The sequence below is a fragment of the Oryctolagus cuniculus genome, chromosome 13 (genome assembly GCF_051225735.1).
Source record: "Oryctolagus cuniculus isolate XC-2025 breed Fujian yellow rabbit chromosome 13, ASM5122573v1, whole genome shotgun sequence".
NCBI classification, from domain to species: domain Eukaryota; kingdom Metazoa; phylum Chordata; class Mammalia; order Lagomorpha; family Leporidae; genus Oryctolagus; species Oryctolagus cuniculus.
In genome coordinates this window covers 77,490,398-77,621,493 of record NC_142879.1, presented here as the reverse complement: position 1 = coordinate 77,621,493, position 131,096 = coordinate 77,490,398, and the positions used below count along the sequence as shown (strand labels likewise).

The following is a 131,096-nucleotide window of genomic DNA, read 5'->3' as shown; positions in this document are numbered from 1 at the left end:
CTACTCTTCCTTGAACCTGCAGTATCTCCACTTTTATTAAACTATCTCTCCCCGGACTATCAGTGTGCTCCCTTCCTATTCCGCCATCTTGCCTCCTCACTCCCCACTATTCTTTTTAGGGCTTTCCAAATGAGGAAGGAAACCAAGGCACTGAATGGTTAAGTGCCTTAACTAAGATCCCCAGGCTTGCACTGCAAGGGCAATTTTTTCTAACTTTTTGCTCACTGTTCTATTTTAAGCAAAACTGATATTCTGGGAGTCAGTGAGAGGTACCGGGCTTGAGTTTTGAGACTTAAATTCTTATTTATGAAAGAGATGTTTAGGGTGTCTGACACAGTCTAAGAATCCAGAGGTGGACATGATGCTGCCTTTGAGTTTAAGGAACTTATGGTCTGTTTACCAAACTGTTGAGTGCCATGGTAGGGTGAGGTCACTGCACTAAGGGAGTCACAGGAGGGTCCCATTATAGGGAGAGCAGGGGTCTGAGAAGGGGCACTCAGGCTGAGCCCTGGCAGCTGAATAATGGCAACAAGATAAAGACGGGGGAGAGAGTGTTAGCAGCAGAAGACTTGATACACACCCGTCAGAGACATCACGATGAATCCGGGAGGTTGAAAAGGGTCTTGGAGGAAGGAGGGAGCCAGTGATAGTTCCTGAGAAGAGGGGAGAATAGAACCCAAGTATTATTTTAGGAAGATGAATCTGTGAGTGCTGTACACAGTGGGCTGGAATAGGAGAGGCTGCGGGAGGGGAAGGGAAGTGCTGACTCGTAGTCCAGGCTTTGAGCAGTAACATCTGAGTAGAGATAGTAGGTGTGGGAAGGGTGCAGATCTTTACATGAGACATGCTATGAGACAAGATGTGGGACCCACTGGAGATCACTTATAGGAAAGGGGGCAGCAGCCAGTACCGCTGGACTCGACTCCAGGCCCATGCTTTCTCTGCTGACCCCTCTCAGCTTCAGTTTCTTCATCTGTTGAGTAAAGGAGTTGGCTCTCAGTGACTCAGTGTGGTGTCCTAACACAGACAAGTTGGGGACCAGGGGAATTAAAAAGGTTCGTGCCTGGGGCCGGCCCTGTGGCACAGTGGGTTAATCCACAGAAGGCAGTGGAAGGTGGTCTGAGTGCTTGGGTCCCTGCCACCCACGTGGGAGTCCAGGAAGGAGTTCCAGGCTCCTGGCTTTGGTTTGGTCCAGCCCTGGCTGTTGCAGCCACTGAGGAGTGAACTAAAGGATAGATAATATTTCTCTCTCTCTGTGTGTTACTGCTTTTCAAATAAATAAATAAAACCTTTTATTAAGCTATGGAAAATGTGTATTCTGAAAAAACTATAATGAGTTTTATTTATTTTTGTTTTGGGCATTGAAACAGACTTTGAAGTCTCCTCATATATCATTTCATCATCCCCAGCCTGTTTACCGAATGAAAGTGAGACCTTGCTGACGTTTTCCTGTCTAGCCATGTGACCTGCTTTCTTGATCTAGGGTCACAGTTCCCACGTGGAAGAGTCATAGCCAGGAGACAGTAAACAAGCTCCATTCCCATCTCGCTTCACGACGTGTTCCTGCACCTGCCAGCCGCAGGACACCCGCGTCCTGCTCAGGTTCTTAGGATGTGGGGTTCCAGAGTGCCAGCTGTCTTTCTGGGCCTGGAGCTGCATGCAGCCCTCCAGTCAAGGAGGCCAGGAGCCAAGGCTCACTGGTCAGGCCCATCTCTGCTTTGGTGGTGCCAGGCCCGCTGACCAGGGCAAGAGCCAAAGCCTGGGTAGGACCTGGATGACCAGGAACGAAGTGCCTCATCTCAATGTCCCAGAGAGAGGAGAGGCTGGGCGCTCCACAGCACCGGGTGCTCATGTTTGGGCTCAGTCAAAGCCTTAGGGTGCTTCCTCTGCAGGGCTTTGCTGGCTGATGGTAGAAGAAGGGTCCTTTGGGGTGCAGGAAGTGTGACAGTCAATACGTCTGTTTCTTTTCACCTGAATTGTCCCTGGCTTCTCTACTCAAACACCAATTTTACCTTTTTTTTTTTTTCTGATACTATGCACAAGGGAAATATCTTTTTTATAATTTATTTTAAAAAAAGATTTATTTATTTAATTGAAAGAGAGAGGGAGAGAGAGATCTTCCACCTGCTGGTTCACTCCCCCAAATGGCCACAATGGCTAGGGCTGGGTCAGCCCAAAGCCAGGAGCCAGGAACTTCTTCCGGGTCTCTCATGTGGGTGCAGGGGCCCAAGCACTTGGGCCATCTTCCACTGATTTCCCAGGCACGTTAGCAGGGGAGCAGCTGGGGCTCAGAACCAGTGCCCACATGCAAACAGCAGCTTAACTCGCTGTACCACAGCGCTGTCTCCCACAATGTTTGTTTTCTGAGGAGGGAGAAATACAAGGCTGCTGCTTAATTGATAAATTATCAGAAAATTGTGAAAATTTATCTCCCAGTCTTGCTCCTTCTCTCTTCTTTTCTTCCTGTCTGTCAAAGCACTTTTGGCCACTTTAGGTACCCAGAATGTTGGTGGAACAGTACAAATTCTAATGTGTCGAACACATAGGGTGTGCCAAGCATCATCTGAGAGTACTTCAAAAAGTCCATGGAGGGGCCAGCGCTGTGGCATAGTGTGCTAAGCCTTTGCCTGCGGCTTCAGAATCCCACATGGGTGTCGGTTCATGTCCTAGCTGTTCCTCTTCTGATCCAGCTCTCTGCTATGGCCTGAGAAAGCAGTAGAAGATGGCCTAAGGCATTGGGCCCCTGCACCTTCATGGGAGACCCAGAAGAAGCTCCTGGCTCCTGGCTCCTGGCTCCTGGCTCCTGGCTACAGATTGGCCCAGTTCCAGCCGTTGTAGCCATTTGGGCAGTGAACCAGTGGATGGTGGAAGACCTTTCTCTCTTTCTTTTCCTCCCTCTGTAATTCTACCTCTGAAGTAAATAGATAAAAAATATTAAAAAAAAAAAAAAGTCCACAGAGAGACCAGTGCTGTGATACAGCAGGTTGGGCTTCCACTCGGGAGGCCTGTCTCCCGTCATCAGAGTGCCAGCTTGAGTCCCTGCTGCTCTGCTTCTGAGCCAGCTTCCTGCTGGTGTCCTGGGGAGGACAGCAGAAGATGGCCCAAGAAGAGCTTGGGTCCCTGCCACCCACGTGGGAGACCCAGATGATGTCCCTGGCTCCTGGCTTTGGTATGACCCAGCCCTAGCTGTTGTGGGCATTTGCAGAGTGAACAAACAAATGGAAGATCTCTCTTTCTCACTCTGACTTCTCTCCACTCTCCCCCTCCCTGCCACTGCTCCTCTGCCTTTCGAATAAATACATTTTAAAAGCTTGTGGAAATAAGAGACAAGTGTAAAAATTTTTGAAATCTGTGCTGTTTGTTCTCAGATTGGTGAGGTTAACTGTGGTCGCTTCCTTAAGGATGGTATCTGCCAGGTTTCTCTCCTGCAAGGTCACTGCTGTTCCCTCTGTGATTAATAAGCATTTTGTGGGGAGATGCTTTGGGACTTGGCAAATTATCTTGTTGCAAGCACTTGATGATTCTGGTGTGAAACAATTATTCAGTAGCGATTAGCAAACGGTGACTTACAAATTCCATCATTCCATCATGCTGGCATTCTATTCTAAAGAAGAACTTTCCCATACCCTGCATTCATTCATTCATTCATTCATTATTTCATTTACATTTAAATGGATTCATGACTTCTTAAGTTCTTATTTTTCTCTGGATTGTGAACTATTACTGCTGTTATTTATTTCATTCCTCAGATTTCAGCAGATTTGGCCAATGGAAAACCCCTTGAAGTACCTTCTTAAAGCCTTTTCTTCGTTAATGTGTCTCTGTCATCGTCTCATTAACTTGTGTTTCAACATGATTGTTTCCTGTGCTTCCAGTCTTAAATAGTGATCAGGCTGTATAATGGCCCAACGCTGAAGCCTGCTACTGTGGTTTGGCTATGGTGTGAGTGTGTCCCCTGGGGGTAACATGTTGAAATTCAATCCCCATGGTAGGGTATTTGAAGAGGGTGGAAAGTTGATATGACTCAAGTGTTCAGAGGTAAGGCTTTGGGAGGTGATTAGGATTGGATAAGTTCATTAGGGTGAAGCCCCTGTGATTGAAGACTGGTGACTTCATAAGAGGAGGGAGCCCAGAAAACATGCGCATACACACATGGGAGCTCCCTGTCTCGTGGCGTGTATGTGATGTCCTGGGGCTGCCCCAGGACTCTGCCAGCAAGACAGCCATCCCCAAATGCATGCCCTTGCTGAGAGCTAAATAATCACCTCTGTTCTTCATAAAGTTACCCAGCCTGGGCTATTTTGTTATGAAGCATAAAATGCAATATGGCAGTTGCCACAGAAAAAAATAAATACATTTGTACAAATGTATTTATTGATTAAAAAGATTAGTAACTGAAAGAGATCTGTTTCTGTCTGCGGTGTGAAAACCATGTCACACTCCGGAAACCCCGGCTGCAGAGATTGCTCAGGAGCATTGTGTTTTCCAAGCGACCTGTCAAAGGAGTGTCTCCTCTGCTGGCTCTGTGTCTCCTGACGGCCCAGCTTGGTCAGATGTATGACCAAATGCTAGATCAGCAGTTTTACACCCAGATTCACTTCATGTTGCAGTTCTAGGCTCACAGACATTGAAGCAGAAAAGACTCTGTGAGATCCTCCAGCCTGGAAGTGGAGAGAAGTGTTTTGTGCAAAGTCACAGAGTTGGGGAGGGTAGGGGAGGTAGAGTTGAGATGGGGGCCCAGGCCCTCACCGAATCACAGGATCCCCCATTTGCAAGGCTAGTAGAGGCCAGCTAATTTGATTTACCACTGCATGGGAACCCTTCCATAAGGTTTCCGACCTATAGGCATCTGACTGCTGTTGGGAGTCTTGATGGGGCAGGTGCTCACCATCCCTGTGGCCCATTGCTGTCTGTTGTACTGGGACAGCATCTCCTGTACCTTCAAAGTGTCCAGTTTCTGTTCATGGGAGCAGCACAGTGCAAGACAACTGTCCTTGTAAGTAGCTGTCATTTTATCACATAATCTTTACCTCATGTCCAGTTCTTTAGCTGTTCTCTGCACATGGATGGTTTCTGGGTGGTTCAGACATCCCAATCACCTTTCTATGGAGATGTATGATCTGCTGGGATTCCCCCTTAGACGTGGTCTTTTAGAACTGAATATGATTTTTTTCCCACCAATGATTACAGGCTGTCCCCTTTTCTAATTTGAACATTCAGATAGCCCAGCTGGGGTAGGTTTAAAGCACCTAGTTAGCATTGCTTTCTGAAATCTGCATTTCTTGAGGGGTTTCACTCAGCTCTATTTTTAGGATGTTTTTCCTCTGGGGAAAAGAAGAGGTACAAGGGGCACAGAGCAGGAGAAGGAGACCAGCTGTGGTTTGCCAGCCCAGAGTTGCTCCACTGCACATATGTGTACCGCAGGCACGCGCAGGCCTTTCGACAGAGCGTCCGTCCCTTTCTTTCTCAATGCAGTCTGCATGTCACCAGGGCCCATTTTACCATACTCAGTAGGCAGGGGTCTGGCTGGTTCTGGTTTCTGTTCTTCCTGGGTTAAGAGCCTCAGTAGTTTGTTTGTTTGTTTGTTTGTTTGTTTTTAGATTTTTTTTAAAGATTTTATTTATTTATTTGAAAGTCAGTTACACAGAGAGAGAAGGACAGAGAGGTCTTCCATCCACTGGTTCACTCCCAATTGGTGGCAACAGCTGGAGCTGAGCCGATCTGAAGCCAGAAGCCAGGGGCTTCTTCCAGGTCTCCCATGTGGGTGCAGGGGTCTTCCCATGCGGGCGCAGTGGTCCAAGGACATGGGCCATCTTCCACTGCTTTCCCAGGCCATAGCAGAGAGATGGATGGGAAGTGGAGCAGTTGGGACTCGAACTGGTGCCCATATGGGATGCCGGCACTGCAGATGGTGGCCCTACCTGCTACGCCACAGCACTGGCCCTGAGCCTCAGTTGTTTTGATCTTGACTCTTCGCCTTTGCCTCCCTGTGTGTGTGTGTGTGTGTGTGTGTTTTAGGGGGATATCATTGAATTGCTGTGGCACCTAGAAGGTGGATACCAAATGACAGATACCCAAGATGAAAAGGAATCTGTTCAGACCGCACCTGTCGGACAATTCAGAATTTATGTGCTGATTGGTTTGAGGACAGTTTTTCCGAGAACACTTTTATTCATATCTAATTGGATTCTCCTGATAACCTTTTGAGGTTGACAAGGCCACTGTTAGCCTCCTTTTACAGATGAGAGCCACTGCGCATGGCTAACTCAGAGCCCTGCGGTTCTTGAGGATTTCTGGAAGCTACTTCCAGACCATGATGTGAGCCAGTACTTGTTCCTATTCAAGGTTATTTTGTTGATTAGTTGAATCCTTGCAGCTATGAATGTCCCTTCCTCACACAAGCCTATATTGAACTCTTCCTGTGTGGCACACAATGGTAGGCTTTGGTGATTCAGAGATGGACAGCTGACCCTGTGTGTACGTTGCTGACAGCTTAGTAATTAACTCTCAAGTTTCTATTTGTATTTCATGGAGAACAATGGAAACCACTGGTCTTTGCCACTGAGGAAGTGGAAGAGATGTTCAGCCACCTGGATGACTCACCAACAGACATACGAACAAGTGTCCAGCCTAGGTATATGGGATTGGAACCAGGGTCTGGGCTCCAAACTCAGGCCATGTCCACATCCCCACACCGCTCTCTGTTTCCTATTTTTACATTCCCACTGGATGAGATAACGAGTTGAGACAAGCCTGATGAACAATGATTGAGTATCCAGACCTAGGTGATCGAAGTTCCCTAGAATTGCCTTTTGTTGTAGCTATTTTGAGTGCCTGGCTTATTTGGGCATTTTCCACAGGTGTATTAGTGTCACTCGACATTGACCTCTGCCTGGAACCTGGCTCTTTTGACACCAAGAGATGAATTCACCCTTCCTCTAGGAGTGTAGCCTCTTTGCTGTGAGCCATGGGAAAATTGCATTTTTGCTGATCTGGAAGCCAGGAGTGGGCTCCTGGAATGTTACAATGGGAACAGGAGAACTCCTTACAGATGTTCAAAGGTGAGCACATCTGTTGTTGGAAGGGGGCACAGGCGTATTCTGTATCCAGCAACAGAATGAGAACCGAGAAGGGAAACTGCAGGAAGTCAGACTTGACTCAGCTTAAGAAACGGCTTTCTAGCCAGTAACACTGGTTAATAATGGAACAAACAGCCTGAAGCCAGAAGTTCAATCTGAGGTCACCTGGAGGATCAGAATAGTGGTTGGTTCAGGGCCGAGCTGGCAGAGAAGGCACCCAAGAGCCCTGGAGAAGGGTGTGGTTTAGAAGGATTGTGATAGGCTCGTTGCTGTCACAGGTGCTCCCCCATTCCTGTACCTTGTTCAGAAGCTCTTCCAGCCGCAGAGAAAGGCCCCAGGGCCAGCACAGGTGGGGCCATTTGGAACTTGGCACCCTCTTCTCCATGGCCAGGTTAGCCTCTCATCCATATCTGACTCACAGCTCTGAAAAGTTGGTCCATGTGGGTCGGCAGCTGAAAACTGGGTTTGTGCTGTGAAGGGAAACGAGGGAGGATGGCTGCTGTGCAGTGACTGCTCAGCAGGAGGAACCTTCCAAATACGTAATTGACTCAACTGAGTTGGGTGGGCTTGGGAGGGAACAAGGAGCACAGGAATCAGAGAACTCCCCATGTTCCAGTCTGAGTGCCACCAAGGTTCCAGAGATTTCAGGAAGAAACCCGGATTCTGTAGAGAGATGACGGCTTGGCTTGGCCATAGCTCCTGGCCAGCCAATATTGAGTCTACTGTGTACTCTGCAGAATGCTTTTGGTATGAAAACTCTATTAGGTGGCTCTTAGCCCCACTTCCTAGCTGAGGAAACTTAATATCGTACAGTGGTGGGTCCACCTGCTTGATGTCAAATGAGTTGTCACGTCCTAATGCTCTTAGTTTCTCCTTCTTCCCTGTGTTCCACGCTGTTGGATGCTGAGCGAGTTCCCAATGGGAAAAACAGAGCTGATGCCAGAGCCAGGCTGTGGAGAGAAAGAGAGAGAGTTATCTCAAGGATTGTGGGTTTGCTTTCTCCTACTCTTTCTAGCATCTTCTTTACCTTATCCAGTAAGCTGTTCTGTGCTGACTGTAGCAGGTGTAATATCTTCATTTTTCAAATATCTTTTTTGTCTTTCCATCCACTGTTATTTTAGGGAGGGCATGAAACCCACACAAGATTAGTCATTTGAAAGTTTATTTATCTACTTGAAAGAGACAGACACACACACACACACACACACACACAGAGAAAGAGAGAAAGAGAGAAAGAGAGAGAGAGAAAGAGAGAAAGAGAGAGAGAGAGAGAGAGAGGGAGGGAGAGAAAGAGAAAGAGAAAGAGAAAGAGGAAGAGAAAAAGAAAAAGAGAAGTCTTTCATCCAATGCTTCATTCCCCAATTGGCTGCACTGGCCAGAGCTGTGCTGATCCAAAGCCAGGAGCCAGGAGCTTCTTCTGGGTCTCCCATGTGGGTGCAGGGGCCCAAGGACTTGGGCCAACCTCTACTGCTTTACAGAGAGCTGGATCGGAAGTGGAGCAGCTGGGACTCGAACTGGCGCCCATATAGGATGCCGGAGGAGCCTCAGGCCAGGGCATTAACCTGCTGTGCCACAGCTCTGATCCCTACCTGTAGTTTCATTTATCCATGCTCAACCATGGTCTGAAATAATTAAATAGAACATTCTGGAAACAAAGTTTTAAGTTGTGCACTGTTCTGAGAAGCGTGAGGCAGTCTCTCTGTCCCACTTGGGACATGAATCGTTACTTTGTCCAGCATCTCCATGCTTTATAAGCTACCTGCCATTATTCACTTAGTAGTCATCTTTTTTTTTTTTTTTTTTTTGACAGGCAGAGTGGACAGTGAGAGAGAGAGACAGAGAGAAAGGTCTTCCTTTGCCATTGGTTCACCCTCCAATGGCCGCCACGGCCAGCGCTGCGGCCAGCACACTGTGCTGATCCGATGGCAGGAGCCAGGTGCTCCTCCTGGTCTCCCATGGGGTGCAGGGCCCAAGTACTTGGACCATCCTCCACAGCACTCCCGGGCCACAGCAGAGAGCTGGCCTGGAAGAGGGGCAACTGGGACAGAATCCGGAGCCCCGACCGGGACTAGAACCTGGTGTGCTGGCGCCGCAAGGCGGAGGATTAGCCTAGTGAGCCGCGGCGCCGGCCAGTAGTCATCTTGATATCAAGTCAACTATAAACTTCAAAACGTTCTTGGAAAGTGGAATTAAAATATAAGTTTATTGTCATGCAAAAAAATTGAAATTCATATGTAGAGGGCTCTTCAAAAGAGTTTGTGGAAAATATGTATTATGAAAAACTGCACCAGTATACACTTATATTCTAATTTCATTTTTCCAAGAACCTTTCAGAATACTCTCTTTTATTGCAGTATTGCAGTTCTTGTGTTCAAATAACCCTTATTTTACTTAATAATGGCTGTAAAGTATAAGAGTAGTGATGCTAGCAATTGGACATGCTAAAGAGAAGCCATAAAGTACTTTCTTAAAGTGTGAAGGTGAAATTAAATAAGATTTTTTTTTGAGACAAGGACCACATTCATGTAACTTGTATTACAGTATTTTGTTATAATTGTCCAGTTTTATTTATTATTGTTAATCCCCAATTTATCAATTGACTTTTATCCTCTATGTGTATGTATAAGAAAACATAATATATTGTATAGGGTTCTGTTCTAACCATGGCTTTAGGCATCTCCTGGGGGTCTTGGAACGTGTACCCTACCAATAAGGAAGAACTACTATACATAAGAAGACAAAGACCTCCTCCACATCTTTTTCTTTTTTAAATGCTGATTAATTTCATAAAGTCGCCGTATCTTGTTAAATTCACTTTAACTGCAGTAATTGAGCGTGCGCCTCTTTTGCTGTGACTTTGCTGAAACACGCAAGTGTGTAAGTCTTTGAGGGTCTAGCTCATTGTTGTCACGTGTTAAGCATTTTACACTGCAGGACCATTTGTAGGTTTTGAGTTACTTATCTTCGTAATAGTTTCTGAAGATGATTTTTATTTGCACATTATACAGACCACATCTAAAACGCTCAGATCTAAAATTTTGTGGTCAGCATTGTATTAGAAAAAACCAAGAGGCTGCCATTGTGGTGTAGTTGTCACTGTTTGCAATGCCAGCATCCCATAGGGGAGTACCAGTTTGAGTCCTAGCTGCTTGGCTTCTGATTTCACTCCCTGCTAATGCCCTTGGAAGGCAGCAGAGAGTGGTCCAAGTGCTTGGGCCCTGCCACCCATGTGGGAGACTCAGATGGAGTTCCTGGCTCCTGGTTTCAACCTGGCCCATACCTGGCCATTGCAGCCATTTGGGGAGTAACCTCATGAATGGAAGATCTTTCTCTTCTCTCTGTCTCTTTCTGTCTCTTCTTCTCTGTGTTGCTGTTTCAAATAAATACATCTTTAAAGAGACATTGAACATTCTAGTTGCAAAGTGATTTAATTGAGAGAAATTCCAGAGAGTACCAAACTAGTGAAGGTCTTTTTTATTCTTAGGCTTATCAGCTATGTGATCACAGATAATTAATTTAATATTGCTGGGCTTCAGTTTCATTAACTATTAGGAGAAAAGTAAGGGGCGTGTGTGTGTGTGTGTGTGTGTGTGTGTATTGCAGAGACCTGAAGGAATTCGGAAGTGAATTCTTAGTTTTTTTTTTTTTTTTAAGATTTATTTATTTTATTTGAAAGGCAGAGTTACAGAGAGAGAGAGAAAGAGGCAGAGGCAGAGAGAGAGAGAGAGAGAGAGGTCTTCCATCCACTGGTTCACTCCCCAGATGGCTGCAATGGCCAGAGCTGTGCTGATCTGAAGCCAGGAGTCAGGAGCTTATTCCAGGTCTCGCACATGGGTGCAAAGGTCCAAGGACTTGGGCCATCTTGCACTGCTTTCCCAGGCCATAAAAGAGAGCTGGATCAGAAGTAGAGCAGCTGGGACTCAAACTGGTGCCCGTGTGAGATGCCGGCACTGCAGGCGGTGGCTTTACCCACTACACCACAGTGCTAGGCCCCGAGTTCTTAGTTTTGACAAAGATCAGATCTTGCTGAGTTTATAGCTGCATGGTACAGCCAGTTCCCAGCAAGTACTTGTTGCATGTAGAACGCAATGAGAGAGCTTGTCTTTCAGTGAAACTGAAGAGCAATGAGATGGACGCAAAGTTCACAACTATATGTGAACTTGGCTTCCCAATGTGAACTTACCCTTGGCCTGCATCTGGTGTATTCTTACCAAACGCTAGGTCTGTCTTTGTTCCCTCCTCTTATTCCAATGGATGGACATTTCCCCCTTTATTACAAATCACCTTCGTGGGCATGAGAGCTATTGCTCTCAGGCATGGCTCTGGTTGCACCCGGGATAACTGAGATTGCTTCAGCAGCCTCCTCCTCGCAGTGTCGGGGACACGGCTACCTCGGGGAGCATTTCCTGAGCTCTTGGTACCACAAGGAGGACCCTGTGTGTAACCAGGTCCATGCACTTCTTGAGTGGTTGCCCATCTCTGGGCCACCTGTCACCTCAGGGAAAGGCAGGTCCAGCTTGAACCTCTTGGAGTCCTTGACTGAACCCTGTGCAAAGGCTTCGGCTTCTTTATTTTGACATCAAGTGTGCACACTGGTGATAAAGACTACAGACCCATTTGTAGCCCCCAGAGAGCTGTACGAAGCCAACAAACAGAATCACCCCGCAAATTAAAACACAGCTTGAGGGGCCGGCACCGTGGCTCACTAGGTTAATCCTCCACCTGCGGTGCTGGCATCCCATATGGGTGCCGGGTTCTAGTCCCGGCTGCTCCTCTTCCAGTCCAGCTCTCTGCTGTGGCCTGAGAGGGCAGTGGAAGATGGCCCAGGTACTTGGGCCCCTGCACCCACATGGGAGACCAGGAAGAAGCACCTGGCTCCTGGCTTTGGATTGGGGCAGCGCTGTCTGTGGCGGCCATTTGGGGAGTGAACCAATGGAAGGAAGACCTTTCTCTCTGTCTCTCTCTGTCTCACTGTCTATAACTCTACCTGTCAAAACAAAACAAAACAAAACCACAGCTTGATTCTGTTTTCCTCCAGGTGTAGAGGTTATGCAGATTCCATGTGCTGTGTGTGTGTCATTTGCAAGAAGCAAAGGTGTTGTCAGCACAGGCAAATCATCACAGAATTCGTGACTGTCTTTTCCCAGGTCCTTCCTCACTCAAAGCCAGAATCTACACAATGCATACATTGTTTTCTTTTCTTTTCTTTTCTTTTCTTTTCTTTTCTTTTCTTTTCTTTTCTTTTCTTTTCTTTTCTTTTCTTTTTTCTTTTCTTTTCTTTTCTTTTCTTTTTTTTTCAGAATTTGAGCAAACTCAACTGTCACTGATACTTGTTAAAAAAATTTAACTTGTTATTTTGAAATGACTGCACACTTACAAGAAGTTGCAAAAGAGTACATGGAGTCCCAGGAACCTTTCACCCAGCTTCCGCCAATGGTGACATCTTAAGTGACCATAGCAAAAAAAAAAAAAAAAACAAAAACAAAAAAAAACCTAGACCAGGAAATTGACTTTGCTATGATACTGTGAACTAGACTACAGTGGACCTGGTTTTTACAAAGCTCATGTATTTTGAATATGTAATATAGTGCCTTTTTTTTTTTTTTTTTGACAGGCAGAGTGGACAGTGAGAGAGAGAGACAGTGAGAAAAGTCTTCCTTTGCCGTTGGTTCACTCTCCAATGGCCGCCGCGGCCGGCGCGCTGCGGCCGGCGCACCGTGCTGATCCGATGGCAGGAGCCAGGAGCCAGGTGCTCCTCCTGGTCTCCCATGGGGTGCAGGGCCCAAGCACTTGGGCCATCCTCCACTGCACTCCCTGGCCACAGCAGAGAGCTGGCCTGGAAGAGGGGCAACCGGGACAGAATCCGGCGCCCCGACCGGGACTAGAACCTGGTGTGCCGGCGCCGCTAGGCGGAGGTTTAGCCTAGTGAGCCGCGGCGCCGGCCAATATAGTGCTTTTGAAGGCAAATATGTCTTTGAATGCAAATCGGGTGAGGAGGCTGACAAAGAGTACAAAGCGCTCTCAGAGCAGTCGCCAGGTGTGATGCTGGTCCCACACATCAACAACGTTAGAGGTGTGTGTACAAGCTCAGGTAGGAAAGGCACGCAGGTGGTGAGTAACAGGGACTGGGCAGAGGGAAATGGAAATTTCCTGGAGGGTTTGGTGGCACTTATGTTGCACAATTTGAGTGGATTCACCAGGAGCCAGACTGAGGCACAGTGGCCCCTCCTCATACCCTCCATAATGAGACAATTAAAGTCCACTTGATTGGAGAAAATATATATAAGGCATCAGTTCAACAACAATGAGTTTTAAAAGAAGATTTATTTGAGAGAGAGAGAGAGAGAGAGAGAGAAAGATCTTCCATCTGCTGGCTAGTTCACTCCCCAAATAGCCACAACAGTTGGGGCCAGGCTGAGTCAGGAACCAGGAACTCCATCTGGGTCTTCCACATGGGCAGCAGGGGCCCAAGCACTTGGGCCATCTTCTACTGCCTTCCTAGGTGGAATAGCAGGAACTTGGATTGGAAATGGAGCAGCAGCTAGGACTTGAATGGGCATCATATATGATGCCGGCCTAAGTGGAGCTTAACCCACTGTGACGTGACACCACTTAAATGTTTTAAAAATAGACTCTACTTTTTAGAGCAGTTTTAGGCTCACAGCAAAATTACAGGAAAGGAAAGTACAGGGCTCCATATACCTCCTGCCCCCTCCCATGCCACAAACACAGCCTCCCCTGCTGTCAGCATTCCCCACCAGATGGGTGCGTCTGTTAACACTCGATAAACCTACATCAGTACTTCGTCACCATCACCGTAATTACTCAGAGTCCATAGTTTACATTAGGGTCCTGTCGCTCCCCCTCTTCGTGGAGGAACGACAGAAGACCCTGCCTAGGCTTCATATCCCAGTCACGGCACCATTATGTCGCTCCCTGTCTTCGTGGAGGAACGACACAGGACCCTGCGCTGTTCTTTTGTCTGCTCGGCCCTCCCCGGGTTTGCTGCTGGTTCTTCCCGGGTTGGCTACCGACCCTTCCACCTCCGTGGAAGGGCGGTTCCCCCTAGCCACTTTCCCCACTTCCGCGGGGGAGCGGCACACCGCTGGCTGGCTCTCTCGGGGGCTGCACAGGTGTTCCTTCAGATAGATGTTCCTGGTGCATGTTGTCTCTCTCCTCCTTTATAGTCCTCTTCCACCAATCCCAACTCTGCTACCCACACGCCAAGTACGCTGCTCTCCTCCAATCAGGAGCAGGTCCTACAGTTTATTGGTTGAACTGGAGGCAGCTGAGTAGAAGCTGTTTCCTCCTCTCCCAGTGCCATATTGTGGGAGAGCAGATGCATAGAATAAGTCTTAATTCCAATAACAGTCTAGTCTGAGTTGCTCCCAGTTGCTCCCCACAGGGTCCCCCCTTGGTGTTGTGCATTCTGGGTTTTGCACAAATACACGGTGTTAGCATCATACAGAATTGTTTCACTGCCTTAAAAATCCTCTGTGCTTTGCCTGTTCATCCTTCCCTTCCTCCCCCAATCACCCATCTTTCTATTATTATCTCCAGAGTTTTCCCTCTCCCAGAGTGTCATATAGTTGTAATCAGACAGTATGTAGCCTTTTCAGAGTTAGTTGTATGCATTTAAAGATCCTTCATGTCTTTTCATGCCTTGCTAGCTAACATCTTTTTAGCCACTCTCTCTCTGGTCTCTCTGCCTCTCAAATAAATAAATAAGTAAATCTTTTAGAAGAAGATTTATTTATTTGAAAGAATTACAAAGAAAGGAGAGAGAGAGATCTTCTGTTCACTGGTTCACTTCCCAAATGGCTGCAATGGCTGGAGCTGGGCCCATCTGAAGCCAGGAGCCAGAAGTTTCTTCCAGGTTTCCCACATGGGTGCAGGGCCCCAAGCACTGAGACCATCTTCCACTGCTTTCCCAAGCACAGCGAGCCTAGATTGGAATTGAAGCAGCCAGGACATGAACAGAGAGCAACATTGCAGTCAGTGGCTTAACCTGCTGCGCCGTTGAGCCGGCCCCATGCTTCTGTGTTTTGACAATTATGAATAAAACTGCTATAAACATCTGTGTGCACATTATGAATTGGATTTTCAATGCCCTTTTGTGACACTGGGCAACGTGAATTACAAATATTTTATATTTTAAAAAAGTCACTCCTCCCCTCCCCTTGTTGGTGGGTGAGTGTGGAGGGTTTGGTCTCACTGTTTGGTGTCTCTGTTCACTCTCACACGTGGGATTTTTCACAGGAACGAATAATGACACTTTGTGTCTAATTAGCAACTTTGGACTGCTTGCAGCCTGCCACAGCTTGTTACCATGCTCATCCTCTCCCCCGGGAGGAGGTTGGCACTAGCACGGTTTCAACGTTTCAGTGCTCCTAGTTGGCACGGGATCGTGCGTGTTGCTGCTCTTCCAGCTGCATTGGGATCCATGGGTAGAGGGTTCGGGGACACTGGCCAGCCGTCATGGAGAAAAACCACCTCCGAGGTCCTTTCTCTAGGGCTGGGCCGAGCCCAGTGATTTCACCTCTGTAAGCACCTCGCCAGGCACTTGGTGGGTTCTTCCTAAATGTCAGAGGCTCATGTTAAGTAACTGCCCTGCTCCTGTCTCAGTCCACAATGAAAGCCTTTCTGTTGCTCTTGCCTTCCAAACAGCTCCATTGTTCTGGGTGAGATGGGCTGAGTGGCAGTTTGATCTTTCCCTGCCTTAACCCTGGGTTACAGCAGGTCCACAGGGAGTCAGTCCCCTGGAGAGCTGTCTGTGGTCTGTGTGCAGTGTAAGGGAAGCGGGGGGCTGGGTGGGGAGGGGACAGACACCCACAGACCAACCCTAACCGGCCTTCTTCCTTTACCCCTGAAATGCTTCCTTGACCTCTGTAATCTCCAGCCCTCCCCTCACTCCTTCACAGAAAACAAAGGGGGTTCACAAGTGTCTTGAAGGTATTTTTAGCTTTTTGATAAGGCCCAGGTGCCTGACTGTATCTAAAAGTCCTCCATCTGCCCCGGTAGTTCTGGCTGTACGTACATCACCGTGGGTGGACAGGGCAGTTGGTGAAGCTCCGGAGGGGACCATCTGGGGTGAAGATGGGGCCATTTACCCAAGGAGGAGAAAGTCAGGAGGAAGGCTAAACCAGTACATTCCTGGATTGTAGCTGCATTCCCGTCATTGACAAGGGTTTTGGAGTGGAGAGATTATGTCTTCCATGAGGTTGCTACCTTCATTTACCCCCCAGGGCTGCAAAGGTTGCAAGGGTTTCTAGCCGGCTATCACAAAAATAAAACAAATGTGAATTCATCCTCCTCCCCTGGTTAGATATCCCCAGCGGAGGGGGCCTAACCTTAACTTCCCTTTGCCTACTGCTTATCTGGGGCAGGAGGTGACTGGGGAAGAACCCTCTCTTTGTCTTGGACACCCAGGGCTATTGACAGGCAGGCAGGGAAGGCGCCTGGTGTGCGAATAAAGCTCATCTGGGATCTCTTGGGAACATCAGCTGCCTGGTGTCCTGAGAGCTGACCTTGGACAAGAAATTAAGATGGGGCAGACCGGTCCCTGCTTCCTCCCTTAAGTTGGAACCAACTATGTCTCTGGAAGTTCAGAGGAAAGGTGGAAGAATTCTGCCTCTCGGTGGGCTTGCCCAGCCAGTAGGTGTGTGCAGAACCCCAGAAGCCCCCTGCCCCTTGGATGGCACGGATCGTAGTGGGTGATGACTCGCAGGTACGATCAGGAAGCGGCTCTGGCTGCCCCGAAGCGCGCTGTAGGAATGCGGAGTACTGAGACCGCACAGGTAGAAAAAGGCCGCATCAGCGGGATTCGTGTTAACCAGCATCCCAGGGGATTCGGTCGCGAGGGTCCGCAGACTACACAGGATGGCGCCGCGCCCCTGCTCTCCCCTAGCACAGCAGAGATGAGGGGTCAGAATTAATGGAGGAAGCTGTCCTCAGGATGGGGTAACTGGAGTGAGAGGTCAGGCAGGGTTGGGCGTTCTCCAGCGCCGGGGCTGGGTTGCAGAAGCGGTGCGCGCTGTCGTCTCCCGCCCGCAGGGGGCACCCACAAGCCGCCCTCTGGCCAGCGCAGCCTCCTCCCCACTGGAAAAGGGGCTGGGACGGGAAGAATGCGGCCCGCCCCGAGGCTGACGTGCGCCGCGACTCTTAAAAGGCCGGGCAGTGAGTGGGGCGTCCCGGCAGAGCTGGAGAGCAGGCGAGCGGGAGCGTGGCTGTCACTGCGCCCGAGCATCCCGGGGCTTTCTGGCACAGACGCACCGGCCGTGCGAGCAGCCTGCAGCCCGCGCCCTTCGCCGCGATCAGCGGAGCACTCGTGGCGGGCCAGCGCCCGGGACTTGAGCACAAAGCACGTTTCCCCAAGCAGCAGCAGAAGCAGCAGCAGCAGCTCAGCGAGCGGCTGGCCGCACGCCGGCGCACGCATCCCCCTCTTCTTTGTTCCGGGGGTTGGCGGCCACTCTCGTCCCCACGTCGGATTCTCCTCCTGGGGGTGGTGGGCCGCCGGGCTCAGCTGCGAAGATGCCCTTGGAGTTGACGCAGAGCCGGGTGCAGATCTGGGTGCATCGACTACCGGCCCTCGTTGCCCAGATGTGAGTGCGATCGCGCGGGAGCAGGAATTGCAAGTCCGCGCCGCCGCGTGCAGGGCTGGGCCATTGTGTGGGGCCGCTTTGTGCGGATGCCCCGCTGCCGGAGGCGCGTTCGTGCGGGCCCGGGCGGCGGCGCGGGGGCGGCGGCTGGCTGCGGCTCCCGGGTCCGGCGGCGGGGGCGCTATGGCCCCGGAACCGGGGAGCTGGCCTGTGGGGACGCTGAATCCGGAGAGGCTTAGAGGAACTTTCTGAGCCTGCCTCGAATTTGAAAACCTGACTTTAAGTTTCAAATCGCTGGTAACAAACACCCCAGCCCCTGGGCGCTTCTGCCTAAGGATCATTAAGGTGGTATATAATAGGAGCGGCTAAGACCCTTTTGCATCACTACCCCCCCTTGCCCGCATCCGCTCATCTGCTCTGTACCATCCACTCTGTACCTCAGCTATATATACACCTCCCTTTTACAATAAAGTGAGACCCTGCTTCGACTGGGCTCCACACCGCGCCTGATTGTCCCCCGGGTTTGGGGAAGGCTGAGTGGTGGGTGGCACACTTTCCCTCCTCAGTCAAGGCAAGCTGCGGGCAGCCTGCCCAATTCTCCGGCGGTGGCGAGTAACAGTCACCGCACTCGCCGAGCCTGGGCTGCGAACACGGACGCGGCGGAAAGCGTGCGCCTCCGGGGAGGCCGGGCCGCGCGCCCCGCCCCGGGCACCGGCGGCGCGACTGCGGCCAAGGGGCGCGGCCGTCTGCGCCTCCGCCTCTCTCGGGTCTCCGGCGTCCGCCGTCTCCTGCCTCCCTCCGATTTCCATCTGCCCCCTTTCTAAACATGTCTCCTGTCTGCTTTTTCTTCGTGCTCGCATTTCTCCCCCTTAACTCTCTCTTTCTCCGTGCGCCCCTGTGCGAGTATATTTCTCGATATTCTCTCTTTTCACTTCTCTTTTCCCTGTCGATGTCCATCTCTTCCCTCTCTGCTCCGGAGACTGCGGGGCGCCCTAAGCGGCGGGGGCTAAGGGGCGACATCACAATCCCTGGGGTCTCCGTGGCGCTTGGTTGAGGGGCGGGCGCGCGGCGGTGACCGGGGGTTGGTGGGAGGTCACGCGTGCACGCGTCCCCCGGGGCTCGGAATGTGCGGGCGCCTCCCGCCGCCGCTCCTGTCACCCCGATGCGCTCTCGAGAGGCCTCCCTGGTTCTCCACCGCCAGCTGCCGCCTGCAGCCTCCGGAAAGGACGGTTGGACTGGCCAGGAGGTGTCCAGAGTACCATCGTGTGGCCGAGGGCCAGTTAGCAGGTGGGCATTTTGCCCAGGCCGGGCCGTAGCCGCAGAGGGGACTGTCAAATCCAGGTGCAAACCCTGGAGACGGCTTCCGGTCATCTGAGGGCACCTGAGCTCCAGGTGCTGGCCGGGTGTCTCCACTGCCACGTTTTTTAGGAGCGCCACCGCGGAACGTGACAGCCCGCGCTGGGCTTCTGCCAGCCTGAATCACCGCCCTTCCCATGCCAGGACCGGTGCAGGGGAAGTGAGCCCTGCGCCTGCCTGGGGTGCGCCCTGGGCCGAGGTCCTCCTGGACCCGGAGGTTTGAGGGCAAGTGCGCAGGAGACCTCTGCTTCTCAGCCTTCTTGGCGCAGAAGCCGAGGGCTGGGGCTCGGCAGGTCTGCCGCGGATCTGGCCCTTCGAAACGTGCTCGCTAAACCGGAGCTGCCCAGGGTCTTCCTATGTAACCTGTGGGTGGTGGGGGATGCACCCCACTCCAGGGTTCCAGGGGGAGATGTGGCCAAGGCCAGAGGGGGAACACCCCCCCCCCCTTTCGGTTTTGAATAAAACAAGTGTTATCCGTTGGGCGCTTGGTAAACCTCAGTGGGTGGCACAAAGCAAGGACTGGATTTTTATGTCTGTAAATACTTGGGATGGTATGTGTGCCCTTACACACACTGGCTTGTTTCTCTCCCGAGGTTGCTGTTTGCACCGCCTTAGCTCCTAGTGATTTCTCAGAGAAGCCAGGGTGCGGCCATGCATCCTCCTCCAGGCTTGAGAAAAACCCATCCATTAGACTCCATCAGACTGCACGTTGCACACTCGGATGAGAAATTTGCCTAAGAATCCCTGTCGGATGCCGGCGCCATGGCTCAATAGGCTAATCCTCCACCTACAGCACCGGCACACCGGTTCTAGTCCTGGTCGGGGCGCCAGATTCTGTCCCGGTTGCCCCTCTTCCAGGCCAGCTCTCTGCTGTGGCCAGGGAGTGCAGTGGAGGATGGCCCAAGTGCTCGGGCCCTGCACCCGCATGGGAGACTAGAAGAAGCACCTGGCTCCTGGCTTCGGATCAGCGCGATGCGCCAGCAGCAGTGCGCCAGCCATGGCGGCCATTGGAGGGTGAACCAACGGCAAAGGAAGACCTTTCTCTCGGTCTCTCTCACTGTCCACTCTGCCTGTCAAAAAAAAAAAAAAATCCCCTGTCGGAAGCCTTCAGACCTGGGGCGGGGGGGAGGAGTTGAGGGGAGAGTTATGCCTACAGTCGATGGATTAAGTTTCTTGTCCAGCTGCAAAGCCTGCACCTCCTGTCAGACACAAACCAGAACGGAGGGGAGACTAACTGAATTTGTGAATCAGCTTACCTGAAGCGAAGTTAAGCTCTTGATTGGCAGGGGGACCGACCCTTCCTTCTGATTCTCCTTTATCATCACAAAAAAAAATCATGTGGCTCTGTGTTTGGGTCCCTACTTGTTGAGGTGAGTTACTTATGCACCGAGAACTTCAGCATCCTTGTCTGTCGTGTGGGTTGCATTACTGTTTATCTAATGGGGCTGTGAGGAGTCCCATGTAGCGTGGTGGGGCTGAGAGACAGTGCCTGGCACTTAGTAAGCCTTAAATAAAACGTTGCCATCATCAGCGCAGCAAAGTGGATATTCATCCGGGTCATTACAGGGCTGTCTTCAACAGGGAGCAGAGACAGCACCTGAAGGTACCAAGGGTTTTTCATACCTACAGTGGAATGAGACAAGCTGCTAATTTATCTTTGCTCAGGATCTAGAATAGTGGGATCAGAGGTCCATGTGGTACTCAGATAAAGACAGAAAGATTCTCATCTTGGAAATGGGCCACGTGCATGGTATTCTGCTTTAAGGAGATGCACGGATGCCCTAGGAGATGCCTGTCTTGCCCCTGAAGTTCATAGCCGGTGATTCTCAGCCTGGGTTGCACGTTAGACTCAGTTGGGAGGGGCTAGGCGAGGGGCATAGTGAAAAAGAACTCCTACTGGAGCCTCAAGCCTGGTCACTACGTGCATCTTACATTTTAGAAGCGCCCTGGGTTTGGCTGCTGGTGGAGAGCCCCTCATTGAGGAGCGAGCGCTTGCAGGGTTCCATGCGAGGAAGACCTCAGCTGAGTCCTGATCCACCACGTGCTGCTTTTGCAGTGTGACCCCTCCCTGCTCTGCATCACACTGTGCTGTTGTATTGCCTCCTAAATTTGTCAGTGATCATTAAAATATCCCCTGTACCACTGCGTGTTGCCGGTTAGAACTATGCGGCTACAAAGGCCATTCATTAGGCCTGAGATTGGTTTGATGTTAGTTAAAATATGCATGCAAAGTAATGCCTGTGCATGGTAACTATCAAATAGTGCAGAAGAGATATGGAAAGAAGTGTCAATTAGATGCATTCTTCCAACTGTTGGAAATCCTCCATCGAGGCTAACTCATTGAGATGCGAGTCTTCATATTAGGTCAACTTGAGGACACCACTGATGCCGGGAGAGTGGTTTATATCTGGTTGCCCACAACCAGTTGTCCCACATCTCTCTGTGTGCTCATGTTGCCTGCCTTCTGGTCTCCGGCATGTTAAACCCATAGGGTGCTCATGTGGCTGCAGAGTTTTGTCCTCATCTGGTGGTAGTGCTTTGAGGTGGTTACTGTAGACCAGCACAGCCTTGGTTCCCTTCGGCAGCTATGGGGATGGATCCCTTCTGGAGACTCATCTTTCTGTGAATGAAGCCCAGCTCACTGACTTGTAGAAAAGAAGACGTGAGTTTGCATCTTGTGTTTTGAGGCTAGCATCACACAGAGCCTCTGAGTAGAAGGAAGTTCGCAGGAGGTACAGGAGCCAGAGCCGAGGGTCTTCCCAACCACTGTCTGTCTTCTGAGAATAAGTTCAGGGCATCCGTGGGGTGGATGAGGGCAGATGTCCTTATCAGAGAGGGCAGTCACTTAATCTAGGCAGGAGAGCTGGAGTTGGAACCCTGGGTGCCAGCCTCCCAACCCAGCTGTGACACAGACCAGCCCCGTCCAGATGGTGGGGTGTAACTCGTCCGTCTGGCTGATTCTTTCCCTAATCGGCAACCTCAGTCAACATTGCCTGCAGCTCACGTGCTCACCAGCTAACCTGGTTTGGTTTGATGACCTGCAGGGGGACTGGAACAAGTAGCCAGTTTGTGTTCAGTAGCAGTAAAATGGTACGAGTGGCTTGTGAACAGCCCAGTCTTAGCTCCAAGGTACTCTGACACTGACCCCGATTCATCCAGCCATCCCCCAGCTCACCCGGCACCCAGCAAGTGTGACAAATGGCCAAGTCAATGAACATGATGACTTCTTAAAGTTGAGGGTTCGCTCCTGGTACTTGGTGACTTCCAGTGGTCAGAGCCTTAACCATGCAGCAGCCTTATAGCCTGAGCCTGAGCCTGCCCCACCCTGATGGCAAATCAGGGTGTGCATTCTGTTAACCCAGCCAGTGGTTTTTAAATGATGGCTTCCTTCCCCTGTAGCGTAGTGAACATCTGTGTGCTCCCCTAGGCATCCTCAAATTGACGTCTAACACTGACATCTCAGCATAGCTACACTTGAAAAACTTGTTTTGTCAGCTGTGTCGCATGACATATGCAGGCGCTCCTCCGAACAGCTTGTGTGAAACACGGTGTTTATTCCGCGATCACTGAGCTCTTGAGGAAGACAGGAAGGAAGATGAGAGTGGTACACAGCTGTATCTCTTGATGGCAGAAGTATCGAGAAAGAAGGCAGGAAGAAACCCAAGGTCTCCCTTCAGGTAGCGACAGGGCCACTGAGTTGAGTTGTGCTTGAGTTAAAAAAAAAAAAAAAAAAAAAAAAAGCAGGGAGGGTTGAGGGAGAATGAGACTCAAAAGATTTAGTCAGAAGGACTGTGGTTGCCTCCTGAGAGCCGGGAGTGCCCAGGAGGAGGGACGGTGGCAGCCACCCTGGGCAGGCTCTTGCCACGTCTTTGAATCTTAGGCATGAAGCTAAGGAATAAGGAGTGATGGTTTAGCAGGGCTTGAAATTCAGCCCAAACTTCTGCCTTGTAGCATTCACTCTGTTGTGTCTTTTTGGATTTGTTTGTTAGTATTATTTTATTTTATTATTTTTTGTTCCCGAAGTGTTACTGGCAGAAGATTTGTTCTTGTGATTAGTGGATGGATTGTAATCTCGGATTTGGGACATCAGGTGGCTTCTGTCTTCTGTCTCGGCTGCCTTGACCTGTTCCCATGTGTGAGTGCAGCTGTGTGTGTGTCTGATGGTCTGTCTCTGTGCATGTCTAGGTGGCTCGGAGGAGCCAGCTGTCTGCTTGTCCCTGGGGCATGAGAGCCCTTGGTGCTTGTTTGCTTCACTAAGGCGATGATGATCCCTGCTGCCCCCCTGTGGGCAGTGGCAAGCTGCTGTTTTCTAGGAACGCATTTGTTGCAGGGCTGCTGGACGCCGAGGAGGGCAGCCAAGGGCTTTCTGCAGCCCCCTGAGCATCTCCTGATCCCCTGATGGCCTTGTTTCCTCCCCCTTGTCACCCAGGTTACAAATGGTGCACAGATACTAGCAAGGAACCGGAACTCCCTGAGCCTGCAGGGTTAGGAGGCAAGCATAGAATTATGGTGGTGTTTGGCAATGGACCTCAGTTGGGGACCTCTGCTGGGGGTCCAGCCTTAGACAGGGGCCTCTTCCCCTCAGCTGTGCACGGGATAGCAGCTCTGCTTCCTCTGCACCCTGGCGCTTGCCTGCGGAGGCTCATCCGTGCGTCAGAGCCTCTGTCCAAATCTGACATTGGCCTAGATCGGGTGTTATGGCTTCCAAAGCTTCCCCTGCAAGCCGTGAAGCCTGTGCCTGGGATGTGATGAGCACAGCTGGGCTGACCGCGACAGCCCGAGAGCGTGGGGCAGCACCGCCCGGGCTGGACTTGGCACATGGCCCTTGGCCTGTGAGCGTGCTTGTCACTAGGATGCAGGAGTCGCCAGAGTCTCAGGCCTTCTGTTTCCTGAACAGGCTGCTTGTGGCTGCTTTCTGAGAATCCGGGGGAGATCCCGGTCCCTGGTGGTATGTTACAGAAACCTCTGAGGAACATGGGATCGTGGTTGAGTGGTGGACGCCAGGAGGGTACTCAGAGGCCACAGCATCTCTGGTGGTGCCAACCTCTGCCTGGGGCTTAGTGCCTGGCACGGCTGGCTCCCTGGCATCCATCAGCCTGGCAGCAGAAGGTGGTGGTCAGGGAAGGGGCTGAGACTCTCAGGGATACCGGGATTTACCCGTCCCCTGGAGAGAACCAGTGTTCTGCATCCCCCGACCTGCTTTGATCTGGTAAAACCAATCGCCTTCTTTATAAAAATCTCTTTGAGGAAGGCCGTGGAGACCTCCTGTGTGGAGGCTAGGAAGCTGGTGCTTGGGTTCCCTCTGAATCCTGGCAGGTCCAGGGCCCAACTCCCACGGCCCTCTGCTACCTGCTGCCTCAGTTTGTGTACTGCGATTGGAACCTACTCCGCTCTCCTGTTGCCATCATCTTCCCTGGTGTTGGGGTCCCTTCATTACACCCCCAGGAGAGGAGCATTTCTACTGTGGGTCGCCTACTGGGTGTAGGGTTTTCTGTGTCGGGTCAGGAATTTGGCTTCCAGACTGCACTTGCCAAGGGTAGCCTAAAGTGAGGTTGAGCTGCAAGGGGTCATTGTGGAGCTCTGGCCACTAGGGGGCCGAGGACCCATTGGATTATAAAATGTTGTGGGGGGTGGGGGGGCTTGGGATGAGGAATGAAAGAATTCTGACGAAATTCTTTGAAGTTTATTGTTGGAGGGAGGTCTGTGCTCAATAACTTCTGCCACGTGACTGGTGATCCCCTAGTGAAAATGTTATTTCCTTAGATCTCATCTACATTTATTATTTATTTGGAGAAAGAGGGAGAGAGAGTGTGCACAGGCTCCTATAGGGCGGTTCACTTCCAAAAACCTGCAGAGGCCTGAGAGCAGGTGCAGTAGCTGGGAGCTGGGAATGAGTGGCAGGAACCCAATGACTTGAGCCATCATTGCCGATTTCCAGGGTCCACATTAGCAAGAGCTGGAATTGGGAGCCAGAACAGGGTATTGAACTTGGGTACTCTGCTGTGGGATACAGGCATCCTAACTGCCCCCCCCCCATTTATTTCTAATTGACACATGATAGTTGTATGTATTTATGGACTACAGTGTACTAACTCAGCGCATGTATACAATGTGTAAATCGGGGTAATTATTATTTCCATCTCCTTATTTCTAGGAACCTAGCTAGAAATGTTTGGAGCCTCCTGACTCGTCTCAAATCTATATAAAGTAGATAATAAATGATGATAAATTGTAGTCACCCCATTGTGCTGTAGAACACTTGATCTTATCTCTCTCTTGGTTGTCCTTTCCAGCCTGTGGGCCGAAGCTGACCAACTCCCCCACAGTGATTGTCATGGTGGGCCTCCCAGCCCGGGGGAAGACGTACATCTCCAAGAAGCTGACACGCTACCTCAACTGGATTGGCGTCCCAACCAAAGGTGAGGCCGGGTCCTGAGACTAGAGGAGTCAAGCCGTGGGCTACGATCCTGCGTGCTCCTGGTCCTCACCTTCAGGGCTACCGTGGTTGCTGAGTTCCCCACCCGCCACTGCCTGACTGATTTCTTCTCCTTCCTGAAGCCTTCTCTGGCCACCCAGTCCCTGCATATCATTGCCCTTGCACTTGGTTGAAACCTCCTCTGCTAACCCTCCTCCAGTGCTCTGTGGGTGAACCTGCCCGGTCCTCCCAGCTGGAAGTATCTTACATATGGGGACTGTGGGTTTTTTTTTTTTTTCATGTCTCTGGCTGCCACCTGCTGAGAGATCCCGGGAGCTATTAATGTGTCCCCCTGCTGGCCGCCTGCCTGAGCCTCTTAGCAGAACCCATGGTCTCTGTATTAGCTCTATCGAGACCACCTCTGTTCTTATAATCCCAGTCTCTAGTCTACAGCCTATGGAGCCCCGGGCCTTGTGGTGCAGCCTCACGTATCGTGCAGGCAGCAGTGGGCTCTGTGTTTCTGGAGGAAGCCGGGCTGCTTCCCAGCCCATTGCTTCTAGGGAGCAGGTGGTGACGCTGGACTGGGACGCTCACACTCTTAGTTTCCATACTGGATCATCATCTTATTCAGGCTGGTGTTTGTTCATTTCCTTTCCCCCTTTGATTGGGACTGTGCTCCCAGCTGGAAGTTGGCCCCTTCCTCCTGCTAGGTCACCCAGGGCTGTCCTTGACTTTTCCCATCCACAGTGTTCAATGTGGGAGAATACCGCCGGGAGGCTGTGAAGCAGTACAGCTCCTACAACTTCTTCCGCCCTGACAATGAAGAAGCAATGAAAGTCCGCAAGTAAGCTACGACGAGCTGCCCCGGTGGGCTGCGGGTTTGGGTTCGCTTTGTCTCTTAGCCGGGCTCCATAGGAGGAAGGGAAAGGCTGGCCTGCAGAGTGGCTCTCCGCTGGTGGCCATCAGATCTGTCAGGTGTTGGGACAAGCCTCTCTGCCTGTCCGAGACTCTGCAGCTTTGATCTGTTCCCAGAGGGTCTGCCCAAGCTAACAGAGACAGATCAACAGCAGCAGCCCCAGCCCTTGAGAGCACACAAAGTCCTTTTCATTAGAATCATCTGGGTACGTTTGGAAAGGATTTCTTCTGAAGCAGGAGGCGATTGGGAGCCCCAGTGCAATGTGCTCAACCCTGACTGCACTTTAGAAGCCACCTGGGAAGCTTGTCAAGGTCTCGGTGCCAGGCCCCACCCGGGAGCATCTGTGGGTGGGCTCTGGACGTCTGTTTTGTAACAGCCCTCCAGAGGGATGGTTCCAGTGTGCAGCCAGGCCCGACAGCGCGCCCAGGCCATCTGCGCTGGACCTGATTGGAGGGCCTGGCTAGCACTGAGCAGTTTAGGAACAGAATTGCCTGTTACTGTTGGCTGGGGCCAGGGAGGGAGCTTCCTTGGGCTACCCTGGTGGAGGGGCTGGCTCTGATTGCAGCTTCTCTTTCTTGTGCATTGCAGGCAATGTGCCTTAGCTGCCCTGAGAGATGTCAAAAGTTACCTGACAAAGGAAGGAGGTCAAATTGCAGTAAGTCCGAGGCATACAGCTGGCTCACTCTGCAACGCCATAGCAGGAAGATGTTCTCAGTGGCTTGCACGGTGCTGGGAGACACTGTGGGGACATTGCAGACAGGGACAGACAGGGCCTCTGGCCTGGAGAGATGAGGGAAGCAGGTGGCTAGAAGAGCCTTTGGACTGGGTAGGGACTCAAGGACACAGCCACAGTGAGGGCTGTCACACATATGCCCAACCCCAGCCTTATGGGCAACTGGTCACCACCTTGAGGGAAGGCAGAATCTGGGATACCACCAGTGCCCAGGAGCCACTGGCCCTTCTGTGTGTTCCCTCCTGCTGGGTGTTACTGGTTGCTTCCAGCGGCCATTCCACCCCTCCCCTGCTGTCTCTGAGTGTTGGAGGCAGTGGGAGAGGGAGGGCTGCCTACAGGCACAGCCCTGGAGATGGGCAGAGCACCGTCTCTCCTGGAAGTGCCTTTCTGGACTTGTTCCTGGAAATGGCAGATTGGTGGTGTTGGTAAATACTGTTCAACTCAAGCTCAGATTCTTCTTCCCTGCCTTTCTCCCTCCTTCTCAGGTTTTTGATGCCACCAACACTACTAGAGAGAGGAGACACATGATCCTTCATTTTGCCAAAGAAAATGACTTCAAGGTGAGCCAGACTCCTTGTCTTGCTCCAGGGAGCTCAGAAGAGAGGGAGGACCTCGGGGACCAAATGACTCCCTGATTCCGTTTTGTTCCTTCGTCTGCCACTGCCTGAGCTTCGCTGTCTGAAAACAGGGCCTTCCTTGTGGCAGAGCTCTCGAGGGTGGAGAAGACCTCCCACCCGGGATGGGGCAATGGGTCCATATCTTTTTGTGTCTTTGGGAATTGATAAATGGCCTCTTTCCTCCTTGTATGTGATGCTAGCACCACAGTGATATCTAAGTTGGCCCATTGTGGTGTGATGTTTTCCTTTTATTGTCAACTTTATTTTTTAAAAAAAATGTGTTTATTTGAAAGGCAGAGGGCAACAGACAGGCAGAGAGATCTCCCATCCTTTGGTTCACTCCCTGAATGCCCAGAATAACCAGGACTTAGGCTCAAGCCAGAAGCCGGGAACTCCTGGTATTGGTCTCCCACTGGGGTGGCAGAGACCCAACTATTGAGCCATCGCCTGCTGTCTCCTAGGGTCTGCAGTAGCAGGAAGCTGGAAGTGGAAGCAGAGCTGGGACTGCAACCTGGGACTGCAGTAGGGGCTGTGGGTATCCCAGCTGGTGTCTTGACTGCTAAGCCAAGTGCCTGCCCATAGATGTTGTTCTCTAACATTTCTGTCTGGCTGACTTCCACCAGGTGTTTTTCATTGAGTCCGTGTGTGATGACCCTTCAGTTGTGGCCTCCAACATCATGGTAAGACAACCAGCCACCCCCGCTCTTTGTGTTTGCACCTAAACCACAAGCACATCTTCGATCCAAGAAAAGTTGGGGGCCCCAGGTCAGGTCCTCAGAGTCACTGACCCCTCAGGATGAGCTGCCCCTCCCAGCTTCTGTTGTTGTCTGAGAGGTGAGAAGGGCAGAGAGCGGTTGAATGGAGCAGCCTGTCCCAAGACCTGAGCTGGCCCCACGTGGGGTCTTTGAGGATAGCCGGCAGTGCACAGCATTGGCTGGGACGTGAGACACAGCAGAGGAACTGGGATCAGTTTCTGCAGACAGCTGCAGCTTGGCGACCAGGAGCAGCTCACTCCTCCAGAAGGGCTGGGAGGCCGCAGGGCTGGTAGCTTTTGCTAGGAAGGTCTCTGGTAGGTGAGAACGGTCTGTATAAACAGCCTATAGGGCTCAGTAACCTGAAGGCAGAGGTCCCACGTCTGAGAGGAAGGGGTGTGGGGAAAAGTGTCTTCCTAGAGGATGCGTCTAATGCTCGTGCCGCGGAGCCGTCTCTGTCTCCACTACCCCGATGAGAGCGTGCTTAGGTGTGCTGAGGGTGGATGGTGCTGACACCCGTGTGTCAGGAACAGAAATGATCACTGTGAAGACTTCACTGCAGGTCACCCTCTCCAGCCTCAGCAGCTCAGAAATTTATAAAGAAAAGTTTTCCCGATAAGCAGGGAACGCCGTGCTGTTGCTGCATGTAGATGTGCATCTTGAAGGAGATGCTGAGCACACACTGGCTTCTTGGGCTTTTTCTCCAAGGCAGTGCAGTCGTGTGCAAGCCTTGTCTGAGAAAGCAGTTCATATTTCAGGCAGAGCGACCTGAATTGTGGAAAACAGGTTCAAGTGAGTTCCCGTGGGGCCACCGGAAGGGATCCAAAGTACAAGGAAACACAAGTCGCAATAATCTAAGCCAAGCGTCGTGCTAGTTCCTCTGGCTCTGCTTGTTCCACTTGGTGCTGGAGCACAGTGCGGCTGTGTGATCCTCCTCCCCAGGGAGCAGTCACCAGCGTGCCTGGGCAGGAGTTCATCCTTGATCGTGTAGTCCACTAACACAGCCTCACCCTCACCCTCTGTGTCCAGAAACCTCAGAGCACCTTGGCAAGTTAGGCCCAGGAACTTGTAAGCTGTATGTAGGAAACTGTAGTAAAATATCACAGCACGCCCTTTGCATCTGAACCGTTTTTTAGTGTAAATGTCAGCAGCTTTCATTACATTCATGTTGTGGGGAAGCTGTCACCACTCCTCACCTCCAGACTTTTTTTTTTTAAAAAGATTTATTTTATTTATTTTAGAGAGTTACACAGAGGGAGAGGAGAGGCAGAGAGAGAGAGGTCTTCCATCTGCTGGTTCACTCCCCAGTTGGCCGCAATGGCCAGAGCTGTGCTGATCCGAAGCCAGGAGCCAGGAGCAGCTTCCAGTCTCCCATGCAGGTGCAGGGGCCCAAGGACTTGGGCCATCTCGCACTGCTTTCCCAGGCCACAGCAGAGAGCTGGATTGGAAGTGGAGCTGCAGAGACTCAAAGCGGTGCCCATATGGGATGCGGGCGCTACAGGCGGCTGCTTTACCCACTGCTTTACCACTAGCGCTGGCCCCTAGACTGTCTTCATCTTCCCGTTCTGAAACCCTGTCCCTATAAAACATTAGCTCCCCATTTTAATTTTTTCAAAAATATTTATTTGAAAGGCAGAGTGTGAGAGAGAGACAGACAGACAGACAGAAAGGGATCTTCTGTCTGCTGCAATGGCGTGGCTGGGTCAAGCTGAATCCAGGAACCAGGAACTCCATCCGGGTCCCCCACATGGGTGACAAGGACCCAAGTACTTGGGCCATCTTCTGCTGCCTTCCCAGACACATGAGCAGGGAGCTGGTTTGGAAGCTGAGCAGCCAAGACTCAAACTGGCGCTTAGATCGGAGGCCAGTGTCATAGGCAGTGGCTTGACCTGCTGAGCTTAAGGCTAGCCTCTTTTTTGTTTTCAAGATTTATTTTATTTATTTGAAAGGCAGAGTGACAGAGAGAGGGAGAGACACAGAGAGAAAGAGATCTTCCATTTACTGGTTCACTCCCCAAATGACCAGAACAGCTGGGGTTGGGCCAGGCTGGAGCCAGGAGCCTGGAAATCCATTCAGTTATCCATGTCGAGGGCAGGGGCCGAAGCACTTGGGCCATCATTTGCTGCTTTCCCAGGCATGTTAGCAGGGAGCTGGATGAGAGGCAGAGCAGCCAGGAGTTGAACCTTGTGCTCCCATATGGGATGCTGGCGTTGAAGTCAGTAGCTTAACCTGCCATGCCACAACCCCGGCCCTGCTAGCTTCCCTCTGGGTTGGATCTTGGAAGAGTGGCTGCTTTGTAGTTAGGGCAATTGTTGAGGGGAAAAAGAGCACTGGCATTAACAAGTTTTGAGTTTCCCTAAAACCTACTAGTCTCCCAGGCCTAGTGTTCAGTTACAGGAGGTAGCTGAGCCTACTTTTCTTTTTTTGTGTCTGCTCCACCTACTCTTGGGATCAAAGCCCTTGCAAAGCAGTGGGCCTGGGGTCTAGTTAGAGAAGCAGCTCATTGCAGCCCGATCACAGGTGGGTGCTGCCTTTGTGGGGACAGATGGAGAAGGATCCATACAGGGCTGGGTGCATCTGTAGGAGCAGATGCCTACCCTTCTGTCACCAGCTCGGTGTGCAGAGCCCTGCAGGTGCTCCTGTGGAATTCGGCTGAACTGAGGGCCAGCCTGTGTGGTGGTCATCTGGTTATTGGCCTGATCCCGACTCGGGGTGGTCTGTGCAGAGGGGTTCATTACGGCATCCTCGTGGGCTCCCTGTTTCTGCTCTTCCAACCAGCAATTCTCGGTCTGGGCTGCGGGTCCTCCCCATGTAATCATCAGGCTGACACCCCCCACCCCCCAGTTTCTTTCTTTTTTCTCTTAAATGCTGGGTCGGATAATCTTCATTCTGAACCTTTCTGTGCTTTCCCCTTTTGAAAGCCCCAAATCCTGCTTAATCTACAACAGAAAGCCTTGCAGTGTGACTCATCAGCTGCCTCTTTGTGGTATTGCAGGAAGTTAAAATCTCCAGCCCGGATTACAAAGATTGCAATTCAGCAGAGACCATGGACGACTTCATGAAGCGAATCAGTTGCTATGAAGCCAGCTAGCAGCCCCTCGACCCTGATAAATGTGACAGGTACCTCCCCCGCGGTGACCTCCTGCAGCACAGTGGTAGGAGTGGTAGGAGCTGCCATGCCATTAGTGTCAGACCAGACACCTACATGCATCACTGTCGCATTCCGTGGGTCTAGCCGTGTTCAAAGGCCAGCCTAGGCTCAAATGGGAGGGAAGGAATCAATGGAAGCCCGATTTGGTGAGTGCCTCCCACAGTTTCCAGAGCTGCTGCAGAGCTGTGATTTGCCTTTCAATCCTTGGCACTCAGTAAATGTCAATAAATATTGGATGAAGGAACAGAATGATCTGTGGGAACCACTACCTGCCAAGTGCTAAGAATCCATCTTAAAATTTTTATAATGAAATGGAAAAAGTTCACAGAACTCCAAAAGATTTCAAAGTTCTACAGCTGTTATGCCTTTAGCCCAGATGTCTTTAACTGGCTACAAACCTAAAAAACTCACATGTTCCCCTTTTCCCTTGTTTCCTGCACTCTGAAATATGCCATGAAAAAAAACGCATTACTTCTCATATTTTTTATTTTGCTTCATTTTCCTTGATCAAGAATAACTTTTACTCCCCCCCCCCTTTTAAGATTTTATTTAATTATTTGAGAGGCAGAGTTATAGTGAGAGGGAGAAGACAGTGAGAAAGGTCTTCCTTCTATTGGTTCACTCCCCAAATTGCTGCAATGGCCAGAGCTGCGCCCGTCTGAAGCCAGGAGCCAGGTGCTTCCTCCCGGTCTCCCATGTGGGAGCAGGGCCCAAGCACCTGGGCCATCCTCCACTGCTTTCCCAGGCTGCAGCAGAGAGCTGGATTGGAAGAGGAGCAGCTGGGAGTAGAACCGGCACCCATATGGGATGCCAGCGCCACAGGAGGAAGAGTAACCCACTGTGCTGTGGTGCCGGCCCCTATTTTCTTCCTTTTAAACTCTCTTCTAGACATTAGGAAGTAAAAGAACAGGGATCAAAACCCACATTTAAGAATCTTCCATGTTTCTAAGTGCCTGTTCCACTTCTTCATCAAAGACCTTTCACCATTAGTTGAGGCTGCCCATTTCTGGCCTCAAAATTTCAAAAAAAAAAAAAAATGCGGCTTACAACACCTGGCACAAATCAGGGCTGAATGTGTGAATATCATTCCAGGATGCATATAAACAAGGAGCTCTAATAATGAGGAAATTCACTTTCCCCTTCTCTCCCTCAAGTGCCTGTCAATAATATTGTCTACACATGCTGCTTTTGTTGGGTTAGTCTTAGCTATCCAGGACATAGCACTTCTTTGTCTACATTTATGGGTGTCCTCCACTGTGTTGGGGTGCCTTGTTGTTCAATACAGGGTAGGGGCAGACATCCCCTTCCCATATGCTCTCATCTAACCTGGCTGGGCCCATCAGACCTTTTCACCTGGGACTCAGAAGCTGTTGACTATGGGAGGAATGAATGAAGCACAATGAACTTGCAGAGCGGTGTCCTGTAATGGCCTTAGCTGTCACACTATTTCTTTCTCCAGACTGCTCTGGTTCAGATCCATTTTCCAAACCTAATCCTCCAGCTTTCTTTGATTCTATGAGCTCCTGATATTCTTCTAGTGCATGTCTCCATCTTCCTCTTAACGGATTCTGTTTTCATTACTTACTGATGAAAAGTGCCAAACCAATATGGGAGCAATTGGTTATCTGCCTTAGGAAGGGAAGAGAAGAGTAAAAATTCTGATAGTCTGAGCTAGGAATTGGGCAGCTCACAGAAAACAGTAAATTAGTTCACCAAAAGTTTCCAGGGATGCCATGTTCCATAAAGGCCTGGTTCTGAGAAGGCATGAGAAATCCAAGGTCACAGATGGTAGCTATTTTTAATGGCACTAAAAAACTTAGAATAACAAGTTCAAACCCTTCAAGTTCCAATTCCAGCCACAGCTGGACACCTAGAGACTTCCTGTGATTGCGCTGAATTTCATCCCTTAGAGATACAAGACCAAGATAGCCAAAAACCCAACCTTAAGAGTCCAGGTAGCTGAGTTGTTGAATACTGCTGTTTCCCAGCTGAAAGGCAGGGCATTGCTGAGCACATGGCCTCAGTATGGGAATGAGAATGTAACGGGGAAATGTGGAGGACTCAAGTGTGTCCCAAGCATGCTCTCCTCTTACTTCTGTTGTTCTCAGAAACAGCTTTTGGCTTATTTCGTCTGATAACATTTCTTTCTTGGTTGAGGGGTCCTCTTACAAGAGGAAGCTTGCTCTCCTGTGATTTTCCCCTGTGTCCAGCTCCTAGTTTCCTGAATGGGAACCACAGCTCCCCAAAGGCTATCTAGAACTTGGATCCACAGACCTCCACCTCATTTCCCATTGGTTCCCAGTCTCTCTGCCTCCTCACAGGCCAGGCCCATTGCTAAGCTCAACCCATCTGTGGTTCCTTCAACATCCTCTATATCCAACCTATCTTTTGAGAGCCAGCTCAATTTATACTTTGTCCACAGAGCCTTCACAAACTACTCAAATGTATAAAGTCATCTGCTTCTGAGCTCATAACATTTATTATCCGTTCTATTAGTGTAGCATATACTAAATGCTGCTTTATTATACAGTGGGTAGAACATGACTTAGAACATGTTAAAACACACCAATTTCAACATTTGCTGGCTCTGTCTCCTGGAGGAGTCTGTTGGCTAAGTAGATTGACATTGCCTTGTCTTTAGAGTGGAGGTAACAGCACATGAGTCACCTTTCTCACAAAGGCATGAGGTGAAATGGAGCACTTATATATGATTTATTGGGGGCAGGCACTATGGCCTCCCATGTGTGTGGCAGGGACCCAAGCACTTGAGCCATCCACCAAGAAGACTCAGACTGAAGTTCAGCTTAGCTTTGGCGTGGCCCTGTCCCAGCTGTTGCAGGCATTTGGGGCGTGACTCAGTGGGTGGGAGATCTCACTCTGTCCATCTGTCTCTCTCTGCCTTCCAAATAAAACAAACAAATGGGCAGGAGGCATGCAGAGAGGAAAGCAAGCAATGAGTTCAAGAAAAGAGCAGCGCCAAGCAGCTGGGCAGATACGCAGAGGAAGGACAACGCAGGTGTCAGTGGGAAACACATTTTTCTTATAGGCCCCATTATCAGCAGGGTTCTGGGAGGATTGCTCAGTAACTTCATGTTAAACAAATCTGAAACAAGAGCAGCCTTAAAGAACGAAGGTCTCACAAGGACTGAACAACTGAACGTAGCCAACAGAACCTTGGGAGCTCAACCCCAAGCCCTCCCTACTGCTCCCTTCTGGTGGATGGATACCTTTGCTGTGAAAGCAGGTGGTCCTGTTTTTAGGAATGCTGCTTCACTTCTCTAGGCAGAGTGCCAGAAGTACTGGTTATAAGACAGTGTGGAATCTTCAAAAGCCCCTTGGAAGCAAATGCTGCTAGATTGCTCAGGGCCAGCTGGGCTGCACCTGGCTGCTTGTTTTCTCTAAGTGTCCCCAGAAGCCTTCAAAGGCTCAAGGCACTGCAGAGGTTGCCAAGAGAGGAGAGTTCCGAGTGCCACCCCAGGTCCTGTATACACACAGCAGCTAGACTTTTAAATTGGAATGGGGCCAGTGTTGTGGTGCAGCATTAAGCCACTGCTCACAATGCATCCCATATGAGTGCCACTTGCAACCCCAGCTGCTCCATTTCTCATCCAGCTCCCTAATGCACCTGCAAAAGCAGCAGATGATGGCCCAAATGGACCCCTGTGATGCACTTGGGAGACCCGGAGGGTCTGACTTCAGCCTGGCCCTAGCCCTGTCTATTGCCATTTAGGGAGTAAACCATCAGATGGGAGATCTCTGTCTCTCCTTTCTGTAACGTTGCCTTTCAAATAAATAAATCTTTAAAAAAAATTGGAAGTAAAATTGAAAAATTCCATGTTTAAAAAAAAATCCCAACATCTTTGATGTTGTCTTAAGAAATTTTTTTTTTTTAAAGTTTCAATGCCAACTCTCTTCTCATGAAGGTAGTGGCAACATCATAGGTTCAGGGATTGAATTTGAGTTTTTCTTTCTTTTTTAAGATTTATTTATTTATTGGCGAGAGAGAGAGAGATCTTCTATCCACTGGTTCATCCTCAGATGGCTGCAATGGCCAGAGCTGGGCCAATCCAAAGACAGAAGCTTTCTCTGGGTCTCCCACATGGGTGCAGGGGCCCAAACAAATGGGTCATCTTCTAGTGCTTTCTGAGGCCATTAGCAGGGAGCTGGATCAGAAGCAGAGTAGCCAGTGCTGTGGTTCACTTGGCTAATCCTCCGCCTGCAGCACTGGCATCCCGGGTTCTAGTCCTGGTTGGGGCGCCAGTCTTGTCCCGGTTGCTCCTCTTCCAGTCCAGCTCTCTGCTGTGGCCCAGGAAGGCAGTGGAGGATGGCCCAAGTGCTTGGGCCCCTGCACCTGCATGGGAGAGCAGGAGGGGGCACCTGGCTCTTGGCTTTGGATCAGCGTGGTGCACCGGCCACAGCACACCAGCCATTGCGGACATTTGGGTTAACCAACGGAAGGAAGACCTTTCTCTCTTTCTCTAACTCTGCCTGTCAAAAAAAAAAAAAAAAAAAGGCAGAGTAGCCGGGTCTCAGATTGGTGGCCATATGGAATTCTGGCACTGCTTAATCTACTGTGCCACAGCGCTGGCCCCTGAATTTGAGTTTTCCTAAGCTCTATAGTGTGATACTGAGCACAGTGGTTCTGGCCCAATTACTCTTTTAAATTTATACACAGTGTTCTCATGATAGTCATTATTCATTCATTCATTCATTTATTTAACTTGAAAGGCAGAATTAAGAAGCAGAGAAACTGAAAGAGAGATCTTCCTTCTGCTGGTTCAGTCCACAAATGGCTGCAACAGCTGAAGTCGGGAGCCTGGAACTCCATCCTGGTCTCCCATGTCGGTGGCAGGGCCCCAAGTACTTGGGCCATCTTCTTCCCAGGCAATTTAAAAAGAAGCTAGATTGGAAGTGGCGCTACTGGGATTTGAACTGGCACCCATATAGGGGGTCATGGGTGGACAAGCCCAGACCCCAGAAGTTCTGTATACATTTTAGCCTACCACAGGCTAGCCTGAGCTAGTCTAACTTCTAGCTCACTGAAATTCATCAGTTAGGGGCCAGCGTGGTGATGCAGCAGGTTAGGCCCAACACCTGCAGTGAGTTCCAGTTCAAGTCTTGGCTGCTCCGCTTCTAGTCCAGCTCCTAGTTTTGGCCTGACCCAGCCCCAGCTACACTGGATGCTGAGGACTGCTTTAACTCTTTCCTCTCTTGAGTTTACTAAGAACACCATCATGATGGCCATTCTTCCAGAATCAGCTGTCGCGCTTCTTTACAAAACCCTCTTTTCTTTATCCCAACCTCAGGTAGGCTTCTTGGCATCTGTTCCTCATTTAAAACAAGTTTGCTTATTTTCATTTACTTGAAAGGCAGAGATAGAGATATTTTATTCATTGGTTCACTCCTCAAATGCCCGTAACAGCTAGGAATGGGCAAGGGCAGTACCAGGAGCCTGGGATCATCTGGGTCCCCCATGTCGGTGGCAGGGGCCCAAGCAATTGAGGCATCATCCGCTGCTTCCCAGAATGCATTAGCAGGAAGCATGATTAGAAGCAGAGTAACCAGGACTGGAACTGGTATTCTGATATGGGATGGGGGCATCCCAAGTGGTAGCTTAACCTGCTGCACCACAATACCTGCTGCTCTTTTTTATACTGTCCCGGAATGAATTCATCAAAATCCTTAACTACCACTTACCTGTTGATAATTTTAAAATTATTTCTACCCACGGCTCTTTGTTGAGTATAGATGTTTACCCAATAGCCCCCTGGACAATTCTATTTTAATTTCTCTTAAGCACCCTAAAATCATTACATCAAAAAAACAAATCCAGGGGCCGGCATTGTGGCATAACGGGTAAAGCTGCCATCTGTGACACTGGTATCCCATATGGGTGCCAGTTCAAGTCCTGGCTGCTCCACTTCTGAACCAGCGACCTGCTAATGTACCCGGAAAGCAGAGGAGGATGGCCCAAGTACTTGGGCACCTGTGCCCACATGAGAAACCAGGAAGAAGCTCCTGGCTCCTGTCTTTGGATCAGCCCACCAATGGCTGTGCAGTCATTTGGGGAGTGAACTAGTCGATGGAAGCTCTCTCTATCTCTTGCTCTCTAACTCTGCCTTTCAGATAAATCCAGCTTAAAAAAAAGCAAATTCGTAATTTTTGCACAAACCTACTACTTCTCCTGGTTTCCCTGTTTCAATGAAGGTTATCTATTTACCTGGAGAATCAGCCAGAAAATGGGGATTCACATTAAGATTCTATCTATCCCCTTCTAAGCACTGCTATTCTTATTGATTCTACCTTCTTAATATTGAGAGCACAAGTTCTCAAAATTCAGCGTGTACCAGAACCACTTGTGGGGCTTGTTAAATACCAACTGCTGAGCCCCAGCCCCAGAGTATCTGACCCTGAAGGTCTGTGGTACACTGGGAATTGTATTTCTAACTCTTCCCAGCTGATACTGATGCCACTCATCTGGGGACCATACTTCCAAGACCACTAATCTGTCTACCCAATCACCAGTTCACCCTACCAGTCACAGTGCAACTGCCCATCACTTGTCATTTTCTTGCTGAGATGATAATCATTAGCCTTTTAATTTATCTGGCCTTTTGTATTTTTAAATATTTACTTATTTGAAAATCAGAGAGAGAGAGAAAGTCTTCCATCTGCGGGTTCACTCCCCAGATGGCTACAACGGTCAGGCTGAAGCCAGGAGTCAAAAGCTTCTTCCAGGTCTCCCAGGTGGGTGGCAGGGACCCAGACACTTAGGCCATCTTCCTCTGCTTTTCCTAGGCCATTAGCAGGAAGCTGGATCAGAAATGGAGCAGCTGGGATGCAAATCGGCACCCATATGGGATGCCAGTGTTGCAGGCAGTAGCTTTACCTGCTACGCCACAACACTGGTCCCCCTTCCTTGATCTTCTTGAAACATTCTCCAAACTGCAACTGGAAGGATCTTCCTATAAACAAGGTGTCAGCAAACTGTTAAAATCTTTGCTTAGTATAGAGTTGATCTCCTGTATATAAAGATAATTAACAATGAATCTTAATGAAGAATGGGGTGGGAGAGGGAGTAGGAGGTGGGATGGTTTGGGGGTGGGAGGGCAGGTATGGGGGGAAGAACAGCTATAATCCAAAAGTTGTTCTTACGAAATTTATATTTATTAAATAAAAGCTTTCTATTAAAAAAAAAAAAACACCATGGAATCTGCTTGGCTCAGCTCTGAGACCAATGTGGTAGTTCTTTGGGTGATGCTGTGCTCACCCCGCCACTTGCCATCAACATCCTGAAACTGCTGTATGCCAAAGATGTCAAATACCTTTCAATGTACATCCACACGTACTGGTCATTTCTGTAAGAATTTATACTTTATCACAACATCCCACTATCCCAAAACACAGTGAACCATCTCTCTTCTACGAATTCCCCACCCACCTCCACTTTACCTTTCAAGTGTTTCAGTTGTATTGTAGGAAATACTACATCTAACTAGTCTAACTATTTCATTGTACTTGCCTTTCTATGTATTAGGTGCCCTCATTATTTAAACTGCATACTTCATCATGACAAAGGTACCCATCAGGTCTTACAAATGTGTCATTCCTCATGGTACAAAAGTCACATTTTGGACATGCCAATTATCACCCTACACATTAAGTCTCATAATCTGCTTGGTGTATCATGTGAACAGAGACAGCTGTTGAAAAGAGAAAAGAGGAAAAAAAAAGAGGAAACCAGGTGTCACAGTGGCATGCCAGCGCTGCAATGCCGTTTAATTGAAATCCTGTAATAAAAGCTTAAATACATAAAACGTTTTTTTTTTTTAATCAAAAGATCCTCCTCCTCTTCCCTGACCTGATACAGATGGAGGGTAGGCAAATGGAAACTGGCTAGCTGTAGGGAATGGAGAAATGGCAGGTCCAAGTCTGGTTGGTTTCTTCTTCCGCAGAAAATGCTCTGTGATTGCATTCAGAATCTCAGGAGAGTGAGAGCCCACCCCACAGACTTCTGTCAGCAGGTGGAGTCCACATGTGGCAAGCTACCCCGCACCACGGAGAATGCTTGTCCCAGCCTTAGAAGACAAGGAAGAGCAGGGCTTCGTGTCTGGGCAGCACTATGTTTTCTACGGTGCGTTCCATGGAGAGCACCTGCTCCGGAGAGGCAGTCAAGAATGCCAAAGGCCCAATACGCTGCTCTACACAGGAGTGGCAGAGGTAGCCACCATTGTTTTCCTTTCTGTTGCTCTGCAGGATGGATAAGAAAAAAGAGGTAAGGAAACAATCAAAAACAAAGACTTTCTACCGAAAAGTGCTGAATTATTGTCACGGCTGCCAAGGGACAGTGTCTTATGAGCTGATGTTTTCAGACCAGTGCAAACCCTCTGGAGTAATGCTTCCCACAACACTACTGCCAGGGTAGACTCAGCTCCTCCAAATTCCCTGAAAATAGAAACCACAGTTTATCTCATCAGACACAAAGAATCAGAAAAACTGAACCAGGCTCTCCAGGTAAATGGTTGTCTTCTGATGCATCTTGTCACAACCCAGTCTCCCAGGTAATAAGGCTTTACACAACCAGACAGGACCACATATCCTGACTCTTGACTAATACTTTCTCTGACATATATGGAGACCATATCTCTTGTGCCTTATGTATAAAAAGTACCTAAAGGTGCCAGGTGGTATGGCGGGTAAGGCTGCCGCCTGCAGTGCCAGCATCCCATATGGGCTGGTTTGAGTCCTGGCTGCTCCACTTCCAATCCAGCTCTCTGCTATGGCCTGGGAAAGCAGTAGAAGGTGGCCCAAGTCCTTGGGCCCTGCACCCACATGGGAGACCTGGAGGAAGCTCCTGGCTCTCGGCTTCAGATTAGGATCGTTCTGGCCGTTGCGGCCATTTAGAGGAGTGAACCAGCAGATGGAAGACTTCTCTCTCTGCCTCTGCCTTTCAAATAAATTAAAAACAAAAAAAAAACAAAACAAAACAAAACAAAAAAAACAAAAAAAACAAAACTAGGCCAGTGCCGCAGCTCAATAGGCTAATCCTCCACCTGCAGTGCCGGCACACCGGGTTCTAGTCCCGGTCGGGGCTCCGGATTCTGTTCCGGTTGCCCCTCTTCCAGGCCAGCTTTCTGCTATGGCCTGGGAGGGCAGCGGAGGATGACCCAAGGACTTGGGCCCTGCACCTGCATGGGAGACAGGAGAAGCACCTGGCTCCTGGCTTCAGATCAGCATGATGTGCCGGCCGCAGCGCGCCAGCTGCGGTGGCCATTGGAGGGTGACCCAACAGCAAAAGGAAGACCTTTCTCTCTGTCTCTCTCTCTCACTGTCCACTCTGCTTGTCAAAAAAAAAAAAAAAAAAAAAACCTAAAAAAGGATTACACCAATTTCTCTTCTCTCCTTCACCCACAACCTAGATAACTACATGGCTGACAAGCAGTAAAATGCCAATGACTGAATTAAGTTCCAAAGAGAGCAGGTGCTGTTGGGGAGACCACATACGTAAGTGATGGGGAGTTTCTTCATGGTGAGCACAGTGTCCACAGGGATGGCATTGTTGCACTGCCCCACGCAGCAGCGGACCACTCCTGTTTTTAATACGTTGCTTGTCAGCTCGGCTTGTAAGAAGTACTCCTAAGAAGGAAAGAGACAGAAAGAGAATAATAGCACCTCTGCTACCTTCTACTTGGAAACTCCCACAGTAAATGCCCTTTTGATGCATCTTGAGTTCCAGAATGAGAAAAGGTTACCCTGTTTTCCCTTAGTTTCTCTGATTTTCCCTGACTCCAAAGCTTCCATCAAGAGAAAACACTTGAAATAGTCCCATTGGCTTCTTGATAAAACTGCAGCTAGTTTTTAAAAAATAAGATTTAGTGGACAAACATGCAAAACTATTGCCCACAGTGATATTTCAAGACTATTTCTGGATTCTACTTATGCTAACCAACCTCCAACTGAATTATTACAAATTTTTTTTTTTGTATATTCCCGTTGTAACTCCGCTAAGTTGAGAGAGAAGAACTTAAAGGACGTCCAGGGGATGGTGCTGTGGCACAGAAGGTAAAGCTACTACCTGCAGCGTCAGTATCCCATATTGGCGTCTGTTTCAGGCTGCTCCACTTCTGATCCAGTTCCCTGCTAATGTGCCTGGAAAAGCAGCAGAGGATGGCCCAAGTGCTTGGGGCCTTAGATCCACGTGGGAGACCCGAAAGAAGCTCCTGGCTCCTGCCTTTGGACTGGCTCAGCTCTGGATGTTGTGGCCATTTGGGGAGTGAACCAGCAGATGGAGATCTCTCTCCCTCTCTCTCTCTCTCCCACTCTGCTTTTCAAATAAATAAATATTAAAACAAAAACAGAAACAGAAACAGATGTGCAAATCAACCCTGCACACTTCCCTCTTCCCCTGCTATTGGTTGGCAAGTGGGAAATTGATACATTTCAGCCTCAGTTTCTTTATCTGTGAAATGTAGAGAACAAGGCATCTGCTGTCACAAAAACAGGGACTTTGGTTTGATTCACTGCTGCCTCTGAGGAGTTCCACAAAGTATGGGCAAACTAAATGAGCAGGACCACTCATAACTGCTGATCATAAATGACAATTTCATATTTTCTAGATTACAATTGAGTTGTTTACCACATTTTTCAGAATCTATGTACCACATTTTGATTTATTTGGTTTTCTCTTCCATTTTACAACAAAACAGATTTTGCTGAAGTCCCTTTGACTGCCATCTCCATTTTCTTTTTGGGTGCCTCTTTTGTGAGCCACTGTAAAATAGCTTCAAGTTTAATACATGTCCAAAAGCATAAGGCATTTTATAGCTGTTTGTTACATAAGTGTCATACTTTTGGTTTCCTTCTCAGTTTGTTCACTTTCCTCTTGTGCTATATAGGATTCAGCCATCATTCTTTTATATTTTATTTATGCATTTCTGTGGAAACTCGGGTTTCTAAACTATTTCCAACGATGCAGAAGTGAATATCTTTGTACATATTTCCAGCCCACTGCAAGATTTTCTCCAGGGCTGGGGATTTCAAACAGTTTTGATTCATTTACAGTACAATTCTATACTTACATGTGTAAGAAATTAAGGAGCAGGCATTTAGATTAGCAGTTAAGACAGCTGCATCCCATATCTGAATCCCTGGGTTTGATATACCCAGTTCCAGCTCCTACCTTGTGCTTCCTGCTACTGCAGACCCTAAGAGGCAGAACTGATGGTTCACGCGATTGGGTTCCTGCCACCCATGTGGGAGATCTAGATTGATTTCCCAGCTACTGACTTGAACCTGGCCTGGTTCCAACCCTCATGAGCATTTGGGGATTGAACCAACAAATGGGAGCTGTATCTGTCTCTGCTACATACATACATACATACATATATAGGTAAATGAACTTGAAATCAAATCTCCACAAAATACCATTTAACCCAATATACTGTGATAACTTTGAATTTTTTGCCATTTTACTTTTTTTTTTTTTTTGACAGGCAGAGTTAGTGAGAGAGAGAGAGAGAGAGAGAAAGGTCTTTTTTTCCATTGTTTCACCCCCCAAACAGCTGCTACTGCTGGCGCACTGTGCCGATCCAAAGCCAGGAGCCAGGTGCTTCCTACTGGTCTCCCATGCGGGTGCAGGGCCCAACAACCTGGGCCATCCTCCACTACACTCCTGGGCCACAGCAGAGAGCTGGACTGAAAGAGGAGCAACCAGGACAGAATCTGGCACCCCAACCAGGTCTAGAACCCGGGGTGCCAGAGCTGCAGGCAGAGGATTAGCCAAGTGAGCCAAGGTGCTGGCACCATTTTACTTTTTTTTTTAAAGCTTGTGATAACACATTAATGTCACCAATCATTAGTGAACTGCAACCTACAATTTGAAAGACACTGTTCCAGGGCATTAGAATACAGATGATTTGGTCTTAGTACTCTTTATGTTACTAAACATCATAGGCTCTAAAGAGCCTTTGTATATGTGAACCATTACTATTTATCATCTTGGAATCTCAGAAATATACACTCAGAAGTTTTCAAAATGTGGTGAGAGGAGTAGCACTGTTTTGTCTTTGCAAATCTTTCATGTCTAGCTTAACAGAAGACAGCTGGAGCCTCATCTCTTCTGTATTTATTTTGTGGTGACATCACATGCCAGGTGGCCTTGGAGGACTACCCTCACACTTGCGAGAGCATTAGAGAGAAAAATGCTAGTAACAGCCTAGTACCAAGAAACCTGTATATGCATAACAGGTATATGAGCACAGCATGTATTTGTGACGAGCCTGGCATGTGTGTATAATATGTACTGTAAGCATGGTGTATGCCACATACATAATATGTACTGAGAACAAGAGAGAGAACCCTGCAGGGTCAATTTGATTATATCAATATTTAAAACTTCAATCTGGTAAAATAACAGCTAATAGTTACTTAGTCTGTTAAAAAAAAAAAAAAAAACCATCCTTTGAGGTGCAGTTAATACCCTTACACCGGCTTTATCAGGTAAGGAACCATGCTTAAGTCATCTGGTTCAGGTCACAAAGAATCGAAACAACTGGAATGAGAACCAGACATGAACAGGGCCTGTGCTTTTACTGTGGCCAGTCACCACATGGGAAAATATTTTTTTCAACAAACACGAGTGGAGTATCAATTATATGTTAGGTGCTGTCCTAATGATGTGAGATCTAGATTAAGAATCTAAGATTCTAGGGTAGGCATTTGGCCTACTGCTTAGGCCACAGGTTAAATACCTGCAGCCTACAGTATCAACAGCTGACTCCAATTTCCTCCTAACACAGACTTCAAGAAGCAACCGCCATGAGGCTGGCGCTGTGCCTCACTTGGTTAATCCTCTGTCTGCGGCGCCGGCATCCCATATGGGCACCGGGTTCTAGTCCTGGTTGCTCCTCTTCCAGTCCAGCTCTCTGCTGTGGCCCGGAAGGGCACTGGAGGATGGCCTAAGTGCTTGGGCCCCTGCACCCACATGGGAGACCAGGAGGAAGCACCTAGCTCCTGGCTGCGGACTGGCATAGCTCCAGCCGTAGCGACCTTTTCGGGGGTGAACCAACGGAAAGAAGACCTTTCTGTCTCTCTCTATCTCTCACCGTATAACTGTATCTGTCTAAAAAAAAAAAAAAGAAGCCATGGCTCAAATAATTGAGTTCCTGCCACCCATTTAGGAGACTGGGCTTGAGCTCCTGGTTCCTGATGTTGTGGGCATTTGGGGAGTGAACCAGCAGACAGGAGTTGTCGCGCTCTCTCTCAAAAAAAAAAAAAAAAAAAAAAAAAAAAAAAAATAGGGAGCTGAGAAGCTGTCTTTGAGCAACTAGTAACTGTGTCACTTAACACTTCAAAAATACAGTGATTTTCTTCACTTTAAAACTAAAAAAAAAAAGATGAGCAAAAAGGCTTCTGGTGATTCTTACATCAGTCATATTCTCTAAGGAGATCAGAGAAAAAGGAGACTCTTGGTTATAGGGTAATGGCTTATTCTAGGGAGCAGAAAACAAAAAAGGCTCATGTTTTACGTCTAAAACGTCACAGGCATTGTGGAGCAGAGGGTAAGTCACAGTGTGGGACACACCTGCATCCCAAATCAGGATGTCGTTCTGAGTTCTGGCTACGCTGCTTCCCACCCAGCTCCTTGCTAATGTGGCTGGGAAGCAGCCGATGAGGTCTCAAGTACTTGAGTCTTGGCCACCTGTGTGGGAGACCTGGCTGGAGTTCCTGGTTCCCGCTTTTTAGCCTGGTCCAGCCCTGGCTGTTGTGGCCGTCTGGGGAGTTAACCAACTGATGGAAGATCGATCTCTCTCTCTCTCCCCCTTTCCCTCCCTCCCTGTTACTCTGTCAAACAAGGAAATAAATAAGTCTTCAAAAAGTAAATTAAAAAGAAAATGCCACCACCATGACTACTACTTTTCACATGTTTTCACAGCCTCTAAATCGTCCTGGCCTCATGCCCCAGAGTCTTCAATACCCCTAGGCCCTTCTTTCTGAGCAGACTGGACTCAACCACTTCTGAAGCAGAATTTCCCAAACGTATTCACAGGCTGTGATAAAGAAAAGCAGAAGTGCTCTACCTTGCACAAGGGCTTTCAGATTTAAAAACATCTGTTCACACAAAAGGCAGTTTCTTGGGGTCTTCCTGTGGGCAGACAGATGTTTCCTAACCCTGTCTCAATAATGGGGAAGCGTTTCTCTAGATTCTATATTATTTTTCTTCTATGGAGAAATGGATTTTCCCTGTCAAATATATGCAGTAAACAAGTGATAAGCTTCCAAATGTCTTCAAAAGGTCTATGAGAATACTTCAAAAAGTTCATGGAAAATGGAATTAGAAGTCATTGATTTTGGGGTGAGTGTGTGGCTTAGCTGTTAAGATAGCACTGGAGACAACCATATCCCATAATAGAGTGCCTGGGTTCAAGTCCAGGCTCCACTTTGGATACCAGCTTCCTGCTATTGCACACCCTGGAAAGCAGCAGGTGGCTGACTTAAGTACTTGGGTCTATGCTACCCACATGAGAGACCCAGACTAAGTTCTGACTTTGGCCTGGCCTACCCCTGCCAATGTGGGCATTTGGGGATGTCTCTCTTAAAATCTGTATCTATATGTATATAATGTATTATGTATGTTTTTTAAAAAGTAGTTTATTCTGGAGTGAAACAGTTTTCAAATCCACGCATAGTTTTTCCATAACATACATTTTCCATGAACTTTTTAAAGACCCCTTGTAGAATGCTATCTTTCATGAAAAAGGAGAATATGAAAATACATGCAGATTTGTTGATATTTGCAAAAAGAAACACTGAAAGAGGAATCAATTAGAAATTCTAAAAAAAATAGCTACCAAAGGCAGGGACAGAGAATGGTTTGAAGGGGACAGAAATGAAAGATTCCTCTTGTTAGAAAGCTTTGACTTTGGAAACATAAACAGGCCTTACAGATTCAAAAGATAACCAAATTGAAAAGCAGCAAAGCCATCCCTGAAAGGACTGAAAACAAACATACATTTCAGATTGTACGTTTCACTGGTGATAAAACCAGAGAGGACGGACAGACTTATTTCAAGTGACTTCAGAACATCTTTAGTTTTCCATCATTAGTGGAATATATGCTCAGGAGAAATGAAGCCTCTGGGAAACCTCACATTCCATTCAGTATTCTATTCATAATGATACTGGTATTATTTTGAAATACACAGAATGGTATAAGTAAGTAACAAATGCTATTAAGAACCAAGATTTTCAGTGTGAAAGATTCAAGTTAAAAGAAGTAAAGTTTAGTGTTAAAACTGAACTGGACTGCATAACTAAAATTCACGAGTTACAAATGTAAAAGGTTAAAGGTGCTGCAATATAGACACAGTGTGTAGCTTTAAAAAAAAAGGAGAATGAAGATAACACATGCAAAAAAGTCTTATTTTCAGTACACAAACTGCTGGTGCTACACACTTGGGAAAACACTACGAAGTAAAGACTTGGGAAGTTAGGTACTCTCAGGACAGAGAATGGGCCTGACATCAGGGTTCACCCAGGTAGCACAGAGGACGGCTGGGGGGGGGTCCCAGCTCCAGATTTAGTGGATACTCATTACATCACAATTTTAACTCCTTTAAATGTCTGTGTTACATTAACAAAAACCAGCTCAATAATTATTTTATTATTATTATTATTAATTAATAATTGGGATTGGAATTATCAGTATGAACATTTGATTTTTCTTTCAAAATATGGATTGACAAGAAAGAGGAATAGGGGCTGGCACTGTGGCGTAGTGGGTAAAGCCACCGACTGCAGTGCTGGCATCCCATATGGGTGCTGGTTCAAGTCCCGGCTGCTCCACTTCCAGTCCAGCTCTCTGCTATGGCCTGGGAAATCAGTAGAAGATGACCCAAGTCCTTGGGCCCCTGCACCCACATGGGAGACCTGGAAGAAGCTCCTGGCTCCTGGCTTTGGATTGGTGCAGCTCTGGCTGTTGCAGCCAACTGGGGAGTGAACCAGTGGATGGAAGACCTCTCCTTCTCTCTCTTTCTCTCTCTCCTCTCTTTCCCTCTGTGTAACTCTGACTTTGAAATACATAAATAAATCTTTTTTTAAAAACAGATGAGTAATCTTAGCATTACTAAAGAGTGATAGGCAACCTGACAACATGTGATGACAGACAAAGAACAAAGCCCTTCCCTCCACGGAGCATTCCAGCCAAAACAGATAAGATTGGATATAATCCAGCCTCTACATCTAACTTCTGATTACAGGAAATCCAGGATAGGCAACACTAACGGTAGAGCAAGTTACATAACCACATAAGGAAGCAAATCTAGAATGTGGAACATTTTATAGGGCATTTGACCCAGTTTCTGTAATAAGACAGGACCATTAAAGAAAGGGGGGGGGCGTTGGCTGTTCCAAATTAACTAACTTAAGAGACTAACAACTTAATGTTGATTTGGATCTTGATTTGAACAAACCAACTGTAAAAAGGCATTTTTTAGATAATCATGTATATATGACTATATACTGGGTAGCAGGAGTTACATATTATTTTAAATTCTGTAAAACATGGAAACAGCTCTGTGGTTACAGGAAAAAAAAGTGTTTTTTTTTTTTTTTTTTTTTTTTTTAGGAGACGTATACTCCAAATACATATAGGGTGCTTTGTATATGGTCACTCAATGTATTGTTTCCTCAACTTTTTCATGTTTCAAAATTTTCATAAGTAAAACAAAAATCTTATTTAATCCATGTTGTGAAATGAGATTACTGCTTTATAATACTCCCATTAAAGTTACCAATTGTATTCCTCAAACAAATGTGAAAAGAAATCCCATTTGTCTATATATTTGTGTCCAAAATGTGGTTGGCACATTTGATCAATTACAAGTATCAAGTTTCTGTTTTTAGTACCACTTAACAACTCTGAGACCTTGAATATCATTTACTTAAAATAGTTATGGCTCCACCCAACTCACACCCTACACTAAAAGTCAAAGCCTTTAATATCAGTACTGACTCTTCAGCATGTAACACTCATCTGCTTAACAGAACAGCACAATGTAGCACTTTGAATACATCACTCTGCTACACACAAAATTGCATGTTTCCCAGGTAACTAAGGAAGACTATGTTAACTTTTTTTTTTTTTTTTTTTGACAGGCAGAGTGGATAGTGAGAGAGAGAGACAGAGAGAAAGGTCTTCCTTTTGCCCTTGGTTCACCCTCTAATGGCTGCCACGGCCGGCGCGCTGTGGCCGGCGCACCACGCTGATCCAATGGCAGGAGCCAGGTACTTATCCTGGTCTCCCGTGGAGTGCAGGGCCCAAGGACTTGGGCCATCCTCCACTGCACTCCCAGAGAGCTGGCCTGGAAGAGGGGCAACTGGGACAGAATCCGGCGCCCCAACCGGGACTAGAACCTGGTGTGCCAGCGCTGCAAGGCGGAGGATTAGCCTAGTGAGCCGCAGCGCTGGCTGACTACATTAACTTTTGCATTTAAGTTTTAGATATCAGGCTTAAGCATTTTTCTTTTAGGAAAGATGGACTAGATGGTAACTGTTATTTGTGTTCCAGTCTCCCAACAAGATTGAGCAGATTAAATCATCTCTGCTCTAGCTCAAGAAAAGGCAGGAAAGTTGGGAAAAGGAAGTAGAGAGAAGGCAGTTTTATGAGTGTGGAGACCAACTGCTGACCTACTTGCATTTTTGTGTCTTAGCCAGTGACAATGACCAGTGGTCTAAGTGCGTCCTCTCTGGCAAGGATATTCTTGGGAAAGTCTCAGTGACAGCAGCAGCTGTCTTTTAAAGGAAGACTAGGGAATGGGAGGGAGGAGGTTTAGATGCAGAAAACATTCTTTTCTTCCTGGAGTGTTGAGAACTAACTGAGCAAAAGAAAAACTAAGAAACAGATGAATACAGTTGTTATTTTTAAAATAACCCTTTTAAAATTGAGTTAGGAAAAATTTAGAAGAGAATCGTATCTTTGTTTCTTTGGTTAGAACGCTTCTTGCACTAGTGTTGCACAATCACCCTCTGTACATAAAGGCCTTTGCCTCTAACCCACGATTCTGATCCAAAGGCTTTTGCAGGCATACAGATCGACCCCTTATTCAAATCCAGCAAAATTCAAACACTGGCAGATTAACTCACGCTACTCATGCCTCTTACCCCAGCCAAAGTCAAAATGTTTTCCAGTGATTTGGTCATGATGAGACGCTTCTTAGCACGAGTTACTGCAACATACAGTAAATTCCATTCATCCTCAGAAAATGACTCTTAAAAAAAGTAAAGGGGAAAAAATAAACTCAAAAGCCCACTTACAAAAAGTTATGTTCTCATCTAAATGTTTACATCCTCTCACTCATAACCCATTCCAAAAAAAAGCCACTCAAGATTTGCTGGCTTGTATATAAAGAATTTCCCTACAAATGGCAATTCCCAAAACAAAAACCTTGCAGACCAATGGCACAACATGCTGAGTTTTATTTAGTCCTGCTATGGCAAGTACTAGGAATATGCAAATTGGTTATTCAATACCTGTGATGTGCCAGGTAGGTAGTGATGTTCATTATCCCAGTTCTGCTCACAACAATGGGGAAACTGAGGTTTACAGAGGTCATGTCATTGGCACAAATTAAGGCCAAGGTAATCAAAGGCCCAGAGCTGGACCTGCCCAGAGCAGGACCCAAGTCTAGTCATCTCTAAAGCCCGCCCTCTTTCCATTTCCTGACACTGTTTCTCTGCACGGATTTAGTCCAACCTGGAAATGTTTCAAGGCAACAGAAGACATCAACCAGATGAAGCTCCTGGCTTTGGTCTGGCTCAGCCCTGGCTTTTGTGGCCATCTGGGGAGTGAACTAGCCAATGGAAGCTCTCTCTCTCTTTCTCTTAACTTTGACTTTCAAATATATAAATCTTTAAAAAACAAAAGCAGCTGGTATCTTTCAATGGCCACCTCTGTTTATGACTCTCCCTCCTTTTATGGCTATATCCACCAGAAATAAGAGATGTTTAGTATTTATGTTTTCAGCATTACAATACTACATCCTCAAGTTTGAATCCATGGTTAACAGCCAGTTTTTGCTAAAAAGCAGACAAATGACAGTGTTTATTATTTCACCTTTGGTGATTTCTGATCTCTTTAATGAGAAGAATTAATTAAAGGAAAACACCTTGGTTAGCAGGGAAACCATGTTTCAAAGCTTTTATATCTGATGGAGAAAATTTTGAAGCTGAGAGTAGATGTGTGTTAAATAGGCCCACCATAAGTGTAACAGTCTCATAAGCAGCCTGAGAGAAGTGGACCCCATGGGAGCTTGATTTTGATTACAACATAAGAATCAAAAGTTTAGGACTAGTAGGTGTTTTTTCTTGTTTCTAGGACTTTACCTACCAGGAGGCCACAGCATCCAAGAAAAATCAAAGTAGTCTAAAGGAAGCATCTCACTCAACCCTTGAGTGCTAATTGATCATAACACTCAAACGAAGAGCAACCAGTCTCCTTACCAACTCTGAAGTGGGGTAGCTGGGCAAGATTATGCCTGGCACAAGGCACTTTCACGAAATCATCTAACACATGCACAGTATCAAACTCCAAGCCATTGGCTTTGTGCACAGTGCCCAAAATGTACTCTAGAATAAAAACACAGCACACAGTTAGATGAGAGTGCCACAGGGGAAGAAACGAGAGGAGAGAAAGTGTATGCTCCTACTTTACTCTTAAAATCTGTGTGTGTGTGTGTGTGTGTGTGTGTGTGTTTGCTATACACAGCTTTGTGAGAAAAGGAGAAAAGAGGAAACTGAAGCTGAAAGAAAAGAGGATGAGGGGACAATTAAAACTGAATTGTAGGAGTACCTCTAAGAATCATAGTGGAGAAGACACGTGACTTTACACACCCCTTATATTCTACACATAAAGGGCCACAGGCCCAGAAGAGCATTGCAGGGCTTACCTAAATTTACATGCAGCAGAACTAGAACATTCTATTCCACTGACTTGGAAATACAATAAAAATAAACAGCCCTAAAGGGAGGACGAGCTCTTAAACAACATGCTCACGCAGGTCACAACTATTCACGCAGTTAAGAAACATCAGGAAATAGGGTGGGTGTGTGGCATAGCAGTCAAGTTGCTGCTTGGGACGTCTGCATCCCATACTAGCGCCTCAGTGGTTCAAGTCCTGGCTACTCTGCTTCTGATCCAGATTCCTACTAATGCACAGCCTGAGAGGCACCAGGTGATGATGGCTCAAGTACTTGGATCCCTGCCACTTGCATGGGTGACCTGGATTGGGTTCTGGGCTGCTGGCTTCAGCTTGGTCCATTTCCAGCTGTTGTGGGCATTTGAAGAGTGAACCAATGGATAGAACACCCACCTTTCCCCTCCCTCCCTTGTCCCCTCCTTCCCTCCCACCTTCCACATAAGATGAAAATAAACAAAAATGTTCAGAAGCAGCAAGAGCGCATTTGTTCCTCCTCCTGCAGAGAAGGTAAGAGTCATTTTTTTTTTCCTTACCTGCAAAGTCTATATGGCATTTTTCTATCCTTGCTACTAGTTCTGGAATCCTGATGTTATACTTTTCAACTACTGCAATCTTTGCTTCCAGCTCTTTGTCCTCGGCGGCCGTCACGTATCTCTTGAAGCTGCTAAAGCCTTCTTTGTGTACCCATCTTCTGATAAATCTGTCTTTGATGAAGAGGTTTCCTAAGGAGAACACATATATAGGTTAATATGACGCAGGCCACACTAACTGATGGCGGCAGTAGCTGCACATTCCTAACCAACAGCACGATGGTGGATGGTCTTGAAGTTGGGAGACCCAGGTTCTGGTCCTGACTGTATCACTAACTCTGTGTGTCCCTGGGCAAGTCAGTGCAGTAGCCTCTTCGTCTCCAGCTGAGGATCAACAACTCTATGCTTGAGATCCTCACCTACTTTACAGGGATTTGATTCAGTGCAGTCAAAAGCAGAAAAAAAAAAAAAAAGAAAAAGAAAAACAAACAGCTACATTTAACAGATAGAAAATGTCTGGAAAATGGCCTACCATCATGAGTCATTTGGTAAGCCTCCTCTTTGCATTCCCCTAGCTTCTGCATGTTGTCCCACAGTCGGCTTGCTTCAAGGACACCATTCTGGAAAGCAACAGATAATGGTAACTCACAATTTAACACTTTGGAAAAGACAGAACTCTGAAATTACACTTTCATTTCCACATACAGCAATCTCAGTAAAAGATCATCATAGAATGGTCACAGCAGGCACCTCCTGAACCTCCTAAGGCTTCCTGACAGCCTTTAAATATTGTGGAGGGTCTTGATGCCAAGAAAAATGAGGGGGAAGTACCAAGTCCATGACAGAGCACTGCACAGAGTCACAACAGCTGATGAGCTATCTTTGTAGATTTATTACTGGTTCGTAATTCATCAAAAGAAATGATTGTAAAGTTGTGATAAAAATAAGAAATAGACTTTTCTACTAGCAAAATCTATGCAGAACCAATAGCCAAAACACAAACACAAAGAAACAAGAAATTAGAAAAGATTCCCAGTCACCACGAAAGATCAGGTTTTAGGACGAGATGATTCAACAACAAGCTCTAATAAGTCGTGAGCAAGTCAATGACATATCTTATCTGTCACAGAATGAAGTGAGAGGTCTAAGAGTGTACTTCATTGGAGAGAATGCTACATGATCCACGGGGATCACTACGGGGCTACAGTCTCACCCTCCGTTGGCAACTCCCTACAGAGTTCTGAGGACAGAAAGACAGAAAACACACTATACTACTGGAGTACTCACCAGTTTCTCACTCTGTTCCACCATGACTCTTTGTCCTTGGCTGTTCTTACACCAAATAGGCACATGATCGATGGTCAGCTCTTCATCAGCCGAGGCAAAGAAGTTTTCTAAAGTCTTACACACTAGCTTGGCCCTTATGAATCCGCCTTTCCCTTCAGCAAGAACAGAATTGACCATGAAGGGTGTTAACTTGAATAGATTCAACTTCTTCTTCAACTGGTATCTGCAATGTACACACCAAATAAACAGTATTTGACTTTCAAGTCACTGTGGTATTCAGTATTTCCTCCATTCCCTCCAACGACACCACAAGGTAGCTCTAAGGACCACACACACACACACACACACACGAGACAGAAGTTTTTAAATGCCAGAGAAGTTCTGAAAGGTCCACACTTGACTCAAAATGGCTGACAATAGGCTTTTAGGAATTCACATACAACAGTCCAGAAGGTCAGTCAGCTCACAGCGGATACTACTATTCCAATGTGTGGGTCCAGGCTCCAAGAGGCCCCCCAAGGGGGTACTCAATGTGCCTTTAAAACTCCACATCTGGGAAACCTGGGGCAAGCAGACTTCTGCTGAGGGCCCCTGACCAGCTCTCCGAGGAAAGCCTAAAACTAATCAAAATTTTTGACACCTCAAACTGCAAACAAGTCATTTCAACTTTTTGTGCCTCAATTACAGAGAACTGAGAATGCCCTTCAGCAAGATATTATCATTGGTGAGTAATATATTTTTGTAAGATAAAAGTATCAGTCATTAAACCTGTATTTATCTCTGCCTATAAAGGGAGATAATAGCATTACATTTTCTTAATGTCATGATGTAGGTTCATATGCAATCATAAAGATCACGTGAAAAACAGTAAGATATGACCAAGATGCCAGCATTAGTAATGCTCACTTCCGTCCAATGTGTCCGTAGGCCATGGAATGAAAGGTTTTGCAGGTGACATTGCTGGGGAAGACAAGTTCAGCTTGTTTTGCAATGCTCTTGTTGAATGTCACATAGAGAAACTTGCTCTCAGACCACTTCTCTGCATACTTGACAAGGGTAGAGGTCTTCCCCGTGCCTCTGACCAGGCAACGAATTTTCTAACCAGGTCTTGCCCAGGCTTATCCTGCCCTGGCAGGAACAAACTTTTCATTACTGTCAAAAAAGGATCAGCAGACTCTAAGCCAGACTAGAGCAGGCTAGGATCCTGGCTCTGCAGATTCTAGCTAAGTAATAAACAGCAAGTCACCTGAGCTCACTGAGCTTCAGTCTGCTCCTCAGCAACACGTTGGTAACATTTACTTGTAGGATGTATGAGGACAAGGACAATCATCAAGGCCCAGAAAGAGGAATTCAGTAAATTATGGCTATTGAAGGCCTAGCAGTCATGCTCCTAAAGCATACACATAAGATTCAAGACTCTTGTGATCCATTCGAAAGTCTCCTGTCGGCCCTACCTCTCTATTATGCAATTATTCCATTATTTAGTCTGTCATTGATTTAACAAGTATTTATTCATTTATTTTTTGAGAGATACAGAGAGAAAGAGACAGACTGATTGGTTGACAGAAACCTCTCATCTACTGTTTCACTCCCAGATGCCCACAACAACCCCCAGCTGCGGTCAAGGCTAGGAGTTAGGAACTCAATCAAGGTCTCCCACGTAGGTGACAGGCATCCAGTCACTTCAGTCATCACCAGCGCCTGTCAGAGTCTGCATAAGCAGGAGGCTGGAGTCAAGAGCCTGAGGCAGGTATTGCTGCCAGGCACTCATACATGGAGTTCAGAAGTCTTAACTGGCTTATCAGCTAATGGCCAAACGCTTGCCCCATTTATCACATATCTATTGAGCATCTACTATATATTCAGCTGTATGCGAAGCACTATGAGTGAATTTTAAAATACACATCACAATCTAGTTGTGAAGAAAATCATGAGACTGGAAAGACATGAAGACAAAAAGGTATATATTTTGACACACAGATCCAGTGTCAAATTCTGGCTCTACTGCTGACTTGCTTATGTAAAATCAAGCCAGTCTTTGAGTTTCAATTTCTTTAATCTGTAAAATACATACACGTAATTAGCCTTATAGGATGCTGTTAGGATCATCCAGGCACATTGCAGACAAGAAATGATTGTTGTTAGTGGGATATTTAGGCAGAAAAGAAGCAGGAAAGGGTTCCAGTTAGAGAAAACAGCATGAGCAAAGGTTCAGACAGAAGAACAGCCAAGTACTTTAGGAGACTGTAAGTAGAGCAGCATAGCTGACTGAGATAGGAAAATAGCAAACAACACATTTAGGAAAGTCACTTGGAGCCAAAGGAGGGAGGGCCCCCTAGACATCACTCTTCTTAGGCGGCAACTAGAATCATCTGAGAAGGTGATTAATATGACTCATCTCTAAAGAGCAATATGTGAGTATATACGATGATAAATGATAGACAGGATTAACTAATCCCACTGGTTTCTACCCCACAAACTAATTCCTATGAACTATTTGTCTAAACAAGAATTCCAATGCTTTTGAGATGATTTGGTTGAAGTAGGTTGATAACAGGTCACAGTAAAGATGCTCTGGTCAAGGAGCAGGGGGATTGGCACTGTGGTGTAGTGGGTACAGCTGCTGCCTGGGATACCAGCAACCTATATGGACACTGGTTTGAGCCCCAGCCGCTCCACTTCTGATCCAGCTACCTGCTAGCACGCCTGAGAAAGCAGCAGAGGATGGTCCAAGCGGTTGGGCCCCTGCACTCATGTGGGAGACCTAGAGGAAGCTCCTAGCTCCCTGCTTCAGCCTGGCCCTGCCCTAGCTGTTGTGGCCATCTGTGGAGTAAACCAGCAGATGGGAGATCAGTCTCTCTCTGTAGCTCTTTCAAATAAATAATCTTAAAAAAAGAAAAGAAAAGAAAAGAAAAAAAATGATGCTGGGGTTGGAAGCAGGAAGGGAACATAGTGATAAAAGGCAAAAAGTTAGCATCATGAACTGATGCTGTATTCCAGGAACCTGATGCAAGCTCCCTTACCTGCAAAGGCCATGATTTTTACCACCTGGAGAGGTTCCATCTTATGATTCAGAATCAGTTGTTGTTCATGTGTAAGTTGGATGGTTGTTTTCTTGCTATAATCATGAGAAAAAAAAAAGTAAAAAACGTAATTGAAAAGCCGGGAGGAGGAACTGCCCAAAAACCAAACAAACTTGGATTAATGAAAGTTGCCCCAAAAAACCACTTAAGAGGATACAAAATGCTCTGAAACTAGATTATGATGGTAGTTGCACAACTCAGGAAATTTTACTAAAAATCATTCGGTACTATATAATCTTAAAATGGATGAATTTTCCATAATATCAATTACACTTCAATACAATTACAGTAAAACAAAACAGCTCCACTAGCTGAGTATGAGAAAGAGACAAAATGCATACCTGTACTTTTAAATATACATACCCTGGCAAAACAGATGGCTCCTCTTTACCTCTTATGGTCTGAGCACAGGAATTTTCCTGAAGATACAGGCAATAGAAAATGTTGTAGTGGATTCTAATAGAAAAAAAAAAAAGCAGATACAGACAGTTTCAAATTCAAGTCACAATCTGTACCTTATTTTTCTTCAGATATATGTATATGTAAACTCCTTACCATTTCTAAAAACAAAATACCACCATTTGGGGCAAGCATTAGCCTAGTGGTTAAGATTTTGGTTAAGAGGCCCTTGTTCCACATCAGAGTACCTGAGTTTGATACCAGGTTCTGACTTCTGACTCCAGCTTATGCCTAATGAAGACTCTAGGAGATACTGGTGATGGCTCAAGTGATTGGGTTCCTGTTACCCACGTGGGAGATCTGTACTGAGTTCTTGGTTCTGGCTTTGGCCTCATCTGGGTGCCATGGCAGGCATTTGGAGAATGAACCAGCAGAAGGGAATTTGCTCTCAGGACTGCACACTTGCTCTCTCTAGCTCTCACTTTCTCTCTCTCTCTCCCCCTGATTCTCAAAAACAAAACAAAAACTTAAAAAGAAAACATTACCATTATAGAAAAAAATGGGAAGAAATTGATTTAAATATATATGCAGCTGACAAAAGCATTCTTAGAGAACATAGTTCTAGGAAAGGTATGATATTTCTGTGTATCATATCAAAGGGAGAAAAAATCAGGACATGCTCTTTAGCCATCATGAGCATCGTGAGCATCATGAGCTGTGACCTTAAAAACCAAACATAGCCAAGAAGCAGTAAGAACCAGTGCTAAGCAGCAGGGCTGGAGCTGGAACCAAGTACAGGACCTTCTCACTTTATCAGGGACTCCTCTTTTCCTTGCAAGGCATTACCTATTGCTGATGTTAATCCCCTTCTCCCTCATGGCATACAGCAGCACAGCTATGCAGTATAAGGTCTCAGTGATGTCTGGCATGGTCACTGTAGAACTGGGTCTCCTGAGGCAGAAGAGCAGTTTCTGGATGTCATTCACACTGCTGGACAGGAGCACGACAGCTGCCACCAGAGCCCAGACATTGACTCCCTGTAGAGTGAGGTGCACAGAGGGGAGGAGAGACCAGACACAGGCTGCGATCAATACAATTCAGAGAATCAGCGAGGAAAGCCACGTCTGGGGTTTGGGTGCCATCTATAAACTCCCTGAACTGTGGGAAACACAGAACCTTTTGTTTTACTTTAGATTGCTTCTCATCAACACTGTTGAGAGTTGAGATCTGAGTTTTTCTTTACCTTCATAACATTTATATAGCATCTAACAAAGAACCTCGCACAGAGATGGACCTCTCAAAACATGAGTTCCATCTCTGCTGCCCACCATTCCTCTCCAGGCACCATGAGCTCTCAGGTCTACAAGTGCTCAACAGAGTACAAAGAGGGCAACCAGCTAGTGAGCGACTACCTGGGAGTGGTCTTCAGGGAGGAAATCAAGACCAGCAATTCTCCAGCACGATGATGCCAATTTACTATTTATTTTATTATTGAGTAGTTATTAGGTAATATTAAATATTGAAATTTTTTTTTTTGACAGGCAGAGTGGACAGTGAGAGAGAGAGACAGAGAGAAAGGTCTTCCTTTGCCGTTGGTTCACCCTCCAATGGCCGCCGTGGCCAGCGCGCTGCGGCCAGCGCACCGCGCTGATCCGATGGCAGGAGCCAGGTGCTTTTCCTGGTCTCCCATGGGGTGCAGGGCCCAAGCACCTGGGCCATCCTCCACTGCACTCCCTGGCCACAGCAGAGGGCTGGCCTGGAAGAGGGGCAACCGGGACAGAATCCGGCGCCCCGACCGGGACTAGAACCCGGTGTGCCGGCGCCGCTAGGCAGAGGATTAGCCTAGTGAGCCGCAGCACCGGCCTAAATATTGAAATTTTACCTTGTTTTGTGAAGACAGTATGCTCCATTTGGTAATGTCTAAGTAAAGGTTCACTAACACATATCATTATCATGTCTACATCATCACAATTCCACCTATTAGGGAATACATTTCAAGAAAGGATAATCCCATGCACCTCTCACTAAAACCACATCTAGCATCTTTAAGCTATCAAAGTAGGCCTAGGCATCATGCTGCAATGAGTTGAGCTGTCACTTGGCGTGCCCACATCTCTCTTAAGAGGATGTGGAGCACATCCTGGGTACTCCTTGCTTCTGATCCAACCTGCTGTTTAAGCGTATAGGAAGCTGTGGATGTGTAGCATGCTCTTAGGTTCCTGGAGCCACCGGGTGAGACCCAGATGGAAAGTCAGGCTGCTTCCCTTCAACCTGGCCCAGTCTTAGCTCATGCTGCCATGTGAGAACTGAACCAGCAATCAAAAGCTCTCTTTCCTAAATCAGTTCTTCTGTTTCTGCAATTCTGCCTGCCTGCTACATAAAATAAACTGTTGAAATCTGAATTAAGCCCTCAGTGAAATACAATATAATAAATGCTGAGTTGATGATAAAATGAATGTTATTTTTAATGAATTGTTTAAAAAATAAAGTTTCACTGACTGTAACACGTAGTGTATTTAATTCAATGAATACACTTCCATTGGTAGACATTGAGCAATGCAACTGCCAAAGAATAATAGTGAAAATGGTTCAACTTAAATGACTAAGTAGACCTTTAAGTCTCTGGAGGAGTCTGGAAAATCTTTGGGTCTAGAGGCTTGCCCACACCACAGAAATTAAGCTTTGCTCTTGCTCTAACAGGGAGTAATAAGATTAAAAATACATAATATCCTCACAACAAGAAGTCATTGTACTTCAGCAGTTATTGAAATTAATGAAATAAAGAAAACTAATATTTTTTAAAAGATTTATTTATTTCTTTGAAAGTCAGAGTTACACAGAGAGAGAAGAGAGAGTGAGAGAGAGAAAGGTCTTCCATCCGATGGTTCACTCCCCAGATGGCCGCAACAGCTGGAGCTATGCCGATCCAAAGCCAGGAGCCAGGAGCTTCCTCCGGGTCTCCTACGTGGGTGCAGGGGCCCAAGGATTTGGGCCATCTTCTCCTGCTTTCCCAGGCCATAGCAGAGAGCTGGACAGGAAGTGGAGCAGCCGGGACTTGAACCAGTGCCCATATGGGATGCTGGTGCTTCAGGCCAGGGCATTAACCCACTGCACCACAGAGCCAGCCCCAAGAAAACTAATATTTAAATATAAAATGATGTTAATGAATTATGTTGCTATTTCTCTTTACTAATTAGATATAAATACTGAACGTTTACTACATATTATTACAGACACGATTTTGTATAACTTCTTGAAGCAAGGGAATAAAGACATTTTCAGATTGCAAAGCTAGAAGCATTATGGTACAGTGGCTTAAGCTGCCACTCGGGATGCTGGCATCATGTATGAGAGTGCATGGCTACTCGATGCTTCTGATCCAGCTTCCAGTTCATGTGCCCGAATAGCAATGTATGATGTGCAGCTGCTTCGAATCCTGCCCCCTGTGTGAGACCCAGATGAAATTTCAGGCACATGGCTTCTGCTTGGACCAGCCCTGGCTGTTGCAGTCATTTGGAGAGTGAACCAACTGATAAAGAGAAGAACCAGATGAGAGAGAGCTTCTAACTCTGTCAAATAAGTAAAAAACAACTCTTTAAAAATGTGAAATAAACTCTCCGTGAAAGATCATCCTTAAATGCTGAATTCATAAAAACAAATGTTGTTTTGTACCTAACTTCGTAAACGTGTCGCGTTCATCTTACTGTAATATCTATACAGATACGCTGTATTTAATTAAATAATAAGGTCTTTTAAGAGTACTGGAATTAGCAATGCAAATGACAGAAAATGCTAGCAAACATGGCATTACTTGGATCAGAAATGCAGCGTCCACTTTAATAGAATGATCCCAAAGGCCTTTTGTTTGCAAGCTTACCCACACAACAGACTTGAAGCCTGTGTCTCACATAATAAAACACAACATTTTTATTCTACAGACAATAACAAAGGAAGACATTCACAGTGGACTTCACTGAAGAGGGAATTTCATTTTATCAGTGGTATTACCTGTAGAAGCATAGATGTTGTACATGAAAACGTCACATGTCCAATAAATGAAGATGAACACACACCCAAGAAGGAACAAAAAGGATGTGATGGAAGATAAAATATCCAGATACAGGTATGTCAACACTGGAATTTCAATTTCTGGCTTAATACTGTTTGGCTTTACCTCATAATGTAGATGATGCCAGTGAAATTATATTTTGACTAGACTTTTGGATACTATAGAGCCTAATTGATGTCTAAAATATTTAAGTTAAGCTAGATTCAAAATTTATAATGCTCTTAGCACCTGTTGTAACATATATCTAATCACTATCCTTTCAATAGAGGCAAAGAAATCTGTAAATAGGGTTTGGTCATCCATTTATATAAACCTATCACATGCTCATTTTATTTTGTTTATACTCGACCACCTAAGGATAATCTTCTTACAAAGCATGCTCTGTCATGTGTCTTTCCCTTGAGGGCAGATTGGCGTTTCTAAAGCAATGTTGAGATTATGCAAATAAACTGCTTAAGGAGTGGATGGCCAATTCAGAATGAAGACAATTCATATGGTAGCATGACATATCTTTGGACTTTGTTCTGAATCTCCCATGCAACTTTCATCCAGTTCCTTAGAAGTGTGTTCCAATTTAACCTTATTTCTTTGGTGTACCTCACTCGTTATGTGGCTTCCCACCTCTCACTTTGGCTGTTAATGCCCTGTCAAGAAATGTGGTTTTTTTTTTTTTTTTTTTTTTTTTTTTACTTATTTGACAGGTAGAGTTAGACAGTGAGAGAGAGAGAGACAGAGAGAAAGGTCTTCCTTCCATTGTTTCACCCCACAAATGGCCTCTATGGCTGGCACTGCGCCAATCTTAAGCCAGGAGCCAGGTGCTTCCTCCTGGTCTCTCACACTGGTGCGGCACCCAGTTACCTGTGCCATCCTCCACTGCCCTCCTGGGCCACAGCGGAGAGCTGGACTGGAAGAGGAGCAGGCAGGACTAGAACTCAGCATCCATATGGGATGCTGGTGCCACAGGCAGTGGATTAGCCAAGTGAGCCACAGCGCCGGCCCCAAGAAATGTTTTTATGCTTTCTCTCTGCACTTGGTTTTTTATGGTGTGGCCCTTTCTTTGTGGCCATCCCCCAGCCTCTAAGTTGAACTAATTCTTTTTTCATGCCTGCCTTTATTGTACTTTGTTCATTTCAGGGTTAGAGGTATTGAATGATACTTTTCTGTTTCTCATTCAGTTCCTATATATCCACCCGCACCTGATCATAGGACGAAATCTGCCTTCTGTGTATATGGATTCTCTGGTATTGCCGTGTGTGTGTGTGTGTGTGTGTGCGCGTGCACACACACCATGTGTATGTGGTTTTAAAGTATAGATGTTAAGTGATGTTGAAATATCCAAGGGATGCTTCTCTCTTCTACCTTAAAAACATTTGAAAGATACAGAAATGGACAGAAACACACGTGCCAGTTCAGACAAGGAGAACTACCATAGGTGGTTCCACCCCTAGACATTGTAACTCTTGGGAGCCAGGTACTTGATCTCAGTTCAGGTCTCCCAGAGAATGGCCAGGCCATAGCTACTGGAGTCATCATTGCCTGCCTGCCTTGATGTGCAGTAGAGGAAGCTGGCATTCCTAGCTGAAGCCTACAGTTGAACATAGGCCTTAACCAGCCACTTGAGCACTTGCCCCACCAACACAACAAGATGACATCCCTAATTTCTCCCCTTAGTGTGTGCCTGTAAGGATATTAGTCACATATGTTTTCACCCTTTTGGCTCACACACTTAATTGTGTGTTAAGTGTTTACAATTCTACTGATTGTCTTTGTTTCTTTCATATGATCAATTTCATGTGGTGGCAAAACAAAGGTAATCAAGAATTTGGGTTTAAAAATAAGTATATCTAAGTAGGTAAGAATTATTCCAATTTTTTCATTCAAAAGTGGATATGGATGCCGTTGTACTACTAATGCGACTAGGCAAAAAGAAATTTGGACTGTCCACATCTTCAGTTTGAGAAGACAGTGCTTGGGCCATCAATCCATTATTATATTGGAATTGTCAAGGCTATCCCTTTCCTCAAACAGCAATCTGGGCTTAATATCTTTAGGTAATATTTAGGGGACCAGCATTTCGCATACTATTTAAGAGATCATTTGGGATGCCAAGCACTCATATCACATTGCCTGGGCTTGTATATTGGCTCCATGCCCAATTCCATTTCCTAGCTAATATATACCCTGATAGGCAATGACTGAAAGCTCATGTATTTGTGCTCACTGAATTGCATCAGAGACTAGGATTGAATTTCTGCCTATTAGTATTTTATAGCCCATGCCTGGTGATTGGAGGTATTATAGAATAAACCAGGGAATGTATGAACGTTGTCCCTCTTTCCCTCTATCTCTCTCTGCCTCTCATGTTTTGATGTCTCTGTACTTCCCAAAAGGCTTCTGATGCTGATTCAACTCTGGGGATGTTACTGGGAGGAACATGGGGCCAGATTCCAAAATTGTAACTTTAAGGAATAGAAATATGGAAGCAAACTCAGTAAAGACGGGAGCTTCTCAAACATCAAGAATAACAGAGGCCCTCACTGAAATTGCATTCCAATATATTAGATGTTGGCTATTGTAATTCTAGCAAGTTTTCCACAGGAGCCGATGCTGATGAGACTCTGTGTAGCAGTGGATTAACCTTTCCCTTTAGAGACATTTAGAGGAATAGCTATTAGATAAGAGTTTTAAAACAGAATAGAGGGGCTAAAATGTTTCACTTTATTTCTGACCATTCCTAACTAGGGAAAAGGACAATGAAATAAAGAAAAAAAATTGTAGCTGTCAATACTAATGCTAATTAAGGAGGGAAGAGGTGGGTAGATGATGCATAAAAAATGACAACACTTTTGGTTTTTGTTTTCTCTTTCCATATTTTATATTGCAAGAAGCAGCAAGGCAATCCGGAAAATGGACAAAGAGGCGGGCATGAAGCTGGAGCACAGAAGGACACGATTACTACACGGCAATGTAACATGCCTGTACTTTTGCTAGGGCATGTTGCTTAGCATTTCTGAGAGAATTCTAAGAATAAAAAGATATACTGATTTCATACCACAATATAAGTGAGCTGTTTTTCATTTATTTTGTTGATAGTAGATTGAAAGCAATTCACTCTCAATTCACTGATTTCCTTCCCAGATGACCTCCAAAATCAGGGGTTGGCCAAGCCAAAGCTGGAAACTTCATCTTGGTTCCCCACACAATGTAGGGGCATAAGCACTTGGACCATCATCTTCTACCTCACTAGGCACATGGACATGATGCTGGGACTCAAGTCGCCATTCCACTATGGGATACCAGCACATCAAGTGGTGGTCTAACCCACTGTGCCACAACGCAGTCCCCAGTATACCTTTAATTTTGAAAACTTGAGGCCGGCACCGCGGCTCAATAGGCTAATCCTCCGCCTGTGGCGACAGCACACTGGGTTCTAGTCCTGGTCAAGGCTCCGGATTCTGTCCCGGTTGCCCCTCTTCCAGGCCAGCTCTCTGCTGTGGCCAGGGAGTGCAGTGGAGGATGGCCCAAGTGCTTGGGCCCTGCACCCCATGGGAGACCAGGATAAGTACCTGGCTGTTGCCATTGGATCAGCGCGGTGTGCTGGCCGCAGTGCGCTGGCTGCGGTGGCCATTGGAGGGTGAACCAACGGCAAAGGAAGACCTTTCTCTCTGTCTCTCTCACTCACTGTCCACTCTGCCTGTCAAAAAAAAAAAACAAACCAAAAAAAAAAAAAAACCAAAAAAACAAAAAAAAACCACCTCGAGTAGGAATACTCCGGAGGAGACCACTTGCAATACCATGTGATAGATTTCCACACATTTCACAATTAAGGAAAGGAAGCGAAAATAACTCAAGTGTTTGAAACAGTGGACCTAACCTCTCAAGAGAAGTTAAAGAGCTATTTATTTTGCTTGAAATGGAACCTAGAACCTTTCAAACCATAAATTAATGTGCTCCTTCACTCTTTCCTCTATTTACCCTTTTGTCAAGTAAATATTATGTATATTTGTGTCCTTATAAATAAAGAAAGGTTGACTCATAATACAGATATCATAGCAAATTAATTTTCACATGATATGACACTATCATTTCCTTAAGATTCTGAAAACAGTTTTGAACATACTTTGGTTTCTTAATTTTGATTGTTTCCATTCTATCGCAAAAGCAGAAAGTGTGATATAGAGACACAGACAGCCAGAGCTCAGCTAGATTGAAACCAGGTCCCAGAACTCAGTCTCCCACACAGTTGGCAAAGATTTGAGTTCTTATCTGCTTTCTTCCCAGGGTGGGCATTGGCAGTAATGGGTCCAAAGAACAGAGGGGATTCGAACCAGACTCTGAGTAGCAGTGGGTTAAGCTTTCCCTTTAGAGATATTTGGAAGAATAGCACTTAGATAAAAGTTTCAAAATGAACAGAGTAGAGGGAATGCACGGTTTGATTTTATTTCTGACCATGTTCCTAACTAGAGGGAAAAGGACAATGAAAAAAGTTGTAACTGTCAATACTAATGCTAATAAAGAAGGGAAGAGGACGAGTAGATAATGCATAAAAACCCCCCTTAAGGAGAAGAAAGCGAAGCACAGATCCAGAGATAATTTTTTTTAAAGGAGGGGACAACTGTGAGAGCTGGAAGAAGGGAAGAAAGAAGAGTAAATGAGCTAAAATTGGAGTTACTAATGAGAAAATTGGAGAGAATTCCTTGCAAGTGCCTTTACTATGTTCACAAACAGAAGGGGGTGGGCAGCATTGTGGCGTGCCAGCTCAACTTGCTATCTATGGTGCCATTGAGGAGAAGAGCTCAGCTGAGCAGAATTACTTCCCTTCTGAATAAGAGAGAGAGAGAGAGAGAGAGAGAGAGAGAGAGATTTACCAGGACAAACCTGGGTGTGTCTCCTTTGGTACACCCTTAACCCTGAAGAACTGAATAGAGCTCTCTGGCCACACCCAACACAAGCCTCTAGAGATTCACCAGAAGTAGACAGTCCACTTAATCTAGAGACATAGTATAACTAGAAAAGCCACCACAGTGAAAAAAAAGAAGGAGAAGAAGAAACCAAAGTATATCTCCACAATGCCAAACAGCAAATGCAGAAGCCAAGGAAACAAGAAAAGGAAGACATCATGATGCTCCCAAATGAACATGACACTCCAATACAAGATTATGAAGATGATGAGATAAAAGAAATGCAAGATACGGATTTCAAAAAATGTATGATAAGAACATTTGGAAGTTCTCAAACACAAATTCTTGAACTACAGAAATCCTTACTGGACAGGGTAGAAAATCTCTCTCATGAAAATGAAATCTTAAGGAGGAATAAAAATGAAATGAGGAATTTAGTAGAACATGAAATTGAGATATTGAAGAGAAATCAAAATGAAATGAAGAATTCAATAGAAAAAATGACAAACACATTTGAGAGCCTTAAAAACAGAGTCAGTGAGATAGAAGAGAGAATATCGGACATAGAAGACAGAGCACAGGAAAGTATACGGTCAAACCAAACACAAGAGGATATTAGAAATCTAAAAAACACTGTTGGGAATCTACAGGATACTATTAAGAAACCCAACATTCTGGTTCTAGGAGTTCCTGAAGTCATGGAGAGAGAGAAAGGGTAAGAAGGCCCTTTTAGTGAGATACTAGCAGAAAACTTCCAAGGTTTAGCGAAGGAAACAGACATCCAAGTACAGGAAGCACATAGAATGCCCAATAAAGAAGACCAAAAGAGATCCCCACCATGACACATTGTAATCAAACTCACCACAGTGAAACATAAAGAAAAGATTCTAAAATGTGCAAGAGAGAAATGTCAGATTACTCTCAGAGGATCTCCAATCAGACTCACAGCTGACTTCTCATCAGAAACCCTACAAGCTAGGAGGGAACGGCGAGATATAGCCCAGGTACTAAGAGAAAAAAACTGCCAGCCCAGAATATTATATCCTGCAAAGCTCTCATTTGTGAATGAAGGTGAAATAAAGACCTTTCATAGCAAACAGAAATTGAAAGCATTTGTCGTCACTCGCCCAGCCCTGCAAAAGATGCTTAAAGATGTGTTACACACAGAAACACAGAAACACGGCCATCAATATGAAAGAAGGTAAAGGAAGAAAATCTCTCAGTAAAAGATCACAGGAAGTTCAAAGCATATATTGGAAATATCTTTGGAAAAATGGCAAGGCAAAGTCACTACTTATCAATAGTTACATTGAATGTAAATGACCTCAACTCTCAAGTTAAAAGGCACAGACTGGCTGAATGGATTGAAAAACAAAACCCATCTATTTGCTGCTTACAAGAAACACATCTTTCCAACAAAGGTGCATGCAGTGAAAGTAAAGGGTTGGAAAAAGATATTCCACATACAGAAACCAAAAAAGAGCTGGTGTAGCCATCTTAATATCAGAAAAAATAGACTTTAACACAAAATTGCTAAAAGAGACAAAGAAGGGCACTATATAATGATTAAGCAATCAATTCAACAGGAAGATGTAACTATTATAAATGTATATGCACCTAATTACATGGCACTGGGCTATTTAAAAGATATGTTAAGGAACTTAAAGGGAGACTTAGACTCCAACACAATCATATTGGGGACTTCAATACTCCACTTTCAGCAACAGACATACCAACCAGACAGAAGATCAACAAGTAAACAGCAGATTTAATCGACACTATAGTCCAAATGGATCTAACAGATATCTACAGAACTTTTCACCTACACTTGAAGAATACACATTCTTCTCAGCAGTACATGGAACCTACTCTAGGATTGACCACAAACTAGGCCATAAAGCAAGTCTCAGCAAACTCAAAAGAACTGAAATCCTACCATGCATCTTCTCAGACCAGAGTGGAATGAAGCTGGAAACTAGCAACTCAGGAATCCCTAGAGCATATGCAAACACATGGAGACTGAACAACATGCTCCTGAATGAACAGTGGGTCACAGAAGAAATCAAAAATAAAAAAACTTTCTGGAAGTAAATGAGGATAACAGCACAACATACCAAAACTTAAGGGATGCAGCAAAAGCAGTGTTATGAGGAAAGTTTATATCAATAGGTGCCGACATCAAGAAATTGGAAAGGCACCAAATAGATGAGCTTTCAATTCACCTCAAGGATCTAGAAAATCTGCAGCAAACCAGACCCAAAAATGGTAGGAGAAGAGAAATAATTAAAGTCAGACATGAAATCAACAGAATTGAATTAAAAAAATTACAAAAGATCAGCCAAACGAACAGCTGTTTTTTTGAAAAAAAATAAACAAAATGGACACTCTATTGGCCCAACTAACTAAAAAAAGAAAAGACCCAAATCAATAAAATCAGAGATGAAAAAGGGAATGTAACAACAGACACCACAGAAATAAAAAGAGTCATCAGAAATTACTACAAAGATTTGTATGCCAAAAACAGGAAAATCTACCACTAATGGATAGACTCCTGGACACATACAACCTACCTAAATTGAACCATGAAGACACAGAAAACTTAAACAGACGCTTAACTGAGTCAGAACTGAATCAGTAATAAAGGCCCTCCCAACAAAGAAAAGCCCAGGACCAGATGGATTCACTGCTGAATTCTACCAGATATTTAAAGAACTAACTCCAATTCTTATCAAACTATTCAGAAAAATCAAAACAGAGGGAATCCTCCCAAACTCTTTCTATGAAGCCAGCAGCACCTTAATTCCTAAACCTGAAAAAGATGCAGCATTGAAAGAGAATTACAGACCAATATCCCTGATGAACATAGACACAAAAATTCTCAATAAAATTCTGGCCAATAGAATGCAACAACACATCAGAAATATCATCCACCCAGACCAAGTGGGATTTATCCCTGGTATGCAGGGATGGTTCAACATTCGCAAATCAATCAATGTGATACACCACATTAACAGACTGCAGAAGAAAAACCATATGATTATCTCAATGGATGCAGAGAAAACATTTGATAAAATACAACACCCTTTCGTGATGAAAACTAAGCAAATTGGGTATAGAAGAAACATTCCTCAATACAATCAAAGCAATTTATGAAAAACCCACGGCCAGCATCCTATTGAGTGGGGAAAAGTTGGAAGCATTCCCACTAGATCTGGTAGCAGTCAGGGATGCCCGCTGTCATCACTGCTATTCAATATAGTTCTGGAAGTTTTAGCCAGAGCCTTTAGGCAAGAAAAAGAAATTAAAGGGATACAAATTGGGAAGGAAGAACTCAAACTATCCCTCTTATTGCAGATGATATGATTCTTTATTTAGGGAACCCAAAGAACTCTGCTAAGACACTATTGGAACTCACAGAAGAGTTTGGCAAAGTAGCAGGATGTAAAATCAATGCACAAAAATCAACAGCCTTTGTATACACAAGCAATGCCATGGCTGAGAAAGAAGTGCTATAATCAATCCCATTCACAATAGCTGCAAAAACAATCAAATACCTTGAAATAATCTTAAACAAGGATGTTAAAGATCTCTACAATGAGAATTACAAAATCTTAAAGAGAGAAATAGAAGAGTATACCAAAAAAATGGAAAAATCTTCCATGCTCATGGATTGGAAGATTCAATATCATCAAAATGTCCATTCTCCCAAAATCAATTTATAGATTCAATGCAATACCAATCAAGATACCGAAGACCTTCTTCTCAGATCTGGAAAAAACGATGCTGAAATTCATATGGAGACACAGGAGACCTCGAATAGCTAAAGCAATCTTGTACAACAAAAACAAAGCTGGAGGCATCACAACACCAGATTTCAGGACATACTACAGGACAGTTGTTATCAAAACAGCATGGTACTGGTACAGAAACAGTTGGATAGATCAACGGAACAGAATAGAAACATCAGAAATCAATCCAAACATCTACAGCCAACTTGTATTTGATCAAGGATCTAAAATAATTTCCTGGAGCAAAGACAGTCTATTCAATAAACTGTGCTGGGAAAACTGGATTTCCATGTGCAGAAGCATGAAGCAAGACCCCTACCTTACACCTTACACAAAAATTCACTCAACATGGATTAAAGACCTAAATCTACAACCCAATACTATCAAACTATTAGGGAACATTGGAGAAACCCTGAAAGATATTGGCACCGGCAAAGACTTCTTGGAAAAGACCCGGGAGGCATAGGCAGTGGAATCCAAAATTAACTATTGGGATTGTATGAAATTGAGAAGCTTCTGTACTGAAAAAGGAACAGTCAGGAAAGAGCAGAGGTAACCAACAGAATGGGAAAAAATATTTGCAAACTATGCAACTGATAAAGGATTAATAACCAGAATTTACAAAGAGATCAAGAAACTCCACAACAATAAACAAACAACCCACTTAAGAGATGGGCCAAGGACCTCAATAGACATTTTTCCAAAGAGGAAATCCAAATGGCAAACAGACTCATGAAAAAATGATCAGGATCACTAGCCATCAGGGAAATGCAAATCAAAACCACAATGAGGTTTCACCTCACCCCGGTTAGAATGGCTCGCATACAGAAATCTACCAACAACAGATGTAGGCGAGGATGTAGGGAAAAAGGCACACTAATCCACTGTTGGTGGGAATGCTAGCTGGTTAAGCCACTAAGGAAGTCAGTTTGGAGATTCTTCAGAAACCTGAATATAACCCTGCTATCAACCCAGCCATCCCACTCCTTGGAATTTACCCAAAGGAAATTAAATTGACAAACAAAAAGCTGTCTGCACATTAATGTTTACTGCAGTTCAATTCACAATAGCTAAGACCTGGAATCAACCTAAATGCCCATCCACAGTAGACTGGATAAAGAAATCATGGGACATGTACTCTATATAATACTATACTGCAGTAAAAAGCAATGAAATCCAGTCACTTGAAACAAAATGGAGGAATCTGGAAAACATCATGCTGAGTGAAATAAGCCAGTCCCAAAGGGACAAATATTGTATGTTCTCCCTGGTGGGTGACAACTAACAGAGCACCTGTTGAAGTGAAATGGACACTTCGAGAAACAGTGACTTGATCAGCCCTTGCCCTGACTTGATGAACAACTTAATACTTTATTCCTTTTAGTATTTTTTGTTCTACTTAATACTATTGGTTGAACTCTGTAATTAATACACAATTATTCTTAGGTGTTTAAATTTAACTGAAAAGGGATCTCTGTTAAATGTAAGAGTGGGAATAACAGAGGGAGGAGATGTACAATTTGGGACATGTTCAAGCTGAGTTACCCCAAATGGTGGAGTTAGAAATGTGCCAGGGAATTCCAGTACAATCCCATCAAGGTGGCATGTACCAATGCCATCTCACTAGTCCAAGTGATCAATTTCAGTTCACAATTGATCATACTGATAGGTCTAAGAATCAAAGGGATCACAGAAACAAGACTAGTGTCTGCTAATACTAACTGATAGAATTAAAAATGGAGAGAGCGATCCAACATGGGAAGCGAGATATACAGCAGACTCATAGAATGGCGGATGTCCTAAACAGCACTCTGGCCTCAGAATCAGCCCTTAAGGCATTTGGATATGGTTGAGGAGCCCATGAGAGTATTTTAGGCATGGAAAGCCAAGACAGTGTGGCAAAAAAAAAAAAAAAAAAAAGAGCTAAATGAAAGATCTCTGCAAGTGAGATCCCAGTGGAAAGAACAGGTCATCAAAGAAGGAGGTACCTTTCTCTGAAGGGAGGAGAGAACTTCCACTTTGACTATGACCTAAATAAGATCAGAGTCAGCGAACTCAAAAGGCCTCCATAGCCTTGGCATCTCACGACAAGAGCCTTAGGTGATCACCGATGCCATAAACAAGAGTGTCAATTTGTAAGTCAACAACAGGAGTCATTGTGCACTTACTCCTCATGTAGGATCTCTGTCCTTAATGTGCTATAAATTGTGATTTAATGCTGTAAGTAGTACTGAAACAGTATTTTTCACTCTGTGTTTCTGTGTGGGTGCAAACTGTTGAAATCTTTACTTAATATATGCTAAATTGATCTTCTGTATATAAAGATAATTGAAAATGAATCTTGATGTGAATGGAAAGGGAGAGGGAGTGGGAGAGGGGAGGGTTGTGTGTGGGAGGGAAGTTAGGGGTGGGAAAAGGCCACTGTAATCCAAAAGTTGCACTTTGGAAATTTATATTCATTAAATAAAAGTTAAAAAAAATAAATTGAATGGCTGTGAAAGAAAATTGGAACATAGAATAGGGCACTAGTCTTGTGGTCATCAAATTTATGTTCTACTCCTGATTTTCATACATTTGAGCTTTGTAATGTTGGATAAGAAATTTAGTGCAACTCTGACAGTAAGTCCCTTAAGTTGAAATAATAAGACTGTCTTACAGATTTCAGAAAGAAATGCAGTGAGATTAAGATGTAACACCTCCCATGTGAAAGTGCTTGGTAACTCCTAAGATGCCAAAGAAACATAACCCTATTTAGGTTCCTACACTATATCTTGAATCTGCATAAGCAGCCAGGTTTTCTTGGTACTGTCTTTATGATCAAACTGATAGAGTGGATGAGTGGAGGAGACGGGTAGAGAGACCAGTTTGAAGAATAAAATGGGTGGGAATCTGTTACACCAGCCTAGGGTCCTGGAGACAGGATGGATTGAAAGTCATATTCAGGGGTCATTCAAAGGGGGAAATTAAGTAAGTGAAGGTGCAGATGCATGCAGATGTGTGATGCTATCTATCACTGAGAAAGGAAATGGCAAAAGTAAGGTGAGAGGACTGGGGTGGGTTGAACAGGACTTGTAATTACTTAGATGTGTGGTGTGAGGGTGAGAAAGTCACTGAAGTAACTCCAGGACTCCAACATGGGAATGTGAATTATTTTGGTGCCTTTGCTAGTAGGATGTTCAGGAGGAGCAGAACTGGAGAGTCCAAGTTCCAGAAGGTAGATGGAAACATGGGCCCATGCACAGGCATTTGGAGGGATGTATTGTTTCAGGACAAGAAGAAACTGAACTAGAGGTAAACAGACTGGGAAAATTTGAGGGACTGATAGATCAGTGATAGCACTGATAGATTAGGGAGCTTCCTGGGCTAGGACTCACTCTGGACTTTATTAAGGGATAAGAGAATAGCATAATCTGAAGAAATAATTTAACTTGTTTTTAAAAAACATCAAACACAGTAGATAAAGTACTATAAAATAGAATTACTTCAAATTATATGAAGCCCACATTTCATTGCAACTTAGATGCATTTGGAGTATCTAATGTATCTGATATAATATGCAGAAATACCCCTCACCACCAAATATGCTCATTTGAAATCTCTGGATAGCGGCACCTATCAGAGAGTGTGCTTAATGAGTTGACTTCTCTAAAAATGTCTGGATTCCTTCACAATTCATTCATACACAGTGACCCTGTAAACAGGAAAATCAACTAGAAAATACAATGCAGTTTTAGATATCATTCAAATTAGAAAGAGAATACAACATCATTTAGTTCATCTAAGAATGTATGAAATCATTGCAAAGAAAATTAAACTTGTAACACATAAAATATCTTAGTAAATGAGATATACATTATATGCTGGTGAGACTAACGTGTAGCAGCAGGAAGCAAACTGAATGCAGTAGAGCAATTGGGAAATAACTTTTAAAACAGTACTGGTTAAAAGTGGAAAATATTTGGGTTTATAATGTACTTCTGCTAATATTACAAGTAGACCACCTATATATGTAGTGCAGTACAATTTTACGTGGTATAGAAGTAAAATCATATTTGGATAAAGAGACAGATCAGGTAACTGTAGGATAAAAATAAAACAAGATTTTACTTTCATTCAAGAAGGAGTGCCTGTTACTAGACTTCCTCTGTCACTGAAAACAACCAGAAAAATACAAAATAGCTATTTTCCCCCCACTGTGTCACAGTCAGCACTGAACTGGATTCCTGACAGAAGAAAAATAAATTGAGCCTCAATTTCTCCAAATTTGTCCCTAGAAGCCCTAGAAACACTTTCTGAAATGTAAGTGGAGGGGGAAGCCAAGGCGATCATGAAAATATTTCTGTATTGAGGAGACACAGATTAAGAAAAGAGAATGATGCAGCTGAGAATTTTAGATATACTAGAAAAAAGATATATAGATATGGAAAAAGAGAGACGAGCAGGAGCAAGGAAAGGATGGAGGGAAGGAGACAGAGAGATGGAGAAGGAGAAAGAAGAATTGTGTACAGAGTCCATTTGAATCTTTGTCTGCTTACTCTATGGGTGTACGGGGTGAAGCTCAATCGGGCTGAGTAAAAGTGACTGGAATGTTGAGTAGAACAGTCCAAGTACTCACACAGTTTTGGGACAAAATTGTATCTATGAAATACATGAAAACTGACCTTTACACTAATAAAAATTACAAAATAAGTGAATTATGACCAGATATACTAGAGAATACTTGTTTCTCTTTGTGAAAACTCAAAACTTGTATCATAAGGCACACAAATATACCCTGAGAAATGTGAAGGATACATCAGAGAGAGTAATTTCATGGCATTGAGATTTTTTTCTTTACCCAGAATTCTACAAATTTATCAGTTGCCATTTTTAATAAACAGCACCATTCATTGCCCATTAGGGCAATTAAAATATGACTTTCTGAGTCCTTAGTTCATGCACATTTTATTAAAACACTACAGAGCTCTGGTGCAGTCATACCCTCTTAGAGGAGGAGAGAAGCAGTTCTGTTTAAAACAACTTACCGGGTTCTGATGGCACCAAAGGACACATGAAGGTGAGCTCAAAGAAGAATAACCTGAATGCAGACAAGTCACAGAATATAATTACAAACTATCCCTGAAATAGAATGATTTAAAAACTCACAAGTAGGAGGGAGGTTTGGTACTTGCTTTTCAAAATGTTCATAAAGTTCCAATGATAAATTTCCTGTTCTCTTTATCTATGGACATACTGAGAAAACCTGTAGCTAACTGAAAGTTAAACTGTCTTCACAAAGTGTTAATAAACCCATCTTGCCATCTTTAGTCTCTCAGAGAAGGCAAATGGAATCACAAACAATGTTACACTAGAAAATATTTTCTACCTTCTTTTTTACAATGGAAAATAGCATCCATTGTGATAACACCAGGAGTACAATCTGTGCCTCAAATTCAGCTCTTCCTTTGCAATTCTGTCTTCCTTAAATGTGACTGTCTCCTTCTCTGTCTGAAAATTGTCATGGCCAAACGTGGAGATTGTGTTGACGATCCTGAGGTCAGCCTTCTCCAGAGCATACCATTTGTTCTGTACCAGCAAGGAGCTGAGGTGGTTTAGCAGGTGCTTCTTGGTTTGTACCACACAGGTTTTCAGTTTGACACTCTTTCATCAACTCACTGTAGTGGACAAATAACCCAGAGGGTAGATGCTTCTTTGGCTTTTGAGCTTGTTCAACTTCATGAAATCAGTCGTCTCATCTTGACCAAATACTTGGTTCACAAACTTGTTGTTCCAGCTGTTCCTGGATCCAGTCAAGTTTCTTGGCCACAGCGTTCCCACACAACTGGACCTCCATCATGAATACAAGGTAAATAAGAAGGAGGGCGTGTCCATGGTGACCAAAGTAGATCCAGAACCCCTGGTGGTTTTAGGCATCATTGGCTACATGGAAAGCCTTCAAAGACAGGTGTTCAAACTATCTTTGCTTAGTGTATCAGCAATGAGTGAAAACGAGTCTTAGGTAATAATTGTCATAAAACACAGAAGGACATCATCAAACACTGCATGAAATGGCAGGATTACACTGGCAAAAAAGCAGCTGGAGGACTTCAAGAGCATGAGACAGTAATGCCCAGTCAGCAGTATCACTACCCCCATCCAGAAGTCCCTGCTTCCTCTACCCCACCAGAAACTGCCTTCTTCACCAACAATATTTTTAAAGCATGACACGAAATTTCCCTTCTAAAGTGGCCACAGCTGTGTGATGACAAAAGGCTCTGCATTTTTATGTGGCACATCTTTTGGTGCATGTGAAAGCTAGTTTTATTTTTCCTCACTTTCTTAGATGATGGCAACAGCATGATAGTTTTGCTTTCATTAGCTATTTTGTACTTAATCTCAGCATGTGGGTTCAATTATTGGAGAACCCAGTCTGGTGGGGAGCAAGGGTTGGTCTCTTTACAGTTTCCTCATCTGGTAGATCCTCTGGTCTCTCTTCATAGCAGAAAAAACATGGCTTCTCTGGCTAAATGTAAGCAGATTTTACTGTTTCACATTTTCCCTGAGTTAGTAATAAGGACAATGTTTTGTTGTCATGGTTACTGCTGATCTGAAGCCCATGAAATTTGTGAAATATATTAAGGACATTGTCATGTTAGATCCTTAAGCATGTTCATAATTTGAAACAATATTTACCAAATATAATCTGATTGTTAATACTAAAGATGCTCCCATATTAATAAATTTCTGCTACAAGACTGGTTTCTATACATACTGAGTTAATGACTATATTATTTAATGTATATTTTTAAATATCAAAGTCATTTCAATGACAAATAGTGACAGAGACCTTGCTGTTGATCTTCATTGTTTGGGTAGACTTAGATGTTCTACTCCTCTACCTTCACAGGCTCTCTAAATCACTGGTTCAAATCAGCATTCATCTCAAATGTCAGGAGCCCCCAACTGTTGTCACTGATCATTGGCCAGGAAATAATCCAATTTTCTTACTTTCACAGGAGCTTATTTCCCGGAAAGGTTGAATTGCTCTCTTCCAATTTCTTAAATTTCTCATGTGGCATCTTGTAAAATCTTGAAATTTCATTTTGATCTCCAGCCAATTGTTCATGAAATAACTTACAGACTGTTCCAGAATCAACTGGCTTTAGACCACCACCAAGTCATTTTTTTCAGCTTGATATCAGCTAACTTCAGCACTTCTTACCAATGTTGTTTAATTTTTTATTTCACTTTCAAAATTGTGTTCTCATTTGCTTCTGTTTTTCTTTTTCTTCTAATTTTGAGTATTTCTCACCTTCCAATCAGCAATTTATACTCCCTAACACTTAGAGCAGGAAACAGAATTCACCAAAAAAGTTTTTGTATATTTACCATTAGTGACACCTTGGAGTTACTGTTGCTTTTCCCACTTCCGTAAGGCAAGTATATGGGTCATGGAAATGCTGCATAAGTATACAATTTCATGGCAGGAAGCAGTCTTGGGGTACAACAAGGAAGATATGGCTTCCCTCTACAAGATGCTGTGTTGAAGTCTCAGAAAGACTATTTTGGAGCATCAGCAGATTCCATGAGTGCAATTTAGTTAACACAATCATAACAATGATTGAAGCATTCAAAATTGCTGCTAAGTTCTTGTCACAGTTAAATCCCTGCATCACTAGCTGTTAAAAGTTAGATACCAATACGAGGTCATTGGCATGACTCAGGGTGCTTTTGAATTATCTTGCCCAAGGGTGCCATCAGATCCTTGTTCAGTAAACCCCACCAGTCATGGTGATCTGTATCTGACCACAGAAACACATGCAATAGATCTTCATGGGACACTTTTTTAGGCACTCTAAGAGTTCTGATATGATCCAGTGTATCTGTAGCTGGTGAGAAGCTCTAATTAATACAAAAAAAGAGAGATGTTCACCCACCAACGCTGTGATAAAAAGCTCAAAAGATCATATGATTTTTCCAAATATTTGCATTTTCTTCAAAATTTATCCTGGAAGCCATAAACTTGTATCACCTGTCTGTTCTCTTGATTCCCTGGGAAAATGGTGATCCATTCCCAGTAATTAACCTGAGGCAATGTAGCTGTCTCACTGGCAGTCTTTCCTTAGTCAACACAATTTATCATAAACAAGCAATTTGTATCTGGTGATGTGCCCCTAGTGCTAAACATTTCTATGAGATGATGAAATCACCCATGTATATCTCAGAGCCAGTGACTGGACATCACCAATCCTGCATGCTGTTTTTTCTTGTTATGGTTTCTGAAGGTTTCTCTTGCAGACACTCTTGATGCAGGACTCAGACAGCTGGTTATACCTATTCAGTTGATTTATCTGCTGCTCTGCCTTCTTGGTGAACATATTCTTGTACATAAAGCAACCTCCCTAAATCAGCTACCTCTAAGTCAGTCCCATGCCACCACTGTTGAAATATATGCTAGAGGCACACTTGGGCATGGTCTCCGACCACTTTTGGTCAGTCATCATCAGTGTGGGTTGCCAGCTCTCCCCGAGATTCTTGGGCACCAGTTGCTGCAGCTCAGAAGATGAGTTCTGTAATGTGGAGATTCATGTTGAAGCCAAGATGTACAATCTCCCCTATTGATAACTTAACAGAACTAATATTAACTTTGGAGTTAAAGGCTCCTCTAGACTTACATAGCAAAGTCTCTGTTTATAGTACCAATAAGAGGCCCAACTCCCCTCCAGAAAAAAAATCTGAATACATTTTAAAGCAAAACAAAAGGAGTCATTCAACACGCAAAAATTCACAATGGAAGACATTATTTAAAACTATTAAAAATTTAGACAAGTGAAGAAGTTGGAAAGTGGTACTATGACTAGGAGAAAAAAATAAAACAAACAGAAATAGAAGTCATTAGAATTATGAAGTTAAATTCAAAACCTTTAAGACAGTTATTATCCACATCTGAAAGGAAAATAAGGACACCATGTGAGAGGCCCTAGATATAAAACAGAACAAAATGAGAGCCCTAAAGGTAAAATTACATATGAAATGTTTCATGGAATTGGGCTGGAAAATGAAGTACAAAGGATTAGGAAGTGAATTTGAATATATTTCAATAGAAATTACACAGGTTGAAACCAGGAAAACAAGTCAAGAAAAATGCACAAAAGCCTCAGTATACACACAAGTCTTGACACACAAGTTACTGAGGTGAGAAACAGAGGAGTGGATGAATACAAATGTTTTTAAATAAATGCTTTAATTATTTTAACATGTGGTGAAAATTACGAAACATAGAGTCAAAGAGGTCCTTATAAACCAAGGAGGATGTACACAAATAAACCCATACGAAACCTAAGTTGCTGAAAGGCAGTAACAGAAACATCTTCAGAGAAAAGAGATTGTATACAGAATAGCATATATTTTCCAACACAGTTTGGCTATTTTTCCATTACTTTATAAAGTATGATCAGCTTGAGAAGTCTCAAAAAATATTTGCTGGAATCCCAAAATATTGGTAGTTCAAATGATGCTATCAAAAAGGAGGATGAGCACACATCTTATCCTTGTACTGTCTTACCTCTCATATTAGGGTCAAACTAGTTGACAGATTCAACCTTCAGAGTGCTGAGAATACAATGGAGGTCCTGCTGTCTTCCTACAGACAGAAACCCTTTGGCATGGTTTTGGATCAAGACAAATGGAGTTTAAGTACAATCAGGTCAAATCAACAACTATAAAAAAATCACAACCCAATATAACAAAAATGACAACAAAAAGAAACCGAGTCCCAACCTATCTATACCAGGGTCCTTGTGCCCTCTGTGTGGTTCTCAGGGCTCATCGTTTTTTTGTACTCACTTTAAACTATGGCAGATACACAGTTTTATGCTCCAAAAACAGAGTAGATGTTTTCCCCACCCTGATCGCCTCCTTTTTCCTCACTGGTTCTGAAGCCTGCCCTGCGGTTACAGACTATGTTCCAACATAAAGCCAGCTACAAAGCTAAAGGTTGATGCAACTTTTTTATCAGGAAGGAGAAGATCCAATAGCCTGTCTGAAGAAAAGGTAATTGTTAAAGTTACTCTGGCATGTGAACAGGGTGAAAACTGGACTAAGGAAAATACAGACAGTAGTCACTTGACTAGGATCTGCTCCAGGAAAAGGATGATGTAATGAATCAAGTGACATTTTAGGCTATGAACTGACTTGTCATTACACACATTGCCTATACCCACCAGGTCAGGCTGCTGGGAAAACCGTCCTTTCAAATGTGAGCTTTATCAGAACTGCCACATTAAGAAGGGAAACTACCCTCTAGTATTAGATTTGTGAGCAATGAGGTATGGAAGGGTGACTGGTTTACAGTTGGGTAGGGGTAGGTTGGAGTATAGGGGACCATTAGTAGGGTTGTTGGAAGGAGTTGGGGAGAAGATAAGAGGAAGATGAGGAAAAGAGGATAACACACAAAGCAAGGCAAGGTGATGGTCTGGTATGAACAGAGGAAGAACTGGGTATGGATTTAATTAAGGTCAAGTAGTAGGAAAGAGTTTAATCAGTTGAGGAATGGGAGAAAGTTGGGGCAGAAAAATATGAAATATGCTGATTGCATTGTGGGGTCGCCTCATGGTTTACAAAGAAAAGAGAATGGGGTGGAAGGTGGGTTATATATTAAAATGATAGAGCCAAAGGAATGAAGGTGAAGTTAGGGTGGAGGACAAGGGACAGGGGTCAGAAAATGGTCCATATTAATGTTAAGGCCTGTGTACAAGCTCAGAGAATGCAGCTGTGTTGTAGGAGGGGCTGCAGGGTCTTAAAGAATCTAATACAGTGGCTCAGAAGGAAGGTGAGGCCAAGATGAGTGCAAGCAGTGGGAGGCAATGATATAGGCCCCCAAGGAGGCTTGGATAGAGAACCTAAGTGAGGATAAGTTCATTGTGGAAGATAGACTGGGTGATGCTCAGGTGCAGAGCTAGAATAAGGGTAAGGTTGTAATGGAGAAAAAGGAGAAGGATGAGATCAGGCTGGAGGAGAGAGGGAAGGTGAGGTTCATGTTTTAGACCAGGGGTAGAGGAAGGCTGGAGTGAAGGACCAGTTGAGGGGATGAGGCTAGGATGCAGGTCTACAGATTGATGAGATCACTGTAGAGGATCAGAGGGTAAGATTGGGGTGTACAACAAGAAGCAAGAGGCTGATATGGTGGACCAAAAGGAGGGTAAGGCTAAGGTGGAGGGTCATAGGACTTTGATGCTAGTGTGTAGGACAATAAAGAGACTGAGGTCAGTGCTGAGAAATCAAAAGAGGGTAAAGTAACATGGAGGACAAGGAAGGTGAATCTGTGGTGGTGGAGTGTCAGAAGGAATATGAGGATTGTTTGGAGGTCAAAGAGCATAAGGCCAAGGAATAGAGTTTCAAATGTAGGGTAAGGCCAGGATACATGATAATGAGAGTGACCAGAATACAAAATGAGAAGAGGTTTAAGACTGGTGTGGAAATAAGAAGGAGGCTGATGCTGGGTTGAAAGAACAGAAAGAGGGTAAGGCTGGAATGCAGGACAGAGATTGAAGCTAGAATGGGCGATCAGAAGTAGGGTGAGTTTACTGTGGCACATTAAAACTGGGAGTGAAGGATGTAGTACTAGAATGAGGTCTTGAGGCTAGTATGGATGAACTGGGGTAGTGTGAGGCTTGGCTAGAGGACCAGGAACAGGCTGAGTTGGGGTCAAGGGCCAGAAAGAGGTTGAAGCTGAGGTGCAGGACTGGGTGGGGGGTGAAATTGAGCTGAAAGACCAGAACGAAGGTCAGGCTGTGGCCATAGAACCATGAGGAGGTTGAGGTTCAAGAGAAGGGTCAGGAGTGTGAGGTTGGGGAGGAGGACTTGAGTGAAGCTGGGATGGAGGATAAGGAGAGTTAGAGCAAGGTGGAAGATGACCAGGAGGGTGAGATTCAGTGGAGAGCCAGTAGGAGGGTGAGGCCATTGTGGGAGATCAGAAAGTTATTGAGATCAGGGTGGGGGACCAAAAGGAGGATAAGACCTGTATAAGGTAGGAGAAGGAGGACCATTCTGTTAAAGAGGGCTAGAAGGGGTGGTGGTGCTTGGGTGGAGGACTAGGGGGAGGGTGAGGCTTATTCGGGAGAAGAGAAAGGAGATGATGCCGGTGAGCATGGCCACAGGGAAAGTTAAGCCGGGTTGGTGGATGAGAAGGAGGGTGAGGCTGGTTTGAAAAAACTGAAGGTGAACAAGTCTGTTGTTTAGGATCACAATGAGGCTGAGGCCTGTGTGCAAAAATGGTAGGGCTAAGCTTAGGTAGTGAACCAGGAGGAGGGCGAGGCTGAGGTGGAGGTTGTGGAGGAGGGCAAGGCTGCAATGGAGGACCAAGATGGTGAGGCTGGGGTGGAGGTCCAGGATGATGGTGAAGGTGGAATGGATGCCTTGGAGGGGGTGACTGAAGTGGAGAATGAGGAGGAAGGAGAGGTTGAGGTTGATGAGCAGAAGGAATTTGGCGGTGATGTAAAGAACTGGAAGGAGGATGATGATGGTGTGAATGACCAGGATGCTGTAGAGGACCAGGAGGAGGGTGACGCCAGTGTGGGAGAGAAGAGTGATGGTGAGGTGTGGCTGGAAGACCAGTAGGAGTCTGAAGCTCAGGGGGAGGACAAGGATGCTGGTAAGATTTGGGTGGCGGGCTAGAATGGGGGTGAGGCTGGGGTAAAGAATAAGGGGGAAGATGGCGATAAAATGCAAAAATTATATGTGGCTTATCTGTCATTTTTTTCAGAAGAGGCTTCTTGGTGCTCCTCAAGTAAAAATGAGTAACAGGCATATGTCCAGGTCCACTACAGTTTTTATATCACATACCAGCCCAAGGCAACACTCATTATGACACCTACATGCCCCTCCCCACTGGGTAATGAATAGGCACCACCAATCAGGGAAATGGCCCCTTGGTATAGGTTCAAGAGTAGTCAGGGGAAATAGAATAGAGAAGAAAAAGGCCTTTTATAATAATATTTCCTGTTCTTGGGGTAAACATGTAGCTTTGTTTCTAAGTAAGCAAGAGTGATCAAAGGCCAGGGGTACAGTTAGAATGCTGGGGCCTAGAAAAGATAGTCTGATGCAGGAATCAGGAAATGTGGGAAGAAGTCAATGCCTTATTCTCCTTTATAATTATAGACTTTTTCCATCATTTATATTTTTATTGAAAAATATGGTCCTGATGACAGTGCTGAATCAGAATAATAAGGGCAAAGTTTGAGGATGAGGAGGAAGTTTAATCCTCACTGAATGAGGATGGAATAGACTAGGAATCCAAAGAACCAAATCATGCTGAATGAGGATAGTGTGGGGCTTTCAGTTACTGCAAAAGGGAATTTGGAATGAAGATATGACAATGGCAGGTCTACCTAATGGAAAGTCAGGAATAAATAATAAATTGCTGAAGCCATTTGCTTGTCTGATAAAATATTTATAACAGATATAAATTCAGTTCCTTGAGAAACATGCTTGATGGGTTGACTCTACCAAGAGGACATTTTAATAGCAGGATGTTAGATGCACAACTAATAAGGATGTTACAAAATTTTATTTGTGCAGGGTCTGAAAGAGACAAATTATCGTTTTAATATTCCAGTATTTCACTAATCATGTTGAAGCCTACTCAGCCTGGAGTCTATGCTTATTGTGACCCCAATTATTCAGCTGATTTATATTGTGTTATAATAAATTCATGCTTCTGCTAATGCTGACCAGGGATGGCTGTATTACTCTGCACCTTCAGCTAGATTTCTCAGGGCCAGTTTCTTGAATTGACAGGCAAATATTACTTATCTGATTGGACAATATAGTTAGTTACAACCCTTAGTTAGCTATGAAATATGAAATGATATTTCATAATTTCATGTCATAATAATATAAAAATGAAAGACATTCAGTACAGTTATAATATTTTTCCACAAAATGAGGTAATCAGAAATGCTATGTCCATTTCTCCAGTGTGGAGGATGGGAACAATCAAAGAAGGAATTCTAGGGGCCAGCACTGTGGTGCAGTAGGTTCAAGCCCTGGCCTGAAGCACCAGCATCACATATGGGCACCGGTTCTAGTCCTGGCTGTTCCTCTTCCAATCCAGTTCTCTGCTATAGCCTGGGAAAGCAGTAGAGGATAGCCCAAGTGCTTGGGTCCCTGTACCCATGTGGGAGATCTGGAAGAAGCTCCTGGCTCCTGGCTTCAGATTGGCTCAACTCTGGCAATTGCGGCTTTCTAGGGAGTGAACCAAAGGATGGAAGACCTCTCTCTGTGTCTCTACTTCTCTCTGTAACTCTGTTTTGCAAATAAATAAAATAAATATTTTAAAAAAAGGGAATTCTGTTAGGTAGACAATGGTTGACAAAACTGTTAGATGAAAACTTGAGTCAGAAAAGGGGAGATTTAGGAGGTAGTACAAAATAGAATAGAAGCTAAAAGAACAGTATGAGCAAAGGTGAAGAGATGGGGGAATAGGGCCAACTAACTAGGATTTACCAAAATATAATGATAGGAACAAAAAACTTTATGTTCACACAACTTGGAAACAATCATTTACAGCAGCATTATTAATGCTAATAAATAGTGAGAATAAATCACAATTTTCAACAATTAATGAATAGATAATTCAGACAATAGAATATCATTCATATATATATATATACACACTATTTAATGTTAAAAATGAAGTACTGATAAGTGCTATGACATTAATGAACCCTGAAAATGTTATGATAAGTGAAAGAAGCCAGTAATAACGGGTAATATAATGTAAGATTCTATTTGTAGGAAATGTCTAGGACAGGAAATGCCTTAGAGAGAAAACAGATCACTGGTTTCCAATGTCAAGGGAAGACAGAGGGACTTAAGGGGTAATGATAAGTGCTAAAGGGTTTTTTTTTCAATGTGATAAAATAAAGTTGATTGTGGTAATGTTTACACAACTCTGTGAATATACTAGGGAACACTGAATTTTGTTAGTTTAAATGGGTGAAATTCATGGTATGTGAAACATACAGGAGTACTCTAAAGTTTATGTGAAAATGAACCATAGAGATACATTAATTTTTGTATAATTTTGAAATCAATGCATAGTTTTTCATAGTACATATTCCCCATGACTTCTTAAAGCCTCTTTATATCTCTATAATCAGGCTTTATAAAATCAGTATAAAAGGCAGTATATGGGTAATTTTCCTACTTCTCTATTTTAAAAAATATATATGAATATATATGAATATATATTTAATACATTTAACATTTTTGACATTTTAATTTAAAGGGAAAAATACCTAATTTTTGAAATAAATTTTAAATGGACAAAAAGACTGCATTTTGCAGAAGGGTACAATGAAATTCTTGTATAATTTATCCTGAAAACATGAACTAAGTGTATGTAGGTTGTGTATCATCACTGTAGATAAGAAATAACTTTTTGTAAATTTTATTAAATTGTATAGTGTTAGTTGAAAGTTCTTTATTAGTTTGATTCATAATGTAGACTCTAAATGGATAATAACTGTATGCCATTCTTCTGATTTCTATGGGGATTTACAGGAAATCCCTCATTATTTTTTAACAAGTCAAAACCTATTGGGTAGTGCTACAAATTTGGGGATGTATAATTCCTTAGCATTTCTGTATGACACTTAGGTGATATCTCTTGGCATTCTCATCCACAGAAGACTTCAAGACAACACACTTCATATACATGTGTATTTAAAAATACTCATATATATGCATATATATATAAGGAATATGCTAGTAAGATGGGATTAATTCATTTGATTTAGAAAAATGATCTATCACTGAGAAAGGCCAGTCAACACAAATATTCCAGATCCTCAGGCAGGTATATCTGCTTACTACAACCAAAGCCTTGCTATTGTGACTTAAGCTAACTAGTAGGGGCTATCATTGTGATTCAGTGCATTGAGCTGCTGCTTGCAATACTGGCATGTCATATCAGACTGCTGGTCTGAATCCTGGATGCTCAGCTTCTGAATTAGCTCCCTGATAATGCACCTAGGAAGGCCCTGGATTATAGTCCAAGTAATTGGGCCCTTGCAACCCAGATGGGAACCCAGATGTAGTCCCTGCCCCTGGCTTTGGCCTGGCCCAGCCATAGCTTTTGCCACCACAGGATGGAAGATATTCCTCTCTCTCTCTCTGCCTCCCTCCCTGTGTGTGTTTGAGAGAGAAAGATCTCCTTCACACTTTGTAGTTCTGCCTTTCAAATAAATAAATATAACTGTTGAAATATTAAAAAAGAAAGTAATCTAGTAAGAGGGAGCTATCCCACTGTTTTATATTAGTAAGTACAGAAATCCCGTTATCTTAATTACTATTAAAGGAAAACATGAATGACAGGATGATCCTGTATGTCTTGGTAAATGGTATTCACTATACATCAATAAACTGGTATCCTGGATTACTAAACAATCTCTTCTGGGATTGGAGTTAGTTTTTAAGAGCTGATGAACACAGCCTAATGGGAAAAATAGTTTCAGAATCTGAAGTGCCATGATCACTTGTTACTCTGTAAGGCCCTGTTTGAATAACCATTTCTGCATTTTCATTGATTCCTGATTTTATTTAAAATGCAAAGAGGAAGACATGTGCTTTAAGAAAAAATGACCTAGTATCTATTCCTGACAAGGGATGCCATTTACAACATCAAAATTAATTCATTCTTGAATGTTGACCTTTTGCTATGTATCCTCTTAGGATCTGGGCAGCAGCAGTGAATTACAGCTCTTAGACAATCACATAATCATAAGGCTAAGTGATCAACACTCTATGGAATATTGTGTTGCTAAGACAGGTTGGTGAGAAGGTGAGGTTGTATTAAATGCATTTCTTAGAAAAGATTTATGTATGAGGCCCATTCTGTGGCATAATGAGTTAAGCTACTGCCTGTAACGTCAGCATCCTATATGGGTGCTTGTTCAAGTACCAGCTGCTCCACTTCCAATAAAACTCCTTGCTAATGAGCCAGGGGAAACAGTGTAGGATGGCCCAAATGCTTAGGCCTCTGAACCCAACTGGGAGACTCAGAAGAAGCTCCTAGCTCCTGGTTTCTGTCTGGCCCAACCCCAGCCATTGCAGCCATTTGGGATGTGAACTAGTGGATAGAAGATCTCTCTCTCTCTCTCTGCCTCTGCATCTCTCTCTGCAACATTTCTGTTCAAACAAATAAATACAAGTTTAATAAATAATAAATATCTGGTAGGGCATAAAGTATTTACCTGTATCCTAACAATTGATAAGCTAAAATATTTTCAACACATGGAAAAATGGCATAAATATCAGATATTCTCCCCCAATGCAAATTAAATGTAGACAAGATTATTTCCCAAGAATAAAAATAAAAGCATTTTAAAATTCAGGGTATTGTTCTATACAAACTAGATGACAAGTACTGAAAGGTAAAAGTCTTTACGAAACATAAGTGTCACAGAATGAAAAGCTTATTAACAAAAGTAAATTGTGGGCTGGTCTGGATAAATTAGGCTTGATGAACAGAAATTTAAAAACAGAAGGACAGCATGAAGAAAGGTGGAAAAAAGGAATATAAGCCCAATTAACTCAGCATTTGATCAAATCCAATGACAAGGAAGGAAATAAAATCATGCCCACTCAGTAATGTGGAAATGAATGTTCATGGCACTATTAACATTCAGCTGATAAATGAATAATTCATACAACAGAATTGTATTCTTCTAAAGAGTCTAACATTATCTGGCAATAAGAAGAAAGGAGATTTGGGAGATATCATGCTATGGATAGATCATTAAAGTACTATACTAAGTAAAAGAAGCCAGTCATAAAGGGCTTCATATTGCAGGGCTCTGGCTCTAATTGTATGCAATGCCCCAAGCAAGCAGACCTTTGGAGAAAACACTGATAAATGGTTTTGTAGGACTAAGGAAGAAAGAGGGGATGAAAGGTTGATGAATAAGTGATCCAGGGTTTCTTTGCAAGGTGATACAAATAGTCCAAAATTGATTGTGGTAGTGTTACCCAACTCCTGGAGCATACTGTGGACACTGTATTATACTAATTTGAATGGTGGAAGTCTATGGAATATGAAATACATGAGAGTTATTTTAAAAGTTTGTACAAAAATAGCGTTGAGATATTACTTTCAAGGCAAACTGTTTAAAACCAATGAATATTTTTTTCATAGTGCACATTTCCCATGAACTTTGTGAAGCCCCTCTGTATCATTATGTATCAGTTTTTAAACACCCAGTGGCAGCATGAGAATCTCTCTCTCTCTCTCTATCTCTCTCTCTCTCTCTCCCTCTCCCTCTCTCTCATTCTCTAGCTCTCTTACTCTCTTGCTCTCACTCTCCCTGTCTCTCAGTGTTACTCCGACTTTCAAATAAATAAATAAATATTAAAAACACAGAGGAACAAATATATAAGTAAAATCTATACAAGATATAGATGAAAAATTATGTTGGAAAATAGAGCTTCTGAAGAGAAATCAAACCAAAATATTAGAAATGAAGAACTCAATGTAAAAATTTTAAAAATACAGCAGAAACCTAACAACAGACTTGTTGAGGCAGAAGAAAGAAAGAATATCTGAGTTGGAAGGAAACATCTCTGAACTATTGCAGACAAAAAGAAAGAAGAAAAATTAGAAAAACTAAAACCAGTGTTCAAGATTTATGGGACATAATAAAACATATGTCTTGGGAATTCCTGCAGGTGCAGAAAGACAGAATGGATTATAAGACCTATTCAGTGAAATAAAAACAGAAAAATTCTCAGATTTGGAGAATGATAAGGACACCCAAGTACAGGAAGTACATGGAAAACCTAATGGGTATGATCAGAAAATACCATCACCACAACACATTACTGTCAAAGTTTCAAATGTAAAACATAAAGATTCTAAAATCTACAATGAGAGAAACACCAGATTACCTTCAAAGGACCTCCAATTAGATTGACAGCTGATTTCTCATTGGAAACCTGAAGGCTAAGAGACAATGGAGAGACTTAATACGAGTGATAAAGAAAAAAAAAAACCAAACTGTTAACCCAGAATACTGTTCCCAGAAAATCTTTCATTTATACATGAAAGTGAAATAAATACCTTAAAAAAAAGTTGAAAGAGTCCATCACAATTCATCCAGCCTTAAAGATGATACTGAAGCATGTACTACACCCAGAATCAGAGAAAGACAGGCACAATAATAAAACAGTTTGAACCTAGAAGATTGTCTAGTAAAAGAAAATCCAAAGCATTTTTGCTTAGGAATATTTAAGGGAAAGAATGGCAATATAAATTCATCACTTATCAATAATATCCTTGAATGTAAATGGCCTAAATACTTCAACTTATTTTTTAAAGATTTATTTATTTACTTATTTGAAAATCAGAATTACACAGAGAGAGAAGAAGTGGCAGAGAGAGACAGAGAGAAGTCTTCCATCTGCTGGTTCACTCCCCAATTGGCCTCAATGGCCAGAATTGTGCCAATCTGAAGCCAGAAGCCAGGAACTTCTTCCAGGTCTCCCACGCAGGTGCGGGGGCCCAAAGACTTGGGACATCTTCTACTGCTTTCCCAGGTCATAGAAGAGAGCTGGATCAGAAAGTGGAGCAGCCGGACTCAAATCAGTGCCCACATGGGATGCTGACACTGCAGGCAGCGGCTTTACCTGCTACACTATATTGTCAGCCCCTAAATTCTTCCAATGTAAAGATCAGAGTGGCTTAATACATAAAAACAAAACCCATCTATGTGCTGCCTATAAAAAATACACTTCACCAACAGAGATACAGACAGAAAATGAAAAAAAAATGTATAAAGATATTCCATGCTAATGGAAAGAAAAACATGCATTATAATATCAGACAAAACACTTTAACACAAAAGCTGCTCAAAGTAACAAAGAAGGACATTATGTGATGATTAAGGGATCAATTCAAAAGGAATATGTGACTGTAGTATATGTAGATATACCCAATATCAGGGTGCCTGGCTATTTAAAACAAATGTCAATGCAACTAAAGGGAGACATAGACTTTAATAAAATAATAATGGGGAACTACAACATTCCATTTTCATCACTGGATAGATTAACAAGATAGAAAATAAACAAAGAAACAACAGGGCTAATCTACACGACAGACCAAATTGACCTGATACCTACAGAATATTTCAGCCCACAGCTGCAGAATACACATTCTTTTCATCAGTGCATGATACTTTCTGTAGTACAGAGCATTTGATAGGCCATAAAGCAGTGATAACAAATTCAAACAGAATCAATTCATATCATATATCTTTTTATACCATTATGAAATGAAGTTGGAAATTAACTTAAGAAATTCTAGAAAATATGCAAACACATGGAGATGAACAATATGTCCAGAATGCAAAATAGGTCATAGAAGAAAATAAAAGAAAATCAAAAACTCCCAGAAATGGATGAAGATAACACATCAAAATTTATGGGACACAGCAACAGCAGTGTTAAGAGGGAAGTTTATAGCAATTATTAACAACATCAAGAAATCAGGAAGACATCAGATAAAGGAACTAAAAACGCATCTCAAGGATCTAGAACAACAAGAACAAATGAAATTCACAATAGCTAGGAGAGAAGAAATAATTCAACTAGAGAAGAAATAAACAAAATTGAAACCAAAAATGGTAGAAAAGATCAGTGAAATGAAGAGCTGGTTTTTTGAAAAAAATAAATAAATAAATAAATAAAATGCACACACCACTGGTCCAGCTAACCAAAAAAAAGTATAAGCCCCAAATTAATAAAATCAGAGATGAAAAAAGGAGATGTAACAATGGATAGTGCAGAAATAAAAATAATCATCAGGAATTATGACAAACAGCTATATGCCAACAAATTGGAAAATCTAGAAGAAGTGGACAGATTCCTGGACACATACAAAAACTCAGTCATAAAGACATAGAAAACCAAAATACATCAATAACAAAGATGGAGACTGAATCAGTAATAAGCAACCTTCCAACAGAGAAAAGCCTAGGGCTGGATGGTTCCACTGCTGAATTCTACCAAACATTTTAAGAACTAATTCCAATTCTTCTCAAACTATTCAACAATTGAAAGGAATGGAATCCTTCCCAAACTGCTACCATGGGGCCAGTGTTATCCTATTTCCAACACCAGAAAAACATACAAGGAAAGAGAACTATAGACCAATATCCCTGATGAACATAGATGCACAAATCCTCAGCAAAATACTAACTAGTCAAATGCAACAACACATCAGAATGACCATTCACCCAGACTATATGGAATTTGGTGTGCAGGAACGAGTCAACATACACAAATCAATAAATGTGATCCATCACATTAACAAACTGAAGAAAAAAACATATAATTATTTCAGTAGATGCAGAGAAAGTATTTGATAAAATACAATATCCTTTCATGATTAAAAAAAAAAACTTAAAATTGTGTATAGAAGATTCAACATAATCAAGGCAATAAATGGTAAAAGCCACAGTCTGCATCATGTTGAATGTGGGAATATTTTTATTTTATTTTATTTATTTTTTTGACAGGCAGAGTGGGCAGTGAGAGAGAGAGAGAGAGAGAGGTCTTCCTTTTTCTGTTGGTTCATCCTCCAATGGCTGCTGCGGCTGGCGCGCTGCACTGATCCGAAGCCAGAAGCCAGTTGCTTCTCCTGGTCTCCCAGGCGGGTGCAGGGCAAGCACTTGGGCCATCCTCCACTGCACTCTCAGGCTGTGGGGAGCAACCCGGACTAGACTAAGTTACTGGAATTAAGACTTATTCTATGCATCTGCTCTCCCACAATATGGCGCTGGGAGAGAAGAAAACAGCTTTTACACAGCTGCCTCCAGTTCAGCCAATAAACTGTAGGACTTGCTCCTGATTGGAGGAGAGCAGCGTACTCAGCGTGTGGGCAGCCGAGTTGGGATTGGCAGAGGAGGACTATAAAGGAGGAGAGAGACGGCATGTACCAGGAACATCTAAGGGGAACATCTAAGGGGAACACCTGTGCAGCCCCCGAGAGAGCCGGCCGGCGGTGTGCCGCTCCCCCGTGGAAGTGGGGAATGTGGCAGGGGGAACCGCCCTTCCACGGAGGTGGAAGGGACAGTAGCCAACCCGGGAAGAACCAGCAGCAAACCCGGGGAGGGCCGAGCAGACAAAAGAACAGCGCAGGGTCCTGTGTCGTTCCTCCACGAAGAGGGGGAGCGACATAATGGTGCCGTGACTCGGATATGAAGCCTAGGCAGGGTTTAGTGTCGTTCCTCCACGAAGAGGGGGAGCGACATAATGGTGCCGTGACTCGGATATGAAGCCTAGGCAGGGTTTAGTGTCGTTCCTCCACGAAGAGGGGGAGCGACACAGGCCACAGCAGAGAGCTGGCCTGGAAAAGGAGCAACCGGGAAAGAATCCGGTGCCCCAACTGGGACTAGAACCCAGTGTGCCGGCGCCGTAGGCGGAGGATTAGCCCTATTGAGCCATGGCGCTGGCCAAAATTACTTTTAGAAAAGACTCATATCAACTTGGATTGATGTCATAAAACTGAATCTTTTCTCAAGCCATAAAACTTTTTTATTACTCAAAGAATAAACAAAATTAAAAGGCAATCAAGAAATAAGGGAAAACCATGACAAAGGTCTATATTAGATCTTAGCCAAAAGGCCAAGAAGTGATATGACAAAGGTTTAATAAATTCATCAATTATGTATGCAAATTGTTTTAGAAGAAGTTAGGAAAATTAGAAGCTAGAGAATTTTATAGCAAATACTAGTTATTTTCTGTGGAGCTTTTTAATTAAGGTTCATTCAAAGCTTCTGAACCAGGAATGTGGGGAAAAAAAATTAAGGGTGTGTGGGTGAACTCACGTTGTGGCTGAGACTTTGAGTAGTCTCAGTGGGAGACGCCACAAGCTTGGCGGCCCTGGCTACCTGGTGAGTGACACTGCCGGGGAATCTGGTTCCTGCGGCCCTAGCTAGTCATTGAGAGACACCATGCCAAAACTGGGTGTGTCACCTTAGGCATACCCTTAACCCTGAAACTGAACAGAGATCTCTGACCATACCTACCACAAGCCTCTAGCGATTCACTGAAAGCAGACAGTCCACTTATCTACAGAGTCATAGTACAACGACAAAAGCTGCCACAGCAGCATACTACAGGGCAGTTATAATCACAACAGCATGGTACTGGTACAGAAACAGATGGATGGAGCAATGGAACAGAACAGAAACACCACAAATCAATCCAAACATCTACAACCAACTTTTATTTGATCAAGGAGCTAAAACCAATTCCTGGAGCAAGGACACTCTATTCAACAAATGGTGCTGGGAAAACTGGATTTCCACATGCAGAAGTATGAAGCAAGACCCCTACGTTACACATCACACAAAAATCCATTCAACATGGATTAAAGATCTAAATCTATGAACTGACACCATCATATTATTAGAGAACATCGGAGAAACTCTGCAAGATATAGGCACAGGCAAAGACTTCTTGGAAAAGACGCCAGAGGCAGAGGCAGTCAAAGCCAAAATTAACAATTGGGATTACATCAAATGAGAAGTTTCTGAACTGCAAAGAAACAGTCAGGAAAGTGAAGAGGCAACTGAAAGAATAGGAGAAATTATTTGCAAACTATGCAACTGATAAAGGATTAATGACCAGAATCTACAAAGAGATCAAGAAACTCCACCACAACAAAGCAAATAACCCAATTGAGAGATGGGCCAAGGACTTAAACAGACATTTTTCAAAAGAGGAAATCCAAATGGCCAACAGATACATGAAAAAAAGTTCAGGATCACTAGTCATCATGGAAATGCAAATCAAAACCACAATGAGGTTATACCTCACCCCGGTTAGAATGGCTTACATACACAAATCAACCAAGAGCAGATGCTTTCTAGGATGTGGGGAAAAGGAACACTAATACACTGTTGGTGGGAATACAAACTGGTAAAAACACTAATGAAGAAAGTTTGGAGATACCTCTAAATCTGAACATAGCCATACCATACGGCCCAGTCATTCCACTCCTCAAAATTTACCCAAGGAAAATTAAATTGGCAAATAAAAGAGCTATTTGCACCTCAATGTTTATTGCAGTTCAACTTACAATAGCTAAGACATGGAATCAACCTAAATGCCCATCAACAGAAGACAGGATAAAGAAATTATGGGATATGTATTCTGTAGAATACTATACAGCAGTAAAAAAAAAAAAAAGAAATCCGGCTATTTTCAACAAAATGGAGGAATCTGGAACACATCATGCTGAGTGAAATAAGCCAGTCCCAAAGGGACAAATATCATATGTTCTCCCTGACTGGTGACATCTAACTGAGCAGCTAAAAGGAAACCTGTTGAAGTGAAATGGACACTATGAGAAACAATGACTTTATCAGCCCTTGTCCTGACTGTCGAGGGACAGCTTACTATTTTATTCCTTTTAATTTTTTTTAATTCTACTTAATACCACTGGTGGAACTCTTTAATTAACACACAATTATTCTTAGGTGTTTAAATTCAATTGAATATTGATCTCTGTTAAAAATAATAGTGGGAATAAGAGAGGGAGGAGATGTACAGTTTGGCACATACACACTCGGACATACCCCTAATGGTAGAGCTAGAATTGTGCTATGGCACTCTAAATCCCATTAAGTTGGCATGTACCAATGCCATTTAACTAGTTAAAGTGATCAATTTAAGTTTATAATTGATCATAAAGATAGGACTAATTGTCAAAGGGATCACATAAATAAGACCAGTGTCTGCTGATAATAAAATAATATGGGCAGTTGGTCTCTGGTGCCAGCTTAATAAACATTCAGGTAAAGTTATTTTGATCTGTGAAACTTTGTGAATGGTGAGTTCATAAAACTTTACCATGATTGCCTGGGACCCTATGTCTAGATCTCAATCCACCACTAAACAAATGATCCCAGGCAAGTCATTTAACTTCTCCAAGTCTCAGTGGCTTCAGTAATAGAAGAGGATTGTATTACAATAATGGTCGTTTTTCCTTTTTATTTTGGCAGTGGAACTCTTTAGTGTTGAGATAAACCATATTCAAATCCTTAATATCTAGGACTAAAATGGTACTACCACTAATGGACAATCATTGCACAATTAGAGTTACGTCATGTAATTCCCAGTCTTAATGATTCCATAAAACAGGAGATTTTGTTGTCAGTGCTGTTTTACAGGTGAGGGAACTTTGGCACAAGGAGGTTGACACATTTATTCAAGGCCACACAGCTAGTGGAAGACAGACAGTCTGAGTCTCCCATCCTGGTGCTTAACCTCAAGGCTAAATAGAAGTCCTGTGTGATGTGTGTGTGTGTGTGTGTGTACGTGCTGGAGGAGGAGTATATGAGGTTGTTTATACAGCAGAGTTCAGAAAATCTAGCCTTCCCTTCAACCCCTTAGGTGCTATTTATGGTACCCTCCAGGGACCTGGGGAACCACAGAATGAGAAAGCAATCGTCCATATGCTCTCCAAATCATGAATTTCCTAACAGGGTAAGCAGAAGAGAGGGCTTTGCATAGCGAGGGGAAATGTGATGCACTTTGAAAATAAAGCTGTGTTTTGTCCAAAAAACAAAAAACAAAAAAACAAAACAAACAAACAAACAAAACAACCATGAGAGTTTTGCAGGCATGGAAAGCCAAGACACTCTAGCAAAAAAAAAAAGAAAAAAAAAAAGATCTAAATGAAAGATCTCTGGGAGTGAGATCCCAGTGGAAAGAACAGGCCATCAAAGAAGGAGGTACCTTTCTCTGAAGGAAGGAGAGAACTTCCACTTTGACTATGGCCTTGTCTAAATAAGATCAGAGTTGGTGAACTCATGAGGCTTCCATAGCCTTGGCAGCTCATGACAAGAGCCTTGGGTGATTACTGGTGTCAAAAATAAGAGTGGCAATTGTTAAATCAACAACAGGAGTCACTGTGCACTTACTCCTCATGTAGGATCTCTGTCCTTAATGTGCTGTACATTATGATTTAATGCTATAACGAGTACTCAAGCAGTATTTTTCACTTTGTGTTTCTGTGTGGGTGCAAACTGATGAAATCTTTACTTAATATATACTGAATTGATCTTCTGTATATAAAGATAATTGAAAATGAATCTTGATGTGAATGGAATGGGAGAGGGAGCGGGAGATGGGAGGGGTGTGAGTGGGAGGGAAATTATGGGGGGGGAGCCATTGTAATCCATTAACTGTACTTTGAAAATTTATATTTACTAAATAAAATATTAAAAAAATAATTAAAAAGATTAGGAAAATCACTCGACTAACAAATGACTTCTCAGCCTAACTTCTACATGCCAGAAGAAAATGGGATGATGATACATTCAAGTTTTTAAAGAAAAAAATCAAAACCCAAATACTATATCAAGTGAAGATACCCTTTACAAATGAAGGAGAAATAAAACATTTCCCATAAAATCAAAAACTTTAGAGAAGTCTTCAACACTAGAACATACCTACAAGAAATCCTCAAAGGAGTACTACATTAAAAGTGACATGATTTATAATAATCATAAAAATAGACAACGGTACCAAATTTACTAACAGAGTAGATACACAAAAGACAAAGGAAATTCTATATTATTGTGAAATGATAGAAAGCTTCCAAAATGCAATAACAAACAATGGGAGGTAATACAAACCAGAATACACAAACAATAAGAAAGCAACAAAATTATCTCTCAATATTAACCTTGACTATAGATTGATTAAATTTCCCATTTGAAAAACATAGGTTGGCTGAGTGGACCAAAAAAAAAAACCAAGGAAATCATATGCTGCCTACAAGAAACTTATAACACAGGTAAAGACACACACAGATTGAAAGTTAAGGGTTTGAAAAAGCCATACCATCCAAATGGAAAACCAAAACCAACAGAAATAGCTATACTCATCAGATTAAAAAGAGACTTTAAATTAAAAACCATAAAAAGAGACAAAGGAGAACATTATATATTGATAAAGGATTTATAAAACAAGAATACTTAACACTCAAGAATATAAATACAACAAACTCTAGACCAACCCAGATATGTACATCAAATATTAATATACTAAAAGGAGAGATACAATCCAATACTAATACTAAAGGATTTCAATGCCCCACTTTCATAAGCAGACAGATCATACAGACATAAATTCAACAAAGATACATCAGAGTTGAACCATACTATATAGCAAATGGACATACAGTTATTTACAGAACATACCACCCACCAGCTACAGAATATACATTCTTATAATCAAATGCATCTCTTTCCAGGACAGAGCATATTTTAGGCCACAAATCAAGTTAATAAAGTTTAAGAAACTTGAAATTATACCACATAGTTTCTGAGAACATGAAAGAATAAATGTTGAAATCAACAACAAAAGAAATAAAAGATTTGGGAAAGACATGGAACTGACAGACCAGCACATCACTGAAGAAATTAAAAGGAAAATCAAAAATTTTCTTGTATCAAATGATAACACAACATCTCAAAAGATATGGGATACAGTAAAGGCAGTATTAATAAAAAATATTTACACCCAGAAGTATATACACTTCAAAAATAGAAATATTTTAAATTTAAAAATATAGCAATACATCTGAAAGTCTTAGAAAAGAAGGAACAGACCACATCCAGTATTAGCAGGAAGAACAAATAACAAGAATAGGAAAAGAAGTAAAATAGAAATTAAAAACACTATAAAGGATCAATGAAATGAAAAGTTCTTAAAGAAAGGTAAAAAGTCTTTTGCTAAAGTATCAGATAAAATGCAAGTAAAATCAGAGATTAAAGAGAAGCCATTACAATGTGTACTACAGAAATACAAAGGATCATAATACTACTTGCTAACAAATTGTAAATCTCTGAAGAAATGGATATACACACACAAGCATAAATAAGGTAGATATAACAAATCTTAACAGACCAATAACAAGCAATTAAATTGAAGAACTAATTAAAAGTCTCCCAAAGTAAATTCCAGGACATGATGACTTTACAACTGAATTCTGTAAAACAGGTAAAGTAGAACTAATTGCAATGCCGCTCAAGCTATTTCAAAATATTGAAATAAATAGAACTCTGCCAAATTCTGAGGACAGCATTACTCTGAAACTACAACCAAAGACACAACACAAATAGAAAAATACCCTCAATAAACACAAATACAAAAACTCAACAAAATATTAGCAAGCTGAATCCAACACTACATCAAAAACATCAGACTTCAGGACCAACTGGGATTTATTCCAGGGGTGCCAGGATGGTTCAATATTTTCAAATTAAACATGAGGTAAATCAAATGAACATCATGTAAAACAAAACCAATATGAGCACCACAAAAGATGCAGAAAAAAGTTGTAAGATTCAACTCCCATTTATATCATATATTCTATCAAAATACTAATAATATTCATTACAAAACACAATCATAAAATTTACATGAAACCACAAAAGACCCAGATAGCCAACGAGCTGAGCCTTGCTCTATCTTACTGTACAGTTGTCATCAAACAAAAATCATCATTATTTTAAAATTATGTTGCTATTACATAAAAAACCAAATAAGTACTCAATTATTTTCAGAATGGTTTCTATTTGTTAAAACATCACAGAGCCAAACTAGCACTTATAGTCCCATATATCAATATTCCCCATGGGGCACTTTGTCTGGAAAGGTTTCTTGCATATCAATAATTGGCAATCCAATTTAGTAACAATCCAATATAGTAACAATGCTGTGAAATTTCAGGCAGTTCATTTCAAGATCAAAATTATAAAACAAAACAATTAGGACAGCCCCATGGTTTCTCTTTAAATATCACTAGTATGACTAGTCATCCATAGATACAAGAATAATACATTTGGTATAGGTTCAGTTGGAATACTCCTTTATTTTTTAGAAAGATACACTGAGGCTGGCGCCGCGGCTCACTAGGCTAATCATCTGCCTGCAGCACCAGCACCCCGGGTTCTAGTCCCAGATGGGGCACCGGATTCTGTCCCAGTTGCTCCTCTTGCAGTCTAGCTCTCTGCTGTGGCCCAGGAGTGCAGTGGAGGATGGCCCAAGTGCTTGGGCCCTGCACCCGCATGGGAGACCAGGAGAAGCACCTCGCTCCTGGCTTTGGATTGGCACAGGGCGCCAGCCATAGAGGCCATTTGGGGGGTGAACCAATGGAAGGAAGACCTTTCTCTCTGTCTCTCTCTCTCTGTCTTACTCTGTCAAAAAAAAAAAAAAGATACAGTGAATTTAAGAACCCAAACTGATTTCCTGTGTTATCTAGGCATTACTTTTTTTTCATTCTGATAACTGGTGTCATATAGATGCATCATACACATTTGTAGAACAACACAAATGTAACAATATAATACATACAGCACAACAAATTACAGATTATAAGATGAAAATGTATGGAGGTAATTGGTATAGGCTGAACACAGAAGGAAGAAAGCCAAACCAACTCCTTCATGGGCATTTGCCCAGCAGCTCAGATACCAAGGAGGTCACCTACATTCACAAGGAGAGACCTTAGTTTCCATCCTGGGCTCTGGATCCTGTTTACACCTTCCTGCTAATGCAGACTGAGGGAGGCAGCAGGTGATGGATCCCTGCATCCCTGAGGAAGACCTGGAGTGAGTTTCTGTTTCCTGGCTCTGGCTTTGGCCTGGCACTGCTCCAGCAATTGCAGGCATTAGGACAGAGAACTAGCACAAAGCAGCTCTGTCTGTGGGTCTGTATCTTCTGTTCCTCTGCCTCTCAAATAATTTTTCAAAGCAAAAAAAGCATTCTTTTTTCTACTTTTTTTTTGAACAAACAATATCTTATTAGAATTATATATACATAACACAAAATGATAAATACAGAGAAATGTTTTTAGTATCATGTCTTAAAAATATTTCCATTCAATTTTCAAAATGTTGAACATAATAATTTAGCTGGTAGGAACACTAGATATAACCTAATTAGATATATCTTTAAAGAACATGAGGTTTTTTTGTTACAACCTGTAATAGATTCTAATACCTCATCTATGATAATAATTTGTTTTCACAAAATCAGAAGAATAAATTGAATAGTATATTTGCCTAAATCATTAATATTTTGGTCTTTCTTTAATTTCCAAGAAAACCTAAATCATCAAAGTGCATCAGAATCCATTATCAGCCAAAGCAAAGCCTCTACTAATGATGGAATAGGTGTATTCTAAATTTACATATACCAATAAAAAAAACTAAATAGCTCTCTTTCCTGCTTGTCATTTGCTTCAGTCTGTGTGTCTCAAGGTCCTCCCAGGAGTTACTGTCCAAGTCCTGAGGTGACTTCTGGGAGGTAAGCATGCCCTTTGTGGATGCTGCTACATGTGCCTTCAGAAACAGGGAGGACCTAGAGTTAATACCTCCACAGTGGGGCTGGCAGAGGTGAGAACTCGAATACTGTCAGTGTTTCTCTCTGGAATCTAGATGAGTCCACTTGTCTAAGTAAGTCTTAGGGGGGCTGAACAGCTCAGCTCAAAGGGTACACATGACAGGATTGTTTAAAACAAGTTTTGTCGCTCCCCCTCTTTGCGGAGGAACGACACAGGACCCTGCGTTGTTCTTTGGTCTGCTCGGCCCTCCCCGGGTTTGCTGCTGGTTCTTCCCGGGTTGGCTACTGACCCTTCCACCTCCATGGAAGGGCGGTTCCCCCTGCCACTTTCCCCACTTCCGCGGGGGAGCGGCACACTGCCGGCCGGCTCTCTCGGGGGCTGCTCAGGTGTTATTCAGGTGTTCCTGGTGCACGTTGTCTCTCTCCTCCTTTATAGTCCTCTTCCACCAATCCCAACTCTGCTACCCACACGCCGAGTACGCTGCTCTCCTCCAATCAGGAGCAGGATCAGCTCCTGCAGGTCATCACTCAAGTTGGCGAGAGGCAGCTGCGTAGAAGTTGTTACTCCCTTCTCAGCGCCATATTGTGGGAAAGCAGATGCATAGAATAAGTCTTAATTCCAGTAACAGTCTAGTCCGAGTTGCTCCCCACAAAGTTTCTCTCTATATCAACAGTTGATACAGAACAAGGTCTTACTGGACCTTTTAATATTAAAACCTTGCCCTTTCCAAGGTAGCCTGATTCCATTATGAGACAGTTTTCTTTTTCTGAATTCCTTAAAAAAAAAAAAAGAGATGGTCACCTGCATATCTTCTTTGCTGCTGCATCAATTTGTGCATGGTATCAGTTTTCATTACTAATTACAATTGTTAACTTAATGATATACTTTTAAGTTTTTATGAATTAACTATGAATTTTCTTAAACTGTGACCCCAAGGGTCACCTTAACTTGTTCCTTCTCTATGGGACATTGCCAAGTGCCCCATTTCTCAGTAACTTTTTTCTTTTGCTATCTTTGATATAAATTTGAAACTAACTTATATATACTGTTCTACCTATGTTGCTAATTCTATTTTAAGTATCCTCTTCCCAACCAGAACCAAAAAGCTCTTCAGAATGGAGGCTATACATTTTACTTCTTTGCAAAAGTATTTGGCAATGCTGATGTTGAGTCAATATTTGGTAAATAATTGCCAGACTGCGGTAAAGTCCTCAAAATGTTGCAATCAGAATGATATAGGGCTTACAGTCTGGCCAGTATATAGACAATTAAAATTATTTTTTAAAGCCAAAACATTAACCGTGGTTATTAATCCTCCATGCTTTAAAACCAACACAGTTTTAAGGACATCACATTTTTGGTATTCTCTAGCATCCATATCCTCCTTCTGGGGTTTCCCCATGAAATACCCACCAAATTTCTCTACACCCTAAAACAACAGAAAACTTTCCTTTCCTTTTCCTGAGAAACAGTTTATTAATGAAAGGCCATCACCAGTGTTTAGAACTAAAGCTTAGCAGTAAGGCCCTTCCAGTGTAGCTCAATCAGAAACAATTGATTTCATGCCCATCCTGGCTGAGATGCAGTTCCTTCTCTCAAATTTTGCCTAGTACTAGAAATTTAAAAAGCTGGTAAACAGCTTGAGAGAGTTCAGGTGCTACCCTGGGAAGCACTGTCTTTTGTCCTTCGAGAGTTTTCTTGCTGGGTTGCTTTGGCCCTACTGCCACAGCCCTGACCACAATCATTTCAGCTGACACTTTCACAGCCCTGTGAGGTACCACAAATGTCAAAAGTGAAGCCCGAAGGTTCCGTATTTATCTTTACTACTGTATTTATCTTTATACCTGAAAGGTTTTTTTATTTTTATTTTTTAAAGATTGAGAACTGGATTATGGAAATTTGCCTCAGTTTCACCACAGCTATTAGGAGAAAAAATTTTGTCCTTCCAAGAACTTTAATTGGTTGATTGAGTATTTTAGTGCCCTAGACTGGGCATTCTCTTTTAAGGCTCACTCTCTGGTTCATACTATACATGCTTACAAATATCTCTTTAAATTCTTCAATTAAGGTCATGCCTTAGATCAGAAACCTTGAAACCAGAGCAACTACCTCACCTCTTCAGTTCTTCATAAGGCATTACTACTACACTATCATACATGTGTATGTATGTGTACTTTATCTATGTATTTATCTTGTAAAAAAAAGTAAAAATGCTCTTTTCACTCTTCTTTGTCTAATATCGGCACACAGGTATGTAGTTAGAAATGAAATAAAGGCCACAAAAATTTCCCTAGGAAGATCATTATAAAGAAAATTCCTTTCTTCTTCTCATATCATACAGCTGGATGTTGAGGCATGCCAGCTTAGAAATAAAGTATCACCCATGGTGATAGGAAGTCAGGACCTTTCTCTCTTTGGGTGGCAGCTGACATTTCTATCAGAAGACCTAGTGAAATATGTATCTCTTCTTTTGCTCTAAGCAATATTTTCTTCAGCTTTCCTTCAAAAAATATCTTTACTCTCCCATTAAAATATGAAGATTTGGCGATTTTGAACAGCAAAGTTATAGGTGGGCATTGGTCACTTTAAATCATGTGTTGGCTATGTAGAGAAAGATATGGTAGAATGGTAGTGGAAGAGGGCTAGAGAAATGTATTTTCAATGGGAGCACTGGAGGAAAGCAAACTTTTCATAGCTGTTGCCGGTATCTCATGAAAGCCCAGGCTGCCACCATGGTGAGGGCAAACACTGGCACCAGAACCACAGCCATGGGAATGCCACTTGGCTCCCCTTCACCTCGATGTGCAAGAGGTCCATTCTGCACCTGTAACCTGTGCTGTACTCTCAGGGACACAGCATAGCCTGTGTTACGAAAGAGATCTACAGCATCCTGATGCAGGAGGTTCTTTAGGTCCTGGCCATTTACCGAGAGGATCTTATCATCCTCCTGGAGCCGCCCATCCAGGGCTGCAGCCCCATTCTCTTTGATGCGGCTGACAGAGATCCCACTGTCATTGGAGACATACTGTTGATCTGTCCCACCGACGATGTTGAAGCCCAGCCCTGAGGGTCCTCTGGTAAGAATGGTTTCTTCCTTGGTGATTAAATAATCCACTCTTCCGTTCATGTTTTACCGCTCCTATTCAGCTCAGCTGGGGCTCTCTTTTTTCTACTTTTAACACCATGTAACACTTATATTTAAAAATTCTAACAAGAGACAATACCTCAGGATCCAAAGTTGATTCTAGAGCTTCATCTTCTCCTAAGATTTTTTTTTTTTTGGACAGGCAGAATTAGACAGAGAGAGAGAGAGACACACACACACACACAGAGACACAGAGAGATTTTCATCATATCTATAAAATATTCAGACCACTAATGAGAATAATTAATACAGTGATTATAAATATATAAATACAATATAACCCCATTCATGAATAACTCAATAAAAGAAACATCAAGCAACTGGAAGAGGAGCAACTGGGACAGAATCCAGTGCCCCGACCGGGACTAGAACCCAGTGTGCTGGCGCCTCAGGCAGAGGATTAGCCTATTGAGCCGTGGCACTGGCCATACTGGAGTCTTGTGCATCCAAAGCAGTCAATATGTCAGCAACATCAAGTTTGTTCCAAAACCTTTACAGCAAAAGTAAAAGGGGTAAATTCTCTCCACAAAAAATAGGTAAAAGGCCAGCTATGCATACATATGTTTTGTGATGATTAAAATTTCACTTTTGTTGTAGAAAAGCTTTCCATTGCCTATTTCTGCCTCCACCTCTCTCACCTCACTGAGATAATAAATGATAAATAATGAATGAATGATAATAGTTTGGGTATCAAATACCCAAGTATTTGTGGCTTATGCCCAGAAACTATTATTTCATGATTGATGTTAATAGTCAAAAATATTAAGAGTGGAGACAATAAAATTATGGGATCTAGCTCAGGAGCCTAGCGGTCACTGGGGCCTCTCCTCTGAAGATAGTTCTCCTGACAGGGTTGAATGGTATACAGCTATTCTCTCCCTGATTCCTGCATTGCCATGCCTTTCTCCCTATGCACCCATTTCACCATCCACTACCCTCTCAAGGTACTAGAGTAATGGTGGCATCTGGTCTTAGACTGAGAACCTCAAAACTAAGCCAAAGTAAACATCTTTCCATTATGTTAGCCCCACTCTAGTATTTTAATTAAAGTAACAAGAAACTGACAAACACAGGCAGTCTAAAACCTTTACATATTAATCCAACAAGGAATAGAATATTTTCCATTGGAATAGAATCTTAAGGATGGGCTCAAAGATACAAGATCAGGCACTATTCCCTCGACAAAACAAGCTAAATGAAGTCTCAGGCATCTGCCTCCAACAAAGACACAAAACCAACAACCCACTGAAGCTCTAGAACTGATTTGCCAGCCAATCCTACCACTATCCTAACCCTGAATGGATATGGGAAGGACATCAAAAATTTAAGGAAAGAGGTAGAGGTGAGGGGATATCTGAATTGGGCCATAGTTCTATGTAGTTCAGCAACTTGCAGTCCCATTTTATTCAAGGGGCTATACACTACTCTCAGTAAGTAGGTGTCAAAGTAGACAATACTACATTACAAAACTATAATAGAGACCCTTCCAAGTGTCTAAAAATATCTGGACAACTTTCAATAGAAACCTTAAGGTTTATCAATTCCTCTACTTAAACAAACCAAAAACCGGAGACCTCTTCAGAGACCTCTTTTGCCTAATATGGCTTTCCAGGGTACCCTGTATCTTTCTTCCTTTATTCATGTCATTTATTTATTTATTTATTTATTTATTTATTTTTTTTTTTGACAGGCAGAGTGGACAGTGAGAGAGAGACAGAGAGAAAGGTCTTCCTTTGCCGTTGGTTCACCCTCCAATGGCCGCCGCGGCCGGCGCACTGCGGCTGGCACACCGCGCTGATCTGAAGGCAGGAGCCAGGTGCTTTTCCTGGTCTCCCATGGGGTGCAGGGCCCAAGCACCTGGGCCATCCTCCACTGCACTCCCGGGCCACAGCAGAGGGCTGGCCTGGAAGAGGGGCAACCGGGACAGAATCCGGCGCCCTGACCGGGACTAGAACCCGGTGTGCCGGCGCCGCTAGGCGGAGGATTAGCCTAGTGAGCCGCGGCGCCGGCCATGTCTTTTATCTTTATCAAACCTGTTTATCATAAAAAAATCTAAGCACTCTACCAAAAAGGTGTTAGAACTGATAAATCAATTCAGTAAAGTCAAAGGATGTAAAAATCAACATACAAAAAATATTTTAATGCCCTAGCCATGATCTTATGAAAGAGAAATCAAGAAATGAATTACATTCACAAAGCTACAACAATTTAAATATTTAGGAATAAATTTAACAAAGGAAAAAAAAGATCTCTACAATGCAAATTATGAAACTCTGATGAAAGAAATTATCAAGCACCAAAATATGGAAAATAATCCTTGTTTGTGGATTAGAATATCATTAAAATGTCCATAATACTTAGAGCAATCTATAAATTCAAGACAATCCCTCCCAAAATACTGGTGCCATTCTTTACAGAACTAGAAAAAAAAAACCGCAAAATTCACAAGGAGTCACAAATGTAGCAGAAGAACCACAGTGATTCTGAGGGAAGAAACAAACAAAAACCAAGTTGGAAAACATCACAGTATCATTTTAAAGCACATTAACTCTAAAGCAATTAAAATAGCTTGGTACTGGCATAAAAACTGACACATGGACCAACAGAACAAAAAACAGTATAGAAATTAATCCACATGCATACAGCCAAATGATTTACTAAGATACCAGGAATATATACGTTGGAGTAAAGACAGTCTTTTCAACAAATGTGCTGGGACACTGGAGATAAGTATGTAGGATTAATGGATTAAAGGCCTAAATGTGAGACCTGAAACTATGAAATTGTTAGAAGAAAACAGAGGGGAAACACTTCAAGACATTGACGTGGGCAAGGATTTCTTGGACAAGACCCCAAAGCACAGGCAACAAAAGCAAAATTGGATATATGAGATCACCAAACTTAGAACCTTCTGCACAATCAGTAAAGAAACATCTAACAGAATGGTAGAAAATATTCACAAACTAGTTATTGAAGGATAAATGCCTGGAAACTATCAGAAACTCAAGAAACTCAATAACTACTTCATATTCTTTTCACTTGTTGAACTATTTAGTGGCACATTAAGCATTGACTATAATGTAAATTAAAAATATGCAATCTTGGGCCAGTGCCATGGCTCAATAGGGCTAATCCTCCGCCTACGGCGCCGGCACACCGGGTTCTAGTCCCAGTCGGGGCACCGGATTCTGTCCCGGTTGCTCCTTTTCCAGGCCAGCTCTCTGCTGTGGCCTGAGAGTGCAGTGGAGGATGGCCCAAGTGCTTGGGCCCTGCACCCGCATGGGAGACCAGGAGGAAGCACCTGGCTCCTGGCTTCGGATCGGCGCAGGGCAGCAGCTGTAGTGGCCATTTGGGGGGTGAACCAATGGAAGGAAGACCTTTCTCTCTGTCTCTCTCTGTCTAACTCTGCCTGTCAAAAAAAAAAAATACAATCTCAAAAATTTAGAGAATATGAAGGAGTATGGGATGTATTTTATTGTTAGAAATCTATCTATGAACTATATTGAATCTAATCTATTTGTATAATATCACATTAACATGGATGAGAATTGTGCTGTAGGACCCCATTATTAGGAATATATGCTGTGGCCCTGAGAATCTAATGCACTCGTAAACTATTTTTAAAAAGAGAGTATGAAATTCTGATGAGGAAATGGAGAAAAATGAACTTATATATGCACAGTTGGTGAGAATGAAAAACTGCTATGGAAACAGTATGAAGACTTCTTAAAAATCTACAAATAGAATTACCATATTATCCAGGAATGCCACTACCAGGTATATCTCCAAAACAAATGAAATCATTGCACCAAAGAGCTATCTGCTCTACCATGTTTGTTGCAGCACTGTTCGCAATAGACAAGATACGGAATCAATCAAGTTGGATAACAAAATTATGGGTATATAAGCACATTGGAATACTATTCAACCATAAAAAGAATGAAATCCGGACATCTGCAGAAAAGGGGGTGGAAATGAAGGTAATCTTATTAAGTGAAATAAGCTAGACACAAACACTACATGTTTTCCCTCACTGGGGAAACTGGGTATGGCTCAGTAATTGTGACAAATATATCAAATAATATAATATGTAAATAAAAATTAAATCCAAACTTTAAACAAATGTCATGAATCCCAGTATTCTGAGCTGACTTCTAAAATTCTTCTTCCTATACCTCTCAGTGTTTTCCTTCTTCAAACTTGTCCTGCTCCTGTCAGTCCCATTTTTATCTTCTTTCATTGGGTTAGTTTTCAAATTCCTTTCATATCCTCTTTTACTGGGTACCCAAGGCCCACTTCCCCTCACTAATTAAAACATGCACCCACATCATGATAAAGAAGAGTACTAGGCTTAGAACTCAGGACACTGTAATCAAAACTCATTTCTGTCACTCACTATCCAAATAAATCATTTTAATCTGTTTGAGTTTCAGATGTCCCACCTGAACAACCACTTTGCTAGGATGCTAAACACAGAGTGTTTTTATTATGTTCTAGGAATCATTAAAATCCTGATATTCTATGTGCTTTTGCTTCTGTCTATAGAGAAAGGGAATAATAATGGCAGAAATGGAAAAAATAGGAGAAAAGAAAAAATGGAAAAAAAGCAGAAAAAAGTAAAATATAGAGCAGGCAATGTGGTGTAGTGGGTTAAGCTGCCACCTGCAATGACAACATTCCATATGGCCACCACTTTGTGTCTGCTGCTCCTCTTCTGACCCACCTGCCTGCTAACATACCCAAGAAAGGAGCAAAAGATGGTCCAAGTACTTTGGCCGCTGCAACCTGCCTGCCCTAACCCTAGCCATAGCAGCCATTTGGGAAGTAAATCAAAAGATGGAATCTCTCTCTCTTTCTCGCTCTCCCTTTTCTGACTTCTCTTTCCCCTATCAAAACAAATAATTCTTAAATTATTTAAAAAAACTCAAAAGTATTGAGTTATCATAAAGAACAAACAACTCTAATAAAAGAACAAAACTACATGTGACCATATGAAAGGCAAAAGCACTCTGGGAAACCAGTAAGTAGGAACATCAATTACAAGCACCACATAAACAGACGCAAATGTATTTAATGTAACAGTGTATATGAGATATTTCTGCTCAGCAAAGATTAGGCTATGACTCATTTTTCTTGTGTCTTTGTTACAAACTATGGTCCTGTGACCACTGCTAAACATGATACCAGTTACCACTGCAAATAAGGAAATCTTGGACTAACCAGGCTTCTTCAAAATTCTAAGGCAGAGTTAACATTTAACTGCATCTAAGTTTTTTAATTGATCTGAACAGGACCTGTAATCCTAACCCCAGTATTGCACAAGTGTCTACCATTCTATGCTAACGGGAAAGAGAACAGATTTTTAGAAGAGGCAGACTGACAACCATTTCGCGAATCACCTACTTGTTAACAACAAGGTTACTGAAAACAGATCTTTGTAAAAATTAAGAGTGGGAATAGGAGAGGGAGGAGGAGGGTGGGAATGCAGGCAGCATGAATGGATAGGGTGGGAAGTATCACTGTATTCCTAAATCTGTATATATGAAATTTTTATACCTTGAATAAATTTTTTGAAAATTAAGTACACGATATCTGTCAAATTCAGAGTAGAACATTCAACAAAGATTATTTACATTTCATTAGTTACATATGATTATTAAAATCTGTAAAATCATACCTTCTTGTACTGAGTTTAGGACTTTCACCTCCTATTAAAGAAAGTAAAATGCATTTCAAAAAAGCAGAGTAACAGGATTTTAACAGGGCAGCTATCTGGGCCAACACGACCACCCCCTCCCCTCTCCCGAAATCAACCGTGGGGGCAGGTGCTGTCCGTCGCAGAGGACCGAGGCGGGAACCGTAGGCCGCTCGGCTCCTCCCCGGGCCTGCACAGCAACTCTCTGGGCCCCGCGTGCCCAGCAAGCACGCAGTGCTCTCCCGTGGCGCCCACCACCTCCTCCCAGCGATCCCTCCACACCCAAATTAACCGGGCCTGGGATGCCTGGCTGACAGTCACCCCCACCTCCCCCACCCCTCCCCTCCAAAAACTACTGAGCTCTCTCGAGTCCCCGTGGCCGTAAGTCCCTAAGACCCGCTGCCGAGCGCACAAGGCACCTGGCCCCGCACTCCCCGGGGACCCGCGGGGCTCCTGTCGGCCTTCGGGCCCGCAGCGACTTCTGAAGCCTGCGGTCGAGCAGCCGTCCCTTCCCCTTCCCCACCGGGGCCTGCGCCTTGCAGTCCCCGCGCCCTGGCCTCGGCTGGTACCTGGTAAGGCTGTGAGCCCCGCCTCCAGTCATGACAGCTGAAACACAGAAAGAGACATGGCGACGTGAGAACGCCGAAGCCGAGCCGCCACCACCACCCCACCAACTACCTCCGGGCAACTCGGATGCCGCCGCCTGCAGCAAACCTCGGCAGTTTCCCCCGCGCCCACCCTCCGCCCGGCGGCTCCCGAATCGCCGCCTTTCGGCAAACCGCAGAATTTGTTGCTATTTCTATATCGAATATATCTAATATTGACAGGTAGCGGTCTTCTCACCTTAAATCTATATTTCCTACTTCCTTTTTTATTTTTGCTATCCGTTTTTTCTCTTCCCTTTCCGTAAACTTCAATAGCTTTAGTGCTTGTTCTTTCTGAAGCCTGAAATAATCCTTCGCAGGCGAGGCAGTAGTCTGATTATGACTATCGCTATGATTTTTTTTTTTTTTTAACAGGCAGAGTGGACAGAGAGAGAGAGAGACAGAGAGAAAGGTCTTCCTTTGCCGTTGGTTCACCCTCCAATGGCCGGCGCACCGCACTGATCCGATGGCAGGAGCCAGGTGCTTCTCCTGGTCTCCCATGGGGTGCAGGGCCCAAGCACCTGGGCCATCCTCCACTGCACTCCCTGGCCACAGCAGAGAGCTGGCCTGGAAGAGGGGCAACCGGGACAGAGTCCGGAGCCCCGACCGGGACTAGAACCCGGAGTGCCGGTGCCGCAAGGCGGAGGATTAGCCTAGTGATCCGCGGCGCCGGCCCTATCGTTATGATTATGATAACAGCGCAGTGGAAGAGTTCCTTGATGTCGCTCCAGAAGTCTGGAAGATGAAGACAAACAACATCAAAATGTAGTAAACGCCACGCTGTATCTGCCCTCGTGCATCTTGTGTTCTTTGCATTATGCTTATATGCTAATGTATCTGTTTCTAATACATGTACTATGTTAGACACTATTCCTGTGGTTTTGTTTAATGATTCTAGGTCTCTATTAGGGTGGTCTGCCTTACTAACTGTTCTATGTTATGTTTAATTTGTAAATCTAATTTTTCTGATCTTTGTATGTCTATCTTATCTTCTATCTTATCCTCATATAATTCTGCTGTCTGTAGCACATGATTTATTATAATAGGGTTATTTGCATATTCTGTGTACTCTCTGGTCTTTGTGTGCAATGTGACTTCAAGTGTGGTATATATTAATGTGCATCCTGGTTCTAAGGTTTTTGTTATTTCATATATTTTCCAAACTAATGTAGTGGTTTCTGTATCATTGGTATACTCAATTGGATTATTATCCTCAAAATCATGATCATAATAATTATAATAGACTTAAAATTGAGAAAACTGGAATATGGAATTGTTATGCCATTTTTGTCCTGGCATTCCCATCCTGGGAATGTCACGTTTGCTGGTTCTGGAGTACAGACTGCAAACATATTATTCCCTATGGATATCACTCTTGGTTCTGGGTCTAAAAATATAACCTTTGATGTATGCATATCATGTATGTTCAGGTAATGATTATGTAGATAAGTCATGGGTGCAATAGGGGTTAATGCTTCCATGGGTATACTTGTTCCATTAATTATTATTCCTCCTCTCACTGGCTGTATGAAATTTTACCCTATCTTTTTATACAAGAGTCCTGATCTATATCCTGTGTATGTTTGGGTATACATTAATTTAATAATAGAGATTTTACATTCTACTTCATTACAATATGATCTTTCATTAGGATTTAACAATATTGTATAAGTATCTGTATGTTCTCCTTTTCCTGTATTCAATAACTGCTTTATATCTGATAGTGCCTGTTGTTGTAACATTAATATCTGATGGCACTCATGTTCCCTAAATAGCTCATCTAATCTCTTTTGTAACTTTTCATCTTTTTTCATATAATTCTGATTATATAAATTAGTTATAATTTGTTGTCTAACAATTTGTTCATGATGTAAAATCTCATTTATAGTTGTTAGGGATTTTAATATTGCTTTTAGTCCCTGTATTTCCTTATCTCTGATTTTCTCTATTGTTGTTATTCATAATCCAGATCTTCTATTGCCTTTGCATTTGCTATTTCTCTTATTGCTAATCCCCCTATTGCTATCCATTCTAACAGTTCTCTCTTCCTTCTTGACCCTCCTGGTCTTATGTTTGTTATAGGTTTAAGCCAATTTGCTTCTGGACATGGCTTATGTAATGCTGTTGAAAAGATTGCTATGTCTATTGTTACACTAATTTTTTGTATTATGGATTGTATTATTAATTGTACTGGTGCATTCATATCTGGTATGGTGTATGGTGCAGGCAGCACTTCATATGGGTGTTGGTACTTATACATTAATTGCCACCCAGTGATGTAATGTGCTGTATATAATTTGTGTGTTTCATTTATTCCTCCTCTATCTATAATACATGGCACCTGATTGTTACATTTTTGAAAGTTCTTAGGTGATATATATATATATATATATGATTTTGCAGATCCCAGTATCTGCCCTCACCGTTCTTGTTAGTGATGGAGCACGTGCTATAAAATCATATTGTATTATTTTATCTGACTCATTCCATTTAGGTAACATCATATAAAATGATATGGTACATTAGTGTGTTGGATTTGATACTTAGTATATTATCAAAATCCATTCCTGCTGTCACCCACCATTTGAGGCTTCTCTTATCTGCATCCTTTATTTTGTATCTCACTATTTTATTGTCTATTATTCGATCACATTCTCTGACTGCTATTACTTGTGTTTCCAATATTGTAAATTTGTAAATTTTACTACTGTAATTGAATTTGTTATTTTCTAATTTCTTCCTTTATCTGGATATGGTATTTGAATGGTTTCATTTGTTACTTCTACATCCATAGGTATTTAAAAAATTAATGTATTATTATCTGTCATTAATGTATCACATAGGAACCATGACGGTCTTTTCGGTCGACAGAGTGGGTCTACTGGATAATTAGAGAAATTAGGATTATGTAGGTTGTCTACCAATTTTGTTAATCTACTTGCTTTTGTAAGTGTTTCTGGGGTTGTTTCTAAAATTATTGTAAAATAATCATGTCTTTTTTAATCTGGTTGTTTTTGTTGTTTATTATCATTGTTTTGGGTGATTGTCCACATTTGTTTGGACATATTTTTCCATGGTAATAAAGCTGTAAATTCCCATGTGGTATTCACTAATGTTTCATTCATAAAATGTGAATTATTCACTTGTAAAATCTTTATATCATAGTTTGTTATCTTATCCAGCCCTAACTCCATCGTGAATTTCTTTGCTAGGTTATTTGGGAATTCATACCATGTTTTGTATTTTTCTGAGAATGTTTTCATATCCATTGTTTCTTTACTTTTGTTATAATATTCAAAGCAGGTAAATCCTTTTTTAACATTTTTATATTTATTCTCATCCTGAGTGTTTCTTTTACTACTATTTATTACTACTGTTGCAAAAACAGAGTATATCAAAATGTTGACATTTAAACTGTAGCCTTGGACATGGTAGGTAAGCACTATTTATCTGGTATGGCTGTTGTATAGGGTCTGTTAGTATTAACGGGAATTTATATGTATTTATACCTAATGCCATTATATTTGCCCATGTTTCTATTGGTGGAAATGACTTGTTAAGTACACTATATTCCTCAGACGCATTTAATACTCTGAACATCCCATAGTATGGGAGGTTCGGAAAGCCTGATGTGCACCAGATTGTGGTGTTCTTCCTAGAAGTATCTCTTGGGAATTTGTCCCATACGTATTCAGGACATTTAAATAAAATTTCTGTATGGTTATAGGTGTGTATCTTAACCTTAGGTTGTAAAGATTTTACTGAGACTGTATCGCCTGTTGGTGGGGGAGGCCAGATTTTGGTTTCTGTTGTTGGTGGTGTTACTGTAGTAACACTTCTGCAAGATTATCTATCCCCCATTGATCTAAACATGATCTTTTTTGCAGTGTTGGTGCAAAAAATAAGGGTAAGAATCTAAGTTGTGTGGATAGTTTACAATAATATATATCAGATGATATATATTTACAATAATATATGATTATTACACTAATATATGATATTATTACAATGATATATGATGATATATATTATATATATTATTTACAATAATATATATCATCTGATGCTACTCTTTCATGTGTGTAGTAGGTCATATTATTTTTTATTGCATTGTTTTAAGATGCATTTCTGTACTTTCCAAAGTATTGGCATGAACTAAATATATTGCTATTGCTGAAGTTGTATTCCTATATAATTCTGTATAAGTGCATCTTAATGGGCTATTATCCATTATATTTGTGTTGTTTATGTCTTCTAATGATCTATGGGCTAATGGAGGGAGCTGTCTTATTGCTTTATAATATTCCTCACATGCTTCTCCATATATTTCTCCATAATGTCTACAATGCCTATATTTAGCACAGAAAATTTGGGCCATATGGAATAATGTATTTCTATAATAATTACATCTCCATCTATCCACAATTTTTCCTTCATCTATGTATGCTGTGGTGGGGTAGCGTATTATTATTTCTTTTTTCACCTCCTCCTGTTTTGAGTATTTTATCATCATCTCATTATTATTATTAACATAGTCATTAGTCTTATAGTTCTTATCCCTACTTTTCTGCAGTGTTTTCTGGGGTTCTTGCTGGCATCTTTAGTTTGGTCTCTCCCGTTGTTTCCTGTATCTTCCTGTTGCTCCATGGTTGGTCTATGAGAAAACACATATTGTGTGTTTCACTGATTAATGTATATCTTTAATTTTGGTTAACTTTAACACTCCTCTATTATCTATAGTCCATACTGTATTAACTTGACCTGTGGCTACTATTTCTGCTGGTTTTATTGTTGCATCTTTCCTGCTTTTTAGCATAACTTTAAATGGGATGTTACTATATATTTTCTTGCTATTGGTGCCAATATCCAATAGGGTTGGTAGATGTGATGTTTGTCTAGTTATGGCCTCTTCTACTGGTGATGGTCGATTCCTTCTAGATCTAGTATTTATTTCCATTGCTGTTTTAGGTAGTGCTATTTTTAGGTTGTCTCCCTTATGCATTTCTAATTCATTTTTCAGTATTCCATTCCACCTTTCTATATCCCCTGATGCTGTGGGATTATAAGATAGGTGATAATTCCATTGAAGTCCTAGCTTATCTATCATTTGTTTTATTAAGTTCCCTGTAAAATGTGACCCTTGATCTGATTCTATTATTGTTGGTATTCCATATGCTGCGCACCATTGTAACACTGTTTGAATTGCTACAGCTTGGTTAGGTTTTGTTGATGCAACTGCCATCCCTAGTCCTGCACAGGTGTCTATGATAGTACATACATACATATTCCTAAATGCTGCTAATGGTCCTATAAAATCTATTTGTATTCTATAATTAAAGCTTTTATAGTGTGCTTGTGTTTCAAGCATTTTATATAGATTAAATCTTAATTTCATTTTTGGGCATGTTGTGCATAGCCTTATCGCTTTTTTAATACCTTTCCAGGCAACTTTTAAGTTTCTTTTCTGGAACCACTCATACAAAGTATGAGTTCCTGCATGTCCTAATTGAGTGTGAATTTGTAGTATATGTTGTGGGTGTATCTTTCCTCTGGTTTCACTGTTTCCCATTGTCTTTTTAGTTTTAATTTTGTATTTCCTGCTGTTCTGCATGCCACTTCCCTTGTAATTTCATGGCCATATCTTTGAATGTTTATCTACAATGTCATTGTATTTACTTGCTTCATCCTGCTATTAGTATGGGCATCTACATGTGTTACTTTTATTTTTATTTCTTTTGCCATATCATCTATATTTTTCCATATGTCTTTGGACCATAAATCTTTTCCATTAATTTTATAATCTGTCATTTTCCATTTACTGGACCACATTGCCAGGCCACTGGCTAAGCACCAGGAGTCTGTGAAAATATATAGTTTTTAGGTTATGCTCCTTGGTGTACTGTATGGCTAGTTCTGCAGCTATTAATTCTGCATGTTGTGCTGATTTATTTTCTCCTTGTTTTATTAATAATATATCTTCATTTGAATTATAAGCTGCTGATTTCCACTTTGTAATTCCTTTATCTACTGTGCTAGATCCATCTGTGAACCATGCATTTTCTAAGTCACTACTGTATTCTGGTCCCCATGTTGCAGATTTCTTTTGACTTTTATTATGGGGATGTCTGGCAATGTAGCTATGGGCATTTGTGCTACTTCTTCTGTAATTTTCTAAGTTCCTGTTTTTGCCTTATTTTCCTCAAAGAACTGTTTCAGATACCATTGCCATATCAGGACTTTATGTTCCCATCCTAAGCCTTGTGTTTCTTTTGGTTTCATTTTTATCCAATCCTTTAACGTGATTGGTGTTCGTAGGATCATTTTTCCTATTGTCATAGTGGATGTCATTTTTAGTGCTTCATAAGCTGTCCATGCAATTTTTTCAAATAATGAATATATATTTTCTACAAATGGAAATCTTTTACAGTAAAATCCTACAGGTTGGGGTTTTGAGGTATTATTATATAGTCATTCTTATATATTATATCTATGATAGTTGTCGCTCCCCCTCTTCATGGAGGAACGACACAGGACCCTGCGCTGTTCTTTTATCTGCTCGGCCCTCCCTGGGTTTGCTGCTGGTTCTTCCCGGGTTGGCTACCGTCCCTTCCACCTCCGTGGAAGGGCGGTTCCCCCTGGCCACTTTCCCCACTTCCGTGGGGGAGCGGCATACCACCGGCCGGCTCTCTCGGGGGCTGCACAGGTGTTCCCCTTAGATGTTCCCCTTAGATTTTCCTGGTGCATGTTGTCTCTCTCCTCCTTTATAGTCCTCTTCCACCAATCCCAACTCTGCTACCCACACGCCGAGTACGCTGCTCTCCTCCAATCAGGAGTAGGTCCTACAGTTTATTGGTTGAACTGGAGGCAGCTGTGTAGAAGCTGTTTCTCCCTTCTCAGCGCCATATTGTGGGAGAGCAGATGCATAGAATAAGTCTTAATTCCAGTAACTTAGTCTAGTCCGAGTTGCTCCCCACAATAGTATCTCCTTTTAAGTTATGCAAATTGTTATATTCTTTTATATATTGTTTGCATAATTGTAATGCTTTTTCTTGCTCTTCTGTCCACATAAAATCCTGTGCTTTTCTGGTTATTCTATATATTGGCTGTAATATTAGGTTCAGATATGGTATATGATTTCTCCAATATCCAAATAATCCTATTACCTGTTGGGCTTCTTTTTTATTTTTAGGGGGTCCTATTGTTTGGATTTTATCAATTACTTGCTCTGGTATTTTTTGGCCTTCTGTAGATATTAACATGCCTAGGAATTTTATTGCCTTAGCTGGTCCTTATACTTTATCTCTGTTTATGGTCCATCCCTTTCTTAAGAGGTGTTTGATTACTATTTCCATATCTTGTTTTAAGGTCTCGTTATTTGTGGATGCTATTAGTATGTCATCCACGTAGGTGTATATATCTTCTATTTCTGGTACATCTCTTAAAGTTTGTTTTAATATGATATGGCTATTATTGGGCTGTTTTTATATCCTTGTGATAGACGCTTAAATTGATATTGTTGCGACTCCCACATAAACAGTATTTCTCTAGATTCTTCTGCTATTGAGATGGCAAAAAACATATCTGATAGATCTATTGTTCCAAAACTTTAATATTTTTTGTATGTATCTGTTGTAAGATACTTGTGATGTCTGGTAATTCTCCAGGCATCTGGGGTGTTAATTTATTAATATTTCTGTAATCTACTGTAAATCTCCATTTGCCATTTGGTTTTAAGATTGGCTATATAGGGCTGTTATACTTAAAGGAAGTTGTATGTTCAATAATATCTTCCTGTAATAATTCTTTTACCTTCTCACTAATTTCTTTGTGTCCTCATTTTATTGGGTATTGTTTAGTATATGAATTTTTTATTTTTGGTAATTTTATTGGTTCCATTTCTATACTGACTAAATACACTTGCCCTTTTATTGATTTTATTCCTTTATTTTCTATCCAATGGGGTAGGATGTTTGGGATTTCATCCATCCCTAGTATGTTATGTGGTATTTCTGCTATCAATATTTTATCAGTCTCATTTCTCTATTCCATAAATGTGCGAACATTATCTTCCATTGTGCTGGTGTGCTTACATTTGCTACTCCTATTATGCTATGATTAGGTTTACTAATTTTATGATTAACTCCCACTGATATACTTTTGGTATTTCCTTCTCTTTTTCTGATAATGCTAAATTTATATATAATCTATTACCTTTAGGTCTATTTATTAACTTTACTGTCTTATTTGATATTGCCTGTACTGTGGTCTGTAATTGCCCTTTCTGTTCATTGGTTGTCTCCTCCACTGGGAATTGTCTACTTTCGGATATCTTATCTGCTGTGGTATTATTACCCTTTGTTGGTTTCTGCCATTTCCTCTGCCTGGTGTTTGTGTCCGTAAGGTGTCTGTGTTCTGTTTGGTGTTTATGTTCTGTATGGTGTTTGTGATCTTCCCCTGAATGTTTGTGCTTTTCTGCCATCTGTTGCATTTTCTAATCTGTTTATATTTGGACATTGGAAATTTCCGTTTTGGAAATTTCTGGGGCCCTGGGGACATAACCCTCCTCTCAGGCACAACGATTGGAGGGGTTTCTGTTTCCCTGTTGCCGATTGGAGTTGATTCTAGGCTCCAATCGACTCAGCCCTGGCAATGGCAATGCTATTGTGTTAAATGTATATGATTTTTGTCCATCTAATTCCTTAGCTTCTTTAAAATAGTTTACTACATCTTGTATCCATATTTTGCATTGCTGAAGTCAGCATTAACCTAGGTGACTGTGGTCCTCCTTTTATATTAACATTCTCCTTATTTGAGGGATCATTTCTGCTTGTAATGGCGTATTACAAGAATCTATATGATATATCATAAAATAGATTCCTAGTTTTCTGTATATTTTTATAGCTTGTTGATGTGTTGCCCAATTTATTTGTGACTCAAAGCTTCCTAGGTCCATTGAGGTCCTGTGTTAATCCAACCCCCCTCCTTCGTCGCCTCGGGGGGGCTGGGTGTGAACGAGGCGACTTGAGGTCACCGCAGGTCGGGGGAAGCAATGCCAGGTGCACCCCAACAGTTCGGCGTTGCTGACGCGGGTGCCGTCCGGGCACCCTGAGCTTCTCCCGCGCCCATAATTCTTCGTACGGTAACAGTAATGTCCTGCCAAGGGTTGTGGTGAGCATAGCAGGCAGCTGCTTCCCATAGATGGAAAGACAGGGCACAGATCAGAACAAACAAGAACCACCTCCCCAAAAAAGAAAGATCAAAAAGTCACATATTTGGGGTCTAGTAAGTTACCTTATCGCTAGGCCTACTGGAATGATGGGGTGGGGGTGGGGCGGCCTTGAAATCACACCTGAGTGAGAAGTAATTGGACAGCCTTCTTTGTGGAATCCACCTGCCAATTGTTAGAGTATTGCTACTGTTTGTGAGAACCAGGGAAAGCCTACTTAATACCTCCTTAAGCTTCAGTCACTTAAAAAAAAAATGGGCACAAAAATTCATTAGTACAGTCTTATATGCAGTCTCTCTTTCATAGTGGGTAGATAGGAGACAGGGGACATCAGATTGTCAGATTGGAGAGTGTAAAAAGTAATATACAAGTGTTGCCTGTGAAAACTGAACCAAATGACTTGAGAACCAGATGTCTGCTGATTGCTTCTTAGCATTTGGTCAAAAGTGGCAAAGATCTATATGCACAGTTTAGTGGATCCTCATTGTTACAGCTAATATATATGTGTGATTGACCTCACCAAAATATAACTGGAACCCCCAAATTGACATGTACTCCTGGTTTTCCTGAGCCCAGTGATGGGAATTGGGGGACCGGCACTGTGGCATAGGAGGTAAACCCATTTCCTGCAATGCTGGCATCCCATGTGAGTTCCGGTTCGTGTCCCAACTGCTCTATTTCCAATTCAGCTCCTTGCTAATGTCATGGGAAAGAAGTAGAAGAAGTATTTGGGCCTCTGCACTCATGTGAGAAACTCAGAAGAAGCTCCTGGCTTGGGCCTGGCCCAGCCCCAGCCTTTTCCCACATTTGGGGAGTGAACCAGCCCATAGGAAGACCTCGTTCTGTAACTCTGCCTTTCAAATAAATTAAACCTGTCTGTTCCCAGTTGAGCAAGACTCCCCACCTTACTTCAGCTAGCCTCTGCTATTCACAGTATATTTAGTGTTGTTTTTTGCTGTTTCTATTGGTGATTTTGCTATTGTAAATGCCAGTCTTCCCTCCCTCCAAGTGCTCACTTGCTCTTTTTTTTAATTGGAGAGTCCAGGCTGGCACTGTGGTGCAGGGTGTTAAAGCCCCTACCTGCAGTGCTGGCATCCCATGTGGGCGCCGGTTCATGTCCTGGCTGCTCCACTTCTGATCCAGCTCTCAGCTATGGTGTGGGAAAGCAGCGGAGGATGTCCCAACTCCTTGGACCCCTGCACCCAAGTGGGAGATCCAGAAGAAGCTCCTGGCTTCGGATAGGCTCAGCTCCAGCCTTTGTGGCCATTTGGGGAGTGAACCAGTGGATGGAAGAACTCTGTATCTACTTCTCCTTGTAACTGTCTTTCAAATAAGTCTTTAAAAAAATAAAATAAGTTGCAGAGCCACAGCTCTTATCTACTGGTTCTCTCCCTAGGTGTTCTGGGCCAGGCTGATGCCTGGAGCCAAAAATTCAATCCAGGTCTCCTATGTGGGTAGTAGAAACCCAACTACTTGGGCCATCCATTGCTGCCTCCCACGGTCTGCAGTAGCAGGAAGTGGGAATCAGAGTCAGGTATGGAAACCAGGCACTACAATGTGGAGGGCATTTTAACTGCTAGGTGAAATGCCTACCCCAACTATTGCTCCTAAGCACAAGAGTGCTGTGATAAGCCTTGTGGAGAAAACACATGCTGGTTAAGTTCCATTCAGGCTTATCATTGGTGCTTTGGATCGTGAGTTCCATATTAATAAATCATCGTGTGTTAGGTGTCATTAAACAGGAAACACACCTAAAACAATGTGTTGATCTCTTGACTGATTATGACCAGGAAGCTTACAGGAACTTAAACGCTATTGTTTATCAGTTCAGGGTTCATGACAGCTTTATTGAACAGAAGTACCACAACTAACAAGAATTAACTGTTTGCTAAAGGACACGCCTAAATCTTCTGCCCATTATTTTCAGCTCGTTACCTAGCTTACAAAAGTCCTTTGAAAATACTCTCCACGCCTCTTTTCCATTTTACCTGCCTGAACCACAACCCTAGTCAGTTCTCTGCAGCCTGGGTACCAGCACAGAGCAGGTGAACTTGACTGGGAGAAAACACAAGCTTACTCTCTCTGAAGTGAGCTCCTTGGGGTGCTTCAGGCTTTACTGCACAAATCCATTTAACCTGTCCTCCTAACCAGCTGTTTCTCGTCTTCTAAACCTGCCAAAACCTCATTCCTCACTTGTTCATTATCTTACTTCTTAGCTCTCCAGAAGACAGAAGAAATCAGAGAGCAGTAACTACTGTACCAGCCTTGCGACATGATCAAAGTAACTGGGTAAGAGTAAGACCAGTCTGGCCACTTTGTCACTGAGTTGCATTCGACTCTTAGAATCATCTACTTTTCTCAGGGATTTCTTTTCCTCTCAATTGGATCCCTTCCACTCCCTTCTAAACGTTTTCTACTAGCTACCACCTTTAAAAGACAAAAATATTTTGAACCGTGACTCCCACCAAATATCAACACATGGCTCTGCAACCTTCTCTTCTCTACTAAAATGTTCATCTCCACTTTTACTCTGTCCGGCCCACACGATGTGGCTTTGTTCCCACATTCCTGAACCTGCTGAAGATCTTCAGTAGCTTCCATGTTCTCAGATCTGATTTCTGCTTCCAGGCTTCATCTCACTTCACTTGTGTGCAGCATTCGACACAACTGATAACTTTCTTTGTGAAACCCTTATCCTGCCTGCCAAGATCCCATTCTCTTTCTCTCTGGATTCTCTTCCTTCCTAAAGGGCTGTTTTTAGTGTCCTTGCTGGTTTTTCTTTCTCATTTTCCAGCCTGTAAGTGCCAGAGCCCCAGGATCCAAGCCTCACAGCTTGCACGGTGTGTCTTCTCCTTGTTCTCTCTCCAGGCAATACAATGCAGATCTCTGGCTGAATGAAACCCACATTGACTCCAGCCCACAGCCAGGCCCCTGAACACTAGGTTCACACTTAACTGCCTACATTGCAGCACTGCCTGAATGTCTAACAGGCATTACAAACTTAATGGATCCAAAACAAGTTTTCCTCAGTCTTCCCTATCCCCATGAAATGGCAGCTTTGTTCTGTTGAGGCTAACAACCCAGGAGCCATCTGATTCACATCTCCAATCAACTCCACCAGCAAATCGTGCCAGAATTACCTTGATAACATTTCCAGAATCTGATTTCTGTTGACCATTGCCTTCACATTCACTCCTGCCCAAGCTTCCATCATCTTACACCTGGACCATGGCAAAGGCTCCCGCTTCTACCTTTGCTTCTAAGTGGTCAACTCCGTCACACTGAGGTCACCGTGATCACTTTAAAAGGCAAATAATGCAGGTTGCAGGGCCAGCATTGTAGCATAGCAGGTAGAGCTATTGACTGTGATATCAGCATCCCATATGGGCACTGATTTGTGTTCCAACTGGTGCTCCACTTCTGATCCAGCTCCCTACTGATAACCTGGGAAAGCAACAGAAGATGGTGCAAGTGTTTGGGCCCCTGCCACCCATGTGAGAGACCCGGATGAAGCTCCTGGCTCCTGGCTTCATCCCGGCCCTTGGCAACCATCTGGAGATAGTCCTAGCAGATGGAAGATCTCTCTGTGACTTCCAAAATAAGTAAAAATTTTTAGAAAGTATCATTGCTATCTTAAAATCTACCAGGAGCTTCCCATCTCTTGCAGAATAAAAAGCAAAGTTCTAGTGATGACCCATATGGTTTTTTGTAAACTTCCCAAGCCTCGTTAGCTTTGATTCCTTACCTAGAGACTGTTTTATTTGGTCATTCTTCTCCTTGCTTCTTCAGTGTACCAAGCAATCCTCCTCCTTGGGATCTTTGCATGTCCATCCCTCTGTCTGCAATGCTTTTCCTGTTGGTAACTGCTTGGCTCACATGGTTACCCCAGGTATCTGTTTAAATCTCACCTTGTCAGAAAGGTCTTTGTTGAGACTAATGGCTCACCACCATCTTCGCTCCCTCACCTTGCTGTATTTTTCTTATGCCACTTACCACATAACACATCACATATTTCACTTGTCTCCCACTGCAATGGATGCTCTATTTGACACCAGATAAGCATTTATTGAATGAGAGGACATTTGCTTATTAAAAGGGAAATAGTAAAGTATTGGAGTTCTCATGAGGAAAAGGCATATGGTCTATTTATGCTTGCTTTATAGAAGACTAAAATCCAGTCCTGGCCTCATAAATAGGATGGGAAAAAGCTGGGTTATGTGTAAGCAAAATATGGCATTGCAACACAATATTTGAAAACTTACATAAATTTGCATATGTACAAAATTGTAAGCAGGATAGTGGATAGCTTATCTAATCAGAGGTACCAAGTTTGCAAGTGAGCACAAACCTGTATTTCAGCCAGTAGACTGACACATCTCCCTGAAGAGGGGAATAGCTACATGTTTCCTACAGGTGATCAAGATTCTAGTGTGATCCTACTGGCGGAAGAATCGGGCCTCCAGTTGTGAAAGGGACTTGATAACAAATTTTGCTGCAGTTGCCAAAGGGCCACAAAATAAGGATGCATTCTCGGAAATTTCCACCTACTTCTTCCTCATTTCTCTTTTTGTCTCCATCCTTACCTTCCTATCAAATGCAGTATAACATATTGATTAAAAACATGGGTTTAAGTATCAGAATTGAGCTCTGGCTTCATTTTGACTCACCAGCAGTGTGACTTTGGGCAATGTGTTGAGGTCTCAGAGGCTGTTTCTCCTCCTGTCTGAATTTGACAGGATATAGCATTGCAGGTGAAAAAGAAATTAAATTGGATAAATAACAGTACTGAGAAAATACAATCCCCACTGCTGGTGGTAATGATTCATTCATAAAAATTGTATTAAAAAAGCACAATCATCAGGTCTCAGAAATAAAGCATTAAACTAAGTCATTTGGTCTCTGCTCTTGGGGAGTTTGTATTTTGACTAACTACAATATTCATACATGACTAAAAAGAAGAGGCTTTGGGTTCACAGGTTTGTAGAGTGAGGTGTTCTAAGGAGAAAGACTAAGACAATGGCAACAAAAATTCCCATTTAGAAAAGGGGACTAAAAACCTCCAGAACAGCACCCCCTCCCCATCTGTGTATGGTGAACCCACACAGGCAGGGATAATGTAGATAATAACAGCAGATGCTGTGAGACTTACTGACTCATGTGTTGGCAGTAATGGTCACAGTTGGGTTTACCAAACTGGCCATTTTTTTTTTAAACTTCTTCCAGGTGATACTGAAGATTAGCCAGGGTTGAGAGCCATCCCCTAAACCCTCTGCCTCTGGAAAACTTCAGCCTGAATTAACTCAGCTGTTCACTGTGTCAGGGTCTCTAAGCAATTGCACGTGCTGTGGACTATCAGATGGTAGATTGGACTGATCCTGTCAGTCTCTGGTTCATCACAATCAGATGGACCCTCAGCGCCACCAGGCAATCTCCAAGTTTTTCAGACTTCTTTTCTCCCTAAGCCTATCTCCCTCACTTCTTGACCTTCACTCTCAGAAAATGTCACTTCCTTCCTCCCAAAAAGTCCCAAATGGAAATTTCTTTCTGCTTTGATTTTATTAATTTACTTTGAGGATTTATTCATTTGAAAGGCAGAGCAACAGAGAGAGGGTGAGAGACAAATCTTCTCTCCACTGGTTCACTTCTGTGACAGTCGGGGCTGGGTCAGGCCAAAGCCAGGAACCTAGAACTCCATCTGGGTCTCTCATGTGAGTGGTAGGGGTCCAAGAACTTTCCCAGGTGTGTTAACAGGGCACTGGATCAGAAGTGGAGCCCCCAGGATTTGAACTAGAGCTCTAATATAGGCTGCCCGCTGCACCACAATGCTGGCCCCTTTCTTCCTGCTTTTGAAGTATGCAAATTATCTATACTCATTTGTTTACTCAGCCATCATTTATTGTGCACCTACTGTGTGCTGGGTATGTGTCTTTGAACAATACAAACAGGACTCTGCCCTCCTGGAGCTTATATTCCAGTCCTAAAATAACTAACTTAGAAAGGAGCGTGTGCTATAGACCACAGTGGAGTGAGAGGAAAGGTGGGATTGAGGGATAGTAATTTTAAATAGAGTACTCATTGAACAGGTGACAGTTGACTTAACACATGAAGGTGAAACAGTGGAAACCTTTGTGGATGGCTGGAGAGAGAGCGCCAGGTAAAGGTGCTGTAGCAGGAATGAGCTTCCTATCTGCAGGAACAATCAGGAAAGTTCTGTGGTTGGCGGGTCATAACCGAGGGAGGCAGTGCTAGAAAACAAGGTCAGGAGACCCGATTGTAAAGGATCTTACCAGAGTGGGGAGCCTTTCTTCTGCCAAGGGCCATTTGGGTATTTATAACATCATTCAATCATTCACGGGCCATACAAAATTATCAAATTAAAAATTGGCCTGCTCGGTCAACCAAATGCTGCTACAGGGATCTACTCGGCTCTCCACCCAGAAGACAACAGCTTGAGACATCGCCCCATGCCAGCAGAGAGTACCTGTTGCCCCATGTCAGCAGGAAGTAGCTCTAAAGGCAGATCATTGTGCCAGCATCCCAAATGGGCGCCGGTTATAGTCCTGGCTGCTCCACTTTCAATCCAGCTCTCTGCTATGGCCTGGGAGAGCAGTGGAAGATGGCCTAAGTCCTTGGGCCTCTGCACCCGCGTGGGAGACCTAGGGGAGGCTCCTGGGTCCTGACTTCGGATTGGCGCAGCTCTGGCCATTGTTGCCAATTAGGGAGTGAACCAACAGATAGAAGACCTTTCTCTCACTCTCTCTGCCTCTCCTCTCTTTGTGTAACTCAAATAAATTTAAAAAAAAAAAAAAGATCATCTTTCTTGCACCCCTTCTGGACTTTTGGGGCTTATGTAATCCAATACAACTCTTGCTTTATAAAAACAAAAGGGGGGAATGTTATTAAAATGGCACAGTGTTAACTGTGGCACCTTCTATGTCCCAGATGCCATCTTGGGCTTCCCTCCACTGCCATTGCTGGAAGCCAGGTGACCAGATGGCCCAACCACAGGTGTCAACTCCACCACCACACTAATGGGATTTGCTACTCCTACTTCCCTGCCCACCCCCTGGCAAAGGTTTAACAGGACCTGTTCTTGAACACGTCTCTCTCTCTCTCTCACCCTCTCCCCATGGCCCTTTGGGCTTCCCCCGCCTGACAATAAACCTTTCCTCTAACTCTGGAAAAAAAATTAGCCTGCTATAGATTTATTGAATTTCAACTTCCACCTGTAGTTTCCTTGGCAGGGTCAGATCAAAAGATTTTGCAGACCTTACCCAGCCCATGGGCCGGATGTCCCCCAACTCCTGATACACCATTATAAGAAGACTGGATTTCAGTTTGAGTGAGATAGGCAGCCATTAGAGTGCTAGAGCAGAGACATAATACAGGCTGCTGTGTTGAAAACAGTCTGGGGGCAGGTGCTGTGGCACAGTGGGTTAAAGCCCTGGCCTGAAGCACCAGCATCCCATTTAGGTGCTGGTTCTAGTCCTGGCTGCTCCTCTTCTGACGAAGCTCTCTGCTGTGGCCTGGGAAAGCAGTAGAAGATGGCCCAAGTCCTTGGGCCCCTGCACCCATGTGGGAGACCCAGAAGAAGCTCTTGGCTCCTGACTTCAGATCGGCTCAGCTCCAGCCATGCCAGCCATTTGGAGAGTGAACCAGTGGATGGAAAACCTCTCTGTCTCTACCTCTTTTTGTAACTCTTTCAAATAAATAAAAATAAATTTTAAAAAAAGAGAACAGTCTGTATGGTAAGAAAGGAAATAGGAAACCAGTACAGATGCTACAGCATTGTCTTAAGGTTGCTGTTTCAAAGCAGGAGTTAGGCCTCATGTCTATCGACAGTTGTTTCACCTGTGCTTGCCTTGTACCCCTTCAGTTGCCTTCTGGTACCACTTCTCCCTTCTTTTGTATATTCAAGCTCTCCTTTCCTTTGGCTCATTTCCATTAGATCTTCAACATGGCTGAATCCTGTGTTTAAAAAACCCTTCCTTGGGGCCAGTTCAAGTCCTGGTGGCTCTGTTTCCCATCCAGCTCTCTGCTATAGCCTGGAAAAGCAGTAGGAGATGGCCCAAGTGCTTGGGCCTCTGCACTCACGTGGGAGACCCAGAAGAAGCTTCTGGCTCCTGGCTTAGGTTCAGTTCAGCTCGTCATTGTGCCCATTTGGGGAGTGAACCAGAGGATGGAAGACCTCCCTCTCTTTCTCTGCCTCTGCCTCTCTCTAATTCTGCCTTTTGAATAAATAAAACAAACCTTTTTTTTTTTTTGACAGGCAGACTGGACAGTGAGAGAGAGAGACAGAGAGAAAGGTCTTCCTTTTCTGTTGGTTCACCCCACAATGGCCGCTGCGGCCAGTGCACTGCGCTGATCCGAAGGCAGGAGCCAGGTGCTTCTCCTGGTCTCCCATGGGGTGCAGGGCCCAAGGACTTGGGCCATTCTCCACTGCACTCCCTGGCCACAGCAGAGAGCTGGCCTGGAAGAGGGGCAACCGGGACAGAATCCGGCACCCTGACCGGGACTAGAACCCGATGTGCCGGCACCGCAGGTGGAGGATTAGCCTATTAAGCCGTGGTGCCGGCCTAAAACAAATCTAAAAACAAAACAAAACAAAACAAAAAACCAAAACCCTTCCCATTGCCCCCAGCCAGTTACTACTACTCTGTCACTTTTCTTCCTTCTGCTAGATTTCCACCAAGTCTTATCTGGTTTAATTCTGCACTCCCCTGTTCTTACTTCAGGTCCCTGCAGTGGACATCTGCCCTGTAACTACCAAACCAGATTTTCCCAAGCCAGCAGCTTTTCAAGAGGCAGTGCTGAGTCTTCAGGATACATTTGGGAATGTGTGGCAGTATTTATTGGTTATCACTTGTATATTTTCAGTATGGCCCAGGGTGAGCGATGCTACTGGTGCTTGCTTATTGGAGGGCAACATATAGTAACTGTGCCTAGGACAGTCCCGTGTACCTCACAGTTGTCCTGTTCCAAGTGTTGATATCACTCCCTGAAGACATAAAGTCACAAATGACTTCTCTGTACCTGTGTTCAGTGGACATTTTTCAATCTTGTTCCCACCTGAACTCAAAGTGTGGGGCTATTTATTTGTATTTATTTGTCTGTTTTGAGAGGTAGAGAGACAGAAATCAGCAGATGGGAGTTAAGAGAGAAATCTCTCATCTGAAGGTTCATGCTCTAAAGGCATGCAGCAGCTGGGGGTGGGCCAGGTGAAAGCCTGGAACTCAACTTAGTTCTCTCACATAGGTGACAGGGACCCAGCTGCTTGAACCATCACCCACTGCCTCACAGGGAGTGCACTGGCAGGAAGCTGGAAATCAAAAGTGGAGTTGGGACTTGAACTCCAGATATGACATGATGGGATGAAGGCATCCCAAGCAGCATCTTAACTAGTTCACAGAACACCCATTCCTGAATTCAGAGTATTTGACACTAACATCTACTCACTTTGCATTGCCCTTCTCACTTGGCTTCTGTGGTACAACATGGTCCTTATTTTCTTCTGACTTCTACTGTTCCTGTAAACCCTTCATCCTCATTTACTCCACTACCATTGTTGAAGATTTTCACAAAGTAGTGTGTTGCCGTTGATTTCTCAACAATGTTGCAGTGGATTCGTTTCTGAGAGGAACAGCGTGGTGGGGGCGAGAGGCGCGGAGTCACCACACAGACCCCGGGAGTCGGGTGAAAGCGGGCTTGAGGCGAGCAGCCCGCACACTCGTTTATTTCAGTTGAAACTACATCTTATATAGCCAAGACCAGCCAATCTGGTCAAGGGGCGGTCTATGCCCCATCCAATCACAGACTGCCAGGCAGTTTCCAAAGCCATCCAATCACAGCCTGTTGCCAGGCAGTTTCCAAAGCCATTCCTGAGTAACTAATGCTCGCTTGCCAGTGGCCACCTTGGCATGGCCCTCTCATTCCACCACACACAACTAAGTTGCTTTCCAAGCAGTACAGAGAGATCATTTGACCTTTGTATAGAGAAAAAGAGGGTGGGCAAGGTCATATCCAGCTTAAAAGCTGGAGGGAAATAAAATCTGATATAACCTTGACTGTAAAGAACATAATGGAACACACAGTCATAATGGGACAGTGTGTCTGCAGGAAGAGCTCAAATGGGAAAAGTCTGGGCACAGAAATGTGCAGACTGTACACTGTTCCCAGCAACCCAGAAGGGACCTGTGTCTTGCATCAGTTTGGACCAAGCAGGATCAGAACAGCCCAAACTGGAGATGGTTGCAATCAAAGAGCTGATGAAAGAATAGATAGTAACAACTAGTACACAAGGCAGATTAACTAGATGTTTTGTGGAGTTTGCTTAATGTTTACTTCCTCTGTGCTTTTACATAACAAAATATATTGTAGAATCTTGATCTTGATATCTGGAAGAAGCTACTAGGTCCTGGCTTCAGTCAGTCCCAGCTCTGGTCACTGTGGCCACTTGGGGAGTGAATCAGCAAATGGAAGATCTCTCTTCTCCCTTTCTGTCTCTCCCTCTCTCACTGTGACTATGGCTTTCAAATAAATAAATAAATAAATCTTTAAAACCAAGAGGTCCCAAAGAACAGTAAAATTCACCATTGATTAATAATTGTTTCATAAATGATCAAAAACACTGTTGTTTTCATTTCAGTTTTGCCATGTATAGATTCAGTATGTACTTTGAGAGTTTATTATTTCAAAATTTCTTTGTGTTTGTGTATGTACATTTGTGTGTGTCAGAGAGATTGGGGGTGGGGGTGGGGGTGGGGTTGAGGTTGAGAGAAAAGCAAGTAAAAAGGGAAGAACAGAGGGAACGAAGGGAGAGATGGAGAAATAGAAGACAAGACCTGTTGTGTGTGTTATGTGTGTTTCATAGGCATAAACCCAGACGTGCCAATGTCTGTGCCAGCAGTAAGGAGACTTTCTTTCCATGCATCTTTCTTTGACAGACTGAAATCATTTCCTAGACCTCCTTTAAAGCAGTGCTTTCTTCCATAGGTCACAAACCACTGATACATGATTCAAGACCAATAGGGCAAAACTCCCCATTCTTAGGGGTTCCTAAGTAGAGAACATGCTGCTTGGACTCAGATCCCAAGTCCAAGTGCAAATGACGCAATGCCATAAGGAAAGTGTCTTTATGATAGGCTCTGACAAATCAGTATTTTTCTGATTCATGTCTTTATGCTGGGGGCAGGTTCTTCCTGCTAGGAAAGAGGAACTGTTGTTTGCTGTAGTTCTGCTTTGTGGTTTCTTTCTTCTAGTACAACTGTCAAAGATTCTTAACTTTCCATTTTTTTTATTTGACAGGTAGAGTTATAGACAGTGAGAGAGGGACAGAGAGAAAGGTCATCCTTCCGTTGGTTTACCCCCCAAATGGCCACTACAGCTGGCACTGTGCCGATCCGAAGCCAGGAGCCAGGTGCTTCCTCCTGGTCTCCCACCTGGGTGCAGGGGCCCAAGCACTTGGGCCATCCTTCACTGCCTTCCCAGGCCACAGCAGAGAGCTGGACTGGAAGAGGAGCAACCAGGACTAGAACCCAGTGCCCATATGGGATGCCAGTGCCGCAGGCACAGGATTAACCAAGTGAGCCATGGTGCTGGCCCCATAACTTTCCATTTTAACACAGGTTTTCAGAGTGTCCTCAAAGCATTCCTTCTTTCCAACCAGATGTTATTAACATTGAAATCTATTTCTCTGGGAGAGTATAATGAGTTCAGATTGATATTCTCTTGTACAGAGAGACAGAAAAACTAAACTAGTCACACACACACACACATGCACACACACACACACACAATAAGAGAGATACACAGACTCACTCCAAATCTTACATTTGCATTTTGTTTGGGGAAAATTGGATCATCATCCAATAACTCAAGCCAGAAACCAGGAAAAGGCCCCTGATCTATTTTCTTACTCCCTACAACTACTACAAGGTTTTATTGATTATTCTCCTTCAACTTCTGTCACAGACTTCCCCTTTTCTACACTCTCAGATGATATTTAGCACAAATCCGTGTATTTGAATACATGTGCTGTGGCACTGTCCTTTCTGATTTCCATCTATACTAAGAGAGGACTTTCAACAAGAAGTACAAATGTTACAGGATTCCAATCCTTTTAAACATACCCAAACGTGGCCGGCGCTGTGGCTCAGTAGGCTAATCCTCCGCCTTGCGGCGCCGGCACACCGGGTTCTAGTCCCGGTCGGGACGCTGGATTCTGTCCCGGTTGCCCCTCTTCCAGGCCAGCTCTCTGCTGTGGCCCGGAAGTGCAGTGGAGGATGGCCCAAGTGCTTGGGCCCTGCACCCCATGGGAGACCAGGAGAAGTACCTGGCTCC

At 43.4% G+C, this 131,096-nt stretch overlaps 2 protein-coding genes and 1 pseudogene across 11 annotated transcripts; 1 reads left to right on the top strand and 2 right to left on the bottom strand.

The window, feature by feature from the left end:
- Positions 1-17,541: 17,541 nt before the first annotated feature.
- Positions 17,542-38,819, top strand: PFKFB3 (6-phosphofructo-2-kinase/fructose-2,6-biphosphatase 3). 3 transcript variants are annotated; one of them, XM_051821585.3, is made up of 8 exons: positions 17,542-17,680; positions 25,327-25,452; positions 26,196-26,292; positions 26,953-27,019; positions 27,583-27,657; positions 28,338-28,394; positions 31,462-31,586; positions 38,416-38,819. In XM_051821585.3, the coding sequence occupies exons 2-7, from the start codon at positions 25,368-25,370 to the stop codon at positions 31,555-31,557; spliced, it is 477 nt and encodes a 158-aa protein (XP_051677545.2). In that variant the 5' UTR covers positions 17,542-17,680; positions 25,327-25,367; the 3' UTR covers positions 31,558-31,586; positions 38,416-38,819. The 3 variants fall into 3 exon arrangements, with proteins under 3 accessions (XP_051677545.2, XP_051677544.2, XP_051677546.3); XM_051821584.3 differs by lacking the exon at positions 38,416-38,819 and having other exon boundaries at positions 31,462-32,097; XM_051821586.3 differs by lacking the exons at positions 17,542-17,680; positions 38,416-38,819 and adding an exon at positions 20,268-20,403 and having other exon boundaries at positions 31,462-32,097.
- Positions 28,765-109,673, bottom strand: FBH1 (F-box DNA helicase 1). 7 transcript variants are annotated; one of them, XM_089312369.1, is made up of 13 exons: positions 88,744-88,784; positions 88,572-88,626; positions 57,736-57,926; positions 56,854-56,946; positions 56,431-56,525; positions 54,314-54,482; positions 53,408-53,630; positions 52,653-52,740; positions 52,124-52,312; positions 51,115-51,240; positions 49,777-49,883; positions 41,122-41,253; positions 28,765-39,867 (listed from the first exon to the last, which is right to left on the bottom strand). In XM_089312369.1, exons 1-13 carry the CDS (start codon positions 88,767-88,769, stop codon positions 39,697-39,699), a joined length of 1,665 nt encoding a protein of 554 aa, XP_089168495.1. In that variant the 5' UTR covers positions 88,770-88,784; the 3' UTR covers positions 28,765-39,696. The 7 variants fall into 7 exon arrangements, with proteins under 7 accessions (XP_089168495.1, XP_089168490.1, XP_089168493.1 ...); XM_089312364.1 differs by lacking the exons at positions 28,765-39,867; positions 41,122-41,253; positions 49,777-49,883; positions 51,115-51,240; positions 88,744-88,784 and adding exons at positions 74,672-74,724; positions 108,870-108,900; positions 109,457-109,515 and having other exon boundaries at positions 51,366-52,312; XM_089312367.1 differs by lacking the exons at positions 28,765-39,867; positions 41,122-41,253; positions 49,777-49,883; positions 51,115-51,240; positions 88,744-88,784 and adding exons at positions 74,672-74,724; positions 108,870-108,900; positions 109,457-109,515 and having other exon boundaries at positions 51,366-52,312; positions 56,854-56,909.
- LOC149122683 (synaptojanin-2-binding protein pseudogene) lies at positions 102,496-103,186 on the bottom strand (annotated as a pseudogene). Its single transcript, XR_016219341.1, has one exon. The product of XR_016219341.1 is annotated as a synaptojanin-2-binding protein pseudogene (transcript).
- Positions 109,674-131,096: the final 21,423 nt, after the last annotated feature.

What these genes read in the sequence shown, in the direction of transcription:
- FBH1 (XM_089312369.1), bottom strand. Translation starts at nt 88,769, where the DNA reads ATGGACTCTTTCAACTTTTTTTTAAG. An exon ending in ATGCCATATAGACTTTGCAG is followed by an intron (nt 51,241 to 52,123) that starts GTAAGGAAAAAA and finishes TTTTTATTCTAG; the next exon opens with AGTACATTTTGGGCACTGTG. An exon ending in ACATTTTGACTTTGGCTGGG is followed by an intron (nt 41,254 to 49,776) that starts GTAAGAGGCATG and finishes TTTCCTTCTTAG; the next exon opens with GAGTACTTCTTACAAGCCGA.
- PFKFB3 (XM_051821585.3), top strand. Translation starts at nt 25,368, where the DNA reads ATGGTGGGCCTCCCAGCCCGGGGGAAGACGTACATCTCCAAGAAGCTG. An exon ending in GATTGGCGTCCCAACCAAAG is followed by an intron (nt 25,453 to 26,195) that starts GTGAGGCCGGGT and finishes TCCCATCCACAG; the next exon opens with TGTTCAATGTGGGAGAATAC. An exon ending in GAAGCAATGAAAGTCCGCAA is followed by an intron (nt 26,293 to 26,952) that starts GTAAGCTACGAC and finishes TGTGCATTGCAG; the next exon opens with GCAATGTGCCTTAGCTGCCC.